Source organism: Aricia agestis, chromosome 7 (assembly GCF_905147365.1).
Source record: "Aricia agestis chromosome 7, ilAriAges1.1, whole genome shotgun sequence".
In the NCBI taxonomy this organism is placed as follows: domain Eukaryota; kingdom Metazoa; phylum Arthropoda; class Insecta; order Lepidoptera; family Lycaenidae; genus Aricia; species Aricia agestis.
Window position 1 is genome coordinate 10,950,266 of NC_056412.1, and position 144,179 is coordinate 11,094,444.

The following is a 144,179-nucleotide window of genomic DNA, read 5'->3' on the forward strand; positions in this document are numbered from 1 at the left end:
TTTTGACACATTGAGGTAATTGAGCGTATCATAAGTAACAGCTTTAGAAGTTGTTACGCAATACTCTGTAATAATTTAATTTATTTTTTACTTCATAATCTCTTCAAAAGTTAATGCCTCGTTAATATTTACAAATGCACAAGGATGTATTTTTATTTTATTTTTATGAAACGATTTTATGAAAGGGGGCAAACGAGCAAATGGGTCACCTGATGGAAAGCAACTTCCGTCACCCATGGACACTCGCAGCATCAGAAGAGCTGCAGGTGCGTGTTGCCGGCCTTTTAAGAGGGAATAGGGTAATAGGGGAGGGTAGGGAGGGGAAGGAAAGGGAATAGGGGAGGGTAGGGAAGGGAATAGGGTAGGGGATTGGGATATTTTTTTTTTAATAATTCTTTAAAATTTCCTCATTTGCTTTTGGTATGCATTTCTGCTCTGGATGGTACTTTTTATAGGGAAAAATGCTGTGTTCCTCTGGGGTTTAAAATATTTCAATAAATCGAGTACCGTACACAAGGAACCAATTATATTACTGTACTTATTTATTTTATTTATATTTTTGCTTGGTCGGTATTTGATTTTTATTTATAGAATTAATCTTTGAGCAACTATCCTTTGTCTTGTATTAAATTATTTATCTAATTTAATCAAACCATAATATTATTATCACCTTTTGACGTGAAATGGTAAAATATTATTCACTAAGGCTTCCAATAAACCTACGCGACCAAAGCGACTGCGAAGGGGTAGCGTCTACCGCGCGGCGGACGCTGCCCATATTGTAATCTTATGGCGCTGTCCACACCTGCGCGGCTGCAACGCGGGACGTGCGCGTCTAGTTGTCAGACATGTGTTTTGTAGTGTACATAACTAGACTTCTTTTTTAAAACCTTTTTTTATTATTTTGTACATCTCTTTAGTTTATAATTTTTTGATTTGTTTACGTTTTGTTGGATTACATCATGATATTAAATTAATTTGACTTGACCATTGTGGACGTGTTTTATTCCTCTGCACCTTCCAAATCAAAAGCAAGCTTTACACCTCGCAAACCTCATGTCCGTCCGTCCGACCCGTCCGACTTTGATGTTATATAAGTACGAGGATGTCATTACCACAACAATTTAGCATTTACACCTAACACCAGATAAAGTCGTGCGTCGTTTAGTGACTGTTAATTAACAAATGAAGTTCACGTTTCGCACCGTAGTCGCGCAGGTGTGCACGCCCAGTTTCGCGTTGCAGACGCGACGCGTCACTGACGCGTAGGTTTGGCTGAAGCTTAATAAAACTGTAGTCCAAAACGTGTGTATGGAACCTTATTCTGATAGCAAAATTGCTATTATAAAACGATTGGAAGTTATGTGTCTGGAAAATAACTGTTTATTATCTGTATAGCTGTTATCAGGTGTTACACAATCGGATGATCTAAACGACTTAACCTCAATAAAAGATAAAACGTTTTCTTTAATATTTCAACAATTATTTTTGACTTTTATAACGTTTTAATCTAATAGTACTAGCAAACAGCAACTTTAATCCGTTTTATTTGGCACTCGACAGTCAGTAATACTTATTCTAAAATTCCAGTTTTCCTCTTTAGTTTTGTATATTTTGTTCATTTTAATAAAATATAACAGGAGATGCTTGAAGTACACGTATAACTTTAAACTACGAGTATACATATTATTTAAAAAGAAAAATGTGATAAAATCTTCATTATTATGTGACTTATATTTGAGCTGTCTTAATTTTAAAATGAATGCATTTTTTTTAGTTTATTTTCAAATGTTAGGTGTGCCCCTGATTTTAAAACATGTAGTTTTAAAATCAGGGGCACACCTATAACCTAACCTAACCTACCTATTTATGACATGAGGTATTTTCCCAGATAAATAAACTTTGTTTAAATTCAACCGTATAAATAAATACCTTCAACGTTGGCAGCTTATGTAATTTCGCACTAGAATAGAGATAAGATTATATGATTCCTCCTCGTATTAGCTTATTGCGCAATGTGAAATATCTAAAAGAAAACCGGCCAAGTGCGTGTCGGGCCACGCGCAATAGGTATAGGGTTCCGTAGTACCGCGATTTTTTGATAATTTTTGTATGGCCAATGAATGTACATTTATAACGTGTTAATTGCATTACTAACAACATCATTTTAAGTACGTTCAAAAGAATTTTAGCGAAAATTTTCTTTATGCTTTGCCGAATTTTTTTTAGTTGATCGACTATTACTCATATAACTTACTAAGGCTGCTTAGCCGTGATAATTTTCCTTTTAAATTTAGCATAATATTTCCTACTTCCGTGAATTTTTTCACATTTCCAGAAGCAACCGTTTAGCTGGTAGAAGGGGGAACACTGGACTCTGACGATTTTTTCCGCTTTGAAACTTCATATTTCACAAATAGATCCCTAAATCGAAAAATGATCACATTTTTAAACCTATCTAACGACACCCCACACGGTGGGGTGGACGCGAAAAAGAAAACATCCCCGCTTGACGTGTAGGGGAGGTACCATAAGAAAAATTAAGATTTTATATACCTTTTTGTCAGCATCATTAATATATGTATACATGCCAAATTACAGCTTTGTAGGCCCTATAGTCTCTGAGACAGGCGGACCGCGCGGAGACAGACGGACAGACGGACGGACAGACCGAAACTATAAAGGTTCCGGATCTGTGTATGTGATTAATTTAATTATTTTATTATTACTACTAGCTTTTGCCCGCGGCTTCGCTCGCGTAAAATTCGAAAATCGTGTACAATACGAATATTCTTGCAAATCTCCTTTAGAAACATGATGTTTTTCCAAGACCAAAAGTAGCCTATGTTACTCTCTATCCTTTCAACTAAGTCGATGCCAAAAATCAAGTCAATTGGTTGCTTCGTTAGGCTGCGAAGAAAGGACAAACAAACAAATACACTTTCGCATTTATAATATTAGTATGGATAGCTGTTTCCCGCGACTTCGTAGGCGTTACCATAGTATAATAACGGAAATGGATAATTCTCTCCTTTTTATGGTCCCTTACTCATATGGTAAAAAACGGAACCCGAGTACAAAGATATAATATCACCCTGTCCGTCTGTCCATATCCAGGCAAAGCCTCCCTCATATTAATCAAATGACACTCGAAATCTGTATGTTTCACATGTTTCACTATTAATTAATAACTTAGTTTGTTCCTAACGAATAAGAATTAAAACTCAACACTAACGACGCAACATGTTTTTGCTTGGCAACATTACTGGGAGGGGGGGGGCGCAGCCCCCTTAAGTAGGGGCAGGGGCAAAGCCTCCCACATATTAATTAAACGACACGCAAAATCTGCATGTTTAGTTTTGGTTAGATTAATTTCACTTTTAATAAATAACTTACTTTGATTATAAAGAAGGAGAAGTAAAACTCAACACTAACGACGCAACACCATTTTGCTTTGCAACATTACCAGGAGGGGGGTTTTTTGGGGGGGCGCAGCCCCCCCAAGTAAGGGCAGGAGCAAAGCCTCCCGCATATTAATCAAACGACACGCAAAATCTGCATGTTTAGTTTGGGTTAGATTAATTTCACTTTTAATAAATAACTTACTTTGATTCTAAGGAAAGAGAAGTAAAACTCAACACTAACGACGCAACACCATTTTGCTTAGCAACATTACCAGGAGGGGGGGGGGGGGGGGGGTTTGGGGGGGCGTAGCCCCCCCAATTAAGGCCGGGGGCAAAGCCTCCCGCATGTTAATCAAACGACACTCAAAATCTGTATGTTTAGTTTTGGTTAGATTAATTTCACTTTTAATAAATAACTTCGTTTGATCCTAAAGGAGAATTAAAACTCAACACTAACGACGCAACATGTTTTGCTTGGCAACCAGACAACCAGATAGTAAATTGGAAAATACAGTTAATAATATGAAGTTAGTCCATTGAAGAAAAAAGTTTGATACAATATTTGACCCCCTCTTTGGTCCCCTTAGAGGGGTGAGGGGGGAAAAATTTATACACCAGATGTTAAGTTGGAAGAAGTTAAATATATCTGCGAAAACCGTATTCAAATCGGATCAGTAGTTTTCGTGTTAAAGAAAAAAGTTTGGTACAAAATCTTACCCCCTCTTTTGACCCCTTGGAGAGGTGGGGGGAAAAATTTTTGTACACCAGATGTTAAGTTGGGAGAAGACAAATATAACTGCGAAAACCGTATTCAAATCGGATCAGTAGTTTTCGTGTGATGCTGGAACAAACATACAGACAGACAGACAGACAGATTGACAAAAAACTAACCACAGTTTTGGCTTCTATAGCGATGTAGTAACAGCCCCCGCTTATTATTTTTTGGATATCTTTAATGTACAGAATTGTCATTTCTACAGTTTTATTATATGTATAGATTATTATTATTATTATTATTTTTATGAAATAAGAGGGCAAACGAGCAAACGGGTCACCTGATGGAAAGCAACTTCCGTCGCCCATGGACACTCGCAGCATCAAAAGAGCTGCAGGTGCGTTGCCGGCCTTTTAAGAGGGAATAGGGTAATAGGGGAGGGTAGGGATGGGAAGGGAAGGGAATTGGGGATGATAGGGAAGGGAATTGGGCCTCCGGTAAACTCACTCACTCGGTGAAACACAGCGCAAGCGCTGTTTCACGCCGGTTTTCTGTGAGAACGTAGTATTTCTCCGGTCGAGCCGGCCCATTCGTGCCGAGGCATGGCTCTCCCACGTATAAATATTTACTTATCATGCAGTAGCTTATATATATTATTCTATAATATTATAAGCAACAGTAAAGATTTCAACTCTTTTCTTTTAATCTTTATTAATTAAGGGTTTAATCGCAAAGCGAAAATGACATCCGAATTCGCATACATACAATAAAAATCAACAAATAAACTTTTAAACAGGTAAGACAAAAACAAACAAAAAAATATACAAATAACAAATTTACCAGCGCTTGATACGCTATCAGATTATAAGCATTCTATAATATTATAAGCAACAGCATAGAGCAATAAATTTTACTGGTCTCTGGCAACAGTAAAGATTTAAACTTTCTTGGTACTACTTCTTAAAAAAACAAATCGTACGAAAAATTGATAAAACACAAATGTCGTATGAATAAAAGGACGTCCCGGCTAAGGAGTTTTACGATAGTATATTTACAATCGCCTACGAAAGCACACTGTCTCGAATCCCTTTGTTTGTTCTATTCAAATTCAATGCTAATACGTTCACAGATTCAAAGCGGACGGATTGTTCTTTGCATCGCTGAAAACGGAAATTTATGTAAGACACTAAAACTGTACTTGTATTTCTTTAATGCGACTTATCGTGTGTCGGATGTACGTTGTTTTTTTTTTCCTGTGGTTTTTTATTGGTATTGCCAAATTAAATGTAGTTCAATATACTAAGAATAAACAAAACCTACTCGAAAACTTTTCTATCTACCGGCATGATCAAAACTACACAAATAATAAATAATTAAAGCCTTACCAGGCCATTTAGCCGAAACTTTTTCGTTTTCGCTTCGTTATAGAATCGCCGATCAAAATGTATGGAATTGACATAAGACGAGTCGAACGTCAACGTCATAATTAACGAACGCTTATGTCAATACCATACATTTTCATCGGTGATTCTATAACGAAGCGAAAACGAAAAGACTTTGGCTCACCCCCATGTTGTCAGTACAAAATGTATTGCTACTTTTATTATTAAATTAGCAATAAATATACTGATTTAAAATCAGACCTATTGATTATGCGTTATAGTCATGGACAAAATATATACAATACATAATAACATAACATATAATATTATATGTATGCGATCTCTTCCCTTGCCGTGGTATAAATTTGGAATCTCTTAACATTTTCCGGCATCTACGGTGCGCTGCCGAAAACGTGTGTTGTCAGCATACAACAACCCTAGTTCTAACACCTCCGAAGTTTACAGCTTTGCCCTCGAGACAATGATCGTGGATTCAACAGTTCCGTTTCTATGCCCATAATGTGTGTATGTGTGCTTGCAACACTTAATGGTTTCAATGAAATCGGCTGTTTCACCTAAATCGGTGTGGGAAGCCAAGGAGAACTCTAAATTACCAAATACAAACTAAAGTAAATAAACAGGCCGACCAAGTTTGGGAACACATTAACGGACATGTAATTGACAATTCGCAGGCATTTCGCGGGCCGCATAATGGCGGAAAGTTGGTAAGTTGCGAAATCTATAACCGCCCGGCGCCCAAACGCCCGTACTTTATGTGCCACCATTATCATCGCTTCTGCGTTTCCGATAAAACGTGCTCGCCATACTCTTAATAGTCGTTTAGGAAAGTTTAAAGAACCGATAAAATTTGTTCCATTTTCAATTTCTCCCCCTTATTATGTGAAAATTGATTGTAGTTTGCATAAATTTGCCACGTGATCATCATTTTTACGCTTCGTCTTATTTGTACAAAATTGTTGCTAGTTTTACTTTGGGAACGTAGCCTAATGATATATCTGTGTCAATTGTATAATATTATATGTTTTTATTTACTTACTTAGTATTATAATTTATGATATTAAGGATATTATACTCCCAATATGTCCGTTATTGATTTTACCAATAACTTATTATGTAATCTAGTGATAATTTTTTAATGGCTAATGAATATTTAACAAAGTTTTAATGTATATCAAAACGATTTAATATATATAAAACTTGAATTAAAAGTTTTTATACATTAAAATATCGTTTACAATACGCAAGAGCAACAATAATTAACACGACAATAAGTGACTGATTGTTTGTTTATATTTTATCTAAATTTTTTGTATAAAAATGTTTCCAATTAAAAATTTTTAAACTAAAGTATAAACTTTACAACAGGTTGTATAAACAGTCTTTATCATTTTTTAATTTTCTTCGCGAGAGAATTTAAGTGTTAAAGTGTGTATTTCTTACATCGGTAGCCGCCAAACTGTTCATAAATAAAAATAAAACTTAGCCTGTTAACTTCCCACTTAACTCTTCTGAACAGTTAGCTTCCTGTTTTTAAAAGTCCGACGCTTTTTTGCTCCGACTCAAGAAAGCGCTTAAGGGTTGTAAGCACAGACATAGATCAAGATAGATACCGCATGTCGCTCCATTTGTATGAAAACAAGCGTGCCACTTTTTTATAGCTACTGTGACGTACCGATGATAAGAAAAGTGCCCATTATCAAGGCCAACGTTTCTATTTGAATTTCTACAGCTCAATACGGCACTTTTAGGCATTTAGGCATTTTGAAAATTCCGATTGACGTCTGATTCCGATAGCAGACTAAAGAACAGACTTTTGAAAGACGAGCATTGCTCGTCGTCTGGGAGCGCGATATGGCACGCGAAGTACATACACATGCGCTATCTATCATGATCTATGTCTGTGATTGTAAGTTTAAAGCAGCTTCTAACACCTTACTGCGAAGTTGAGTGCATCCTTTTAGGTTCATAAGCATAAATTTAGCTGAACTTTAACGAATTATCAATACATTTTCATTTTTAATAAGCTCATTCTGTGTGCTATACGAACGAAAATTCTTTATTTAAAAACCAGGTGCAGGTGCACTTATTCGAAATTACAACTAGTGCTGCCGCACTCAGGGTCGAATATTTTGACATAAGCCCCATATCTGTCAAACTCTTCATAAAATTAAAGTTTAATCATTATTAAATGTCTTTAAGTGCAGTCATAAGTCTCGTGTACCAATTCTATATTATGGAGTGTTTATTTTGTAATGGTCCAAAGCTTTATCAAATGAAGTGGCAGTACACGGGCCAGTGAGAAGGCAGCCGCGTCAGATGACAGGTGGGTGACACTCCCGGGATTATTGTCTCCGAGCCAAGATAGCTTCACAGAGATTTACTTTGACAACCTGACAAACAACTTGTACGAAGCAGGACTCCTACTTGTTATTATAAGTGATTTTTAAACCATACTAATATTTTAAATGCGAAAGTCTGTCTGTCTGTCTCTTACCTCTTCACGCCCACTGAACCGATTTGCTGTTAGTATGGAGATGCTTTGAATCCCGGGAAAGGACATAGGATACTTTTTATCGGTTCTTGCGTGGTTAACAAATTTTAAAAGTTTCTGTGTGATCCATTTTGCATTTCGGGACCATATTAAGGTAGGTTGGAATTTTTTGGGAAACTTTGAGACTCTTTTTTCTCTCTCTTCCCCTCCTCCCCAACTTATATTCTATATTGTCTCGTATATAAGCCATGATTGCATTATATATAATATACAGGGTGTAACAAAAACAAGTGATAATACTTTAGGGTCTGTACGTGTTCCTTGTAGAGAGTTCACTGTGAAAGTAGCAGCGCTGAAAGACCAAATTTTTTTTTCACTTTTGTATGGGGAAACTTGTGACGCTCGGGCCGTTGCCCATACAAAAGTGAAAATTTTTTTTCGTTTTTCAGCGCTGCTACTTTCACAGTGAACTCTTTACAAGGAACATGTACACACCCTAAAGTATTATCACTTATTTTTGTTACACACTGTATATCATTATACTTTTACAATTCTATAAACTAAATCACAATTGCATCTGTAACCAATAGTGCACCGCGCGATTCCCGTAGGTAGTGCGGATCAGTCGATTGCGGTCTAAGCCCGTGTCAATTATGCATTTACACGGCGCACACAATGCTGCACTGTGGTGTATCACCCAAATCTGTTAAGCGCACCTGACGCTGCCCGTGACATGGGTATTCTCTTTATGTGTCCGACTGTCTACCGCTGCATTATGTCAGCTTGCGGAACTGAGAGTACCTCCGTGACACAAACGCTTAATTGCGATAACAGCTGAGATTAACTCGCACCAGGCAGTGAATTAAATATTATGTTATAATATGTGTCAAATTGGTTATTAGATAGCATGCAGTACGTGTCCACATTTTACTACGAACTAGTAAAATGTTGACACAAATTTGAAGAAGTCTGAAGTATATATTATTATGATTTATGGAAACTTTATCCCTATTTTGATTGGTCTTTTCTTTGCCTAACTCCGTCTGTAGGTGGACACTGATAATTTCACAGCTTCTATGTAGCAGAAAAACACAAAATAAGCAACACAAAATATTTGACTTCTTAATAATGGGCCGTGCCGGGGCTCAGCGTGCCGGGGCTCATCGCAAAAATCCGCCTCCATACAATTTGTATGGAAATCCGCTGCGCCCCGACACAGTGTGCGATACGCGCATCCGCTTCCATACAAATTGTATGGAGGCGGATTTTTGCGATGAGCCCCGGCACGGCCCGTCTCAGCGTGCTCACTCCTATTACGCGTGGATACATAATATTATGCGATGTATTCATATTATAATGTATCTAGTATAAAACACGTAATTAATATTTAATACGTAAACAAGTCACACTCGAAGCTTACGCGTCAGGGAGTCTGTCAGCATCGCTAATAAGTTTACATTCAGTTAATTAAAAGATTACACACGAATGGGTAATTAACAGCGGATTTGTTCCTTCATCTGTTACGGGGAATCTACGGGAAAATCCCGTGGAGCGAGCGAATTTTATTACGTGCGTGCTTAAAATATGTTCTCTAATATTTTGTTTACTCCGGCCGGGATGTTCGCTGTTGACAACGTATACAAATTACGCTTTCATTTTGGGAATTTTTTTCATCGTAGTAAAGAAATTTTGTGTGTGGATAGGTAATGATTAATAGTTAGTGCAATATCCAGTGGATACGTTGACAGCTACTACATTGAAGTCCAATTATAGTGATAAATAATTTCGATAAACAATTAGTTTGCTACCAGATGTAGGCGGAGCAAACAGCTTGGGAACTGGTGGGTGTCAAAAGTCTCTAGACTCGACTAGAATAATCAAGCAATTAAAGCGATTTTGTTATAGTTTATAACTTTATAATTAACGAGCTTTTGCCCGCGGCTTCGCTCGCGTTAAGAAGTATTATTATATACAAACTTTCATCCCCTATTTGAACCCCTTGAGGTTGGAATTTATCAAAATCCTTTCTTAGCAAATGCCTACGTCATAACATCTACCTGCATGCCAAATTTCAGCCCAATCCGTCCAGTGGTTTGGGCTGTGCGTTGATACATCACTATGTCAATCAGTCAGTCACCTTTGAGTTTTATATATATATATATATATATAGATATTATATATAGATTTGCTTCATCCTTGAAACCTTAAGTTGTGAAACATCACTCAACGGTCGGGCAGTGAATTTTAATACATACAAAAGGTGTTTGTATCCCAGTAACCTACAATAAGTATCCTAGATATCATTGAAAATGTCCCTAATAGTACAAGGAAGCTTATCAAATCTTTACCTTTTGTAGCTATGTAATTATATCTCATTATGCTTCATTTGCACAGACAAGCAACCTCTTTTTTTGAACTTCTGTTAAAAAAATTTAATTAAAACGCTCAAAACATCTATCCAACTTTTCCGATCGGTCGCTCGGTCTGTGTTATTTCAGGTGCGCACTTTTACTTTATAATTAAGCTCTTCCAATGAAGAATCTCTTTATAGTGGTAATAAATTATTAAGACCGTGAACCGCGGATCCGACGACACCAAAGGAATCGACGGAGATCAAAGTGGTCAAAAATCTATAACGCAAGGAGGCGGAAATATTCAGTGACTAAAAAGGGTTGAGGTTTTAATTTGAAGTATAATTTTTAAGCCATTTATTCTGCTCGGAGATTCCGTATTGTCTATTGAAAAGACGGTTCAGTTCGGCCTCGAGGGTCGCCGCTGAAAGAATATAAATGAATCTTATATTTATGATACTTTTTTCGCTGCCTCTGTTCTTGGTAGCATTTTATTGCTCGTGAAAGGGTACGAATTGTTTTGCTGACAGATTTACGACGAAAATTTGGCATTTATTTTATCTAAATATTTTTCAAAGTATAAATACGGCGCGAAAGTTGAAGAGAACTTTGCACGTAATATAATATCATTTTTCAACAATAGCTATTTTGTTTCGTAAGGGTTTCTCTTACCTTTTACCTAGTGATGTGCTTAGTGCCTATTGTAGATATACATTTTTAAGAATGTTCGTTTCATCCATTTCTTCCTACAACTTTTGTTTTTGTCACTATAAAATTCGTATTTGAGTTGCTGTCATTACGTACATAAAGCTTAATTTTTATCAATAACTAGCTGTCCCGGTGAACTTCGTGTCACTTTAAAACCTTCCCTGGACTTCTACGAATATTTTAAGACTCTTAGCTTTACTAACACAATTGAAAATCAGGTACAGTACTGGTGCTTTTCGACTAGTACTCAGCAAATTAAATTGCCAATGTTATCCTTAAAAGCAGCTAAAAGTAACTATTTCAATAAAAAGTTACAACATTACTTCAAAATGTAAATAACAATATTGTATTAATTTGTTGATCCGTTATATTGGAGTGTTGTAGAGAGGCTCGAAGCTGCTAACTCGATAACAAGACGCAGCCTTCCTAATTGCAATTTATTGCAGGTACTACAAACAAGTCTGTTTCACCGGGCGGCGCACGTATTTTAAATTAATTTGAAAATTTCGACGAGCAATTAGATGCACTGTAAATGTTTTGATTTAATGTTATAATAATGATAATATAGAACCTACGACATTAATAGTATTACCACTATCAGTTTAATAGTAGGCTATCTATCTCGTAGATTTCAAAAGCAATCTCAATAAGTTCAACGTATAAAGGAAAAAAAAAAGTATCACGATAAAAGATAAAAAACAATGTCTTATTTAGCTAAAAAAATTAAGAAAAATAATAAATGTAGATAATTAATGCTTATTTCGCGTACTAAAATACTACAAATAGGTATATAGTTTTAACGCCAAATAAAATAAAAATGCAGACAGTTTTTGCTTCGATAATTAGTATCTTCAAATATTATTTAGGTATTATTTATTTATTTTGACACATCAACAGCTTGTAGGAATGTACATTTACTTTTAAAAATAATTAACAAAAACTATTAGAATCTATCCTATTTGTTAATAACAGATGTGAAACTTGTGTGAAACAGCATTTTTGTACATATTACGTATTATATGTTCTTCATAGTTAGCTTTTACCGGCGACTTCGCTTCATTGTTTTTCCATACTAACTTCAGCCCATTCCCTTAGAAGCTGAATTTGGAGAAATCCTTTCCTAGCGGATGTTTGCTAGCTACAAACTCAAGTTTTGTGAACATCTTTTATTGATGTTTTCACACGTGTCGACAAATATTGACTTTTTTCTTCTTTTTTTGCTTTATGTTTATAAATGGAGGTTAAGAGACTATTATCTTTTTATTATTGACGTTTTCTTTTCTTTTCCTTTAACTATACTAATATAAAAGGTTATGGCTTATTTGTTTGTTTATATGACAAAACAACGTTTGCCGGGATAGCTATTAATTATAATATTATAAAAAAGAAATTGGCAATATAAGGTTACCGTTTTTTTTAATCGTGGGAAAATGTACGGTACCTTAGACACTTCATTTTTCAAATACACACCGCTAAAGCACTCGCGTGAAGTGTCGTACCCACACTACAGGGTGTATCAAAACAAAGTGACAATAGGGTCTGTATGTGTCCCTTGTATAGAATTCACTGTGAAAGTGGCAGCTCTGAAAGATCATATTTTCTGATTTGTATCATACATACAAAAGTAAAAAAAAAGGTTTTTTTCAGCGCTGCCACTTTCACAGCGAAGTCAAAATACCCATTCGCACCCTAAAGTATCTTAGTTTTGTTACACCCTGTATTATGTGACAAATAATAAAAAATGACTTAACGTACAATAACTATTAAGCTTGATAATTGGTATAATTTGATTTTTTACATGAAGAGAACTCCTAATAAGGAATCGTATTATATTATTAGGAGCAATTAATTTAAGTATACAATGGGGAAGTTTCTCGGAGCGATGCATTGTGTTCCGTTTAGTTTGTTTATTGAGCTTGTTGGTTCAATGATTTTCTTTATTAGCTCCGCATTGAAAGCCGGAGAAAAGCCCTGCTTATTGTGCCATTTATGCCAGGAATTGAACCAATTTAAATTTATTATTGAACTAGTTGTAGTTCAAAAGTATACAACTTTTAATGATTTTCTTAATCTTTAGTTTTTTATTGCTAAATTTTTTGTGTATTTATTAAGAATCACTTTGTGACAAAGCAATGGAAATAAGAATATGTTATTTTTTACAAGATATGAATAACTTAGAAGACAAAACATTATGCAAGATACCAATACTAAGTACTTAGGTACATAATAATAGTATGCAAACTTTACTTGAATTTTTGATATAAAAATTACTTAATATTAAATGAATATGACCGTCGTATTACCGACTGTACTAGTAATCCCAGAACATAGTACAGTACTCCCAAATTAATAATGCGTATGAATATACGTGGGAGAGCCATGCTTCGGCACGAATGGGCTGGCTTGACCGGATAAATACCACGTTCTCACAGAAAACCGGCGTGAAACAGCGCTTGCGCTGTGTTTCGCCGAGTGAGTGAGTTTACCGGATCCCCAATCCCCTAACCCCTACCTTATTCCCTTCCCTACCCTCAACTATTCCCTTCCCTACCCTCAACTATTCCCTTCCCTACCCTCCCCTATTACCCTATTCCCTCTTAAAAGGCCGGCAACGCACTTGCAGCTCTTCTGATGCTGCGAGTGTCCATGGGCGACGGATTTTTGTTGCTTTCCATCAGGTGACCCGTTTGCTCGTTTGCCCCCTTATTTCATAAAAAAAAAGAATAATGAGTACCGTGAATAATGACCGTATTACAAAAGCTACAGTAATATCACGACGAACTTTGTCTAATACATGTATCTTAAACGCAATGCAATTAGAAAATGCAGTATCGTCTACCGTCGCTCGGGAAATACGACCATTGTCGTAAAATTTCGAAAATTTCTATGCGCATTATCATTTTGGGAGCACTGTACGGTTACCACCCACTAAATAAATTTGAGAAGGTAAGTAATATTTCGTGTTAAATAAGATCGCGAAACTATTCTGAACCTATCAAAGATAATCAAAGCTCGGGATTAAATTATTCCGAAACAGGTAGACGTATCATGTGGATCGCAGACTTGAAACAATATAACCAAAGGGTTTAATTTGTTGTCAGTAAATTGGATCCTAATGAAGCAAAGGCTCTTTAGGTAAACAAGACGGTCGTCTTGCCCTGTTTACATGACGACGGTTCGTTAGCTTTGTTCGAACCCAATAGCCAGATACAGCTTTAGTTTAGAGATTACGAAATCAAATACTTCTTATAACAATACAATCAGGTAATGGAATTATGAGAGTTGGAACACGTACAGGAGCATAATATTATTATGTTTTTGAAATAAAATCATGCACACAATATTTTGTGAAGTTCTTGTAAAAGTATATTAAATCTGTAGTAATATTATGAATGAGAAAGTGTCTGTCAGTCTACCCGTTGGTTTTTTGTTTGTATCTTTATATGTCTGTTATCTCTTCACTCTACAGCTTATAATATTGGTTGTGATAATTATTATAACTAGAGATCGCCCAATGGTCGAAATTCGACCTTAGTTTAACGACGTTAGGACTACACTACCAATTTTTTGTTAAAAAAATATTGACTTTATTATATTCTTTTCAACTCTTCTCTGGGACTCAGCTTGAGATCAGCTGAGTCCCAGAGAAGAGTTGAAGCATTGTCTAACGGCCGTTCCCAATATTCAATCTATCTCTGGTTTGACATACAACCGATCACAGCTTACATTTAATTGACATAAAATATATGTCTCTAATGTCTAATGTGAGCTATTCCTATCTCTAGTAGGGCAAAACCAGAGATAGATCAAATATTGGGAACGGCCGTAATAGCATCTAAGATTCAATAAAAAAAAAAAACTAAGTATAATCCATTTTCTATTTGTCAACTTTTTGTCAACAGACTTCTTTAACCATAAATAAAAGATTATAATTCGTATGTACCTATAGGCTTGTCACTCAAAAATCTGTCATTTTTCCTAGTGTGTGTGTTGTAGTATGTGCAATGTTTTATTTGTTAAAAAAAATATGATAGAAGCATAATTTCAAAATAATATTAGCTCGATGCACACATTCACCATAATATAAACTATAACTGTGCAAAATTTCATTCATCTACGTTTCCCCATTTTTCGTCAAAAGGGATACAAAGTTTTTGATTCCCGAATTAATATATAGATATTGGTTTTATACGGATGTGTTACAAAGAAGTAAAAATACTGTATATACTGTATCTATACACCCCTGTGTGTATGTGTACCCTAGTAAAGAGTTTAAGACTCAAAGTTATTTTTTACTTCTATTTTTCTATGCGAAATACCCCATAAACAAAAAATAAGTAAATCTTTCAGTCGTGTTCACTGCTCTTTTCACAGTAAACTTTATAATATAAGGGACACATAATTCGTGACAACTGACACCCTAAAAGTATTATCACTTCTTTATTTCCAAATACTTATGTAATCTCTGATTCACTGCAGTCTAATTTTACAACGTTGATATAATATTAATAATTATTATTAAATCTACACCTACAATAATTATTATTATATGAGCCACATGTCAAGTCTTGAGAAGAGCTCTGCAGGTGAATGCTGCGGCTGACCACAAGTTTCCAACGCATAATAGTACCACAGAATACAATTAGTACAAATAGTACAGATTGTACGTTGTACATCTCAGATGTATCAAATATCAATGATTGTTCTCTTCACTTCCTTCTTGTCATATATTCAAGTAATAATCTTACCGCCGTACTCAGAGACATTGAATTATGATTAACGTAGTGATTAACCATCAATTTAACGCTCAAGTAACATCGTGATTTTTGTTACATAACTAACACTGTGGAGTAAAATAAAACTTGAAAAAATGATATTATAATGGTTAAAAAACTATTTATGATCAATTTACATTAGACTAGCACCTCATAAATCCATAAATAAACAAAAACAACATTTGTTTAAGAAAATATCTTTGTTTTTCTAATTATGGAAAAAAGTAACTTTTTAACGGTTTTTACCACTTTTCTACAAAATTCTTAATTTTAACACTAAGAACGGTATAGCTTGACTTTATTAAATACGAGCTTTTGCCCGCGGCTTCGCTCGCGTTAGCAAGCGTATATAGCATTATATAGTATAGTATTATATATGAAAGTTTGTATAAGTATAGCATTATATACAAATTTTCATCCCCTATTTTGACCCCTTGGGGGTAGAATTGATCAAAATCCTTTCTTAGCGGATGTCTATGTCATAACATCTACCTACATGCCAAATTTCAGCCCGATCCGTCCTGTGGTTTTGGCTGTGCGTTGATAGATCACCATGTCAGTCAGTCACCTTCGAGTTTTATTTATATAGATACTAGCTGTTGCCCGTGTTAGATTTGAAAGAAAGTATAAATATAAAAACATACTTAAAGTAAATTTCAATCAAAGTATTAAAGCAGATTTTACGTAGTAATAGTATTATTCAATAATTTATTAAATTTATTCAAAGGGCTTGAAAATAACAGAAAGTTATATAGATCCATTTAAGCATTTATTTAGCAAGGTTTATAATATTGAAACAACGTAAGTACTTCTTATTAACCATTTATAGCTTGGTATACATCCACTAGTTTACTTAAACTAGTTAAATCACTATATTATATCACATTATGACTTTACACAAACATTATGGCAGTAGAAAGTAATACTTATCTTTAACACGTCAAATAGAGATGCTTCTTCAATCATGGCCCGAGCAAAAGTGTCGGAACACGTAAATAACAGTCTTTTATAACGTGTCCCCACTCTTCGGCCCGCCCACTGGTACAGTTTAAATACAAAATAGTACTAGTTTCATTATTAGCATAGATTCTAAACTATTTACATATTTTTAAAACAATCATAAAATCATAATATTTATGTAATATGTATTAGTTAAAAATGTAATACTATAATACCCGCGACTTCGTCCGCGTTAGCATAGTATAGTATAATAAAAGAGATGGATAATTTTCTCCTTTTTATGGTCCCTTACTCAAAGGATACCAAGGGACCCGATCACAAAGATAAAATATCAGCCGGTCCGTCTGTCCATGTCCAGGCTGTACTATTTTGTCATAAGCAACATTTCTGTATGTTTATTGTTTAGTTTAGGTTAGGCGCCCCCCCCCAAGTAGGCCAATATCAAACTCGAAATCTTTATGTTTAGCTTAGGTAAGAATCATTTGTTCAGACTTACCACGGGGCCAGACTGACGTGGTGTGAAGCGTTCATAGATATAAAAAAAAAAAACCTGAACTGCACAATTTTCGTTTAGGTTAGTCTATATCAGCGTCTGAACAAATGTGCCAAATTTCAAAAGTGTATGTATGTATGTATGTATGTATGTATGTATGTATGTATGTATGTATGTATGTATGTATGTATGTATGTATGTATGTATGTATGTATGTATGTATGTATGTATGTATGTATGTATGTAATTATGTATGTATGTATGTATTTCAGTAATTCTTTTTTGTTGTACTACGTATTGTTCAACTGTAGTTTTGGAGATAGGGAGTTTTAATTCTCAATTACCTTTTTAAAATACAGTTATTTTATACAAAGTCATCGGTAATTGATTTCCGTACTACCTACCTCATTATAACAATTCAGAATAACGAGTAATGATCAACAATAGTTAATTACGTATATAAAACGCGAGTCACATTATCTGTCTATTCAACATCACCTGTAAGCCACGGGTGGTGACAATGCGGTGTTAATTAATTGAAATTTGATTGCTTTGCACAATTTGCTCCTATTGACGATCCACTCACCCCAATTAACTTGGCTGACATGCCCTGGACTAGCTTTTCTGTCGATTATACTTATGGATAAACAAGTTAATATTATTTGAGTTGAATGTTTAATTAAAAATCAATATTATCAACTGTTGTTTTTTTCATGTTAACTCTTCCAGCTTAAATCGCTATAACAGTATTTTATACAGATAAAACCGACTCCAACATTGTACGTAATTAAGAATTAAAATTCTCTATCTCAAAAACTACTGAATCTATTTTGATGAAACTTGCAGTATTCGGTATTCCCTAAGTTAAACAATACCTAGTACAACAAAAAAAACAACTTAAATCTTGAACTTGTAGTTCCGGAGATAAGACATAAAAGAAGAAGAAGAGATAAACATAAAAACATATTATTATGTATGTACATACAGTTTTGAAATTTGGCACATTTGTTCAGACGCTGATATAGACAACATAAACGAAAACTGAGCAGTTCTGAAAATATTAAATAACTTAAAACATTAGAACATACATACGGGTCGAATTGATAACCTCCTTTTTTTGAAGTCGGTTTTATTTGGTTCTTGAATGCTAATTAAGGTCTAGTTATTTTGCTGCGTATGCGGGTACACCTTACAAGCTGGGTGTGTACACCAACCTAAGTCTTCAAAATACAAGAAGCATACTTCTAAATATAACAGGAAACAGTAAAATGGAGTGTACAACGAACGAAATTAAGGTTTTTAATTATTTAAATTCATTTAAGTCTATTCGGTTCGTTTAATTATTATCTCCGCTGTGAACGCTCTCACTGTTTAACAAAAAGCTAGAAGGTAGCGTTCCCAAGATGTTTTCAACTTAATGCAGTTTATGCTATGAGTTGCACGTCTTAATTCATGTTGCTCATTTTAATTGTGTTATTATTTCATGAACTAAAAAGAAATGTTAAATAATTTTAGTTTGCAGCAAAGTTGTGTTACAATTTTTATTTATAATGCGTTTTAATTCTAAATTGGAATGTAATGTTTCTTAGTGTTTCTTTACGGTGTGGATTAATTAATAACACTATAGCAAATCATACTGATTTTTGTTACATTTAGAATGAATTGAATCGACCTGCCTAGTATGTACACTCTTTGTAAAAACAAAGTACATAATGGGTTTTTAAATTAATAAGCATTCTCAAGAGAGTTTTTATTTGAAAATACAGAAAACACGAGTTTAATCCAATAAAGCTCAGTAAGGCTAACAAATGTCGCTTAAAAATAATATAATGCCGCAGTTCAAACTTTCCTCATGAATTATTTACGAAATTCATTCTTAGATATAATATCGTTTGTTCTCGAAGTTCATTTTAGTTGATACGGTATTTAGTTTGAATGAAGTTGTTAATAACTCTGTCCATATTTATTTATATTAACCAATAGAACCTTAATACTACATAACTACACCATCATATTATTACTAAATTCAAACTATAAAGACAGAAGATTATGTGTTATTCTTCACGCGAAACTACTAAATGAATAATTTTTAAAACGTTGATAAAATTAGCCATAATGGTAGTTCATTCTCTTGATCCATACTACCTACAATATCGAAGGCTACTTTTTCTCTACAAAAGGCACAGCGTTCCCGTGTTATAATATGATTTCGCCCTGGGGTTAAATTAACTCATAAAATATTAACTAAAATACTTCTAATTTACATGTTAAGGTTTTTATAATATAGTTATAAAAAATATTCACATAACATTCAAATTTAGTAGCGTTAGCGTAATAAACAGATTAATTAAGTTATACAGAAATTTAAGAAACGTTTTAATAAACTTTATTGGAATAACAAGATCTCCGGATAATTACTAGCGAAGCTCGAAATACATTTAATAATCCACGAAGCCTCATTTTTGTTGGATTTTCCTAAGTATCATAGAGATTATAATTTATGTTCGAACCTTCGGAAACGGTAGCTCGAGTGAATAAGACCACCTTTCCGTAATTTTCTCGAGTACCCCTCTACAATGAAGAAGAGTACTTATATTCCGAATTTATAATATTACAGCTCTAAATCACCCTGAATCCCTTGAACGCTGTAGCGTGCAGTTAAAATAAATTATATAGCGAGAAATGTAATTGACAATGTTGCCAAACTTTTTCTTTTCTTTTCAACTTTTGCGTAGGTAGTGTGTACTTTCATTACAATTGGTACTATTGTAATGAAAGTACCTATAGCTTCTATTAAAAAAAAAATGGTTTTACTTTATTTTATTTATTTAAGGTCGTTTTTTAGATTTACTTTGAATAGTTTATATAACATGAAAATAACTATTACTTTTATGGATTTCTCTGAACTGATTATTGAATAGTTTTTTTTTACATATTCGTGCTATATATTCTTTGTATGTATGAACACTTGCGTTCTTATAACTGAACTTAGCAAAAATTGTAATTTATCACTTTCCCGGTAGTTACTGAAAAGGCTTTTTAATGATAGTTGCGGCGTAGCATTCTAATAGGCAGTGATCTCGCGTTGAATGCGGCAGGTGAAAAGATCTCAACTGCTCGCACTACGTAATAAGAGCTGCCTATAAAGGTCCCTTCTACAGTACTAATTACGAGGCAAGTTTTTGATTTATAATTAGTGCGTTGCTATGTCAGAAAATATATGACTTTGGTCTTTTAGTAACCAAGTGCAAATTAAATAAGTACGCAGTTACAATTCGGCTAAATAGGGGGGCCTCTCTTGAATATTTTTTTGTGTTTTAGTAGTAGCAACGGAATACCGATTAAGCATTTTTTAATGTAGTTTCAACAGCTTCAACAGTTAAAGAGACATAACAGTAACAGACCGTCAGACGTACAAACAGACAGCAAAGTCTTAGTACTGATGGAACCCTTACACACTAAGCTCAACACTAAGAACTCAGTCTTTCTCGAAAGTTCATTAAAATTCATTGTTTCTGCATATAATACCACTAATCATGTAACATAATTATCAATAATTATACACGCAGAACATAGATTGAACGCTAATAAGCGGAAGACAAAGGTACACTAATGAAAGCCTGAGTGCGACTAGAATACTAATGACTAGTTAAAAATCTTCACAAGCCATTCGAGATGCATCAAAAGACTTCATTAGCTATTGTATATTAATATCACGTAACGGAAATAAATTAATCGTACTTAATTATTACTTATTAATTTAACGTTTATAAGCGAGTTCATCTTTAGTATTTCGGATGGCTCTATTTGTAATATTTAAAATCTGTATACACAATGTGGAATAATATCCTTATTACTTTTGGTAATATATTCTAAAAACTTCGGATACTATATAGTAATCTACTTATCATAAAACAAGCATTTTTATGAATTTTAATATTAAAAGTAATATCGAATTTTAATTATTTTTATCGAGGTCTTGTACAGCAATTTAGGCCGGCGAAATCTCGTAAAGTCATAAGTTAGGAGCGCTGATGAAGCTTTGCCAAAATTGCTAATGACCGCGAAAACGGTGCGGTCGCGCACGCTATCGGGCCAAAAACCAATTTGCTACGTACTAACACAATATTATTCGGTTATTGTGTTTAATTGCGAATATTATGTCACGACCGCATCCGAAACGACGCTCCGTTCTCATGCCGACGAAAAGACCAACTCCCGTTTGCAGTTTTAATTTTATTCGTCTGTAATTTAATTTTTCTGGAGGAAACCCGAGTAAAAAGTTCGTAACCGACGATAGAAATAGGTACCTGGACGTTTGATCGCATATAAAAGTTTTCCAATTTAGAAGGTCTGATTGGAAAATTTTCGGCAGTTTGGGTGTTAATCGAACCTTGACTCGGCTCGGACTTTTCGAACGAATTAGGTGTTACCGAAAAGAATACATTTTACTCGATATCCTTTAATTTGATAATCAAGGAAGCTTCCGCGTATTATCTTTATCGATTTCTACATTAATTTTCCAATTACATTTTCTTGAGACCAAAGGCATGACGAAATTGTTTTAATGCGTATCGAGATACTTCCTTATTCTTATATTAAAATGATAAAACAATTTACTTTTGTTCTTTACATTTCTACCTGTCTACTCATCTTTGAATGTTACAATGCTCGTTGTTTAAAGCTTTGTCATATATATATATATATATATATATATATATATATATATATATATATATATATATATATATATATATATATATATATACTTATATTAATTAAGGGTTACGTAAATATTATATTAATCACATAATATTGTCACTTATATAAAGCAAAGTTTTGATGATCAACGATCAACTCAGGCGAACCTTGGATATTAGAATTGTATTAGTATTTATTTACTACAAAAATCTAAAATCAATATCGAATTAGGGGTCGTCGCATAAATAAAATTAACGAGGGGTCTGTCGGATGCGGCGCGGGAGCGGCGGCGAGGCGGGGGCGAGGGCGGAAAACGGACCACGCTATCTACATCTACCAAATCTTAATAAACTTCAACAAATTCGCAGCTGTTAATGTGTATTTGAAAACTTTGAGACCATAAAACATCACTAATTAGGTTAATTAAAGTTACTGTAACTTGATCAAACAAACTGCGTTGATCATTATGGAGTTAAGCTGCCACAGCTTATAATATTTTTTTAAGAATGTACGTATTGAAGGAAGCTTTTATTAAGTGCTGGTGAGAGATGTGTTAGTATTCTATGTACACAATACACATACGCGTAACCGCTTTAAAATAACGTGTGCAACCGCTCGGCTCAACGCTTTTTACTGACGATTGTGGAAATTAATCGCTACTCCTGGCACATGATGAATGACGCAAGGAACGAATTCAAGTAACGAACAAATTGCGAACATAAATTATGCTTTAATAATTTCGCGTACGGCCTGCTCTCTCAATCAAGTGAGGCCGCCAGGTGTCGCCTCTATAAATCCAGACTTCAAAAATTACAGCCCCTTAACACCTTTTTAGAATTGCGACTTTGTAAATCAGCCTTTCAGCGACGGTTTAATTGCTCTTTCAAATTGGTAATGCTTGGTTATTGTTGCTTTTAAGGTAGGCGTTTGGAATATTTTGCTGCTTCATGTTATTTTGAAATCGAAGTGACTATTAGTCCAGGTACTGTACTTATAATTTTTATTTATTCGTCCGGGTATAATTAGTTCTTCGTTTTTTAAAAAATAGAAAAAAAGAAGAAGAATAGCCGGAAAATAGCTGGACAATTAGCTGGTATAGAACACTCGATGAGTAGTTTACAGGCATGAATAACCTATAAAAATATAGAGGGTGTAACAAAAATAAGTGGTAATACTTTAGGGTGTGTACGTGTTCCTTGTAGAGAGTTCACTGTGAAAGAAGCAGCGCTGAAAGACGATTTTTTTTTTCACTTTTGTATGGGGAAACTCGTGACGCTCGGGCCCTTGCCCATACAAAAGTGAAAAAAAAATCGTCTTTCAGAGCTGCTACTTTCACAGTGAACTCTCTACAAGGAACACGTACACACCCTAAAGAATTATCACTTATTTTTGTTACACACTGTATATACCAAAAAAAAATGAAAATCGAGTAAAAATTGAGTAAACAAATTAAAATCCGTAAATTAACTATCGGACTGATAAAATAAAATTATTCATACAGTACCCGGATAAATAATTTAAAATTATTCGTACAAGTACCATGATGACTAATTTAAAATTATTTGTAGAGTACAAGGATAAATATTATATTTCAACTATTTAAAAACTTGATTAATTAACCGACTTCCAAAAACGAGGAGGTTATACGTTCGGCTGTGGATATGTTTTTTTTTAATGTATGTTCAACGATTACTCCGCCGTTTGTGAACCGATTTTCAAAATTTTTGTTTTGTTATATTAGGTTTCACTCCAATTTGGTCGCATTTTCACAAAAATGGTGACCTGATGATGGGATCCATGAGTAATCGAGGGAACTCCTCAAAATTCAAATAGAAACATATGGTTTTTTTTTTATTTCATATGAAGTATTTCAGGCATATGTTACCAAAAAGTAAGATTTCGCACCAGGATACATCATGGTCGAAGGTGGTGAACATAACTCCTTACTCCTTATAGATACATATTTGGGGGTTTCGGCGTTGTCTTGAGAACTGAAAGCATATTATACTACTTTGCAAATCTAATTAATCATCATCATCATCATCACCACTATTGCATATCATACATCCATGAGTAATCGAGGGAACTCCTCAAAATTTATATGGAAACATATAGTGATTTCGATTATATGAGAAATATCCTAAGCATATGCTACCAAAAAGCAAGATTTTGCAATTAGATAATATACCATAGTTCCGAAGGTGCTAAGAGAACTCCGGATTCCTTGTAAATACAAGTTTGCGGCTTTCGGGGTTGGTTTAAGAACTGAAAGCATATGCTACTATGCAAGTTACATTCATCATCATCATCATCATCATCATCATCATCATCATCATCATCATCATCATCATCATCATCATCATCACTACCACTAGTCACCAGACCATGAATTATCCAATTATAACCCTATTGTTGGTACTTTTAATCGTCTTTAAGATCGAAACCCGAATTTGTCGAACGATTTAAAAAATTATAATGTTAATTAAATGTAAATGATTCGACCTTGGTGTTTAGGTTACCAAGTTAGCAATTTGATCATGAGATTTTTGAGGTATGCTAATCTCCTTAAAAATATGGACGATTATAGTTATATTTTAATATAATATTATATTATGTTGAGCTGATGAGTTTTCATTAGTGTGATAATAGAAAGAAAGTCACTGAACAGAACTTTAGAGCCTTTAAAGACAGGCGTATGAACATTAATTTTATCATTGCTTGATTAACGCCAAGCATATGATACGGTGGTATATGCTTGGAGTTGCACTGGTAGTGATCTCAGACAATGAGTTCCCACATCATGAAAGTGTATCCTGGATCCAAAGTCACTAAGCATAACACATTAGTTTGTACAGGAAACCTTATAAATGACTAAAAAGAGTGAAATTATTATTTTTAACAAAAAATGAAAACCGACTTCCAGGGTAAAAACAATAATAATTTATAATGAACAAAAAAGTATTAAATAATTTAATAATTCTTACTCTTTGAAGTGCCTTAGGCATAATTCTCCTAAACCTCAACTATTTCTGTACACAATATCTTCATTATTTGAAGTCGGTACCAGTTTTAAATATAAAAAAATATTTTGTCATAGAACTCAGTATTATTAGCTGGTACCGTCTTCAAAATAATGAAGATTGTGTACGGAAATAGTTGAGGTTTGGGAGAATTATGCCTAAGGCACTTTAATTATTTAATACTTTTTTGTTCATTATAAATTATTATTGTTTTTACCCTGGAAGTCGGTTTTAATTTTTTGTTAAAAATAATAAATTTATCAATAAGTTACAAGTAGAGCAAGCAATATAAATGTAAATATTTTGCTATTTCCCAAAAGTCGTTGTATGTAATAAAATTGTATTACATGTATCGAAATGATCATTCGAATGTAAATACTGAAAACATCTTAAAATGTTTAATTTTCCAGTAAAACATTCAAATAGGATTATTTTTCATTCATAAGAATATCTGCTTATTCCTATACATCGGGCAATTAAAAAGGACAGAGAAATGTTTCGCGATAGAAAATAAAGAAAAATTTTAATTTAGTGGAAAAAGCAACGAACCGTTTTCGTTTTTTTATAGCTGGCCAATTGAAACGTTTCCAGCTCTCTGAATAATTCATCTTTCGTTTGAACAAAGACGAAGTGGGCCGCGCGGCGATTCTTTGATCTTTTGTAATTGGAATCGATGCTCATATTAAAAAAGAGAAAATTCTTTAGACCTAAGATATGCATCGAAGCCATTTTCTTCAAGACGATTAAAATTGGTCGAGATTTTCAACGGTATTGTCTACGCTTTTTTTGTTCTACGTTAAAGGAATTTGCATTTCCAGAGTTAAAAGTTTATAAAACTTTACTGGTATAAATAAATAAAATAAGATTTTTAATAGTAATAAATAATATCGAACAGCCTCAAGGGATTATTGATTTATGTATATTACGAATACTGTTATTTGAGCAAATGAAAATTTTGGATAAGTTTGGCAGGGATTTTTTTGTTTTACAAAAATATATCATATTAAATAGACGTAGTAAAGTAAAGTAAAAATCATGTACAACAATTCTGAAAACATCAAGCATAACATAAATGAATCAAAAAACTTTCCTGTTCATACGTTATTACATATCAAGTAATATTTTATTTCTGCGCAATTCGATCCGAAAAAACTTGTGAATACTTTTATTAATATAATACTGCGAGCATTGTCCATCGGAATAAGTTTCACAACTCTATCAATAAGGGTGCGAAGTTGCGCAATAACAGCTATCGGTTATACGGGATACCCGACAAACTTGTTCTTGCTTAATAAACAACGTCAAATAATGTCTCACATCCGTCTCAGTGATAGTGGGCGGTTTCATTGAAATCACGAATAAGTAGGACTATAATATTTTAGTGTCCAAATGTGCGCAGGAGCTCCGAGCTCCTTTTCTCCCGTAAGTAATGACCGACATCACTGTTTATAGATAAGCTTGTCCTACCTAAACTTTCAACAAAGTTTTTCATTTCAGGAGATCATATTATCTTCGGTAAGGAGGTAGCTCTAAACCTCTGTGCCATAGAGGCGTTAATTCTTAGTAAACAACAGTATACTACGTAATCACATAAAGTAATTCAGATTAACGATAAGTAAAAGGTAAATAGTAAATTAGTCTTAGTAGGTAATTAACTATTTATTTATAAAGAAGAGCAAAGAAGATAACTTCAATTTATCTGTACTACATCTTAGACAATTACTGTCACAGCAGATGTTTTGTAAAACATTTCTTATTAATTCAAAACCGCAGGTCCCGGTCTAGACGGTCTCGAATAAAAATTGTATAAAACTTTTATACTCCGCCACAGTCCTCTCAATTTTCTAATACGAGTTTTAATATATTCAAACACATGGTAGAAATACTACGTAAAGTTTTGGGCGGTTAACTTTTCTGGTCTCTTACCCGTGCCGGGGATTAAATTTTAAACTTCCACCGACTAGCCTCATAAACTTGATGAGTTAAATTTATATTCGGCGGGGACACGCCAGTCAGATTCTTTTTTTATTTTTATGCTCAGTTGGAAATATACACTGCTGTAAAATATTTTATTGTTCCTTTAATGTTGAATTTCATAATGGTTTAATGAGTGATTTAATTATTTACTCTTATATTACAGTTACTATATTTGGTAAGTATTTGTTATTCTGGTCGAAAAAAATTAAAATTTATTGATATTTTCTTATTGTGGATTAAAAATAATATCGAGCATCTTTATACAAAACTGACTTAAATGTAAGACCGAATGTGTTGTAGGTTAGTTTGAGAATAAATTTATTAAAAAAAATCTTTTTGTTGCTCAAATACACAAAATCGATTCATTTACGTTGCTCTAACAAAACATATTCGACATGCAATGTGTAGTACCTATACAATTTGAAAATGAGCTTGTTAGCTTGTGTTAGGTTTTCAAAGAGACATGTCATCTAAAGCTGTACACTTTTATCGTTCACTTTACATGAAGCTCGAGAACTCACTGAAAGCTTTAACTCGAATGTTCTGTCCAAGTGGGGATCAAAAAGCGAGAAAACGTGTTCTAATGTCGCTCCACTGATACACGCTTCACTTGACAGTAAACTTCCAGTTCCGAGTAGTTTAAATATTTTACAACTGTCAATACGAACTCCGTGTACCGATTAATGTTACTCTGCTTTCAATATAAAACTTTAAAAATGCGCATAAGCTACATGTGACGGGATAGGAGTATGAAAGTTATAATTGCATGTTGTTTGTTCATATTTCATTATATAAATATAACATTGACAGAGTTGCCACTCGACCAGTCCCAAAAGTTTTTGTTTGCACGCATACGTCACATAATATTTGAACACTAAAAAAGTTGCCGCAACGATTGCAGATGTGTTTAGACTACATTTTTACATAAAAGTGTGCTGGACACGCACTTAAACACAATTTATACGTGGGAGAGCCATGCTTCGGCACGAATGGGCCGGCTCGACTGGAGAAATACCACGTTCTCACAGAAAAGCAGCGTGAAACAGCGCTTGCGCTGTGTTTCGCCGAGTGAGTGAGTTTACCGGAGGCCCAGTCCCCTACCCTATTCTCTTCCCTACCCTCCCCTATTCCCTTCCCTTCCCATCCCTACCCTCCCTATTACCCTATTCCCTCTTAAAAAGCCGGCAACGCACCTGCAGCTCTTCTGATGCTGCGATTGTCCATGGGCGACGGAAGTTGCTTTCCATCAGGTGACCCGTTTGCTCGTTTACCCCCTTATTTCATAAAAAAAAAATATTATCTATTTTACGTTATAACTATTAACTAATCTGTGACGTTGTGCTGTTAATCAATAATTTTAGTACTTCGATTTAATAATAACGCCTCTTGGGATGATACCTTGTGTAATTTAAATATTATGTATATGGATATTAAAATATTATTCATTATGTCAGTATACAAAGCGTAGATATTTTTATTTCTAACAAAACCTTTTATAACCTTTGACGACCTCTGTGGCTCAGTTGGTGGGCTGTCGGTAGCTCAAGCTGGGGGTCGCGGGTTCGAATCCCGCCGACGGAACAAAAAAGTTTTCAAAGTTCCTGGGTCATGGATGTGTATTAAATATGTGTATCATATAATAAAAATCTTAAATATATGTATAGTATAAAAGTATTAAATATATTTCCGTTGTCTGGTACCCGTAACACAAGTCCTTCAGGTACTTAGCATGGGGCCAGTCTGACGTGGTGTGAGGCGTCCATAGATATTATTATTACTATTATTATTATATCATGATGTACAGAATAAACTTTACTGTAGTAAATTAACTAATACAGCTGCTACGGTCATTATACACACATAAATACACAACATTATTGACATATGAAACTCGATGCGACACATTTAGTATCTGTAATTAGATATCACATTGTATCGAACTGAAGATTTCATTACGCTTAGTGGGCAGTATCCTCTTTATTGTGCTATAAACGAGGAAATAGCATTAAATGGAGTATAAAAACGACGACCTGTGGCACTGCATTCTCGCCGGACCGAACAGTTTTCATTTTTCCTCGTACGTATGTTATTATATCGGTAATGGCCTTCCTTCACCATGTGAAACGATAAAATTGTACTAGAATTTTCAATATTGTCTTAGAATAACGCTTTTATACTCCAAACGATACTATGCGGCTTAAACAAACAAGAAAATTATTATAGTAAGTCTTTTTAATACATTATACGAAACAAATATTGATAAAATCAAACATAACAGGAATTATCTCAATTGAGTCAAAATATTTTTACACCGAGCTAAAATTTGGATTTAAAATAAACCTTAGAAGCATTAATTATTACGCAAGCACCAATTTTCGTTTCTCATTAAGTTAAATCTTCCTAAATAAAAAAAAAAAAACCAAAAATATAAAATAACCTGTACAAATTTTACAGCAAGAATCGTAAATTTACCCCTATAAATGTCCATAAAATGAAAACATTAGCCTCAATTATTCCACGTTTGAACTGTAACACTAGTCGATAACGAACAATATCGCGGTCGGCGGCCATTGTACATATTTACATACAGCGAGATGCTAATGGATGTAAGGTCGTATTTAATTGGCCTGAGGTTGCCTGTAATTGAACTATGACGTGGCCACATACGCGGTTATGACATCAGACCTGTGCTATTTTTATGTCTTTATAACGCTAAGTAATAAAAAGGCTATGTAAGGAATATGGTGAAATCGCATACACATTGCGAGAAAAATGAATTAGAAAAGCTTAAAATTAAGTTTTATGGCATACTTTTTCGCCTAATAAACCAAGAATGCCCAAGAAATAATAAATATAGTGTTTATGCATTGCATCCATTACAAAATGGCTACTCGCCATCTAATGTTAATCGTCAGTTACACGATACCGAACAATTCATTAAAGAGCGAAACAAAAACGAAAGAACTGTGAAGAACAATAATAGTAATTAAAGTAATTAATAACTCATAATATCAACTCAGCGCGAAGTTGTCAAGTAACGCAGCTAATACGTTACTGAGCGGAGAGTGCCTCGCAAGACCAATAGTCGGACAATGCATTAGTTAAATGGATACTTAGTCGTGTAGCTTCATCTAAGTTGTACGACTTGGTCGCGTACAAACATCGCTCGATATTAAGCTCGGCGTAGACGGGATACAATCGCTAGACAGTAGCGGCGACTATGAACAATGTTGGCTACGTTGGCCCATATTGGACCGTTAAGAGGGTTCACGAACGTGTATAAAAGATATTCGTCTATGATTGCCTATGATTGATGTCGATTTTGTTTCGTTGGCCCATATCGGACCGTTAAGAGGGATCACGAACGTGTATAAAAGATATGATTGACGTCGATTGTGTTTGCAATAGGCAGATTTGCAATCAAGGTTTTCCATCACAACCCAACGTGTAGAAGGGGGCATCAGCCAAACGTTTAAAAACGAATCAACAAGTTGTCATAGGTCGCTTGTATCTCGTCCGCGCGTACCGTCAGTTGCCACTGTTATTTCGACAATGCTTGTTAATGTGATTTCGAAATTGCATTACATAATTACGATTTAAACCATTGTTGTTTTTGTTCAATGCGTTATCGACTTCGCTGATATGAGTTTTCAATGTAGTTGATGTTCATTTTACAGCATGATATTAAAATTTAAACTGTTTACTGGAAGCTTCCAGACTTCAATATTTGTATACTAGGTTATTGGGTTAGGGTGTTCACTGTTCATTGTTCAGTGCCAAAGTGCAGTAAGCTTCATCTTGATTATTTAATTAAGAGTCGATTCACTTACTAAATAAAATATAGAGCCAAATTAATAAGCAGATGAAGGGATTCTAGATTCCCAGGAGAGTGAAAAATAGATTTTATGTAATTGTAACAATAGTTCCCATTGAAAAAAGTTATATAAATAAATATATTAAACTAGCTGTTGCCCGCGACTTCGTCCGCGTGGACTTCAGTTTATAGCGCGCGATGTCAACAAAATTGGTGTCAAAAGCTTTTATAAAAAAACCCTGGTACCCATTAAATCAATACAGCTGTGCAGTGTGCAAACAATAAGTACTTCATTTTTGTTTGTTAAACTTTATATATTATGCCAAATTTTAAAGATTATTTAGCCCCCCAATTACACAACTTTACCCATAAACTATTTATCATTGATAGGTTTAGTCCCAATTTCACCAACGTCTGTTAGTGTTAACAGCTTGTTAAAATATCCTGTCTTCTCTTTCATTCATATGAAAAACGAAACAGCTAACGTGATACTAATTCGAGCATTAACTTTAACAGTCGTTGGTGAAATTTGGTATTAAGGTTACGTCACTGCCTGCACAGATAAAGTACTGAGTTATTTAATACCGTAGAATAGATATAACAATCGAAAAAAATCGAGACTTAAATGTAAGATGATACCACCTCTTATAGAAAGACTTTTGAGCAAGCGTCAGCGCCATGTAGAAGACGCACGGCGCCATCTATTATGAATTTTTTGAACAAATTTACGACCCTTACAACCCTTTTTTCCAGTAAAAAAGTAGCCTATGTCCTTTCTCAGGCTTTAGACTATCAGTATACAAAATTTCATTACAATCGGTTCGGTAGTTTTGGCGTTTGGCGTGAAAGCGAGACTGACAGACAGACAGACAGACAGACAGAGATACTTTCGCATTCATAATATTAGTACAGATTATGTGCACACTGCACAGCTGTTTTTGGGTATTTTGATTAATTAAGAGGATTCCACACCGCCCTTTTTTCCATACAAACGTTGTCCTCTGTTTCCTCCCTGGATAATGCTAGTAGAGTTATATTTTTTTTCCTGAATATCTACGGCCACTAATACAATGTGCCTATGTTTTATTTTTTTTTTCATAATTTAATTATTAAATAAGATATGAACGTTCAAAAACCCAAAAAAATGGCCAGATTTTCCACTGTGTTCAAACGTCCCGAAAACAGATTTGGCTAGATTATACAAAAAAAGCAAAACATAGGAACACAGCTCAAGCCTTTTTTTAATCTTTAATGAAAAAAGTACTTAAATCGGTTAAGTTTTGGAGAAGGAATCAGGGGACAACGAATCGTTGATTTTCTGGATTTTCTGCAGTTGTCTCTATCGCGTTCTGCGGTATAGGCTTGAGGTAAGGGAGACAGCTATAGATATTACACGTACTTTTTTTTCATTTCTCTAGCCGCTGTTGTATCCTCTTAACCCGGCGTCATGGGGGTTGGGTCTGTGAGACCCATCTCTTTTTATTTCACTTGTAATTCAGTTACCATGCGTTCAGCGTTGCCAAATTTCTCAATAGCTGGAGCTGTTGAGTTGGTCTATGAGTTACAGGTAACGTGTTAGTCCTGCGACGGCCGCAGCGGTAGTAACAGGTGCCCAAAGTTGCATAAGGTATGTGAGACCCATCCCCGCAGTCAGTGTTACAATTTCGGGACATCTTACACAGACATTATTTTAATGATTATCAGTGTTTTTAACATTTCTTTTTGTATTTTTGTTGTGTTTTACAATAAAATTAGATGATTTATAGTAAAATGTATTTTATTTTTTGTCGGTACTTACTTAATTACTTTGCGTTTTTTGTAGGTAAGTACTTGAAGTACTTTAATCTTTCGATCGTGGATTCTTGGAAATCTATTGTTATTCTATTGATGTCGCGATCACCGGTGATCTTATGGATCTCAAAATGGATTGAGAAGAGGAAGAACGACAACCCATTCTTTCAATTTTACAAGAGTCGGAACTCGGACTCTGATTCTACCTCGTCAGACCAGGAAATATCCAAAGAAGAAGATCTCTTGAGTAAACGTAGTAATCCTAGTGACGCAGAGCAAGATATCTCTGGCGATGATGACATTCCACTCTCTTCGCGTGCAGATAGAAATCGATTGTCGGAAGAGCATTGTACTGTATCTGAATCGGCTAGTTCGTGGCAAAAACGGTACAATTTGGTACAAGACGCCTATTGAAAAATTTCTTTGTGAATCTTCAGGGGAACCTCCGGCAAAGAAGCCGAATATTCGCAAAAGATGCCAAGACTGTTCAGCCAAAAAAGACCGTAAAACGAATTATTTCTTTTGCGAAAGTTGCAACTTGCACCAAACACATTTGCTTAGAACATGTTGTACCTTTCTGTGCTGATTGCACCAAAGATAATGATTAGATGTGATTATTTGTTAATTTTTTATAAAAATATTTTAGTATTCTTTAAATAAGTGCCATTAAAAAATTAAAACTGATTGTTAATTAGTAATAGACTAACATTTAAGTAGAGGAGAAATATTTTGTTGACTTTTGTCGTTCTTTTTTTAAAGCTCTATTAAATATGGTTAAAAATTATATAATATATTTATGTTTCATTAAGTCATATAAATACACATTGAATTTAATATAAACATATAAAATAAATTGATTATTATAAAAGGTTGGACTAATTTTGATATCTAACACACGGGTATGTGAGACCCACTCCAACGTCCGTGTAACACTTTTCTGCCCCCATGACGCCGGGTTAAGGGCCGCGCTACACCGGAATGGCAGCGGCGAGGCGAGCACTTTCAGCGCTGCCATTCCGGTGTTGCGCGCTGCGCGGCCCTAAGAGGGGTACCACTTACCAGGGTTTTAAAAAGTTTTTAAATTTGACACAAATTTTGTTGACACCGCGCGCTATAAACTAAAGTCCACGCGGACGAAGTCGCGGGCAACAGCTAGTTATGAATAAAAACAATAATATATAATAAAGTAGGTATGATTAGTTCTGTTATAATAATGAAGTAAAAAAATAAAGCGCCATCTGTTTTCATATATTAGAATTAAAATGTTGATTGCATTGATATATTTTCTGGATGGAATATAGGCCAACACAACACACTCGAACTCCTTAGAAATGCAGTAGGAGTTCTATAAGATAAGATAGATTGATTATTATTATAGCAAGTGATAACATTATTAAACATAATATTCTAACGTATTAAAAACTATAAACAAAAACATAACAACTAATAAGTATGATTAGTTCTATGTTACAACGAAGTAAAAAAAAAAGCGCCATCTGTTGAATCGTATTAGAACTAAAATGTTCATTGCATCGCGTCGATATATTTCTGGATTTTTTATAATATTATACATAAAATATATTTAAGATTTTTGAAATATTATTTTAATACACATCCAAGACCCAGGAACATTGAAAACTTTTTGTTCCGCCTGCGGGACTCGAACCCAGGACCCCCGGGATGAGCGCTGGCCACGTGCAATGCGAAGTAATTTTCATCGATATTTTCATGGAAATAAAATATTTTCCCACATCAAAATGTAGCCTATGTCCTTTCTCAGACTCTAGAATAACTGTGTACAAAATTTCGTTGCAATCTATTCAGTAGTTTTGGCGTGAAAGCGAGACAGACAGGCAGACAGACAGACAGACAGACAGAGATACTTTCGCAGTATATTTCGCAGTATTTATAAGTCGCGGGCAACAGCTAGTTATGAATAAAAACAATAATATATAATAAAGTAGGTATGATTAGTTATGTTATAATGAAGTAAAAAATAAAGCGCCATCTGTTTTCATATATTAGAATTAAAATGTCGATTGCATTGATATATTTTCTGGATGGAATATAGGCCAACACAACACACTCGAACTCCTTAGAAATGCAGTAGGAGTTCTATAAGATAAGATAGATTGATTATTATTATAGCAAGTGATAATATTATTAAACATAATATTCTAACGTATTAAAAACTATAAACAAAAACATAATAACTAATAAGTATGATTAGTTCTATGTTACAACGAAGTAAAAAAAAGCGCCATCTGTTGAATCGTATTAGAACTAAAATGTTCATTGCATCGCGTCGATATATTTCTGGATTTTTTATAAAATTATACATAAAATATATTTAAGATTTTTGAAATATTATTTAAATACACATCCAAGACCCAGGAACATTGAAAACTTTTTGTTCCGCCTGCGGGACTCGAACCCAGGACCCCCGGGATGAGCGCTGGCCACGCGCAATGCGAAGTAATTTTCATCGATATTTTCATGGAAATAAGATATTTTCCCACATCAAAATGTAGCCTATGTCCTTTCTCAGACTCTAGAATAACTGTGTACAAAATTTCATTGCAATCGGTTCAGTAGTTTTGGCGTGAAAGCGAGACAGACAGACAGACAGACAGACAGACAGACAGACAGAGATACTTTCGCATTTATAATATTAGTATAGATTGAAATATATTGAAGCATCTGTTCAAACTTAGAAAAATCAAGTTTGCCGGGACACATTCTCTAGAATGTATTACACATTTTATAATAAGAAATTATATAAAATCTTGAGAAAGTTTTCAAATAAAAATGAAATGAATAAAATGAAAGTAATTCAGAATGATGGTCGTGTACCGTGTGTAGTTAGAGATGGGAGTGCGAATGTAATATTCAGCCCGGCTAGGATGTGCCACACGGGACGACCAGACAAACGTATACGCTGGTGATTGCTCGGAGAATAACCCTTGCATACACTGCGATACAAAAATACAATTTTCTATTTATGATAATGCAACGAAAGGGAGTTTTATTATTTCTTTTTAACACTCGGAGCTTTTGTTTGATTAAAATCTTGTCGCAACGAATCGTCGTCGTGTCTAAACGCGGACGATGTTCGGCATGATTACGTCTGCAATGTATTTTAAATTACTGATGACATACCATGCCGAAATTACGTCGCGTACGCCGTACAATATGCGTAGTGAATTGCTGACGCAATCATGCTGAACTTCATCCGCGTATTTTCGGCCTGGTGTATTTAGACACTTAGAGCGAGACCATATTTGATATTGTTGCGATAGTGCTCAAATTCACAACCTATGTATTTCTGACCTTTTAATATGCATATTTTATGGCCATGCCTATAATGTATTGCGTCATCGGTGGTTCAAGAAACGACGGACAAAGTACGAGGAGATGGAAGAGTAAATAGCGCACTGCACTGTCACCGTCTAGTAGTACAGTTATCGTACGTCAGCGCGACGCAGCTGCGCCATACCATGCGTTATTCCGTTGCGACGACATAGCGCACCGCAACGTAACGTAGCAATATGTGGCGTCATCGAATGTGGACTCGCTTCGATTGTGACGCAGCCACTGAAACCGCGACCTGCCATACTGAGATGGCCAGAGTTGTCAAATTTAACCAGATTTGTGTCTGCATAACAATTATTTTACGCTAATATTGGTTATTTTAATGTTGAACGGTTGATGATTAATTTCGATATAGAATTTAGTTTTATTTTCATTTTTTTAAAGGCAAGAAAGAAATCATATTATTTACCCGGTATAATTTATAAATTAAATATACCGGTTAATTACAACAGGACAGTCATTTTCTTATCATCTCGATCTAATTTAAATATCATCAAACATTTTATATCGTAATACAATGTTGCTTTCACCGTTATATAACAGCTACTTCGATAAATCGATATATTTTTTACTATCGTCAAAGGTCTGGCGTAGATTTGTTCACACGGGGCAGCGCAAGCATGAAATCCTATTTTCCGCCCCGCATCGCTCCGTTTAGAGCGCCTTTTGAATGGGCTGAGTTCATGCGAATATCTTGTCCAATGCTCCCAGACGTGTCACAGATATCACACGAGAATGTTACACACTTAAGTTATTCCAGGTAAATCTTGATATTCAGCGACGTCTTATCTATTTTCGTACTCGTTGGTAAATAATGTTTATCGGAATATTTTCCTGAAATGTAATTTCGGGGAACCTGCGAGAACACATATAAAAATCGTGACCTTAAATGGGATTGCTTGAGTCATAATTTAAAAAAAAAGCTTTTTAAATAATTTCAGTGCGATAAAGGATGAAGAAGGCTGTTTTGAAAATCGAATTTTGTTTGATAATTTTAAACGTTTTCCACATGAGTCGTATGTAAATTCGGGGCGTGGCGTTGGGTCGTAGATATCGGGAACAACGGTACGGCGGCGGCTTGCACGTGAGCGAGGAATTATAAATGTTCGCTGTTTTAAATTAAATTTCATTTTTTCTAAACTGGTATTATTATAATATTCATTGTTTAACTTCAATTACATTTTTAAGGTTTGCTCAGCTTTAAGGGCTTTGATATGGTTAAAAAGATTTTCGACACACCGATTTCGCATTGTAGGCATTATTGAATTTAGCTCATTTAATATGAATTACATAGGCTTTGCTTCTATTTACATTTTTCATAACTTCTAATTTTAAAATGAATTTATCGAGAGTTTCTTTGACATAAAAGTATGTGTTTGTAATATACAGGAATAGTAAAATAGGAATAGTTGTCATCTTAACTTAAGGCCTAACTTAATTTTGTTTAAACAATTACAGTTAAAACAATAGTTTTTTTAGCACATAACTTAATTAGTAGTTTACAATTTTAGCACATAACTTAATTCACTTACTTAATCTGTAAGTGTGGTAGCGCTATATCATCTGAGTAATGCACTACGCCTATACAATGTACAGGTATTTCGGTGGTTCAAAGATTAGCCGCAATAGTCTGCACAGGTTGAGATAATCGGACGTATGACGGACATATCTAAGGCCTCCGGATCAGTTAGTGTTGGGCAAACACGACGTAAACAATACGGGCACGTATTATATTATATATTGAGTACATTAATTAGACTTCTGTGAAGCCATTTGCTATGCGTATCACTTCACAATATATTAGTGTATTACTCAAACTACATGATATAATTATATTAGGCACGTGAATCTTAATTTTGTAAATTGCAAAGTCACAAAAATCAATAAAGCATTTGGTTACTTCGCGCCTACTAGTACTTAGTGAATATGGAATATTATTTGTTTGTCTCAATGAATGTATTAATTCTTGTAATAAAATTAACACAGAATTAGCCCAAATGAATAAACCCCGAAGTGCGATCGGTGGCCGGCTCACAATGAACAGGAATTGGACAATAAGGGAAATAACGAATAACAGATTGAATTGTGGTCGGAGCTCGGGGAAGTCCCTGGGCCCCGGGACAGTCCCCTGGGACACCGGGACAGTCCCCTGGCGTTTATTGTTGGACGAATTTTAATGAACCCTTCCGCGACCGCGATGAATACCGATGAATGTAGTTAGCGGAACAGAAAATTCGAAATGTTACTGCGACCAGCTCTTTAAGATATTTTTAAGTGCCAGTTATTTTTATAATTTCATTCCTAACTTTACATAATATTTTAAGGATTTTTTTAGTTTATTTAATATAATATTTTGTATTTAGTTAAAAATTGACGAATTAGGAAAATTTTAGTTCAATATCGAGTAAAGAACGAAAACGAGGACAACAACAAGGCGACATCACGTCGATTGCCAAGTCGCGCCTCGTCTCCTCTCGTTTCGGTCGCCTGACCCTAAGTTGTTTATTGAAATTCACATCAAACAAGAACTACAAAAACAAGCGTTACAATATTTTATTAACATAAATTATTAATCTCACGTGTAACTTAAATTACATCATAAATATTTTTATGAGACCATCCATCTTAAATTTAATACGTAGCGTTGTTTGAACAAGAAACTATAACTTAGGCTCCCGCGTAGTGTATCAAAGCTTTGTGTCTAATTTAACTGTAATACCTTCCAGCGGACAATGAGATGTAATTAAAAGTAATAAATCTCGCAGCAGGTAACAAAAACTGAAAGAGCTTAATAAACGTCGCATGTCTGAGCGTGGGAACGCTCGCAGGCTCTCCGACTAGAATGGCCTTACAAAAAATACCGTAAGTATGCAAACTTTTTTATTAGATTTGCACTTAAATGCTGTGAAAAATCACTTATGCGGCCTGAGTTTTTTTTTCATTGCTCTTAATATTATTTTAAAGGATAACTTTGCATTCATAGCCCTTAATTTGTAATGTGTGTATCATGTGGTATGGTCGCCTCACGATCTTCGAATATATTGTAAGATGGTGGAAAAAATACAGAAAAAGTTGGCTAGATTCCTGTATCTACGACTGTATGGTGTATATCCCTTCTATCCCATGTCTTAACCGACGTCTTCTGCTGTGCTCAGAGTGAACTCACAAGGAGTGCTATGCATAAAATAAGTTACGGTTTAGTTTAATGGAGGAACTTAGCAAGTTACCCGCACAATCATTTTTGAATATTATTTAGTGGTAAGTTTTTATTGGTATGTTTCTATCGCATTGGGGTAAACCTGTAATGGTAGAAATGAGTATGGAAATAAATAAATTAATAAAAAAAACTTTCATCGAAAAGGCACTACATGTTGTGCTTTTTAATAAAAAAATTCCAGCTCTACTACATTAGTTTTTAATAGGTAATCCTTTTTACATTGTAAGTATCGATTACACAATAAAATTATTAATGATTATACATAACTATAATTATAAGTAGGTAACCTTTGTAACTGACAAGTTTTGTGATACTTATTATACCTATGAGATATTCTACAATATAATGAAATAAGTGTAATCATGATATTAAGGTTTTATAATATTGTTATAATGTTATTAATTATATTATTATAATAATTAACTTACGTCGATCGATCGATTTGATCAGAAACAACAGGAAATTGATGGATTTTTTTTAAATACAATATTATACGGAAGGGTAGAATGAAATAGAAAGCTACTTTTTAAGTCAGAAAAAAATATACGGTTCCTGTAAGAAACTTTTTTGGAAGAATATCACTTAAAAATTGACCATCACAATAGAAATTTCTTCACTCAACTTGTAATTTGTACTGGTGGTGGAACGTTTTATTTTTAAAACACAAAAGGAAGGTAGCGTTTTGCGTGGAATTTATTTTTAGTACAGAAGCGTCTTTCCGTTAAGAAATTCGGATGGATTCATAAAATAAGAAAAATATCTTCTTTTTATGTTGCTTGATATTTTGTAGTTTTGACTTTACTTAGAACGTGTATGTATAATATTGTATGTCATTCTTGCTAAATGTTAATCGACTTACTTTATTTTGATTATAAATAAATAAAAAGTACTTCTCAATCTAGTAATTAAGAAGTTATTTCTATCTATAATCATACATATTATATACAGCTTGTATAATTGTAAATTGTAGTACCCTTACTAAGCGGCGTAGAGCAGCGTAGCAGTTCGTAGCGGCTGCGTAGCGACTGCGTAGTGGCTGCGTAGTGGCTGCGTAGTGACAGCGTAGCACCACCTTATCGCTGCTTCCACGACGAAAATATTCGAAGCCTCATATTGGATAATGTAATGGTTGTTAAAAAAATAATATGTTCAATATTATTTTAATTGATTAATATACTTATCGTTTTTACTTTGGCTTGGTTTAACATCTTTTTAACAAGACATTTTCAGACGATAAGTACTGTATTTTATACCACATTTATATACCTAGCTACAGTTAAAAATTTGCTTAGAGCTTAAGAGTATGTAAAGAATAAAGAAATAGTAGGTAAATAAAATAATTATACCTGTCATAAAAGGGGTCTTCAATTCATAAGAAGTTTATTGGAATAAAATTGTGATACATATTCTTTACGTTTTGAAATGTCATAACCGTGGAACCCCAAAACTGATCGAACAGCTGGCAACGACAAGTATAGTATAGGGGCTGAATAATTTACGAGTGCACTAAGTTGGGGCGACATGTTGGTACATATATCACGCGGACCCGATGTTACAACTTCAATAAAACTTCCGCCAAACTTATTCAAACGTCGGCCGGTGAAAGCTGTTTTTAACTTCCCCGGGGATCACAAATAAAGAGTTGAGGTACAAGTTCCCGGAACTCGCGTAAACGATGTTTTAAAGTTACGTATTCAAATATGTTCTGGTTTAAAGTATTATAGTGGCTGACATAGAATTATTGTCATAAGTTATGTCCACACTGTGCACTTTCATCTTCAATTTTCGTCATCAACTTTCATATTGGCGCATTCAATAATTGAATGCGTCAAGGAACCCAACGCCAATATTGTCATTTTTGAAGTTTTGGATACGATCAAAGGGCATGCGTCGCGGGCATGCCTCACGTTCGCTGTTGACTGCGCTATAACGCATGCCCTTGACGAATAGAAAAAGGCACAGTGTGGACAAATCTATTGATGACTTTGCAACACCGTTGCGCTAAAATTCGTTTATTGCACAAATATATTGATATGGATACTAGCTGACCACACAATCACCATCATCATTCTCATTCACTATTATCATTAATTCAGACGTTGTCATGGAAACGTTGTTTAAGTCGTGCCAACCTCAGAAAACCTCGATAACGCGATTCAGGACTGTGCGCCGTTGGTCATGAACGATTCAATTGTCAAAAAAACAAATATGTGTGGCATTCGGGGACTGCCGCGCTACAGCATAGTATTTTTTAATCCAACTTACGCAATAATTATAATTCGCATACGTCTAGTCGAACGCACACAAACACCGTGCTGACATTAGACGATGCACGGCAACACCTTACCGTTTTGCCGGTCGGAGTGGAGGGTGTTAGGTTTATTTTCGTTAAGGAGTTTTTTAATTCGGTCGCCACGCTCAAAGTCTATATAGCTTAAACAATTGATGTTGGACGATTCTTAGACCCACGCAGCACACCCAGATTAAAATACGCTTATACCCCGGGCATTGGTATCAGGGTGAATAAGGTATCGCTTTCTGAGGCATGCAGTATCTCCATTCTCCATACTTCATTTTAGCAAAATCTTTTTAATAACAGATAGGCACACTTTTGGTTTTATATTTAATTTTTTTTTCAATGGGATGATAGCAGCCTGATTGCATAATTTTAGAGACATTTTGTATTTTAATTCTGAAATTATATTATGCATAAGCATTTGGCATTGTATAAACAATGCCAAAATGAAAAAAACCAAATACTTTTGAAAGTATTGTAGAACGTACACGTAATTTTCTGGCAATAAATTGTCACACAAACAAAGGGAATTTAAAATCAGACTGCGGCATATTGAATATGCTATTTCGTTTTTGCGAGCATCCTCCGAGGCCCATACGGCTGGCCTCACCATTTGCATAAAGACAAATCAACTTCAACGCTGTTGGCATGAAAATTTAACTAGAACATCGACATATTATTGCACCACGGTGAAGTTATTCAAAAAGTTAAATAACATGTTCATTATTACTTTACCAATTTATACGCTATAGTGTAATTAAGGTTTTGTGTCTTTTTTTGTTAACGCCTCCGTGGTCCAGTGGTTAAGAGCGTGGCTCTTGACTCGGAGGTCGTGGGCTCGATTCCCGCGTTGGAAACATGTTATTTCCAAGTTTGGTTAGGACAATGCAATCTGATCACCTGATTGTCTGACAAGTAAGATGATCCATACGTTGGATGGGCATGTAAAAAAGTCGGTCCTGCACCTGATCGCTCGCCAGTCGTGTCGGTCTTCCGTCCCACTGGGTTATGAGAGAAAAAGGAATAGAGAGTGCTCTTGTGTACTGCGTATACACTTGGACACTATAAAATTACTCATTCGTAACTGGCCTGGTTTCAATGAAACTGGCCACCGCCACCGAAACCGATGTGGGGAGTTATTAAGGTTTTGTGGTAAATAAGCAAAAACCTATGATTTTGATGTTAATATGCCACAATTTATTTTTATACGTTAGAGAGCCATGCTTCGGCACGAATAGGCCGGCTCGACCGGAGAAATACCACGTTCTCACAGAAAACCGGCGTGAAACAGCGCTTGCGCTGTGTTTCGCCGAGTGAGTGAGTTTACCGAAGGCCCAATCCCCTGACCCCTACCCTATTCCCTTCTCTACCCTCCCCTATTCCCTTCCCTTCTCTACCCTCCTCTATTGCCGCCTGCTTGCCGGCCTTTTAAGAGGGAATAGGGTATTCCCTCTTAAAAGGCCGGCAACGCACTTGCAGCTCTTCTGATGCTGCGAGTGTCCATGGGCGACGGAAGTTGCTTTCCATCAGGTGACCCGTTTGCTCGTTTGCCCCCTTATTTCATAAAAAAAAACAATTAACTTGGCTTAGTAATTTGTTTTTTTTTTAATTTTCAATATTTATTCAAAGTTATTATTATTCTGAAATGCCCTTTTTGAACGTCGATGTAGTTTCAATAAGGTCAACAATAATAGAATATACCGTAGAAAATAAATCTTACATAATTTTTTATTACATAATTTAATTTTCATTTAATACATAACTAAATTTTCATCGCAATTGGAAATGAAAGTGTGTATTTCATTTTCTTAATTAAAATTATGTAAAGAGTAAACGATAAAATTTATTTATTATTTATGAATCCTTTACCTTAAGGTGTAATAAAATATTTTTAATGAAAATTTTAATGTGCACTAAAATATTGAATAAAATTTTAGAGCACATAAAAAGTCCACCAAATCGCCTAAACGAGGTCATACTCGTAAATTTCCAGAAATGCATTTCTGACAGAAGAGGAAAGTCAGATTGGCGTTTTTTAAAGTGAAAATTAAACATACATACAGAACACCAGCTTCAGGTTACATATTGGATACAGGGGAGAGTTTATAACCACTACGTCCGTCGTGGACGTGTGTTATTAAAATATGTGTTGTTTTACGTGGTAGAGTCATGTCATGCTTCGGCACGAATGGGCCGGCTCGACCGGAGAAATACCACGGGCTCACAGAAAACCGGCGTGAATAGCGCTTACGCTGCGTTTCGCCGGGTTTGTAAATATATATATATATATATATATATATATATATATATATATATATATATATATATATATATATATATACAGGGTGTAACAAAAATAAGTGATAATACTTTAGGGTGTGTACGGGTTCCTTGTAGAGAGTTCACTGTGAAAGTAGCAGCGCTGAAAGATCAAATTTTTTTTTCACTTTTGTATGGGGAAACTCGTGACGCTCGGGCCCTTGCCCATACAAAAGTGAAAAAAAAATTTCGTCTTTCAGCGCTGCTACTTTCACAGTGAACTCTCTACAAGGAACACGTACAAACCCTAAAGTATTATCACTTATTTTTGTTACACACTGTATATCATTTACATAATAAAAACAAAATAAACCCCGAACCTACTAACTAGATTTTAATAAAAATAATAGTTAACTGATATAATTAAAAACGTATTAAGAGTTCCTCGAACACCAAAAATTCACGGAAAAATGTATTGAAAAACTTACAATGTACTTTAATCGTATACAAGAAATACAACATGGGAAAATAAGGATCAATACTCACAAGCACCCCCGTTACGCAAAATCTGTATACGTAGAAAATAAAGCAAATCAACTTGACGTCAAGTAGAGTGAAGTTACACTCGGCCGGAGCACCCTCGAGCGCCCTCGCGGAGTGTTTAGAAGACTTTGCAAACATCCCTTCTATTATACTCTGATTGATTTGACAAAAATGATATTTTGCTTAATAATATTCGCACTGAAGTGGGCGCTGTTGGCTCCCGAACTCGGGTGCCGAATTTTATATCCGCTCGAATAATATTTGATGGCCTTTCTGCGAAGGTAGTGTAAACGTATGTGTAAGGTAAACAATGTTCTCATTTAGTATTTTTTATTTTATTTTATTTGGAAAACTTACAGTATACTATATATACCACGTATACCACGTATACCACGTATATATATATATATAACAACCCCAAAAAATATTAGATATTGAAAATTTTTACTTTAACTTATAAAGTATCAGTACGTTGTACCTGATACATCACAATTTCTTGAAAATAATATTAAATAATATGCCACCGCAAATTCAAGCCCAAATTAATCAAGAGATCATATTAAATCATAAAATTACCTATGATCCGAAATTAGTAGCAATTAGATGATATTTAATACTAGTAATCTTTAGTTTACGTAAGTGCACTGTTTTGTACATATAAAGATTTGTGTTTTTCTATCTGTTGCTTGTAAATGTTTTGATTTTTTATAATTGTAGCTCAAAATATATGAGTATGAAATTTATTTTATCTTTATCTAAATATTATTGTAGTGGCAGCTTTACTGACTCAATTGTATCTTGCTTTACTATCATGTCATAAATTCAAGTTAAGAGTTGTTAATTTGTATTTACTGCCCTGACAAGCTGGTTGTTTCGATTGCGGTGAAACTTTGACAATTTATTATTTGATAATAATACTAGGGGTTGGGGTAGAATTAGCCTAATCTCTTCTATTAATTAAAGTCATAATTAACATTTACAATTCCTAATGTAATGTTCAACAAAAAAAATCTCAACGATACTGTAAATATTGATGGCCGTTGTAGCGTTGTTGAATTTTTTTTTTTTATGAAATAAGGGGGCAAACGAGCAAACGTGTCACCTGATGGAAAGCAACTTCCGTCGCCCATGGACACTCACAGCATCAGAAGAGCTGCAGGTGCGTTGCCGACCTTTTAAGAGGGAAGGGAAGGGAAGGGAAGGGAATAGTTGAGGGTAGGGAAGGGAATAGGCTAGGGGTTAGGGGATTGGGCCTCCGGTAAACTCACTCACTCGGCGAAACACAGCGCGAGCGCTGTTTCACGTCGGTTTTCTGTGAGAACGTGGTATTTATCCGGTCGAGCCGGCCCATTCGTGCCGAAGCATGGCTCTCCCACGTTAAAAAATATATTAAAATGTATTCTTGGTGTAATCTATATATATAAAAATGGATTTTCAATTGTGTTAGTAACTCTAAAACTCGAAAACGGCTGGACGGATTGGGCTAATTTTTGTCTTAAAATATTCGTAGAAGTCAAGGGAAGGTTTTAAAGTGACACGAAGTTCACTGGGACAGCTAGTATTATATAAAAATGGATTTTCAATTGTGTTAGTAATGCTAAAACTCGAAAACGGCTGAATGGATTGGGCTAATTTTAGTCTTAAAATATTCGTAGAAGTCAAGGGAAAGTTTTTACGAAGTTCACTGGGACAGCTAGTAGTTAATAATAATATACTACGTTATTCATTAACAAAAACTTACCTTTGAAAATTGGTTGCGTTTAGCAATAAAGTGAGAGATAGTATTGTTTTTAATGAAGTCAATTTGTGTTAGCCTATTAAGGTGGAGGGAACGGAAAGTTTTCCAATAGCGCTGCCCCGAGTTCCGGAACATCGAGCGATTTATGTTTCTATATTAATAGTTTATTACGCCCTTATGATTTTATATTGTATTCACGAAGTATTCAAGTTCAAGTAGGCAACAGACGTCTAGATAGTTCTTTGTAAAATTAAAGAACAAAATGCTAATAATATACTAACCCTTGAAATATATATTACCGACTTCAAAAAAGGAGGTTATCAATTCGACGCGTATGTACGAGTATGTAATATTTCCAGAACTGCCCAGTTTTGTATATGTTAGCCTATTTCAGTGCCAAATTTCAAAAGTGTATATTATGTATGTATGTATGTTTTTATGTTTGTGTTCGCATATCTCCGGAACTACAAGTCCGATTTAAGTAATAATTTTTTGTTGTACTAGGTATTGTTCAACTTAGGGAACACTAAAAGTTTCATCAAAATCGGTTAAGTAGTTTTTGAGATAAGGCAATTTTAATTCTCAATTACGTACAATTTTGAAGTCGGTTTTATATCTTTATAAATACTATTATGAAGAATAATGTTGTTTGTTACTGATAATAGGAAAGTAGTTAATAGCTGGTATATATATCATTAGTAACCTGTAATGAGGATATGAAATGATTTATAGCTTCATAATAATAAATTACAATTACCTGGGAATTTTTTTAGATTGCAGTAAATATAATTTTGTGTGTTGCAGCTATTTAACTTTATAATCTCTAGCATCATTCTAAATAAACAAATCTTCAAAGTTTAACGGTATTTAATGCGACATTTCTCAGAAAACAATCGAGAATAAATTTAAGGGAAGCCGGAACGGCAAGGTGCTACATAGGGTTATCTAATCTAAAAGACGTTGTGATGGAACTCGATTAAATTAAGTTACTACAGCAAAAAGGAGACTCAATTTCGATTCACATAGAATTCAAATGAGCTTTTTATTCAAACATGGCACGGAGGAAACACTAAAACAGACGGTTCCGCTACATTACCTTAAAAAAACGTAGAGGTATATTTTTAAATTTGCGATAGCTGACTTTGTGACTGCAAAAACCTTTAAGCGAAACCGGAGAGTCCTCGTAATGGTTTCGACCGGATAACGAATTCTGCAACTTTCACGATGGTCGATGGGAGGCAATGGAAACTAAACATTATTGGAATATTTTATTATCTACAACTCGTTTAATACTTTAAGCTGACAATGACGAGATTATAGTCTAAGAAGCTATGTCATAAAACATCTCAAATAATAAAAGCATCTGTTTTATTCTAAAAATACAAACATCGACGTGCCTATAATTTAATTTTACATATTCAATATAATATTATGGATTTACAATGATTCATATAAGATCCATATTGACCGAGATATGTAGTTCGATATGAAATATAGGTAGCCGGTAGTAACAATAATAATATATTTTTACGAATCACTCGTACGCTACGTCTTAAGTGATAAAGGTTATAAAACATTTACAAATATTAACGCTTCTATCGAATACTAAATTGACAGCGAGACGCATATATTCAATCTATCCGAAAATATATAACCCTAAACGTATGAGGCCGCTATACAATAGTTCTTATATTTTATACTAATATAATATTTCTATAAAATCTGTATTATTATTAATTGAATCATCAGCCCTAAGGTAAGTGTCTTTTATTATACAAAAACCTATTTAAAAGTACACTTCGAAGCTAAAGTTCCATCAGCATCGGCGAAGAAAATCAGCGAGACTGTACAATTTGACAATATTATATACAACGTGTAATCAAATAGTCTATAACTCATAACTGTCTGAATACAAGAATGCCTACCGTAGATCGTCGGTTTCACCTTCAGTATTGTGTCCAGGTTTTCGCTGTGAATAGAATATTTAATTAATGTAAATATATAATATTATGTTTCTAACTAATAGTTTGATCTGAGGACTTCTTTAGAAGCTTGTAAACATACATGCGACTATAATAGATTTTGTATTATGTTGGATTTAGCTGTTAAATGCTGCATACTATTATGAATTTCACGAGCGTGCGTAGTAAAAATTGCATGACTCTGAAAAAGTCAGAGTTTTTGTGGCATAGTCTCGTTTCTTTGTTAATTTAAATAATTATATATCTATTAAGTGAATGCGCAAAATTCTCACCTTTGTAGTGCATGTCTCGATGCATACTCGGACATGTCTTTCCGGGATACTGAAAAAGAGGTTGTTATGCTTTACAACATAATTTGTTTTTCAATAATTACCAAGCTACGTTTGTTATAAAGAATTGCAAACATAAGAATATTCTTCTGTAACTTTTATGAATGTTTCTTATGCGCAGGAGTCGAGATAGATTTTTTCAATTATGTACGACACGACATCTTTTTGTCACTCACTCGAGTGACAAATAGAGACGAGATTACGGGACTTAGGCTGCGTTTCGCGCTATTCCAGCGGAATGACAGCGAAGATTTCGAGCAAGGTGATCAGCAAGCACGCGCCATACGCGCCGCATTAATTCGTGAACTATGCGGTGCGTACGGCGCGTTCGGTACTGACAAAATATTATGTGTGACCATCTCCATATTAAAAGTTACAAACATGTAGTAATAAAAATAAAATTGTATCTTCTAATATATAAAATTCTCGTGTCACAGTGTTTGTGCACGAACTCCTCCAAAATGGTTTAACCGATTTTAATGAAATTTTGTATGTACCATCGAGGAAGTTGATTCCTATGCAATTGACGGACCAACGTTATTTGGTCGAATATGTCAATTCAATGTTAATTGTGATCTGTAAGCTGGGTTTGACGTGACGCAACCAAACTACTTAGGTCCCCGATTTGCATAGGAATCAACTTCTCTGATAGTACATTCGTTAGGCCTGAAAATAGGTTTTTATCTACTTTTATATTGTTACTAGAAATAATTTATATGGCAAAACAACGTTTGCCGGGTCAGCTAGTAGCTTAATAAAATTTTATGTCTTTGTAAAACGATGTAAGTAAATTACCTTGCTCAAATCAAAGTCGATGTTGGTCCGCACGGCGCGGTGGTGCAGCGGCTGCGGGGGTCTGAAGTTGTTTCCCAAAGGTGCCTTGGGGTGGCGGTTGTCCCCCTGCATCAGCCGTCTCAGCCCGTGCAGCTGGGGACATGTTGAGCGTGTAATCCAGATATTCCCAAAGTGGTACAGATGGAGCAGACCACGGGAGACTCGACGGGAGCCTACGTTGGATGTACCGAAAAAATGGGGGTCCACAATTGTCAGCATGAATATTAATTTGCTTCCCATTGTGACGAAGTAAAGTTTTGGCTTGACTGCTTCTATTAATATAGCAGATATAATATTTTAAGAAGGGGCTGTTTCTTGTAAAAATTACTCAAGTTTCCATAGATCAAAACCATATTTTTTTATCATCCCAATCCAGCAAAATATATTGAAGGTGGTCTATGAAACAAAAGAGAGAGAAGAAGGAATCTTCGATGTAACCGAAGCCTCAATTTAACTGATAATAATTACGACAATTCGAACCCGCAACCCCCGGCATATGATGCCACACGCTTAATCACTGAGCTGACTGGTCCTCTGTTATAGTATTTCGCTAATTGATACGTCGTTTGGTACCCAGTTGCTATGATCAAATGATTTTTTACTTTGGAATTGGTTTTATGAATATCAGTGGCAACGATATATCTAATAAGACATAGATTATATCTTATATATAAAATTCTCGTGTCACAATGTTAGGCCGCGTACTCCTCCGAAACGGCTTTACTGATTTTAACCAAATTTTATATGCATATTCAGTGGGTCTGAGAATCGGCTACTGGGTACTTTTTGTATTGATAAGTGCATTTGTTAAATAAATAATAGTAAATTATTACTACTCGAGACTGACGGCGATCATTGTTTTTGCGACGGGATAGCGATGGACATTGCCATGGTGACATACTTATTTAGTCACTTCAATAAAATAATACGGGCGAAATACTTTATACGGCAAAGAAACGTTTGCCGGGACAGCTAGTAGTCGATAAAATTCTAGACAAAATGTAGCCTAAAAAATTATAAAATTACTGCATACTCAATGGAGCAAAACTAGGACAGTAAGTACGTTAGAAATGCTTTCTAATCACAAGAAAAGTATTTTGCAAGGAAAATTCATCCTAATGGCGTCGAGTAAACAGTTAAACAATAATGGATGTACCGACATCAAAACTTCTCCGGACAGTGTTTTACAACTACCTTCCTTGACATTTCGACCCTGGAATTAATTTCTAAAATTTATTTAAATCTATACTAACATTATAAATGGGAAGTGTATCTGTCTGTCTGTGAGCTCTTCAGGCTTAAACCCAGTACCCATCATCAGCAGTGACCAGAAAGAAAGGTAAATTGAAAATGTAGTACAACTCTCCAACAACAGATGGCGTTACCAGGCGGCTACATTGCACTATTACTTGTACAATATATAAACAATAAATTAACAAATAGTGTGTAGATCGTGGATTCCTTTATATTATTAGATTTTTTTGAAAAAGTATCTGGGCCTGTAGACAAGTGGCAAAACGCTAACGCTACAAAATGTATGCGATTTGACATAAGTCATCGCTTCGCTAGCGAATACTATTATCAAATCCATACATTTTGTAGCGCTAGCGTTAGCGTTTTGCCACTTGTCTACGGGGGCTGTTCTGGTACCTCGTAATATTACGATGAATTTTATATTAATGTTACATCTAGTCGCTGTGCGCCCGCAACTTCGTTGCAAAATAAGTCAGAAGTTCGTATATTGCGTAGGTACCGTTCATTTTACCGCTATTAAACTATAAAATATCCTTTCCCGGGTCTCTTAATATCTATAGAGATAAATATAATATATAAGCTGGGTATATACCCAGCTTAATCGGTTCTGCGGTTTAAGTGCAAATTACATTTTTTTTCGGTTTTATTCAGGAAAAAAGTACTGCGCAGTAGGTACATCCTATGTTTTTCCCGAGATTCAAAGTATCTGCACAGCGTAAATTCATATAAATCTACATTAGTAAAAACTGACTGACTGATCTATTAAGGCAGGACCTAAGGGCCAACCTACACGTACCACAACCACACGACAACCACAACCACACGACAGCCACAACCACACCACAACCACACCACGTGGTCGGTCATATATTTCGTATTGTAAATGAACTGGACCATTCACACGTACCACATTTTGCAGTCAATGTCGACCACTTGTGTGATACCGACCACATCGCAACCACAACGTTGCGTCGATGCAATGACAGTGTGCGCACTCCGCCCGCGCTCTTCCCCCCCTCCGTTTCATTGACTTTCATACGTAACCACATCGCAACTACTAGCGACAACGCAAACATGTCGGCATTTTGTCGGTACCACAACGCAACTACAAAAAGCTGCAGCGACACCATTCCACGTAACCATTGCTCGACGGCATTTTGTCGTTGCGATGTGGTGTGGTTGTGACACGTGTAGGTTGGCCCTAAAACGTAAGGGTTAGAAACTAGAAATTTTGCTCCATTGTCGTTCACTCAGTCGTTGATTGTAACGATCAACGACTTAAAGAGTTGTCCTTTGGTCACTCAATTTTCAATCATTTTCATTCAAAGCGATAGTTATTCAATCAAGTAGTAGAGTGAACCAAAATATGACACATAAAATCATTCCATATAATTATTTCAATGACTTAAGATCAAAATATTGTCGTATAACTGAAAAAAGTTACTATGTCTATGATTGGTTAGCTATGTATTTGGCTTAAGCCATTAAAATGCCTTAAAAACCTCTTTAAGTGGGCCCTAATTATCAATGTTAACTGGTCACTGTTAAGCATTAGTGTCCTAACCCACAATTTTTTTGTTGCAAATTTTTTAATGCAGTCTTGTTCTAAATCATCTAAAGAACATAACTGCATTCATAACTCAATACATAATTTTTTGTGGGTTAGTACACGAATGCTTAACAGCGTCCAATTTATTTACTATGCTATGCTGTAACGTTGTAAATTTTGTAACTATATAATTAAGTGGACGAGCTATCTATCTCGGAGTTATAAGCATAAGTTTATTATTCATAGAGTGCTCGAGCTCTGGAGCTGTAAAGTGACTTCAAAGCCCCGTGCCCGTGCTATCAGCTAATACATGATCAAACGCAACTCCAAGTGAATCTCGAACGTACTACTCGTTACATCCCGAGTCTGATGAAAAGATAGAGATCGGGCGACAAAAACAGAGTACGTATTTACCCGTTAGTATGGGTCGTTATCGTATGGATGCAGTTTTATTTTAACCAAGAAAGTAGGACATGTTTTGTTAAATGTGAATCCTATTAAAAACCAAAAAAATTGAACTTCTGAGATTAATAAATTTCGTAAGTCATACCTAATTTTTTAAGTGTTACATTTTAATGACGTACCTAATTGAAAAATAACATTTTAAGCGAGCATTTAGAAAACTTTTAACAGATAATATATGCCAGTGTAATTTGTAGCGCGGAGCTGGAACGATTTAGGTAAATTGAAATTTCTTCGTATTATATGTTGTATGTTGGTATAGTTCGGATTAACGGTCCCCACACACGCGAGCCCTATCTCATTCTCATCGCCGTTTACGCCGTATTAAACGGTTTGATTGTGATTATAGACGCCTAAAAGCCACAGGATTCCTCGTATAATTGCTTTGTTTACTGCCGTGTAATTTTTTGGCTAAAGTTTCCTTTACAGAAATTCGCGGAATCGCTTTCGTTCGAGCTTAAAACAATTCAAAAGTAATATAACTCGATCGTAAACTACTAAAGTTAGATTTATTTTGAGCGAAATTTCAATATTCCAAATTACACAAGTAACTACATATAAAAACGTTTGCACGAGTTCGGCCGGCTTCGGCCTAACCTAACCCAAATAAAATTTCTCAGAAACGTAGCGGATAAAGGAAAGTGGCGAAAAGTAGAGTTCAACTAGCTCGATTCCCGCAAACAAACGGAAAACATAAACAATGATTTATAATAACGGCGATTCAGCGGCACTTCTAGTTTACTTTTAACACGTACATAACTCACCGAAGTCTTTGTCTAACGGCGAGGGACGTGAGTTGTTTATTGTAGCGTGAGCAAATGTTATTACAGCACGACCGCGGCTCGTGTCACAGATTTCAACTAGATGGGATCTTAGCCGCATTTGGTATTCAAAACTAACTCGCGCGAATTATGCCCTGATGTACTGAGTCACTGAAAGCTCGCATATTGCAAAGCACGATAGGCGCCAAGTAATATACAGTATTAATACAAAGTAAAAATATACAATCACGTATGTCTATACGTTTTTTTTTTACTTTCTTTTGCTTTCTATGAAGCTGGTATTCTGACCAGAGGGCCTAGACAAGTGGCAAGCGATTATCGTAAACGCCAACGCCAACGCCACAAAATGTATGGGATTTGACATTAGTATTCGATAGCGAAGCGATGACTTATGTCAAATCGCATACATTTTGTTAGCGTTTATGATAATCGCTTACCATTGGTCTACTAAGGCTGCTTCATAGAATACTTTCTACGAAGCTGGTCAGAATCTCGAAAACTCTGCAAGCAACAAGCGCACAAAGCACATGTCATCTTCTATCTGCTATCAATCTTATGTCAAAATATCTGATCCATACACCGAATAGGCATATAAAAGATAACTTCTGCCTCGGTTTCTCATATTATCAGTTGTATCAATAAATATTATCCTGTCTCACTAGGTAAATTAATTCTATAAAATAAGCCGCATAGTCTTAACAAAAAAGTTGGTTTAGTCATCACAGTAATAAAATCAACCAACCTTACCCTGAAATATGACTTTTGGAAAAATGATTCTAATACCCAATACAAACAAATAACAAATTAATATGAGTTTATATTATATCGTCGTGAATCGAGATTTAAACATGCTTTGTATATTTTTTTTATGATTATCATCAACTTAAAATTTAAATTTTAATATAAAACAAAGTTAAATAAAAGCGTAGTGAAAATTTAACTTAGCTTTATGTCGAAACGGCTAGAGTTGGGTCCTTGCTTATGAATATTATTATCGTTATGCCAGATGTATGCAAACATGAACACAGAACAGGTTTTAAGTTTGATTTACAAGTGCTGGTACAAACACACCGCTTCAAACTTACTCATAAACCAGTTTATTTATTACTGGGTATTTTACCCGATTCTAAATTAAATTTTATTTATGATTAGTGCTACTTTACGCCACTTTAAGATTTACGAGTACTTAAAAGGTAATTAATAAGTTAGCAATTAAAAGCTTATAATAATCACAGTAATTAATGCCACGAGCTATATTAATTTATATTTCAGTTAATGTTACTCACTGATCGAAAATAAATGAAGTTAGGTAGAAAATAACGGGTATTCGGGAATGCCAGCAGAATCTAAGTGAAAATTAAACAACAGCAGAAGTACATGTGAATATGACAAGAGAGGTAATATTACTTCCTCTCCTACGCTGCGCCTGAGGTAATTTTTTACTCACAAAAATAGTGCAATACGGCTTAACAAGCTTTTACTGCAGTAAGACGAAAATCACCCTACTGTAATTTCAACTTGCTATTGTATCTTGTTATATTAGAGAAGTTGATTCATAGGTGGACCAGCATTATTTCGTCGCGTCATGTCAAACCCAGCCGACTGATAGCTTTGACATAATCCGACCAAATTATTTAGGTCCACCATAGTACTTCGCATGACTGGTATTCAATACCTGCTGCTTGGTGATGTATATGGGCTTGTTGATGATGATCCACGTGACGGTCTCGTAGCAGGCCGGCGCCGTGGTGGACCCGTCGTACGTCATGTAGTAGTCGGTATCAGGCAGCAGCCCGCGCACCGACAGCCGGTTTACTGGCATCTCCGCTCCTGAACAAAGGAAATGCTAATGACATTAATATACAAATATACAGGTTGTAATAAAACAGAGTGATAATACTGTACAGAGTGTAGGAAGTAGTAATCTGTGGCCTACCATAGATAATAAATAGTAGGGACTCATAAGTATGTATGGAGTTCACATTGACAGAAGCAATGCTGAAAGAGTAACTTTTTTTAACTTTTGTAAGGGTATATATGCTGGGGCGCTGGGGCGCTTGCCATACAAATCACAAATTTGCTCTCCCAGTACTGCTACTTTCACAGTGAATATTAAGTCCCTAATATTCACTGTGAAATACACACCCTAAACTATTATCACTTCATTTTTTTACAACTTGTACAAAACATTATGTATAGTCGGCTAACATTATAGTCGAATATACTTTATTAGAATTATTACATAGACGTTTAAGTTTCCATTTTTATTTCAGTTACTATAATATGCAATATTCATATGTCATACATACAGTCTAAGAAGAGAAGAACGAGAATATTTATCGATTCAATCGTCCTAAAGCAATTGAAATGTCTTTGTTACAGAAAAATTAAACGTTGTATAGAAAAGTGATACTGAAAATAAAAATATTTCATACATTTTTCTACTGTTCGAATGTCTTCATGAAAACGTTAAATCAAATTGAGTAGTGGACTAACCTATTTATGACTAGAACCTATCAGACTCAAAATGCAAAGTGAATGGTCAACTCTATAGTAAATACTGTTAGACTGTTGATCTCGTGTCACTCAGAGTGTAGTTCATAATTCATTTGATACTGACACTAACTTTCATATTATGAAATCCTGTTTTTGCTATTGTTTTACGAGTTATAAAACCTGCCGTTGAAAAGTTATGATGAATATAATGCTAAGTACTGACATACGGTTTTGCTCGATAGTTTTACTCCAAATCGAGCAATAACCACCGTGTGGACCGCAAAACTGACAGCTCGAAGGCTCGCTTCGAGCCGGCTCGATGGAATTAAATAATATGTCACATATGTCATTTCCTTCGATTTGGAGTAAAACTATCGAGCAAAACCGTATATGAGTACTTAGCATAATGTAGTTACTATAACACAACATAAGTAAACACTGAAACTGCATAAAAAATAAAAAGTCTACAGAAAACTCAATTTCATAAGCCATTTATTTTTTAAACCGCCTATAAATAAGATTCAAAAGCCGATTATGAATTTCTTACCCCCGTATTTAATATTTTCCAACTCCTCCGTCAATATTCTTAACTCCGGATTAGATAAATCTCCGAGCTGAAAAAAGTCAACACATTTTAAAAAATGTTTATGAATAAAATTATTCATTATATTTTGTTGTTAACTGATTTATAAATTATATCTCATTACATTATCATACTATCCATGACCAATGCATTGGTTCCAGATAAGATACGCATTATTGACAATATTATATTACCCGTAATTTACGTAGGCATTTGTAGTTGTTACAATGCACAATATTTTACGGCTTTCATTTTCCCTTCGAAACGTAATATTTTATCTACACAGATAAGAACTAACTACAATAGTGACTGTGTCTTAAATGTCAAGTCTTCTTGGGAGGATTCATAAAATCTAATAGAATGGTACATGTAACCTTGGCCTTCCAAAACTAAACAGGTGCCGCCTCCCAGGCGGTTTGGAAACCCTCTACGTAGCACGGGCTAAGGTGAGCTCAACAAAATATGTAAACACGCCCCGGGGTAGAGCCGTTCATTAAAGAGCCCCCGCAGACTGCAGACAGAGAGCGATAGATTTTTGAACGGAAAATTTTACACGAGTCGGATTTCTGCCGAGTCGGCCGACCAAACAATCGGCGCGCGTGGAAGAACGTCGTACTGATTTAGCATCGGCCGACAGTTTGCTGATGGTTAAGTTTGAAGGCAATCGTATAGTCTATCAAAATTATATCGGCTGACTCGGGAAGTATCGTTGTAATATGCGCACTGCCATACAGCTTCATACTGATTAAGAACCACACTAAATTATCGGCCGATCAAAAGTCTGCAGTCTGCGAGGACGACGTAAACGATCGACTCGTTACTATGCCTTAAGAAAATGTCTTGTAAACATCGATAAAATTACACAAACTAATTTCGTCTTTAATCGTTTGTACGCACAAGCTAAGGAATTAGGTAATGTAAAGAAGGGTAGGATGTACCTTGTTATTTATCATTACAACGAGATATAATAGCTTTTTTAGACACAGATAACTTTTTAACTTGCAAAGACAAGTAAATACCTACTAGAAAATTAGTTTAAGATTTTAAGCATACTTTGTATCGCTTTCCAGATTAACGTAATATAATGTAGAGATGTTTTCTACTTAGAGAATTAAATGTGAAACATAAAACCTAGTAGTCGCAGTAACACCGACTAATAACGTAACGTATAGACGCTAAAATCAAATAACGTTCCGCTCGGCCAAACATTACTGTACATTATTCTTACATCATAGTTCAGACAGCTCTTAATTTGGACTAATAGCTCCGGCGGCTAATCCAATGCCACACAGAAAATTCCAATTTCCTTAATTAACTACCCCAGTTTGGGTGAAAGCTATGAATAGGTGCGGCTCCGTTGATAACGTTTCGTCGATAGCACTCATTACCTTAAAGCTCACCGGTGTTTTATTGGAAACTTTATAATTTTCCGCCAATTAGAAAATTGTTCGGTGACTTTGCAATTTTACATTGTTACTTACCTGTAAAAGTAAAGAAATCGAAACGATGCCTTGAGCTTTGTGTAAAGCCTCCGAGAAGTTCGAATACAGCTGCGAGTTGAAGCCAAATATTTGAATCTGAAACAAAAGGGCTCGGTTACACTTAAATCTATAGCGTTAATTCAATAATCGTTTATTAACAACATATTTTAAACAATCTTATATTATTATCGAGCAGGTGAGGGAACATAAAACATTGTCATTTATTTATAGCTTTGAAATTAATGTGGTAATCTAGTTGAGTAAATATACATCCATTCATTTGATTGCTATCTAGAAATGCGCAGCCCCGTTTTGAATGCTGGAAATAATGATATCTTATCTTCTTGGAATTTCTCAGGAGAATCTAAATAACATAAGCATTGTTCATGCTCGACGTTACTGTTTACATCTATCGTAGTAAGTATACAAAATATACTCGCCAGCTATCAGCTACATTAAAGGGTGTTCTGTTTTGTAAGGCGAAATTAATGCTAATATCCTGACCTTTTATCTCCCGGATGCCGTTACAGTAAAGTGCCGAAATAGCATTAGGGTCCATTTATACAGTGATGCCCAAATTCGTCGCTGCTAGTATAATAATCTTACTTCTTAGTTAAAGTTTCTTTTTATAGATGTAATATGTTGACGACTTAAAACATAACGGGTTGTCGAAATTTTTAATCCAGCTTTCGGTATAATAAATAATTCGAAAAAGAAAATATCGCTAGGGGCGGAACCGTTTAAGTTAAAAAGATTAAAACGCAACCGAATCAAAGTAAAAAGGTACACATTTAAGGCGCGACTTTTTCGGGTAATAAATTAAACGCATCCATTTGTGCGATGAAATAACCAAATGTGGGTGAAATTGTGAAGGGAAAAATCACAGGAGCACACGATTTCGGATGGCGTGGTTCTGTAGGAATTTGTCACATAAATAAACACGAGCCACGCTCGAGTTGGCTTCGCGCCTCCGGAGTCAGGATTACATTGGAGATTTCGGGCGCGCTCACTCAAAACATCTGTTACGATTATTTAGCTTCAGAATAAATCTATCAAACGTACATGTTCCTGCTAATATTATAAAATGTCTATTTGGGGAAATACGATGTTACATATTGTTTGCTTTTAATGGTGAATTGAATATGAGGACAAGTTTAGCGCATATTATTCGAATACGAAAAACCATACTATGGATCAGTAACTGGAGTAAAAAAATGGGTCCACAAAATGAACACTAAGGCTGAAGGCGTTCTTTTAATTCGTGGTCATACTCCGGTCCGTAATATAATTTTCTTTTCCTTAGCTACGTATTTCCGATGGTAACTGGAGCCATAAATGATTTATCCAATATAATAAATGACGGTAAAAGTTCTATATTTAGTATTTTATTTCGACGGGTAGTGTTAATGATAAAAACAGGCTAAATAATAACTAATAAGAGATAAAAGATAACATATAGTTTCAATCGTATCTCATATTAATAGTTTCTTAAACCTATTAAAGAGGGCATTGAGGCTATTGTCATGTATTTTATACCGCCATTAATGCCGAGCAAATATTTGTATTAGTTTAGTGCAATCAATTAGAGCTTCTCCGCTGTTTGTTGAGCTAAACTTAGACACGCTGCAGTTCTCTGTGTGCTTCAACGAATACCAATTACCATTTAATATCTATAATACACGTAAATCAAGCCAATTATATTGAAATTGGTTGGTTAATACAATTAGCAGAGACGCGCCATAGCAAAATTGAATCTTCCAATACTAAACGAATATAATTATTATAATAATTAATGTCTTAAGTGAAGCATCTACTCTTACACATAGAGATTAATAAATTCATAATTATTTAAAAGCATTGTTTACAAAAAATTATCAAGTAAATCATTTTTATTTTTCCGTAACATAAATATTGAGGATAATAAGAAGGATAATTGCTTCAAATTATTTTGCTTACTCGAATTTGACTCCTCTGAAACGAGAAGAGAAAAATCTTGGGGCTCAATTAAAGAATAGTTAAATGTTTCGATGGTTTAGATCGGAAGCTGTGGCTAGTGATTTAGTGCTTGGTTTTTACCATTGGTGATTGTGAGTTTGATTTCCACATTTCGAGAAAAAATCTTTTTCATGTTTGGGCTGGTTTTATCGTTAAGCGTTTCGGCAGCGCCATTGGAGCGCCGCGCGTTCGAAGATATAGTAGTAGCGTTTTAAGAGGGCGACTAACCCAAAAAATCAAACATCGTCCTTCTCTCTTTACACTTACGTCCGTTTTTCATATGCCAGGTGAAAAAGGATGACGCGGATTCATCGCCAAATTAGTTTTTTTCTCAATAACTCGATAAATATACCACATTTGAAAAATCCGCTTGGTCGGTTTCTCAATGATAGAATTTTATACAATGTGTTAAAATATAAACTTAGTACAATGAAAAATTCGTGAAAATTAGATGCATCTTTGTAATTTTTTTCTATCGAGAAAATTTTAAGATATAGTGTTTTTGCTCAGATCGGATTCTTGGAAATATAATGCAGTATCTAATTTTAGAAAATGAAACAATTCGGGGCTTATTTTCAAGTATAAAAATGAATTATAAAATCGAAAAGTAGTGCGCTTGAGCAGCGCCGTTCGTCCATACGTTTGTTACAGCTTCGAACGCGCGCGCTCCAACGGCGCTGCGAAACGCTTGACGATAAAACCAGCCTAAGTTAGGACCTCAGAACATCTAAAATCTGTGGTTAGGACAATGCAAGCTGGTTATCAGAATTATGGATAACCAATTAATGAGCTTGCATTATCGTAGCTAAACTTGTTTTTTAGGGTTCCGTAGCCAAATGGATAAAAACGGAACCCTTATAGATTCGTCATGTCTGTCTGTCTGTCTGTCCGTGGTATGTCACAGCTACTTTTCTCCGAAACTATGAGAGCTATACTATTGAAACTTCGTAAGTAGATGTAATCTGTGAACCGCATTAAGATTTTAATACAAAAATGGAAAAAAATTATTAAAAATTTTAGGGATCCCCATAGGTACAACTGAAATTTTTTTTTTCATCTAACCTATGCATGTGGGGTATCTATAGATAGGTCTTCAAAAATGATATAGAGGTTTCTAATATCAATTTTTTTTAACCTGAACAATTTGCGAGACTCTTCCGAAGTGGTAAAATGTGTCCCCCCCCATCTAACTACTAAAGTAGGGGCATGATAAGTCTAAAAAAATATATGATGTGCATAACTATAAAAACTACCAACGAAAATTTATTTGAACGAGATCTAATAAGTCGTTTTTTTATTCGTCTTAAATGGTAGGTAAACCTTAAATTAAATTTCATTAAATCAACTGAGATATAAAAATAAATCAAAAACCTTTTAGTTGCATAAAAATAAACCTTATTTCTACTGCGGAACCCTTCCTGGGCGTGTCCAACTCGCACTTGGCCGGTTTTTTTTATTTCAGATGATAAGCTTAAGAATAGTACAGCGTAGCTGGCGTGATTTCATTAGACCGGCCACTGACACGGAACTGTTATATCAATGTGTGATTAACTATTGTTACGGTACACGGTATACGGACATATAGTGCCATCTAGCGGCAAACCAGCGAAACTGGTCAGGGGACACACTACACATAAATCCCCTACTCGAAACTAGATGGCGCTAGGTAGTACATGTTCGAGCCTCCTAGAATGTTCCCCCCTCTATTTTGGCGAAAACTCGTTCTAAGTTTCGCAAATGGTCCTCGAAGTCGCGGCCAACAACGATGACGTCGTCCAAGTAGACTAAGCAAGCCTTTCCAACTAAGCCTGCCAGTACACACTCCATGAGTCGCTCAAATGTGGCAGGTGCGTTGCACAATCCAAAGGGCATGACGTTAAACTACCATAAACCTTTACTGGTGGAGAAAGCTGTCTTCTCTTTGTCTTTTGGATGAATTTCCACCTGCCAGTATCCAGATTTCAGGTCCAGGGTCGAGAACCATTTCATGCCACTCAAGGTATCCAGAGTGTCGTCGATTCGAGGTAATGGATAACTGTCCTTCTTAGTGACATCATTAAGACGCCTGTAGTCCACACAAAATCTTGTGCTGCCATCTTTCTTCTTTACTAATACAACAGGTGAGCACCACGGACTTGCAGACGGTTCAATAATTTTATGCTTTCTCATGTCCTCCAAAAGGCCTTCAACTTCTTTCTCCTTTGCAATAGGTATCCGTCTTGCTCGTTGACGAATTGGGATCTCGTTTCCGGTATCAATCTTGTGCTGAACCATCGACGTTCTTCCAAGGTCCCCTTCCTGACTGGAGAAGATATTCGCGTGGCGTTGTAAAAACTTCTTAGCTTTCATGCTCTGCGAATATGTCAGATTACTGCGAATATATCATACCACCTGCAACTTTTCGCTATCGTCCCACGAGAAAAACATACCATCCTCATCACCTTGATGAGTGGCAGTCTTCCACAGTGCGTTTTTCGCGTAACTTTCTGCCGCACACTGTAAAACTCTGGAATGAACTGTCACCAGCAGTATTTCCGGACCGATACGACCTGCAAACCTTCAAGAAAAGAGCGTATTCCCTCTTAAAAGGCCGGCAACGCACCTGCAGCTCTTCTGATGTTGCGAGTGTCCATGGGCGACGGTAGTTGCTTACCATCAGGTGACCCGTTTGCTCGTTTGCCCCCTTATTTAATAAAAAAAAAAAAAAAAAACTCTTGTAGTCATCGAGTAGCCCAGTCACTAATCCGTAGTTGCTGCTGTTTGCTGAGTCTGCGCTTGTCATTGAACTACACTTTCTCATCCAGACAACTTCCTCGCATTTTCCAATGACGTCACCTTTGTTCAAGCAGATCTCGCGATCACCAAGATTCAGAACCCTGACCACAGCGTTACTGCTTCCACTAACAAGGGTTCTCGCCGTCATCAGTTTTTGCGCAGATGTCTTGGTGGGTGTGTCTTCGATCAACACGCATCTGTTTGACTTTTTCTTTCCACTTGGCGGCAGTTTCACCAGCACCCGAGCTTCCGCACGTCCAAGTATTATGACTTTCTTTACACATTCAACTTTCCCGCAGGCGCCTCCAAGGATGAAAATTTCTTCTTCACCACACTTGAGAACTCCGTCAGCGACATTAATTCTACAGTTGTGCTTCTTCATGAAATCCAAACCCAAGATGCAATCATCCATAATCTCAGCCACGATAACGTCATGAGGGTATGAGGACTCCCCCACATTCATCGTAACTGACATTTCTCCCAGGACGGGTATTGGCTGACCGGAGGCAGTAAGAAGCCGGCAGTTAATTCTCCTCTTGTGCCTCCTTGCGGCTTTTACCAGATTTGGGTTCACTATTGTTCTAGAGGCTCCTGTGTCTAGAGTCATTTTGCAATTCGTCCCGTTAATAGTCCCCTGAATCACCAGACTATTCCCGCTGCTTGCTTGGGAGACGACCGTTATTGGGGCTTCCTCTGCTTCAGCCAGTACTCGCCCTTTAGTCCTGGCTTTTCCCCGATCCCGGACAGGGGACGAAGCCCCTTGCTTCTTCAGCTCCTCCATTTGTTCCTCGAGCCTTTTCATTCTTGTCATCTGGGTCTCCTTCTGCGGGCAGTTGAGCTGAATATGGCCCCTCTCGCCGCACTTGTAGCACATGGCTCCAGAACTTCTCTTCGTAGGAGCCTTAATCTCCTTCTGTGGGCAGTTGAGCTGCAGATGGCCCCTCTCGCCGCACTTGTAGCACATGGCTCCAAAACTTCTCTTCGTAGGAGCCTTAACCTCCTTGATTTCTTCAGAGACCTCGCGGATCTTATCGGTCTGCCGTATGTCACGCTGAACAGCCTTGACCTCCAAAGCATGCGCCAATGCTTCCTTAAGCGAGGTGTGGTGACGTAGCCTCACTGCAGCTCTGAGCTCCGGGTCCTTGATTCCGTCGACAAATGTTTGCACAATATTCGTGTCGACCATCTTGGAATCGGCTGCTGGGTTTGCCTTCTTGACCAGTTTTCCAATTTCCAACGCCCATTGTTGTAGTCCCTCTCCTGAGCGTTGGACTCTGTCACGAAGTTGAGCACGAAACACGTGCTCCAGGTGTCGCTCCCCGTATCTGGATTCAAGGGCCTCCATCAGGTCTTTAAACCCATTTCTATTCTATTACGGTCTATTACGGTAGTCTATTACGGTAGACCTACGATTCGAAATTCCTGCCCGTATGTCAATTACGGTAGAGAACTACGAATACCAGTAGACCTCTTGACAGGAGGGTCACCGGAGGAACCGAAGACCGTACAAGACTATGTCTGCTATTTGAGGGAAAATATGCACCATATACACGCCATGGTTCGGGAAAATGGGTTACAGTCAAGTGAGAACATGAAAACCAGATACGACCGGAAATCGAACACGAGCGGCTTCAAAGAAGGGTCACTGGTGTGGCTGCATAACCCAACTCGCCGAAAAGGGAAATCTCCAAAGTTGCAGACCAAGTGGGACGGCCCATACAAAGTGGTTTTTGATTCCCGATTGAATGATGTGACTTATAGGATTCAAAAGCCACCAAGAGGGACATTCAAAGTGGTGCACATAGACCGTCTGGCGCGTTACCATGGCAGTAACAATGATGCTCTAAGAGGGGAGTAGTGTTACGGTACACGGTATACGGACATGTAGTGCCATCTAGCGGCAAACCAGCGAAACTGATCAGGGGACACACTACACATAAATCCCCTACTCGAAACTAGATGGCGCTAGGTAGTACATGCTCGAACCTCCTAGAATGTTCCACTTGTTTACTTGTTTACGTGAATCGGGAACTTTCTGGAATTCGTCTCGCCATATAAAAAGCCGCAGGTAGACGGCCCGGGATTCAGTTCGTTTCGAGCTATCATCAAGGCGATTTCGGAGTGGCAACAAGTGATCAATAGTGAGTGAACCAGTGAAACCTGCGACTTGGCTACGACCTAGGACAGTGATAGTGCTTAGTGATTGGACCTAGTGATTAGTGTTTAGACTTAGTGCTAAGTGTTGTGACTTAGTGTGTGCTTGTGTGACCTGGACTTAGTGAATAAAGTCTTCAAGAGAGTCAGCAGGTCTTTCTCTCCAAATCCTCGAACCCTAGCACGTAACATTATGAATTGCCTGGTTTATTAATACCAGAGTAAGTATAAGCTAAAATTTAAAAATAATTTTTATTACTCTTCGCTTGCAACTTTCAATTTGATTATAAAAAGAACAGGAAAAATGCAGCGTCGCGAAACAGAAGCGAGAAGTAAACTGACTTTTAATTTAGTTCGAGCGTTACATTTTGTAATTGAATGTCAAGACTGCTGGTTTGGAAACACTGACCTGCATAGCACTTTCAAATTAAATAGTTTACTTTTCTCATCAAATCTATAAAGTGTGGTCAATGAATAACCTCCTTTCAAATAATATCGTTTTCTTTCTAAAAAAATATAAAGAAATGTTATTATATATAAAAGAGTATGAATTTCACCTTAAATAAAAATCCACAAAGTCTATTGTAATGTTTTAAAATATAATTATTAAGCCCGTTGAATGTAAATTGTAACACTTTTGTTAAAAACGTAACCACATAGAAATCCACAGTATTTAAAAGCCAGTGTAAATACAGGCATTCATTTTTTACTTTATAAGAGGATTATAATTTTTTACTGATATTTTATTCTAAAACCAAATTCAGAGTACAACTCTGGTATTATTCTGGTAGGTATAATTATTATTTTTATCTATATAAATAAAAATGAATTTTAAATTTTGTTAGTATCGCTAAAACTAAGAAAGATTAATTTTAGTTTTGAAATATTCGGGAAATCCAGGGAAGGTTTATATTAGAAGGAAAGTGAAAAAATATTCACTACCTCATGCTAGTACTGTTAACAATATTTATACATATAAATAAAATTGGAGTGTCTGTTTGTAATATTAAAATAACCGTTTTTTACTACATGCATATGATTTTTTTTACTATGGTGTAAGTACCGTCTTACACCAAAATAACAATTTTTAGAATTTTTGTCTGTCTGTATGTCTGTCTGTTTGTTCCGGCTAATCTCTGAAATGGCTGGACCGATTTTGACGGTACTTTTATTGGCAGATAGCTGATGTAATAAGGAGTAACTTAGGCTACTTTTTAACCGACTTCCAAAAAGGAGGAGGACATATTTTTACTTTTTTATTTTTTACCTATGTATTTTATATTTTGTTTACGCGGACGAAGTCGCGGGTAACAGCTAGTATTTAATAAGACTAATTAACCTTTAATGGTTACTAATAACTTAATTATGTACTTAGATGAAACTACAATGATAATTTGATTGAACAAGTTAACCTTAAGAGATTAAATCAATATGAACATAGTTAATCATAATAAGTGGTTATATTACAATGATTAGCATTACAATATTACACCTAATCATAATCAGCACCCTGTTACTATTATAAAAATGATGACATTTTGCGAGGAAATAATAAATAAGAAGTGATTAATGTGTGCGTCGATCAATAAACGATTGGAAGTTTGCTGCTTTTTCTCACAAAAACAAGCATAATTTTAATATTTTAAATAAAAATTGAAACCGACTTCCAAGATTAAACAATACTAATATCATTATTACATGAGCTTAAAGTATTAATTTTCTTTTTCAGAAGTCACATAAATCTCAACTATTTCTGACAAAAAATTTCATAATTTTGAAGTCGATACTAGCTAACTTAATAGTGAGTTCTGTGACAGAATATCTGGAATTTTGGGACCAGTACCGATAGCTTTTGTTTCATTGCTGAATATCAATTATTTGCATAAACTCTTTTCTGTATCAACTTAAATAAAAGTAATATGTTCAAAGGTCGTAGCAAAGTGTATAATATAAGAGCTCAGCGATTTATTGCCAAATATTATACCTGCGTAGTTTTAAATAAAAGAGCGTGTGTTCAGAGTATTGTATATAATAGCTCCCACACCGGTTTCACAGTACATAAGAGCACTCTCTATTCCTTTACTCTCATAACCCAATGGGACGGAAGACCGACACGACCGGCGAGAGATCAGGCACAGGACCGACTTTTTACATGCCCATCCGACGCATGGATCATCTTGTTTCTCAGACAATTAGGTGATCAGCCTGCATTGTTGGAATTTACATGTTTCCAACGTGGAAATCGAACCCACGACCTCCGAGTCAAGAGCCGCGCTCTATACCACTAGACCACGAGGTAAGAGTATGTAGTAAGAGTCAGAAGTGAAGCTTCGGTCCAAAATAGTGACGGTGCGGCGAAGTGACATAATATTATTATTTCGATCATGTTTTTATGACGCAACCTTAGAACACTCCCGACGCGCCTAAAGAACATCAAAGAACTCACCTCAGCGGGAAAAGTGTACCCGTTGATCGCGTGCTCCGACCCGAACTGGTCGTGGAGGCCGTAATGTATGTGTATCTCGTGGAACTGGTACTTGTAGGACAGCGGCCCGCCCGTGATGTTGATGTGGTGGCGCGTCTCGTTCTCCACAGTGAAGATCACGGAGTGACCCGTGTTGCTGATTAGCCCGTTTATCTGTGAAAATTGTAAAGATATGTGATTTCAAACTAACGGGTATAATAATAAGGTCGATCGGGATCATCACTGACTGCACAGTTGAACACCCGGATTACGAGAACTAGAAAACGTTGTTAAAATAAGCGACAATGATTCTACATCGCTCATGACAACACTTATATTATTAAAAATAATTATTAAGTACATAATATTATTGAAATTAACCCATCAATCCCAAGCGGCAGGCTGCTGGTCTTGAATTGAAATCTATTGTGTCTGCGATACCCACGATGGAGGTGTTAAAAAGCTTAAGAAACCAATATCCTGTAGATCCGTCGTGAACTATAAATTATACTGTATCGTACCGAATTCTATTTTCATTTGAAATCTTAATAGAAATTAATTTATAAACAACATTTAGTACATCTGAAGCTGAGAATTATTCCTGAATAACTTTGTTCTAGGAGCCACTCAAAAATTCATACAATGCAGTGAGTGGATTATGTGCGGAAGGTTATTAATGTTGGAATAATTTCACGTAGAGGCTTTGCTGCGGCGAGGTAAAGTATGATACTCACTACCTCCAAATTATGAAACGCAGGCTTATAGAGGAACTATAAGCCTGCGCTTCACAATTTGGAGGTAGGAACAGGAATACATATTACTAATATTGTATGAAAATGAGTGATTGTTAATCATGCAAGTAATGAATCGATTCTGAAGAATGAACCACTTCGTGGGCCAGGAAATGCAACAAGTGCACGTTTTCCGTAAAATAAGAAAATTATCAAGTAAAACTTTAAAAATGAGGACGGTGATCAAATCATGTGACTAGAATTTATATTTATTATTATTTATAGAAATTTGAAAATTCGATTTGAATTTTTATGAGTATTCAGACTTAAGAGGAGTCCACACCGCTGTTTTTCCATACAAACGTTGCCCCCTGTTTCCTCCCTGGATAATGCCGGTAGAGTTATAATTTTTTTTCCTGAATATCTATGGCCACTATAAGCATGTCCCTATGTTTTCTTTTTTTTTTTTTCATAATTTTATTATTAAAAAAGATAATTAAGAACGTCCAAAAACCCAAAAAAATGGCCAGATTTTCCTGTGTTCAAACACCCAGAAAACAAAACTGGCTAGAATATACAAAAAAATAAAACATAGGAACACAGCTCAAGCCTTGTTTTAATTCTTAATTTGGAGAAGGAATAAGCGGCAAACGAATCGAATATTTTCTGTTCTTTTATTAGACATTTTGTCGTGTTGTCTCTATCGCGCTCTGCGGTGGGAGACTTGAGATTGGTGAGACAGCAATACATTTTCAAATACCTTTTTTCAATTTCTCTCGCCCTTGGTGTATCCTCTTAAGTTCAATACTTAAGTCTGAATACTTATTAAAAATCATATCATTATGTTGTATTTATAGTATGATATTATGCTTGTGAGCTAACCGCTAACGTAATAAATAATATTCATATTATTATTTAAACCGTTCCCCAAACTCTATATTGAGGCTCTTAATTATGAAACTTTTGTTGTACTAACTATGTGCCGAGACGGCCGTTATAGATATAACTATAATGTTATTTGATTTTGTAGTGCTATTGTTAGATATTATGAAGCAAAATTATTAAAGTCATAGCTCACTCTGATCGATGAGGTTAGTTGAGTGGTTTATTGGAAGAAATTAATACACCAGGCGGACATTTTTTCTCATAATGTGTGTGTAGAATTAATATTTTTAATGTGTTGGTTTATTAGAAAACTAGATGACGCCCGTAACTCCGTTGCGCCAGAACTCGTTTATCGCGCGGGAACCGTACATTTTTCCGGGATGAAAAGTATCCTTTGTCCTTTCTCGAGACTCAAAGTATCTCCATACTAAATTTCAGCAAGTTCGGTTCAGAGGTTTGAGCGTAAAGAGGTAACAGGCAGACAGACATATTTTCGCGCTTATAATATTAAAGTATTGACTAGTGAGAAGGTTGCTCAAATGATTTTTCAGTGAAAATGAACTTTTTTCAATACTTTGTTACGGGGTTTCAAAGATTTTTTATCGTTGTTGATTAGGTTTGTACACTCTATGCAAAATAATACACACTATACGAAATATGGCTGTGTATCTTCTACAGTATATACTAAGGGCCCAATTTCACTTAAGCTTGTTAAAATGTCATGTTTTCTCTTTCATTCATATGAAAAACGAAAGAGGTTACGTGATTCTAAATCGAGCATTAACTTTAACATTCGTCAGTGAAATTGAGCCATAACATTAGAATATTATTATTTTACACGTTTAGCCTTACCACGTGTAAAGGACAAAAATAATAATTTGTAGTCTGAATAAATCTCCAAACAAAGTACCGCAGACAATTAATGAATGTTTGAAGACTAATGACGTATTTTAATAAACTCAGTGTGTATTTAATTAGTCCCCAAATAAGATCTTAGTTACGCATAAAATTAAATATGGTTGTGTCCCTAAGACCCTACGATTTCTACGTATAACAAAATTAAGTGATAATACTTAAGGGTGTGTATGAATCCCCTGTATATACAATTCGCTGTGTAAGTTGCAGCGCTGAAAGACTAAGATACATTTAATTATGATTGACCTTCAATTTTTACAAAAAAATAAAAAAAATAATGAAGAGTTTGAAAAAATCATGACGCAGTTTCAAAGTGAGTTCACTTTGACACGCTAAAGGAGCACATTTTTTGTGATTTCTATTATAGGTAAGCACTACAGCGTCATGAATTGGCCCATACGAAAGTTAAAATAGTTACTCTTTCAGAGCTGCAACTTTCGCAGTGAACTCTATTTAAGGGACTCATATACACCCCAAAGTATTATTACTTTGTTTTGTTACACCCTGCTTAATTACCACAAAAGAAACATATTGTACTGTATAACAGTAAATCTTCATACTAGACAACCAAAATGGCTCACAGACGCAAATATTCACACAGCGGCCCCTAAGGTATCTTCAAATGGCTAAACTATGCAGTGTTAAACTGGGCGCGCCAAAACGTGAATTTGCTTTAAATGTATAGATTTTAACGATAAGAATGAGTTGCACGACTTTTGTGTTACGATGTTAAATTACTCACTGGATGACGCCTATAACTTTCTTGCGCCAAAATTCCACGTGGAAAACCGTTTTTTTTACAATACAAATTTAATAATATTATATCCTTTCTAGTCACTCAAAGTATCTCCATATTAAATTTTATTGATATCGATTCAGCCATTTAAGCATTAAGTTTTAACAGACGGACAGCCCCCTTAGACAAAGTATCTTTCGTTAAAAACGATGACGAAATTCGTTATTAAAATGTATGCAGTTTGACATGTTAATAAGTCATGCTAAAAGACATTTCGCTTTCGAAGTCTAATTAATCGACTTCTGTCAAATCCCATACATTTTGATAACGAATTTCTTCATCGTTTTTAACGACCCTTTCGTTAAAAACGATGAAGAAAGAGTCATTGGCTGGGGCCCCAGAGGGCCTAGACAAGCGGCAAGCGATTATCGTAAACGCTAACGCCAACGCCACAAAATGTATGGGATTTGACATTAGTATTCGCTAGCGAAGCGATGACTTATAAGTTAATTATCAAATCCCATACATTTTGTTAGCGTTTACGATAATCGCTTGCCACTTGTCTACTAGGGCTGATTACATTTCGCATTTAAAATTACTAAGGATTACTCACCCTATGTTTATCTATGTGTAAAAATCGTAGGTTGGGGTCGAAGAGCAGTTTCTCTGGTTCGAGGTTGACGGGGGACTGGCGGCGGCCCTTGTTGCACAACGACCACTCCGGGTTGATCAGGCCCCAGAACGCCGGACCTGGAGGAGTTTCAATGAAGTTAGCTCCAGCTAGATTGTATTCGAAAACAGGGGATTGGTTATTTTTAATACAACCACTAAACATAGGACTTAATGTTTTATGTTTACAAGCAATAGTGATTACAGATTACGGATTAGTACGCTTGAAATATATATATATTTTTTTATGACATAAGGGGGCAAACGAGCAAACGGGTCACCTGATGGAAAGCAACTTCCGTCGCCCATGGACACTCGCAGCATCAGAAGAGCTGCAGGTGCGTTGCCAGCCTTTTAAGAGGGAATAGGGAAGGGTAGGGATGGGAAGGGAAGGGAAGGGAATAAGTACTATACTCACTCACTCGGCGAAACACAGCGCAAGCGCTGTTTCACGCCGGTTTTCTGTGAGAACGTGGTATTTCTCCGGTCGAGTCGGCCCATTCGTGCCGAAGCATGGCTCTCCCACGTATAATTATGTAGGTACTATCAGAGAAGTTCATTCATACGCAGATGGTGTGCCTACGTAGTTTGGTCGAGTTATGCTAAAGCTTAAAACCAGCCGACATATCACGACTAACATTGAATTGACCAACCGATCCAACCAAACGACAAAAGTCCGTCAACTGCCTATGAATCATATTTCTTCGATGGTGTACACTAAACGAAGACTGATATTTCTAAAACGTAATATTAAGGGCCCGCGTCACCACTTCCTGATAAAGTGCCGGATAGGCTATCCAACTTATTTGGCAGATTCTCCATATACTCTATCTGTCAAGTTAAGTGGTAGATAGCCTATCCGGCACTTATCAGGAAATGGTGAAAAAAAAGCTTTAAAATTTGAAAATTATACCTAACAGACGGCTAGTTTTCGTTTTCTGAGCTCAAAGGGACTTCAATAGTTACTCTCAACTAAAGTTAATATAATAATTTTAAACTGGTAACGTTAAAAAACACCATTTAACAACTTTTGAATAAATTATTCATTAATGTTGAAACAATACTTAATTAATGTCGGATGTACACATTTTACACTTGATTGTAATCAGGAGGCTTTTAAAATAATGAGCTGTCAAACGGCCCGCACGTAATTTTTAATCAGCAATTTTTAAGCCGTTACTCATAATTAGAGAGCTTGACTATTGATTATTACAAGATATCGCCCAATGGTCGAAATTCGACCTTACTTGCAACGACATTAGGACTGCTACCTATATTTTGTAAAAAATATTGACTTCATCATAGTTTTTTTCAATTCTTGTCTCTGGGACTTAGCTGATCTCAGACTGGCTATTTAAGCATTGTCTAATAGTATCTAAAATTAAATAAAAAAAACAATAATCCATTTTCAATTTGTCAACTTGTTGTCGACAGACTTCAACCATAAATAAAAGAGTATAATTCGCGTATGTATAGGCTTGTCACTCAAAAATCCCTCCCCATATAAACTATAACTGTGCGAAATTTCATGCACCTACGTTTCCCCATTTTTCGTAAAAAGGGTTACAAAGTTTTTCTCTCACGTATTAATATATAGATTTATTGAGAAATTAAACAAATAGGCAAGGAACTAGTTGCCTTTTTTTTCTTATTTGTAATTTAAGGAACTCTGAAAAATATAAACATCGGTGACAAAATTACTCTGATATCTTAAAAAATCTCCAAGATGTTACAATTTGAAAATCACAAAAAATAAAATTTCCCGAAACGCGCTCCATACAAAATGGTACTCGTAGGTACGCATCGCGGGACTACTTTGTTCGATAGCTATGTTTTAAATATTATTGAGTCTATGAAAATGTTTTCATAAGAAAAAAAATATAAATTGCATAACTTATTGAATGGTAATACAAATATTTGGAAGTGAAAAACAAATCGACTTGACTATCCAACTTTGAAGGCTCATTACAAAAAAACCTACATAAAGAAAAAAAAATACATAAGTTAAAAACAAAACAAATTATAATTCTTTCTTCTTATCTTTATTTTATTTAAAAAATCTTTGCCCTTGTCAACATCTAATTGTGTGAGGTTAAACTATAACTAGGAAGATTCAAGACATAATGATAGTTGATACATAATATTAAACACTTCACAATGGTTGAAATAAAATATTTAGTTTTAAAAATTGTTTCACTTTAACGACAAGAGCTGACCATTCAAAAAATCTGGAAACTTTTTTGGGCTCATAATAAGCTCGTCCAATTCATTAGAGACAATTCAGGCTAAAAGTTTTAATTCAAACGAAAGCAAAGCCAATTACGAGTATAAATGTAAATAAAAGCAATGAAATAGCTCAAATTTAAAGTAGCTATAATTTCAGTGTAGTTATTTGATTTGTACACTGAAAATATTTTATTTATGGAGGCAGAGTTTCGGAGTGCCACTTAAACTTTTACCTCTGATAAAAAATTAAAAACAAAATGAAAACACCGACAAACGACCTACTTTACTATTTCAACTAATAACTTACTTTTGGTCCGTGTGGGTATAAAATAAGTTATTAAGCTAATTCAATAATTTAGCTGTACTTAATACTAGTACTGTAATACTGTGCTTAATACTAGCTGCCCTGGTTAACGTTGTTTTGCCATATAAAGTGTTTCGCCCATAATATTATTTTATTGAAGTGACTTAATAAGTATGGCAGCTTGGCAACGTCCAGCGCTATCCCGTCGCACAAACAATGGTCGCCGTCAGTATCGAGTTGTAATAATTTATTATTATTTATTCAACAAAATATGCCCTTATCAATATAAAAATTACCCAGTAGCCGATTCTCAGATCTACTGAATATGCATATAAAATTTGGTAAGAGTCAATAAAGCCGTTTCGGAGGGGTACGGTAACTAACATTGTGACACGAGAATTTTATAGAAAAACGAGCTTTTGCCCGCGGCTTCGCTCGCGTTAAGAAGTATTATTATATGCAAACTTTCATCCCCTATTTTAACCCCTTGGAGGTAGAATTGATCAAAATCCTTTCTTAGCGGATGCCTACGTCATATCATCTACCTGCATGCCAAATTTCAGCTCGATCGGTCCAGTGGTTTGGGCTGTGCGTTGATAGATCACCATGTCAGTCAGTCACCTTTGAGTTTTATATATAATACGAGCTTTTGCCCGCGGCTTCGCTCGCGTTAAGAAGTATTATTATATACAAACTTTCATCCCCTATTTTGACCTCTTGGGGTAGAATTGATCAAAATCCTTTCTTAGCGGATGCCTACGTCATAACATCTACCTGCATGCCAAATTTCAGCCCGATCCATCCAGTGGTTTGGGCTGTGCGTTGATAGATCACTATGTCAATCAGTCAGTCACCTTTGAGTTTTATATATATAGATAGAGATATAGATATTTGAATAAAAAAATATATTGTAATAAGGTACGTAATTGCGGTAAGTTGAAGAAGGCTGGTGTATAATCAAGTGTGGTATTTCAATATGTGGGGAAATTGCAGGAAAGTGTGCGCTGTGCAGTTTGGATCGCGTTCAGGTTTTTATTATTTATGACCTTGAAAATTGCCGCGCCGCGGTTGTGGTCACGCCTACTTTATGCCACACGTTTACTGAACTTTCCTTATTGTTACTTTTTGGCACAAACCTCGCCTGTAAAAAATTTAATGCCAAAACCAAAAAGATTTACTTTAGAGTATTATAAAAAAGTAAGAATGAGTCACGACTCATCAAAATGCTATAAATATTATGTCATTTTTGTAGCTTTTAAGCTAGGTAGATAAATAGCCTAAATGCTTTATCGTTTTTTTATTTTATTCAAGTGGGTATTAATATATTATGTCAAACTCCCTTAGTACACCTATCCTTTTACGCTTAAACGCGATTTATATGATTTTTAGCATGAAGATAGTTTGAAAAAAATGAAGGAAAGAAAACAATATTATAATAATTTTTCTCAAGACAAATTACGGTTTCTACGCGTACGACAAAATAAATTTCTGCGCGAACAGTCAGCAATGTCTAGTAAAATATAAACTAAGACATATGCTCATTATAGTATTAACAGCACTATACTTAAGTACTAAGTAGCTTACAATATGAAAAATGAGTGTGTTATTATTGTTACGTTAAAGGACGCACAGCGGGCAGCCTGATCGCTAACGAGGCTAAATATTACACAGGGTGGCGCACGCAATAAGATTATAGTGTGCTTTTTACTGCGCGATACATGGATATTTAAGCATAAATGTGTACCATCCTACAAAAAAAGATTAAGTCATGAATGCAATAATATTTTTGGATCATTTAGAACAACACTGCATTCATAACCCGATAAAAAATGTGGATTAATACACAGTTACTATATAGGTTAAGAGGTTAGTATGTCTCGTAATCTTAAGATCGCGAGTTTGAGTCCCACCTAAAAATGTGTAGGTATTTCTAAGCTTTTTGAAATATATGAAAGTGTTACAAATGATAGCTCTTGAAAAATAAAAATAACAGTATAATAAAAGTATTAAAATATATAATATTGTAAGAATATTGCCAGCTGATGTGAAGCGTTTAAAGTTAATTGAATTATACTTGTTCGTACTGACGTTTTGCATTTAGATGTAACTAATACATGATATTATGACAGGTATATTATCCAATTATCCATGTATTTAATAAGTGTACATTGAGTCATTTTTAAGTTCTCTGCTTTAAAACCTTCCCTTTGCAATATTTCATCCCCTGGCAAGTTTTGTATATAAAACTTGAGAGGTGTCAAGGGACACCCGAATGGAACGTAGTTATTTCCTATGTTCGAAAAACCTGTATACACCATACATACTATACACTCAAAATTTATATAAAAAAACGCCATCTATTGACGCCCAGGAATACTAACAACGCGTCGGTTTATTCTCAAAAACCGCCATCCAGTTGACGCACAGGTATACTATTAACGCCCTCTGCCCCTACCATGCAGTTACTAATAAAAAAAGTGTCAAGGTCGAATATCGTTCTGTCTAGCCTAAATAAGATTTACGCCGAACGCGCGATAAGGAACTACGTTCCAGTAACCCAGCCATTTCATAAAATGTCAGCTCCAATATGGCATACCTTCATACTCTAATGCGCTCACCTTGCTAAAGACATAGTACAAACAAACATGAACACTCGAAAAATTTGCTTCCTTCTGGCGCTGGTAAAAAGGAATTACCACGGATTCATCCAAGAATTATACAGGGTGTAACAAAACTAAGTGATAATAGTTTAGGGTGTATAATATATAGGGTAATAGAGTTCGCTGTGAAAGTAACAGCACTGAAAGAGTAACTTTTTTTCATCTTTGGAAAAATTAATGATGCGCGGGCGCTTGCCATACAAATCACAAACAAACTTTTGCTCTTTCAGTGCTGCTACTTTCACAATCAACTCTATATAAGGAACGCATAAACACCCTAAAGTATTATCACTTAGTTTTGTTACTCCTTGTTTGAATACACCATTCACTTTAGCAGATTTTGGGTAACATTCCGTCGGTACATTTTTAATGCTTGTTACTTGATTAGCTGACCCTCCAGCAATTTGTTACAACAAAAATACTTATGAGAAAGAAAATAAAATAAATTGTGTCCAGTATTTTTGGGTATACTATAGTTGTTATGTTTTTTGGCTTTGTTTGGAAACTAGATCTTGCCCGTTTGTGTTTATTTGTTTATCGCATTTAACCGCTACATTTTTGTGTAATAGAAAAATATGCTCTTTACTTTCCCGTGAATTAATATATCTCTGTAGACTGTACCCAAATAAGTTGTGCAATTGAAACGTTTTTTTTATTTTGATCGCAATAATTATTAAAAATCTCACAATGATTTCAATTTTTATGTATTTTTTTACATAGTAATTATATTATTAGAATGTTACATTTAATGATTACTTAACTTTAATTATAATTAAAATTATAATTTTCTTTTCTGTTATATTAAGTAATCTATTATCTAAATCTTATATATAAAAATGGATTTTCAAATGTGTTAGTCGCGCTAAAACTCTAAAACGGCTGAACGGATTGGGCTGATTTTAGTCTTAAAATATTCATAGAAGTCCAGGGAAGGTTTTAAAGTGACACGAAGTTCACCGGGACAGCTAGTCTTATATATAAAAATGGATTTTCAAATGTGTTAGTCGCGCTAAAACTCGAAAACGTCTGAACAGATTGGGCTAATTTTAATCATAAAATATTCGTAGAAGTCCAGGGAAGGTTTTAAAGTGTCACGAAGTTCACCGGAACAGCTAGTAATAATTAAAATAGTGTCACTGCGCCGGTCAGTTATTAAACGTTACTTAAATGTATTGAAAGAATCAAAAAGCGGACGTATATTATATTTACCGGTACCTACTTGCAATTCCATTTTGTAATAAGTGACCTCGTTCTTGAAGTGCATTCATTTTATCTCAGGTATTCGAGTAATATTTTTATAGCAACAGCATTGAAATTGATTTGTTCGCTTGCAACTACGTATTTTAAATTAAATTATTGATTTTATAGCTGTTACCGTAACATTTTCGTTTACTTTCATTCAGAAAATATTGAAAAGATGGTATTTTGTGAATGAAGTGAAACTTTACTTTTACGTTTTAATCGAGAATATATAATTAAATTGTACATAAAGTTCGGAAGATAAACATGTCTTTATAGTTAAAATTATTTTATTCATAATCATTTATGATTTAAAATATATTTATTTTAAGTAACGATTATAATATTATTGTTTTCTGACAAAAATACGGATAATAATATTAATATTATTATCTCAAAAGCAGCTACGATGCTAGTTGCTATGCAGCGCCTACGATGCTACGCAGCGCCTACGATGCTACGCAGCGCCTACGATGCTACGCAGCGCCTACGATGCTACGCAGCGCCTACGATGCTACGCAGCGCCTACGATGCTACGCAGCGCCTACGATGCTACGCAGCGCCTACGATGCTACGCAGCGCCTACGATGCTACGCAGCGCCTACGATGCTACGCAGCGCCTACGATGCTACGCAGCGCCTACGATGCTACGCAGCGCCTACGCTTCTACGTCAGATGCTACGCGGCCTCTACGCAATACTACGGTCCTATTTTATGCGTTGTCCGTAGGTTGTTCATTTATTGCTTGGGTTCGAACTGACTGCTGTTTCTTTGGGAAATTAATTAAAAAATAATATTGAACAGCATATTTGCTAGTGCAAACATTTCATCGTTATATATTATTATCTTTTGACCACGCGTAGATCACAATTATCTCCACTAGGACATCAATATAATTGATAATAATGTCATACTAAACACTGATCGTAACATTAGACGTCCATAATCATACAATCTATCAAATAATCCCATGTGGCTTACACGAGGCATGACGAGGAATAATTATTATGTTATTTGAACTATAAGTAATTAATGAAAATTTATTACCCGCAGAGAAGTCTATTTGAAATAATTATTATGAAAGCAATATTATCTACATATATAAAAATGGATTTTCAAATGTGTTAGTCGCGCTAAAACTCGATAACGGCTGGACGGATTAGGCTGATTTTAGTCTTAAAATATTCGTAGAAGTCCAGGGAAGGTTTTCAAGTGACACGAAGTTCACCGGGACTGCTAGTTAATAAATAAAATATATCATAATTGTAATGCATACTAAAGAGATTAAGTAAGACAACCGGAAATGTTGAATTTGGTTGACCATAAAAATCACAAAAAAATGCTTTTTCAGCGCTGCAACTTTATTATTATTACATCCAGTATAATTATAATTTTTATCACGTACTCATTTGGCTCAAAGGACATTAAAACTTATTTTTCTTATACTTTATCTCCACAATCGTACTGCGACCATCAAATATTCATAAGAACGATAACATACCTCACAATTTCGTTACGTGCACGATAAATCGCCCGTATAAATTTCACGTCACGTAAAATGACAAAATGTTATCGGCGGAGAAAAATTGATATGGTTTCGAAATCTGTGGTGGCGGGTCAATGGTTTCGGATTTCTCTCGGACCGGCGATAACTCGCATGCCTTAGCGCAAATTGCTTTTCATATTTCGAACATACTCAGTGTACTTTTAAATCGGTAATTCGGAAAACGGAAGAATGCGAGCGCGTTTCCGCTTTTTTGTTAGGATTGCATAGCGTTTGTCACGAACTTTGAGCGCAGTGACCGAACCAAGAAATTCCGTAACGGAAAACAACTAGCATTAGTCTAACGTCGTTTCAGTTCGCCAGAGATTGGTAAGGTATTGGTTTACGTACGACTAGACGTATGCCCATCATAACTACTAAAGTTGATAAAATATGTAATGCCATAGCTTTACCGCGGCAGTCCCCGAGTAAGTAACACATATTTATTTTAATTTTATTTGTGTATACCCAGTTTAGTTACGATCTCAAGCTAAAATCTACCAAGCCGCAGCCCAAACTGCATGGTGTGCATAACAGTTACAAAAACATACAAAGATACATGCATACGTAATATATTTAACACGGTCAAATGAACTTGACGCATCGCTGGAATGCAATAACCTGCCCGCTCCACAATGACGTCATCAAACCATGCGTCAAGTTAATTTGCCCGTGTTATACTCTCGACAAACAATCTTTTTTTTTCGACGCAGTTGCAGATCCACTAGCTTACCGACACCTTCTTCTTATGTTCTTACCTGAAATGCCGTCGTAGGTCCACCATTCTTCCCAACTGACGCTGCTGACGGCTAGAACAAAAATGTTATTTTTAGCAAGTTGTTAGTATTATTTAAGGCGTTTATAATGAGAATATTTGTTTAATAAATGTATTTGGTAGTAAAAATTTTAAACTGGTTACAACGCAAAGACTTCGAAAATTTGAAAACGGGCAAGGTTTGTAATGTTTACGAAAGTACTTCGTTTATGGGTAACATAATATAATATTATTACATTTTTATATTAAGTATGTTTAAAAATCTTATTTTGTTAGAAAAATATTTTTTAATTTTAAAATACATTTTTGGTTTAAATTTTGAGCGTGTAGAGACGTAAGGGGTTACATTGTCACGAAGAATATTTTTAAAATTGCTAGATATAAAGTACTCGGGGAGATCCCTTGGTGCTAATTCCATGCAAACGAGGTCGCGAATTTTACTCATTCTATTAATAAATAATGTTAAAATTAAGTTTATGGAATATAAAATAAACCAAGCATGTTGAAATGATTTTGATCAAGGTTTCAGGGCCTGTATATTTACGAGTACTACTAAAACACTTATGTTTCTTTTGAAAAATCGATATTAACAACATTGATTGCAATAATATTTTGTTCTGAAATTTTTATAAGACAATAAATATCGGCAAATAAAATAGTAAATATCAGTAACAATAAATATTTAATTCCGCTGCGGGCTCTTGGTACTGGAGCCAAGTTCTGTTGCTTTTATATTAAACTGTAGAATACAAACGAAATGCATGTACACATTTCAAAACAAAATATAAGCAATATCATAATAAATCTTATGTAAACATTTTATTCTATTTTATTATCGTTATAAGAGATACGATTATTTAGAATCTAGATATTAACAGGATCAATAAAGTCTTGAGTAGGTAATTAAAAAACTAGATGCTTTTGATATTATGGGTTATTCCCGGCATAAAATATTAACTGATATTTTGCTATTTATAATTCTGAAAAAATATGAAAAAATCTAGAAATCAAGTGAAGATTTTCTTAAATTAAAATTTGCTTAAATAACTTTGTTTCTTAATTACACCATGCGAAATCGCAAATGTTTTGGCTTAGTGGCGAACAAAAGTTTAAAAATAAGTAATTTCACCTCGAAAAAAGTAAACATTTCAAGTTGAGAGTCGGCCCGTCGCGAGAGACGGATTCTCGCGGGATTAAAATTTCTAATTTGAGCTTCTGAAGTTCTCTTAATTAAGATTATAAGATTATGATACTCATAATATTGCAGAGCAATTAATTCAAAAATCCCTTTATGAAATTTTTGTCCCTCATTATTTGTAAGTTGTTTTACTACACGATGATTTCGTTATTATATGGATAATTAAAATGTCATGTAATCAAACGAATCCCGAATTTAATTCCTTAGATGTATTTGGCAAAGTTTCTCAGAACCCATCAAAGTATTCTCAAGCCTTGAGAAAACTACTGTACTTGAGAATATACTTATAATTGATTACACACCTTTTTTTCTACAAAACACAAATTATTATCGTTACCAGTATGATTAACCCGATTAATACTTTAAAAAATGCAAATGAAAATTTTGGATTCACGTTGGTTAAACGAAATGTCGATTAAAAATCAATCAATAGTTTACGGGTACATATCCCAAGCATGCAGTCGAAATGTATACCATTCTCGGAAGTTACTCGATACACGCCTGATTTATGTTTTTAATTTAAATTTTTGCATTCGCCGAGCGAAGTTCGCCGCGACGCGCCGCCTGCATCGCAAATATATGTCGCAGTACTCCAGAGATCGTTTCCAGTTTCGATTCGATACAGCCCGAACCGTCGACTTTTAATCTTTTAATGCTACTCGACAAACTTTTGCCTCGCGGAATTCGTTAGCGTTTATTTCATTTAATATGTGTCGAGTGGTACTTTTTGTGCGGATTTATTTTTCGATTGGAATAATTCCGAACGGCCCTTTTTCATAAAGCTCGAGCGTGCGAGTACTTCTTTTTGCTTAATAGAGGAGTTAACATAAAACGAGATTAGCCGGCGTTATTACCGAGCTGCTCGATGCGGCTTACGGGAACTTTACCGTCGAAAACACCACCTGAGGCGCAGACCGACCGAACACCCCAGGCTCTAGTTTTAAAACGTGGCCGCAATAAATCGGAACACAAAAACTATTTACTCCACTTAGCGAAAGATTGCAGACGTTCAACGTCGTATTTTGCATTTCCTAGTGTTGCGAGTGCTCGAAAACAAACATAAGATTGAATTCTTATGCATTGTTGCATTTTGCAGACGCGATTGCTACGTGACGGAGAGAAGTGCCCGCCAGGGAAACGCCAGTCAGCGTCTATTTTGTAGTCTTAACTCTCAACTGAGTCCGTAAGACGGCAAACTTGAGCCTCTATTGGGAACGTTTTATCTAATGCTCTACGACAATACACAACGTTAATATCTATTGTGTACTACGAGTATTTCCTTGTCTTTTAAAATAATATTATGATGAATGTTGTTCCGATGTTTTCGATTAATCAGTATCAGCCTGTGTCGCTCTAGACGGCATAAATGGTTTTTAGTTCATTGAATATCTTTACTTTTATCATAATGAGAAAGTGTAGAGGTAGGTATAATATATCTGTCTGATACCTGTTCACGCTTAAACTGATTTTGATGAAATTTGGTTTGATACATCGAGTCTACTTAAACTTTTTATCCGAGAAAGAACCTTTTTTTTTTTTTTTTTATGAAATAAGGGGGCAAACGAGCAAACGGGTCACCTGATGGAAAGCAACTTCCGTCGCCCATGGACACTCGCAGCATCAGAAGAGCTGCAGGTGCGTTGCCGGCCTTCTAAGGGGTAATAGGGGAGGGTAGGGAAGGGAATAGGGGAGGGTACGGGAGGAAATAGGGGAGGGTAGGGAAAGGAAAAGGGTAGGGGATTGGGCCTCCGGTAAACTCACTTACTCGGCGAAACACAGCGGAAGCGCTGTTTCACGCCGGTTTTCTGTGAGGACGTGGTATCTCTCCGGTCGATCCGGCCCATTCGTGCCGAAGCATGGCTCTCCCACGTCAAACCTACGGTTCCCGCGCGATTAACGAATTTCTGGGTAACGAAGTTGCTTTATCGACTAGTATTGAATAGCTTTTAAAATGTGTGAAGACTCAAGCGCCTATATCATAGCCACTTAAATAATTAATATGTTTCGTAAATAGGCCTACATTTTAAAATGCTTCAAACTCCCAAGCGGCCACATGCGGCCGCAATAATATAGCCTGATACTTAATATTTAAAATATAGTTACTTAGATCAAGGTAGTCCCCGCAATATCTATAACTAAAGTAAATTCACAAGGAAGAAAATATTTACAAGATGAAATATCAGACGACGAAAGGAAACCACAATATTTTCAAGATTGATATAGATATTAAACGTTGAAAACGTAAGCAGTCTAAAACCGACGAACTCTACAAAGAACTCGGAGCATGCATCGGAAATGAATCAGCTTCCGTTTCGTGTGCGGCAAACGATATATCTCGCGACCCCGACCCAATCAAAAACGGACTCTAAGCTCGCAACAAAAAGTTCATTATTAAACTAAATATAGTACACCTGGTCATATCGAACTTTTAATTCTCATTTAAAATTCATTGCGAGTCCACGGATGCTCAGAAATTAAATGTGATTCAATTAGGTTTCGAGCTGCATTTTGTGCGTCGAGGTGCATATTAATACCCTTTGTGGGGAAAGTCGAAGCGAAGTCGACGATTTTCTGATGCGCCGAACCGTACTGCGAATGCGAGTGTCATCGATGTATGAAATAAATAAATAGAATCACGTGGAAAATAGGCAATTTCACGGTGCATCGGGCGTTCTTTGCCGGCGCGGGCGTATGCAGCCGCTCCCGCCGCGCCTGCCGCCTGCCGCCTCCGACAAAAGCAGGGATGTTAATTATTTCAGATGCTTCAGTTTTCCCCGTACACACAATTTAATTAAGTTCTTTTGACGACGCGGTATGGATATATCGGAAACGCAACGTTCAAGATACCGTATTGTTTAATTGGCGTTAAATTGGGAACGTAGCATTATTATTTTTATAATTTTTGTATGGTAAAAATTGTAAGTATATTCTAAAGCAATCTTAATTTGATATTCTTATCTTAAAGATCATGTAAATGCATTATGTCTACTATCGATTATCGAGTGTTAGATTTCTATTTTTATAACCTGTACCTACCTGTACTATACCTCTTATAATATGAAAAATTAAAATTTTCAACAAAAAAAGGTCTGTTGAAAACAAGACACGGTATACATCTTTATAGTTACAACAAGAAATAGATTCAATTTGAACTTATTCGAATTGAAATACTACAAAATATGGTTTGTCGCTTATGAAGCAATATTTCGGGGGCATTTTGTATTCAAACCGCAGCGGCGGCGAACTCCTACCTATGCAAATGTCCCATTGCACCCGTGTCCCCGAATATCTGTTATAGTGATCGCTTTAATACAATTCGCTTCGTACTATGAGCGAATTCAATTTGTGCGCGGTGTTTTATTTCAATGGAGTTATGTGATTTTTGTTACCAAATATCGGGTAAACACGTTTATTCCAAAATTAATTGACTTATTTACTCGCGGTTTCATATGAATTGGTATTGGTTTCCACTTTCCTCAAATAGTATATACTAGTATATAGGTATGGTAATAATTAATAAACATTTTGTAAATAACTTAACAAAACTGTTTAAGGATCTGTTTATATTATTATCTCTTTATTTTAATACATATTAAAGGAAACAAATAATGTAAATTACTAAATATATTTTAAATATATTTGCACGCAGCAACAAAACCACAAAACAAGACCCAATAAAAAAGCCGACAAAGTAAACTTCGCAGCGAGAGTAATTCAAACGCGTTCAATTCAGACGTATTATAATTTTTGGAACTATAAATTTAAGAACAACAGTTTAGCAAAGTTAAATTAAAGTCGCAGTCGGATTTTGCCCGCCCGCCCTTGCCCGCCGCCCGCCCTGGCCCGCCCGCCCCAGCTTAAGGTTACACCTGCGCTCCGGACGCATTGAAAACACAATTTGTGGCGCCTCGTGTGACTCTAGTTTACTTTTATGCAATTTGTTTTCTATGTTTATGCATGTGTTCACCTGAGATATAATCCCTATTTGTTTAAAAACATGTTTATGTTTATTCTTTTACAACCATTTTCGTATTGCAAGGAATTTTTTTTTATTGTGTTACTTTTTTGGAAGATAAAAAAAAAAAAAAAAAAAACAGATACAGAGGCACATCGACTTAGTAAATTTGGACGTCAAGAGCTATTGAGAAAAAAGATCGCGCAAGAAAACATAAGTCAATTATAACATATAGGCGATAACGTACGTCTACGAACGGTACACACTAGTTCCGTATAATTAGTTTAGTGATAAATTGGCAAACATCACGCGAGCGCCCAGCTGCTTCCTGTCAGGGTGTCTCCGCGCCTCAGCCAGCCTCGAACCCCGACCTCGGCCAATAAAATATGCTGCATAATATACTGGTGTATTAGCTGTTACCAAGCTACGTATTTAGAAGTGTTCAACTGGAACGGTTTTGTTAATATCAAACGATGTACTCGTAGGTGGAAATGTTGACTGGAACTTTATCGCAATTATTCCAGCTTTCGAATTACGAAATAATTTATAAATATTTTTAGCTACGTATTATGTGAGATGCACTGATGAAAAACAGATAGACAGCCAATCAGTAATAACAAGGTCTCATTTTGACCTTTGAGTAACACTTGATATTTTATTAATATTTTACCTATTTTGTGGCATTAAGGGTTATATACTTTTGTATATAACCCTTTTTTATTAGTAGATGACGCCAGCAACTAATATAAACTATGTTCTTACCCGGGACTCAAAGTTCCTGCATACCAAATTTTATCAAAATCGATTTAGTAGTTTTAGCGTGAAGAGGTAACAGACATACTATTATAAGTGTATATGTATGGATACTTTATTTATTTATTATACTTCTGATGTTATTATTGCATAACAACTAAGAGATTATCAACGAGACGTTGAACATTCATCGACATCCAAACTTGAAAGTTACTAATTACTATGGATTTGTAAAATAATGGGCTTCAAATAACACTTAATTTTGAACTCAGTCTTAATTATGTCGATATTAATTCTCCGCGGCTATCGTATGATCTATGGGCTATTAATATAAACCATAATATTGAGTTATACAACAAAATTTAGATGATACAAAACAGAGTTTGTTTTTGAAGAAACTAAAGTTATCATCAAAATTTTTAATACATTTACAATGTTTACACATATTACCTTCCCGCTAATAAAAAACTTTCATTTAGATATTATAAGACTATATAAAATGTTGTAAAGAACATAGGGGTCAGTTTACACAGAAACGAGATGCGACGCGACGACTCGCTTGCGGCACCACGAGTAGGTGCGTAAGCCGGGCGTAGCCGGGTCTGTTCACATTGACATGAAACCACGGGACTTAAAGATCCATAAACGCCATATTACAAAAATTCAAATGTTAAAAAGCGTGATGGCCGCACTGGTTAATTTGCTATGGCGCAGCATCTCAAGCTTAAGGGTCGATGCAGACCGCAACGCGACGCGTAGATGCATTTCTAAATTTGTACTGAATTGACAGATTTCGATTGCGTGAGATGTTTTGCAAAACTGTCAAATCCATATAAATTGAGAAATGCATCTACGCGTCGCTTTGCGGTCTGTACCCAGATGCACACTGCATATTTTTTGTAGTTAATAGTTAAATTGTAAGTGGCTAATTAAAAACCACATTGTTTCATCTCGTTTCGGGATAAATCTATGACAATCGACTTCTCAATTACCTGATATGCATAGGAGTATTTGCAGTAGTGCCGATGATATAGCCGTCCCGAGGAGACTATGCATTGTCTACGACGCGATGCTCGGCTCCCACATTTGAAACAGTTTCCGTTGACTACATATTCCTTACTTTAGAATTCCCAATTGCATTTTTGAAACGACGTCTGCACTTAGATTATACTCGCCGCTCGAACATCTCTAACTTTATTACGTTTCATTGTTATCTGAAACAAGGGAACAGGAGTTTAATATTTTTAAAGTACACTTGTTATTTTATATTTAATAATTTTTACTGTCTAGGTATCGTGGCTCCTGAGATGCAGCCAGGGGACGGACGGACATACAGCGAAATCTTAGAAATAAGGTCCGTTTTTACCCTTTGGATACGGAACACTAAAACATTTAAAGGTGCTCCCTCACCCGGGAATTCGTTACAAAGTCGAGCATTACATCAGTGAGAGAGGAGAGCCGAGCATTACAATGCGCATCTTATAATGATACAGTGTGTAATAGCTCGATACAACTTAATTGTAACATCAACTACGAGTAGCTATGGAATACTCAAAGTCGAATGTTACATTATACGCGAATGCTCGTCAGTCAGGGAGGTAGTATTGTAATGTAATGCTCAAAGTCGAATCTTTAATGTTACTTACATTACCTCCTATCACGTCGGCAATCCAGATTCCGGACGCGATTACACGTGAATGCTCGTCGGTCAGGGAGGTATATTTGTAATGTAATGCTCAAAAAAAATCTATAACGTTACATTACAAGAGGAAGCACCATTTAAGTAAAAATTACCAGAATAGTAACCCCGTATAGTTTTTTATATTTGGAAATAAATATAAAATATGCTTTCATATCTTTTCAATTTATTTCAAAATATTGTAAGCAATTAAAATGTTCAATGTGAAATTCGTAAAAGTTTTCCATTTAGACTCGACTTTTTGTTACACTAACATTTGATTTGTTTGCGAGCTTTATAGTAATTTTCTGGTATTGTTTAGCTAGCCTGTGTTGACAAAGTTTTATAGAAATCGGATGAACAGTTTGGCTACGTGTAGAATACAAATAAACAAATATTTACTTTTGTACAGTCAATTTAGGTTTAACGCTTTGACTGACTGTTTCATACGTAAGCCTCACAAAATCCTGTAATGGTATGGTAAAATTACTCAACACATTAAAGCTTAGGACAAACCTACGCGACCAAGCGACTGCGAAGCGGGAGCGTCAAGTTGTCAAATGGTTTAAAAAAAGAAGTCTAGTTACAAAACACACATTTTACAACTTGATGCTTCCGCTTCGCAGGCACTTGGTCGCGTAGGTTTGGCCTAATGTCTACTAGCTATTAAATAACATTCATAGTGAACAACGCAATCGTTGAAATCAATGCAAATAGTATAAAATTAAACTAACATCTACATAATATTTTAACTTCAAATATATCATTAAGTTCTACTAAAAATTGAGCTTGATAAAAAAAACAAATAAGCAATACTGGATACAAAATAATTTGTAAGTTGGAAAGAGTAATTTTTCATTACAAATCAGTTGGTGCGTCCTATATTGAACTAGAGCACGTATTGTATCCGATTTTTTATTACCAAACATCCGTCTCGTCAAATTGGAACTGCATTCATAAATCCTTCATGGACTTTTTAAAATGCAAGCGCGATTGCTCTTGTTACTAAAATCAAATAAAATGAAAACCGAAATATATATGACGACCTTCTTCCACATTCACAGTGATTGCATATAAAATTATTAATAATAAAAGCTCCCACACCGGTTTCGGTGACGGTGGCCGGTTTCATTGAAACCAGACCAGCTACGCGGGAGTAATTTTATAGTGCCCAAGTGTGTGCGCAGTACACAAGAGCACTCTCTATTCCTTTACTCTCATAACCCAGTGGGACGGCAGACCGACACGACCGGCGAGAGATCAGGCGCAGGATCGACTTTTTACATGCCCATCCGACGCATGGATCATCTTACTTGTCAGACAATCAGGTGATCAGCCTGCATTATCCTAACCAAACTTGGAAATAACATGTTTCGAACGCGGGAATCGAACCCACGACCTCCGAGTCAAGAGCCGCGCTCTGTACCACTAGATCACGGAGGCGTAAAATTATTAATACGCTTATCTCAAATTTGCGTAATTTATATTCCCCACGTTCCATTTAGCGTTAGAAACGACCAAAACGCTCAAAATAGGAGGCATTTTGAGCGTTTTAATCGTTTTTAACGCTGAATGGAACGCGAGGATAGTGTTATGTTTTGTAATAGTTTTTCTGGGATTTCTTCGTCATATAAAAACCTCAGTATGATGCTGTAAGCCTGATGAAGATGCTATAGATTCTCAAGGGTCGCAGTGACGTCAGGACTACAATGACCTGCCTTCAGAAAAAAAATGCTATAAGCTGTCACTTATTTACACTAAATTAGGAACATCTTAAAATATTTCAATGTATGTAGAAATGGACGCAAAATATCACGCAAGTTCAGTCGTGACCAAAGTACAAAAGCTATTTTGAGCTACAGTTTACATTCATTATACAACGTCCTTAAAGCATTTCATATCTTATAATGGTAGTTTGATAGTGCCGTAACACCGAAATGTGGTCGTCGCTACTTGATATAAATAAGCGCGGAGTGGTGTGAAATCACGCGAGCCGCTCGTTATACTGCGCGGGCCGCTAATGCGACTCGCCGCCTGTCACATAAAGATGATGGTAATTAACATTGTGTCCCAATATAATAAGCTCTGTGTTCTCCGATCCGTGGTAGAAGCAGCATGACCCAGAAAGCAGATTTGCACAGAAAATTAAAATATTTTGTGCAATTTGGAGATCATACGGAGTTATTACAGAGAATTTGTCTGTCTGAGTGCAATATAGAAAGCTTGATAAATTTAATGTTTCAGCAGAACAATATTAATAACAAGAGTGGCATTATAATATGATTAATGATTATATTATTAGCTTCTTTGTAAATTGGTGAAATTACAGTAAGTAATTTAAAAAAGAGCGTACTGTGTGGCTCTTGAAGGCGTACTATGCTTCAATGTTCTGTCTTTAGAAACAGCGTAAAAAATCTTGAAAAAAATATGACTGTGTTCTTCAGCATTGGGATAAGATTAGGTAATATTAGTTTCATAGTAAAATTTTATCCCCTTCATAACCCATTTTACCTGAAATCCGAAACATGAAAAAAATTTAAAAATTGCATTGCAATTAGTGACACAGTTTGAATACTATTTTTGTCTTTACTTTTATTTTAAACTCAATGCAAAAAAGTTACATGGTCGTATTTATATCCCTTTTCATATTTTCAGTCAGGACGAAATTCGACATGCAAGCATTTGAAACATCCAATTGGAATGCTCAATTCTTGTTTGATAGAGCAATTCACCAGTAATTAGAATCGTATTTGTGGTCGCTAGTGTCTTTGCAGTGAAATCGGCCTACTGTATTTGAAGATCATTCTAATAGCATTTCATTTCGACAGAAATAAGCAGATCATTTATACTATGTGGAAAATGTTATTATTCCAGCTGGGGTACAATAAATAATACTAATATTATGATAGAATAGTTACTTAGAATATTATTTTTTAAGGAATAAAAAAAACCTAATGAACTTCTTACTTTCGAAATGTAATATTATCTGCTAACCTAGAAATAAACTGAAGAGCGGTATTTGTCACTTATCATTTCTAAGTAACTATTTGCCTCTTTTGACCTCCATTACGTGCCATTACCTAACACTCGTATTTAATGGTTTTATCTTAGGTCAAGTAAGTAAATAATAATTAAGTGTTAATCATTAACACACACTATATTAGTCGGATACATCACACGTATCTTAAGAGCTATGACACGACATACCTTGCATTAGTAATATGTACATTAATCAGTAATGGTGTCAATTTGTGCTATGAGGACAGCTTACTAAGGGACACTCCATATTTTATCGCAACATTTTATTACGCAGCGTCCCACGTATTTGAAAAGCCGCTTTTATTTGTTGCAAAATAAAAAACACCGCACACGGCAACATGAATCCATTATGATATTAGTTCGCTTTCATAAGCAAAAATATTAACTCTGTATAGCCACAAAACTGTCAATAACGTTATGTTTTAAGCTTTGAATAGAACAGCGGAGTGGAGAGGAATGTCAGGAAAATATTTTTTGAAAGGGTCCGCTTTTTCAAAGCCACGTCGTCGTATTGAATGCGTTTTAATGAAAAAACATGCGCCGCGCCGATTCGCAACAGTCAAGGGAATTAAATCCTTCGTGGCGTTCACGATACGGAATGCATCAGAATTTTCAGCCGGCTGAATATTATTTCCAGCGGGATTTCGCATTGGCTGCTCGCTTAAATTATGGATGTTAAGTTTTGGATTAGTGATGAATGGCTTGTATACTGTTAGTTCGGCGTATACGGATTTGTTCGATTTATGTGTGATACAGTCGCCTAATATTTCCACTTCGCTTCTCAGGCTAGGATTTTCTGTTTACTTTGAATTTTGAAGTAGATCAGAGAGAATATTATGTTGAGAGTATTTTGGGACTATGATTATAGTTATTAGTTACATATACTAAACCAAAAGTAAAAGGAATCAACCTTACTGCAAATAATATTCCAATTGGGTGATAATACAAATTATAATATTATTATAATGATACTAGCTGTCCCGGCAAACGTTGTTTTGCCATCTAAAGTATTTCGCCCTGGATATTATTTTATTGAAGCGACTAAATAAGTATGGCACCATGGCAACGTCCATCGCTATCCCGTCGTACAAACAATGGTCGCCGTCAGTCTAGACTCTCGAGTTGTGATAATTTACTATCATTCATTCAATACATGCACTTAACAATATAAAAAGCAGCCAATAGCCGATTCTCAAACCTACTAAATATGCATATAAAATTTGGTAAAATCAGTAAAGCCTTTTCGGAGGAGTACGGTAACTAACATTGTGATGCGAGAATTTTTATATAAAAAGACATTTTAATAATTATAGCTGCTGTGGAATGGATGAACACTTTAATTAATAATATACAAGCAAGTCGAGTGCAATAGTTAGTATAACTATAATATACTAGCTGTCCTCGTGAACTTTGTATCCCTTTAAAACCTTCCCTGGACTTCTACGAATATTTTAAGCCCAATCCATTCAGTCGCTTTCGAGTTTTAGCGGTACTAACACAATTGAAAATCCATTTTTATATATATAGATCATAAGATAAGTCTTGGTGATAAAGCGTAGCCGCATTTTATTACATTCTCCATTAAGTATATTATTATAATAAAATCTTGTTGAATTTATTGCCGTAACATATTGTAGATGGCTCGGTAATGGTAGAGAATAAAAATAATAAAATTAATATTAATCTCGTTAGAACGGCGTGAGATATCCTTTCATAGTGTGGAGTGGCTATGAGTAGGTTTAATAAAACATTATTTATTGACCGTTTTATTTGTTACAATATGCATATCCATAGATAAGAATAAATATAATGTAATAAATGTTTCATATTTTTAGATGAAATAAACCGTAGCGCATCCAGTGGTGGTGGGAATAAACTATTTATCCATAATTAACGTTTCTTCGCCAGATATAAAAATACAATAAAAATTATATTGTAACTAGATGACGCCCGCAACTCCGTTGCACCAAAACTTGTTTATAGCATGGGAACCGTACATTTTTTCGAGATAAATATATCCTATGCGGGCTGTCCCGGGACTCAAAGTATCTCCATAACAAATTTCAGCAAAATCGGTTTAGCGGTTTTTTTTTGTTTTTTTTTATGAAATAAGGGGGCAAACGAGCAAACGGGTCACCTGATGGAAAGCAACTTCCGTCGCCCATGGACACTCGCAGCATCAGAAGAGCTGCAGGTGCGTTACCGGCCTTTTAAGAGGGAATAGGGTAATAGGGGAGGGTAGGGATGGGAAGGGAAGGGAATAGGGGAGGGTAGGGAAGGGAATAGGGTAGGGGATTGGGCCTCCGGTAAACTCACTCACTCGGCGAAACACAGTGCAAGCGCTGTTTCACGCCAGTTTTTCTGTGAGAACGTGGTATTTCTCCGGTCGAGCCGGCACATTCGTGCCGAAGCATGGCTCTCCCACGTCATTTGTCGCGCGGTTTGGTCGTGAAGAGGTAACAGACAGACAGACAGACACACTTTCGGATTTATAATATTAGCCCTTAACTACCTACCACCTATCTCTTTAACATAACCACCTACGTGCGGTCCTGGAGACCGCTCATGAACAATCACCTTAAATTCAGGTTTTCTTATCATGCAAATTGTATAATGTTATATTGAAGTTATAGCTTAATAGTTAATTTTTTTAAGGAGAAACTTATTTTTTCTCTTTAGAGTATTTAAATACAAGCTTTTTTTCAAAAAGTTTTTTGTTTATAATTTTATTTTTTGTTTTTTAGTTACCTCTGGCTAGATTTCTGAGTTTGTTTGATTGTAGTTTTTCTTTTTAGATTTAGTAGATTGATTGTGTTTTAAGAATTGGTAAAAATCTGATTGACTTAAGTCCTTAAGAAATCGTACTTGATTTTGATCAGTAAAAAAACCGCGTCTATATTTAGGGATTTGTTATATTACATTTATTTCTGCATGACTAAAAAGTTAAATTTCACTTAATAAAAGGAACCGGGTATTTTCTAAAACCCAGCTGATTTGACTTGACATAAGTCATAACATGACAAGACATGACACGACACGACCCCTCACGTCACGTTACGTCACGTCATGTCCCGCCTCGTCACATCCCGTCCCGTCACGTCACGTCACGTAACGTCACGTCACGTATCGACACGACATGACACGTTACGTCACGATACGACAGGACACGACTTGACTCTATTACTTTTCAATTTACTCTCAATGAGCCCTTTTATTTGGTACCCATATTGCAGAAGTACCTACTTAAAAAATAACTATTACCCTATTTTGGATGAGCCACCATATTGGATGCAGAATATGACATTTCACTTGTTTCCTAGTTACTCTCAATGAGCCCTTTCATTTGATACCCATATTGCAGAAGTGCTTTAAAAATAACTATTCCCGTATCTCAGATGAGCCGCCATATTGGATTTAGAATGACATTGCATTCGTTTTTAAGTTACTTTTAATGTGCCCCTTCATTTGATACCCATATTGCAGAAGTGCATCAAAAATAACTATTCCCCAATCTTGGATGAACCGCCATATTGGATGTAGGATGACATTACATTCGCTTTCGAGTTACTCTCCCTTTCATTTAATATCCATATGGGACTGCATAGAAATTAACTATTTCGCCACCTTGGATGGTCGGCCATATTGGATTAAGAGTGATGTCAAATAACATATCATGCATGGTCATCCAAACTAAACGTGTATGCAAAATTCCAGCTCAATCGGTTAAATATATCTACTTCAAAATTGAGTTCCAAAATTCCACCGTAACATACATACTCGTACTTACATACAGAGCAAGTTAAATAAAAGCTTTTAATAATAATAAAGATTGGCTTGATTAAAATGAGGTTAAAATAAAAATACGAAATTTCACGGATGGAAAATATTATTATATCCATACTAACATAATTTATACGTCGGAGAGCCATGCTTCGGCACGAATGGGCCGGCTCGACCGGATAAATACCACGTTCTCACAGAAAACCGGCTTGAAATAGCGCTTGCGCTGTGTTTCGCCGAGTAAGTTTACCGGAGGCCCAATCCCCTATCCTATTCCCTTTCCTACCCTCCCCTATTCCCTTCCCTTCCCTACCCTCCCCTATTACCCTATTCCCTCTTAAAAGGCCGGCAACGCACATGCAGCTCTTCTGATGCTGCGAGTGTCCATGGGCGACGGAAGTTGCTTTCCATCAGGTGACCCGTTTGCTCGTTTGCCCCTTATTTCATTAAAAAATTAAAAAAAAAAAACTTATATCCATTCTTAATATTATAAATGCGAAAGTGTGTCTGTCTGTATGTTACGTCTTCGTACCCGACCCGCTAAACCGATTTTGCTGAAATTTGGTATGGAGATACTTTGAGTCGTGGGACAGGACATAGGATACTTTTTATCCCGAAAAAATGTACAGTCCCCATGCGATAAACGAGTTTTGGCGCAACAGAGTTGCGGGCGTCATCTAGTCACAATATAATTTTATTGTATTTTTATATCTGGCGAAGGAACCTTTATTATGTATAGATTGAGTCCCGGAAAAGTACATAGGATACATTTCTTGTCGGAAAAATGAACTGTTTCCGCGCGATATACGAATTGTAGCGCACCGGGGTTGCACGCGTCATCTAGTTTTACTATAAATACAATTTTTGATTTCAGTGGGAGTCTGGTTTTTAAAAGCAGTTTATATGGATAAATAAACTTTTATTTATGTTTATTAAATATGTGTATCATAATATAATAAAAATATATAATTAAAAAGTATTAAATAATATATTTCCGTTGTCTGGTACCTGTAACACATGTCCTTCAGGTACTTAGCTCAGGACCAGACCAGACAGACAGTCCATAGACATTATTATTATTATTATTTATCAGATTCCAACAGCAGCGAGATTCTGATATCAAAACGTACCAAGCTGTTATAAATGCGTGTCAATAATTGGCACTTGCCACGCGGTAAGCCTTTGAATCTGATTAGAGCAGCTAGTTTCAAAACTCTTAATGGTAAAACAGCCTAGTATGCAGTACATGATATTATTTTCTTTACTTGGGCATAAAAACTATACTCAGACACCTAAATGTTTATTATAGCATCTTAATTGTCTTAGAAATTATACCTATGACTATTATCGAGTGACATAAGCTTTCAATACAATTGTAACAAAAAAATCAATCACCTCCATAAAATTTACTACAATCTGTTTTTAAAACAACGCTGAAAAAGTAATTTTTTAATTTTTTTTATGGGATAATTCAATTTTGGGGCAATTTGGTAGAAACATAAAATTCAAGTGTACCTCATTCAGCGCTGCTACTTTCATAGTGATCATTTTGTTCTGTCTTTACTTTATTTTTGTCGTGGCAATTACAGCCAGTGTCTGTGTGCATACATCTGCACAGGATGTCGAAACCAACTTTTTCGTATATTATCGTCATTTAAGTTCTAACACCATGTGAGGGACACATAAACACGATACGACGTCGGGTCGTACCACGATGCGGCGCGCGGCGTCGTTTCACGATGCGACGTCGCGTCGTGGGAATCTACGACGAGCATCATAAAAATTACGTCGCGACATCGTAACGTGCCACGATATAAGGCACGAAGGCAGTTAATTTCTTTGAATTTTGAATAACATGCATCGTGAGTTTCTACGACGCGAAGTCGTGCCGTGTATCGTGGCACGTTACGATGTCGTGACATAGTTTTCTACGATGCTCGTCGTAGAGCATCGTAGAAAACTATGTCAACTAGTGAAACGATGCCGCATCGTGGTACGACACGACGTCGTATCGTGTTTATGTGTCCCGGCCCTCAGTGCCACAGTTGTTATTCAAAATTCAATGATGACGCATCGTGAGTTTCTACGACGAGATGTCGTGCCATGTATTGTGGCACGTTAGGATGTCGCGACGTAGTTTTTTACGATGCTCGTCGTAGATTCCCACGACGCGACGTCGCAGCGTGAAACGACGGTGCATCGCGGTACGACACGATGTCGTATCGTGTTTATGTATCCCGACCCTCAGTGCCACAGTTTTTATTCAAAATTCAAAGAAGACGCATTGTGAGTTTCTACGACGTGACGTCGTGCCGTGTATCGTGGCACGTTATTATGTCGCGACATAGTTCTTTACGATGCTCGTCGTAGACTCCCACGACGCGACATCGCATCGTGAAACGACGCCGCATCGTAGTATGACACGACGACGTATCGTGTTTATGTGTCCCGGCCCTCACGTGGTATTAGGACTTCAACGACGATATTATGCTTACTATGTATTTTCACCATTACATATAATTAAAGGTTTTCTTTCAATACTTTTGTTTTATTATGTTAGTCCACGGTGTCAATCAAACCAAATGTTTCCTCACTCAACCATTAATTTCAATATTTTATGTTTGCTATGGCCAATAGGTTAAAAGTAGGCATAAAAAATGTTTTTTTTTTATACACTTGTTCACAACTTTATTTTTCTTGTTAATACGAAATTGAGTACTTAGTCAAAATGCATTCGGTATTTTCGATAGTAAAATTAAACACACATAATATAACCTATAACAAATTGCCGAGTGTCCCATAAATCGAAAATTTTACCGCAATAAAAACTTACGTTCTTTCCCGGGACTCAAAATATCTTCATGCAATAATTCGTCTAAGCCGCTTAAACGTGTGCTTAAGAAAACAGACACACTTTTACATTTATAATATTAGAGGGGGATTATAATTATATTTTAAAAGAGGTTTATATTAATATTGTGATTATTTACTTTTAATTCAATAGCGGCGCACAGTGGATCGAAAATCGAGTTTCATAGACATATGAACTTGAGTTTCCAGGTGTAATTTTTTTGGGCTGAAATATGTTCTCCTAGTTGTTATTACATAACAAAATGTAAAAAGACTCAGCTGTGTGTAATAATAAGGGAGTTATAATTTTTTGAAGAAATTTATGTATGGAGCCGACAGGAAAAATGAGCATATCTCTGGAATCGCATGGTTGGCCGTTATATCCTCACACACTATTATAGTACTAATTATTACTCACATTTTGGCATATTTTGTATTACGGCACCATTTGCGATTTTTTTTCTAAAATTCATCAAAATTTAAAATATTTATTCTATTTGTATTTGTTGCAAAAGTTTATGTTTTGGTTAAATGAGGTCTCTTTCATAATATTTTAAAACCATAGGATCACACAATTGGCCAAGTGCGAGTCGGTCTCGCGCACGAAGGGTTCCGTACCATTATAGAGCAAAATTAGGCCATAAATTGTGTTTTTCTATGAGAGTACCACTTAATTTTATATTTTAGTGTAATATTATAGTTAAATATTAAAGTACACATATAACTAAGGTTTGTGTAAAAAATTCAAGAACCTATCTGTTGCCATTATTGATATCTAAGAGCAAAAAAGCCCAAAATTCACGTTTTTTTGTATGGGAGCCTCCCTTAAATATTAATTTTATTTTGTTTTTAGGGTTCCGTAGTCAACAAGGAACCCTTATAGTTTTGGTCTGTCCGTCCGTCTGTCCGGTCTGTCTATCCGTCTGTATGTCTGTCTGTCCGTCTGTCTGTCTGTCTATCCGCGGTTTTGCTCAGAGACTATAGCACCTACAAAGCTGTAATGGGGGCTACCGTTTTTTTGCTCATTAGATGGCGCAACTGTCGACTGAGGTCCGAAGTATAGCTATTAAAGTCGACTTTATAATAATCTAGAATCCTATTTATTGATTTAATTAAATTTAAATAATATCTCCTTTACTTTTGCTATTTTTTAATAACCATAACATCACACACTATTATTAGTACTATAATAGTGTGTGAGGATATAACGGCCAACCATGCGATTCCAGAGATATGCTCATTTTTCCTGTCGGCTCCATACAAAAATTTCTTTAAAAAATTATAACTCCTTTATTATTACACGTAGTTGAGTCTTTTTACATTTTGTTATGTAATAACTACTAGGAGAACATATTTCAGCCTAAAAAAATGACATCTGGAAACTCAAGTTCCTATGTCTATGAAACTCGATTTTCGATCCACTGTGCGGCGGTAAGGCGCGCGTCCAAGTTGTAGGCCCGTAGCACACGGCGTAGCACTTCGTAGCGGGTGCTACGAAGCACAGCGATTATTTATTTATTTATTGAAACAACGGAATAACACTTCCTGATAAGTGACGAATAGGCTATCCAACAATTAACTTGACAGATCATGTATGGAAAATCTATATAGCCTATTCGGCACTTTATCAGAAAGTGGTGAAACAGGCCCTTAGTAAAATACAAAATAATACAAACAGAGTATCTTATGGATGAAATGTGTTTGAATGAAGGGTAAAATACAATATGCTTCGCGACAATGGTGTGAGATATTTTAAATTAAATGATTAGTTAACAGACACATTATACATATTATAGTAACAGAATAAGAAAAATAAAATAAAAATAAGAAACAATCACTTCTTATAAACTAAGACAAAATAATATTTAACAATTTAATAAAAATTTATAAAAACCTTTGAAATTATTGTTAATTGCCAGTAGTATTAAAATAAAAGAATGTGACGAAAACTTTGAACTGTTAACAATGAAAATCTTACAGTATTGGAAGATAATAACAGAACGAGAAAACAATATTTGCATAATTAATTAATCAGAAGTGTTCACTGTATTACCACTGAAATCCATACTAATATTATAAATTCGAAAGTGTGTCTGTCTGTCTATTACCTCTTCACCGTTCACGCCCAAAACGCTGAACCAATTTTGCTGCAATTTGGTATAGACATGGATTGAGTTCCGGGAAAAGACATTGAATACTTTATATCCCGAAAAAATATACGGTTCCCGCGTGATAAATGAATTTTGGCGCAACGGAGTTGCGGGCGACATCTAGTATTTTAATAAGTTTGATAAGTTTTGATACTTTTGTCGTATTCCATACTTTTGTTTGGTAAGTGTTTTTTTTTTGTAGAGTAAGTAAAGTATCATGCGTGCCGACTTGTATAATGTATATAAATAAAAAAAAAGAATGCGGCTGAATATAAAAAAAAAAACTTTTCAGATAATAATCGCTGAATCCATTGTAAATTTTTAACAGTTATAATATTTTATCTGTTTAACTATTTTCACAAAAAAAAATGTCACACAACACCATTTACAAGATTTTATTATGTGCGCTTTTTTTATTGTACTAGCCAGGAAATACGTAATTTTAAAATATTTTAACGAAAAAGAAGTAAGAAAAGTTGTAAATTATTATGAATCGTTACTGTCAAGTCAACTCTAAATATTTTTAAATATTCTACCACACTTGTTTAAAAGTATTAAAATTGCTTTGTAAACAAACAATTCTTATTTTAATAAAGGTAGAGAAAGTTTGACAATCAATAATATATTATGACAAATAACTTACCACAACTTAAACTTATTGAAAACACGATAGAAATTTTATCTTCTAGTTAAAAACTTTGCACTGTCAGTTTTTTTTTTACTGTCCTGTCACTTCAGGTAAATTACATAAACTTTTTGTTGAAATTTACGACTTAACGAGGATATTCGAGATTCGTAATAAAGTTCCCGCCATTTTACGAGCAACGAAGTGTAGTACCGACTCTGAGGACCGACGCCGCGCGACTGAAGCCTTGTTGCAGTACTACTCACCGTCAACACGTTTTCGCTAGCCTACCTTTCAACTTTCCCGACAACTGTGTGCATGAAAACCACCGTAAACACCATAGCCTGCAAGAAAAATTCAGCTCTATTTTACTAAGGTTACGATACATCATTGCTTAAACACAGTTGCTCCTTACGCCATCTGGCCTGTTTTAGCACACTTTGTTTATCGCCAAATAATGAAAATGGCCTAAGATAAGTTTCGCGCACACAAAATTGAACTCTGTTTGGAATGGTCTTGAAGTGGTTGTTGAACGTTCGACTCGACTGAAAATGATGCGGAACGCTGGCAAATGTTTGAATTTTTCTCCGTCAGACAGAGATGGATACACGTTTTAGTGACAAGGGAACGGCCTACGGAACGTAGGAGGTGGGGATGATCTTAAGAAATTCGACGAAAAAAGGTTCATATATGTGCCGAGTTACATAAGCACATAGTACCTATGGTGAAAATGTAATTTGAAAAGCTATAAAAGTTAATATCAATAAAAATATTGTGTTATGAAAACTGCATAGAACCTCATCCATAAAACATGTAAAGATGGCTCTCAAAGGACCAAACTCAAAGCAAAATGTTGTTTATTTTGTTAAGAAAGAAAGCCTGCACAACGCAGAAAACGCCACATGTCACAACATGAATAAAACAAGAATTATGTTCCAGACATTCTAAAGTTCAACTTACATTTTTCATAGATACACTCAGCTTTCGCTTAAAGTGTATGGCAACTGTTTTAAATTATTGTTCATGATATTGTTTGCTATTTTCTTTGCATATAATATAGGTACGTGGGTAATCGTACGGTACGACCGTTTTGTTTGGAGATTTAATACCTCGCTCTTTAAATTGTATGAAGTACTTTAATAATATTGTTATATCAAACCTGCTACAATTATTTATTGATATTTTACTGAAACAGTCATAATAATATCTTTGATTACTTAGTAGTGTTAGGTAACTAAATGTTAAGTATGTTAGGTAAAAATACTTAAAGAACAGCTGAGAATTAGGTTTAATTCATTTTCAAAATTTTATTATTAGAGAGCATTAACCTGCTAAAGCTTAGTTAAAATGTAGCAAAAGAGGCTTTAGAATTTATTCTTTTTATTTTAACAAACGAACAAAATATAATATTATTTATAAAACGTCGTATTTCATAGTTACCAAACAAATTTATGTCTCCAATGTTTGACCCTAAAATCCTGTAATAAATTATAGTTTACTTTGTCGTTTATGAAGGCTGCCGCAGACGTAACCGGGCAAGAACATGTGTTACAGATTGCGGCAATAAGGCAAATTGTCTTTTTTATGAACGCCCAACGACAACGCAAAGTATTCGTAAGTACAAGCATCAAGGCGGTCCCTCCCTGACAAATTGATATTTGACTGCATCGCATCAATGATATGAAGACATACAATTTTATTGTAGGGTTTTTTCTGCTATATTATCTAATATTAGATACAATTCTCGTGTCACAGTCTTTGTGCGTGAACTATCCAAAACCAAAAAAAAATATATGAAAAATCCAAAACGGCTCAACCTATTTTAATGAAATTTTGTATGTACATTCGTTAGGCCTGAGAAAAGGTTTTTATCTACTTTTTATATTGATACTAGAAATAATTTATATGGCAAAACAACATTTTCCGGGTTAGCTAGTATTATTATAAAAGTGAAATTTTTACTGAGCTTGAAATCTCAGAAACTACTTTAATCCATCAAGCCCCATAAGCTCACCGGTAAGCGAGACACAATAGAATAACAATAGATTTCCAATAATCCACGATCGAAGGATTAAAGAAACTTTCGCCTTCACAGTGTATGATATTATGTTGTATGTACTAATTACTAATAAGGCCGCCATTATAGTACACTGTATTAGTTAATAAATGTTGTAATTTTCTTCTTAACGTGTGCGCAATAAAGTATATTTATTATTATTATTATATGCTGTCACCGTATATCTGATTTAAAAATATATTTTGAAAAAATATACACTTAAAAATGGTCTCACTTTATTTCCAGAGTTAACGGAAAGTATGCCAATTACGATCTCACTTCGATCTCACTTCACTGACCGTTACTACAAGTAATGCCGCAGTCGAAGTTCGTAACAATATTTTGGTAAAATTATAACTTGACGAATTATAATAAATTATAATTAAACTTACCATCTCAAAGGTTTACTTTCCATGATCAGTAGTTCTTATTAACCTGATTGGTGTCCAGAGAAGTGAATGCAAAAGTTAATTTTGTGGAGTATTTCTTGTACCGTAACAAACGTCCAGATTTAAAGCGCTCTCGTGTAAAATGGAATTAATTTTGTCTTCGCAACTAAAGCTACAACAGCCGATTCCTCTTGAAGAAATTTCTTTATTAAATTTATTTTTAGCTTACAGTTTATGCAAGCTTAAGAAATACAAATATTTATGTTTGCAAACAATTTTTATTTTTTCAATAATTTTGTTTGTTTGTTTAACAATTTATATTACGTAAATTGTCATTGGCTGTATTTTAACCATACTGCTCATTGTAATATATTTATCAGCTGGTTCCAAATGTAATCTATACATATAAATAAAATTGGAGTGTCTGTTTGTAATATTGAAAGAACCGTTTCTTACTACATGCATACGAATGAAAATATACGCTGTATACACCAAAACAATTTTTTTTACAATTTTTTTCTGTATGTCTGTCTGTCTGTCTGTCTGTCTGTCTGTCTGTTTGTTCCGGCTAATCTCCGAAATGGCTGAAGCGATTTTGAAGGGACTTTTTTGGCAGATAGCTGATGTAGTAAGGAATAACTTAGGCCACTTTTTAACCGACTTCCGAAAAGAAGGATGATATATTTTACTTTTTTTATATGCAGTTTACGCGGACGAAGTCGCGGGCAACAGCTAGTCTAATATATAAAAATAAGTTGGGTTTTCCTTCCTGACGCTATAACTCCAGAACGCACGAACCGATTTTCACGGTTTTGCATTCGTTGGAAACGTTTCGGGCTCCGTGAGGTCTATAGATAAAAAAATCAGAAAAAAAACTTCAAGAGAAACGCAGGAAAACAGAGAATTTTTTTTTATGGCAAACAACGTTTGCCGGGACAGCCAGTATGCTATTTTTACGTATACTATATGTGTATAAATATTTACTACAGCATACAATATGCCAACAATGGATCACGACTGTTAATATCGACTTTTCTTTTCAGTATTGACAAAGTTAGTTTATTCTATTTTTTTAATTAATTATTAAAAATTAAAAAAAATATTTCTATAAACAAAAACTAATAAAATCCAAAAAATGAAATTAAAACTATTGAATACCTCTTAGTTTTGTAATGTGTTTTTATTTTTATTTTTTAAGAAATAGTCTAAAATTCATATTCTATTTTCTACTTTTTCAGTCCCAGAGAGTTTAAGTTGGTCTGTATGCCTCTATGTGTGTGGTTCATATTATGTGTATGTGTGTGTATGTATACGTTAATGTCAAAGACGCAAAACTTGTCTCTATCTAATCTTTTATTATAAGCCCTTTATTGAACAGTCATGCTACGTGGATCATATTATACTATTATTGTATTATAATGTTATCTTAATAGTCAGGGCAAATAAGATAACCAACTGAGGTAAATAATAAATTTGAAAGGTACCATGACTCTTCAATATAAGGTAATGTCAACATAATATCAATCTAGATAACATCAAGTGTAGTATTTTATAATATTTTTTAACCGACTGTGTCAGGAGGGTTACGATATTTCGTAATAGATTAGGATTATTATTATTATAAAGTCCTAAGCCACATGGCGGTTAGATTCGACACAGAACGATGTCTTTTTAACAACCTAGAAACTCCACCCAGCTTGAGTGACCCCTCTCCACCAAGCCAATGTCACAACATCTAAAGGCAAAGGGTGGAGCAGCATAAAATCTAAGGAAATCGGAAAATGTCGGATCTACTGGCCGCCACACCGACTGGGACCTCACCGTTCAAAACATTAATATTATTATTATGCAATTTATAAAACAATAAATGTATATATTTATTTATTATATGTATAACATATTATACTCTATTCTATTAAATATACATATACACATATATATATATAAAAAAAAAAAAAAAAAAAAAAAAGTGTCCATGGCGTGATGGACCACAATTAATTAAAATTCATAATATTATTTCAATTATCCTTGGTGCGAAAAATCTAAATAATAAAATAACAAAAAAAGGATATGGACGAACAGTCTATAGACGGCCCCAATTTTATAATAAAAAAAAAAAAAATAGATTAGGATTAGAACTAAGGTCGATATTCACCGTTGTGTCCATTAGATAAAAAATAGTTTGTTTAATAAAATACCTATATGAACGAGATTAAGGGCCTGTTTCGCCACTTCCTGATAAAGTGCAGGATAGGCTTATTTGACAGATTCTCCATACTCTATGTGTGGTGGTGAAACAGGCCCTAAGTATGGCAACACTAAAAACTATCAATTAACAAAATTTAAAAATACAATATTATTATTCTCTAAATTAAACCTCGCGCAGTGTCTGTCCAAATAAACCAAATTAACTTTATCTGTTAAATAACTGATCGATTTATAATACGAGTATGCAACAAATTCTTTATTATGGTGTTAGTAATAGCTGCACTTTCTTGTCAACTGATCAGGAGTAAAAAGTTTATATTATATTTTCAATATAGTTTAATGCATAATGTTAATATACCTAGCGGAATAGAGCAACCATCTTACACAAACATGATTGAACATGAATTCTATGAGATTAAATTGTCAACGAGCGGCACGTGCCGACTGGACGTCAAAAAGAGAGTGCTGCTGTCATGTATCACACGTCTCTTTTCACCACGCAGTGTTAAACTGATGACATCTCTCTTGCTCAGGCCTTTGTTTTTCTATTCCGCTAGGTATATTAACTTTACGGTTTAACGAGCTTTTGCCCGCGGTTTCGCTCGCGTTTAGAAATATTATTATATGCAAACTTTCATCCCCTATTTTAACCCCTCGCAGGTAGAATTGATCAAAATCCTTTCTTAGCGGATGCCTACGTTATAACATCTACCTGCATGACAAATTTCAGCCCGATCCGTCCAGTGGTTTGGGCTGTGCGTTGATAGATCACTATGTCAATCAGTCAGTCACGTTTGAGTTTTATATATATAGATGACAAATTATGATGTAATGTGGTATAGGATTCCTAAAAAAAATGTTTTAAGATGCTAATTACTAGACTTATAAATTGATTATTCTTTTAAAAAAAAAATAACCTTCACCGTTTTACTGGGGTTGTCATATAATTAAACCACAATCAGAAACTATATTTAATAAAGTATTACCTTCTTCTGGTTTGGACTTTATCCCTAGTAGACCAGGGTGGAAAGTTGGTATGAAAATCCTATACATTATTAAAAATTAATACTTTAATGGTTAAATGAGGCAGGTTCTTTGTAGGTTTAGAATGGATTTTGTAAAACTCCTTCCAAAGGGGTTAAAAGGGCTTGTTCGTATGAAAATGCCAATTTTTAAAGTAAGACTTTAAAAAAGTGGGATGTTAGTTACCATAAAATTCGAAGGTTTTAGAAGGCACCTTTTTATGCTGACGAGTGTACTTATCTGCTTTTCTCCATATAAAACCGACTACTGTTACGATACGATTCAATATAATATTATGATTCCGTGAGTAGTCTTCAGTTGACAACATGATATTCTTGTTATTGTTTTGTTTTCTGCCCATCTGTCTATACTTCTATTTCACAAGAACATTCGATTATTGGAAAAAGAAAGGAATTAAGGGCCCCAAACCGATGGTGCTTTTTGGGAATTTTAAGGATGTGACCCTGATGAGGGATTTGGAAACTTTCGAAATGAAAAAAATTTGCAACGAATACCGCAACGAGCCGCTTTTGGGTGTCTACAGAATGACTTGCCCGTGGTTGGTCGTTAAGGATCTGGACATGATAAAACACATCCTCATAAAAGACTTCGATCTTTTTTCTGACCGTGGTGTTCCATTGACGGATAAAAAATTAAACAGAAATCTCTTCTCATCTGAGACGGAGACGTGGAGGGTTTTGAGACATCAATTTACGCCTCTATTCACGAGCGGTAAACTCAAGAATATGCTGCATTTGATCACTGAACGAGGTGATAAGTTTCTGGACTACGTTGATGAGGTAACGAAAACCGAACCCGATCAAGAATTGCATGGTCTCATTCAACTGTACACTCTGAGTACAATCGCAGCCTGTGCATTCGGGATAGACGTTGACTTGACCACAAACAACAGTTTCCTGAGTTCACTTCGTGATGTCGACGACCTGATATTCAAAAGAAGGAGCATCCAGGATATCATCATTATGTATCCAAACCTGTTTTTAAATCTGAGATCGTTGAAATTTGCGAGAAATCTCAACAATTTCTTCGAGGACCTAGTTGCGACTGTCATGAAGCAGCGAAATGGAAAATCAATAAATAGACACGACTTCATGGATTTAATTTTAGATTTGAGAAGCAAAGGCAAAATCTCAGGACCTAAAAGGGAAGATTCTAAAGAGTTAACACTAGAGATTACAGATGATATAATAGCGGCTCAAGCGTTTGTATTTTACGCTGCCGGATACGAAACGAGTGCGACGACGATGTCGTTTATGCTTTACGAGTTGGCAAGGAATCCGAATATCCAAGAGAAACTTCACCAGGAAATAGATGAGGTACTCGGAAGTAGTAATGGTGAAGTAACCTACGATACTTTGAGTAAGCTGCCGTATATGGAAAAAGTGTTCGATGAAACTCTTAGAGTGTATCCACTGGTGGATCCTTTACAACGAAGAGCGAAAAGTGAGTATAGGATCCCAGGTACAGATATCACAATAGAAAAAGGTCAAATTGTGGTCGTTCCAGTGAGGTACATACATTACGACGAAACAATATACCCTAATCCAGAGAAATTTGATCCCGAAAGATTCGATACTAAAGTATCAGCAGCTAGGCACGCTTGCGCATACATGCCATTTGGACTTGGACCAAGGAATTGTATAGGTATGTTCACACATTTTATAATCACTCATCACAAAATGTTAGTGAAAATAGTGGTAACAGGGAGTTCTTACACAAGACCATGCCTACACCAGAATAATATTTTGATGCGTGCTCGCAATTTCAGATAGTTTACACTAGCTTGCATTGTGACTTCTATAGATTTGGTTGTGATCATGTTTTGTTTAGACAGACAAATATTAAACAATATTGTCATACATTTTCAGGTATGCGGTTTGCAAAGGTACAGTCCAGGGTTTGCATCTTGAAGCTGCTGTCTAGGTTTCGCGTGGAGCTGATGGATGATCAGAATATGACATTCGACTGGAAAAGAGCAATCATCAGTCCCCGCAAAGGATACAAATTGAAATTCTGCGCAAGAAAAAATATGTGTAAATAATTTTATAGTAACATTTATATTTTATACTATAATAATAATAACTAAGGATCCGTCTGTGGCTGAAATAGTTCTTATTGTCGGTTTGAAACTTTAATGGATTCTTAATACCTCCTAAACGAAAAAATATATAAAAAGTTTTTGGTACATGCAAAATATTTAATTAATGTCAAACAGATTGCCAAAAAAATGTGTAAACTAGTTAATTCTTGATAGTGTAAGCGTAGATTCTGTTTGATAGTGGATGTTGTTGTTATTGTATTATCATTATCATTGTACTGCTTATCTTTATAAAATACTAGCTGTCCCGGTGAACTTCGTGGCACTTTCAAACCTTCCCTGGACTTCTACGAATATTTTAAGACTAAAATCAGCCCGATCCGTCCAGGCGTTTTTGAGTTTTAGCGCGACTAACACATTTGAAAATTCATTTTTATATATAAGACAAGCTGTCCCGGTGAACTTCGTGTCACTGTAAAACCTTCCCTGGACTTCTACGAATATTTTAAGACTAAAATCAGCTCAATCCGTTCAGCCGTTTTCGAGTTTTAGCGCGACTAACACTAGCTATTTGACCGAGCTTTGCTCGGTATTCGACAAAACACGAATAAAATGTCATTTTCTAAATATGATTCCTAGCTAGATCGATTTATCACCCCCTAAACCCCCTTTATACTAAATTTCATGAAAATCGTTGGAGCCGATTCCGAGATTCCAATTATATATATATATACAAGAATTGCTCGTTTAAAGATATAAGATAAGATAGATGATCATCAAAAGTATGTAGCCTTTTTAGGGTTCCGTAGCCAAACGGCAAAAAAAGAAACCCTTATAGATTCGTCATGTCTGTCTGTCTGTCCGTCCGTATATCACAGCCACTTCTCCGAAACTATAAGAGCTATACTATTGAAACTTGGTAAGTACATGAAGTCTATGAACCACATTAAGATTTTGATACAAAAATAGATAAAATATTAAAAATTTTAGGGGACCCCATAGGTACAACTGAAACAAAAAATTGTTTTTTTTTTCATCTAACCTATGCGTGTGGGGTATCTGTGGATAGGTCTTCTAAAATCATATTGATATTTCTAATATAATTTTTTTCTAACCTGGATAGTTTGCGAGAAAGATTCTTCCAAAGTGGTAAAATGTGTGGACACATATTTTACCCCCCTCTCACTTCTAAAGTAGGGGCATGATAAATCTAAAAAAATATGATTTATATTTCTATAAAAACTACCAACGAATATTGGTTTGATCTAGCATGTAGTTTTGTTTTATACGTCATAAAAGGTTAACCTTAATTTAGCTTTCATTAAATCAACTGAAATATAAAAATAAATCAAAAATAAAAATTAATTTTATAAAATAAACCTTATTACTCCTGCGGAACCCTTCATGGGCGAGTCCAACTCGCACTTGGCCAGTTTTTTATAAGTGCCACAGAACGTGTCAGCACACGTTCTGTGGCACTTATAATAAACTGTATAATAAAATCAGCATTTTATTTATATAAGACTACACTAATAGTTAAGTCATCATTAGAAACGTTAATAAAAATGATCAATCAAAAAAATAAAAACTCGACTTTTATTAATTGGCACTTATTTTTAAGATCCGATTTTTTTATTAATTATTTTTTTTACTATTACTGTTCATAAATAAACAAAGATGCTTTTCCCAAGATGATTTTCCTATTCGCAACATTATAAAATTAATAAATAATTAAAAATCTGAAATTCCTACTTCGTCAATATTGAGAAAAAATAAAACGTCCGACCTTAAATATGTTTTTTAGGTTACGAAATAAATGTTGTCTGGGACCCTCTCCCAGACAACATTTATTTCGTAATCTAATATTCATTGTTTGTTTATCATGGAAACGTAATAATTATTATTACGTTTCCATGATAAACAATAATAATGAAGGAATGTGCATGGTGGCCACAAAGTAAGATCTTCCGACCGAACGAGGTGTTATGCTCGGTCAGGCCGAAGCCCACTGACGTCATTTCAGACGTTGTATATATCTTACCGTTCTCCGAAACTTCGATAGCGCGATGCAGGAATGTTAGGCGAATTGTGGGTACCACCACAATATGTTAAATCATTAATTTGTCAATAAGTAAAATCATTGTGCAGTACGATTGTAATATTCTCTTGTGGTGCGACATGTAATAAAATTATGACAGGCGTCCTCGGCAATTCAAAGCGTCCCCAAGAAAAATTCAAAATAAAACGATCGTCCGTCACGCCACCACACAATTTCAGCGTCCCGTAGACATTATCTCAGCAGCCGCCGCGAAAGTTGCGCGCCATTATTCCCCTGACATATTTCACAATAGCAGAGCATTGTAAGAACATTTTATCTGGAAAGAACTCCACAATGCACCCGAAGAAAATACTTCGCAATCAACCATTATCGTAAACGTAAATTGTTTTTTACATGACACGGTTTTCCTCAACTTTTGTTATTGAATATTATATAACATATAAAATTAGAGGAAAGTCACAATCTGCCGTTATCTACCGATTCTGGTAGAGAACTTTTACAGGTTTAGACTTCAAGCAAAAAAAAATGTTAACCTGCAAACTGTCGCACGACGTCGAATAGACCCTTCAATACGAAAATGTATATGCTGATATTATCGATATTTCTCGTTGAATCGTTAACGTTCTCTCAGTAGCATCTTATAATAATTTATCTATCTACCAAATAAACAGCTTACACTTACTCTGCGCACCCGCTTTTGCAGCATGGAGCTCAATTGTTTATCTTATATCTTTAAACGAGCAATTCCTGTATATACGCTCATCCATAGTTCCATACTATTCATACTAATATTTCTCGAATTTACCTAAGACATCTTTTAGGTTACGCGCGACCACTGCCGCTACAAAAGAGCGCGCGCCCGCTTGAAGGTTAATAAAGAAAACGAAATCAAAGTAGACAGGCCACCAAACTTGACGTCTGACACCTAGCGGTTAAAAGTTTTGAACTTCTTGTAAATTGACGTGACTGTTCTTCATCGTCTATACAAATGACCAAAAGTTAATCAGTTAAAATATGATATTTATACTGAAATAAGAGAATTAATTTCCGTGAGTCAATCAAACAAGCTAAATCGGTATCGCTAAAATAACAAAAGACGAACTTAATAATATTATTAATACCATTTATAGGTTCCATTTTACCAGGTAATAATATTTGGACGCTGTTAAGCATTTGTGTAACATTCCACAAAAAAAATGTTTTTAACATTTTGTTGTTAAAGCGACAACAAAAATACACAATCTGTGAAAATTTCAAAAGTCTAGCTTTAGTGGTTCTTGGGATACAACCTGGAGACAGTCTGAAGAACAGACATTGAAGTCTCAGTAATAGGATCCTGTTTTTAACCGACTTCCAAAAAGGAGGTTATATGTTCGGTTGTGGTTTTTTATTTTATATGTGTATGTTTTACGATTACTCCGCCGTTTGTGAACCGATTTTCAAAATTTTTCTTTTGTTTTATAAAATTGGTACCAAATTGGGGTTGAACCCTTTAGGGTTCAATCCCAATTTGGTACCATGTTCACAAAAGTGGTGCCCTGATGATGATGATGATGGTGCCCCAATAGTAATCGAGGGAACTCCTCAAAATTTATATGGAAACATAATATAGTGGTTTTGGTTTTATGTGAAGGATCCTAGAAATATGCTACCAAAAAGTAAGATTTTGCACCAAGGCATGCTTTGGTTCCGAAGATACTAAGAGAACTCCGGATTCCTTATAGGCACAAATTTTGGACTTTCGGCGATGTTTTAAGAACTGAAAGTAAATGACATTCATGAATTTCTGAAAAAAAAAACAAAATTCATCATCATTATGATCAACATAATCATCACTACCATCACACGATGCATCGTTATGAGTTATGACCCTATTATTTGTACTTTTCATAGTCTTTTCGATCGAGACTCGAGTTTGTCGAGTTATTTTGTGAAAATTATATTAATGTTGTTACAAAGTAAATGATTTAAACTTGGTGTTGCGGTTATCAAGTTGGTAATTTGATCATGGGATCTATGAGGTAAGTATGTAGGAAACTCCTTGATTGGGACAAATATAGTTCTATTATTGTAGCTTAAAGTAGTTTAAGCATATTTGTTTCAAATAACCGTAATTTGTAAATACTAGGAAGATATACTGAATGTATGCTTGAATTTAAATAAATTGGTATTACTTTGGAAACTGATATCATGAGTTTAATAAACAAAAATAGTAAATTAATAACGATGAAAGGAACGTTCATATTATACTGAAGATTATTGCTGTATTTTTATTATAATTTTGTAGCTTTCAAATTATGAGTTAATAAGGCTCTAAAAACGGTAAATTACGGCATCTTCGTACGGAGCGCCTTAAGTAAACACAGTATTACTTTTTTGCACATGTTCACAGATCTTATAATTAAATAGAAAATATAATATGGTGAGAGGTAGTTTTTATTATTCGTAGGTTAGAGGTAACCTCCTAAAACTAAATCTTACATTGCTGATCGCTAGAATTTTTTACGTAATTTTGTTAACTATCGGAAAATAGCTAAAAATAGTTTATGAGGCTTGAAATTATTTCCAAGGTGAGACGAGAAGACTACATAATAATATAGCACTACATATTGCTTATTTAAAAATCCTTTTTTATTTCACTGCTGGACGTCCGTCGTCCATTGAAATAAAAGTGTTAGCCCACGTGCCAGTTCTCACGCCTCTACGGTACCGTTAAATGTATTCAATTTTAAATTAAAACTTCTTGCGATATATCGAAAATATTATCAGGGTATGAAAACCATAATTGAAGACGTAAGTGGATAAAGTGGATAAGTATAATTTTGTAACGGGCAATAATAAATAATACGGTACTCATTTTTAGCCGACTTCAGAAAAAGGAGGTTATCAATTCGTCGCGTATGTATGTGATATTTCCAGAACTGCCCAATTTTCGTATATGTTAGTCTATATCAGCATATTCTGAGAAAATGTGCGAGATTTCAAAAGTGTATGTATGTATGTATAATGAATATTGTGTGATGTTTGTGTTCACATATGTCTGGAACTACAAATCCGATTTAAGTAATTCTTTTTTTGTTGTACTAGGTATTGTTCAACTTAGGGAATAGTGCAAGTTTCATAAAAATCGGTGCATTAGTTTTTGAGATACGGAATTTTAATTCCCATTTACGTAAAATTTTGAAGTCTGTTTTATCTTTTTAAATAAAATACTATTATTTCCCTACAATTCGAAAAAAATTTGCAGCTTACCTACTTCACATCTTGCTAATACGAGTATATTTGGCTATACATAAAATACACATTTTTTATTTCAAATCATTTTCTCGGTCTTAAAGTCTCAGCAAAAAAAAACGAACGTTTTCAATTCCTTAGTTACCCACTTCATCCACTAATGTCTTTAATTATAAATTATTATTATTTCGAAGTTAATTAATGCGCGTTGCGACTTCGTTAATTTGTTTTATTTTTCGTGCGTTTTAATTTTTAATTTGTACTGTCGATGTACAGTTTATGAGTTATTTTGTTATTAGGCAAACCAATTAGGCTCAATTATAATATTTTATTTGTTATTCAATAATGTATTCAACATTGAACATATTTTATTAAAATTAAAATATTTTAATTAGGAGTTAATAGATGTTCAATGCTTCTCTAGCTTTATGTAGAATCTAGACTATTAGCTAGCTGCTAGATTATTAGCCAAAGGTTATTTACACATTTTAAATAATACTCTGTTTTATTTTTCCATTTACTCTACGCAAGACGTTAAATAATAGACAAATAATTGTCCAAATAATATTTATTTTCAGTTCATTTACTGTGATATATAATAATAATGGCGTCCATTATTAGCAGACGTGAAACGATCGAGTCACGAAATAAGAAATATGGAATACAAAAGGAAGCGATCCCTCAACTTGTGAGTTTTGCAGTCAATGGCTGGTGTCAAAACAGTTTCATTCAATTCACTTATGATTCAATAATGGCTTCGGAGCGGATCATAAATTATTCAACGCTGAATTCCTTATATTGTTGCGATACGTCTGCACTCAATACACTGGCTTCTATTCATACTTATTTCGTTATTTTGTAAACTTTATCCGTCAGTAGTAGCATCATAGTTATAATACACAGAACCTGCAATAAAGTGCCTCTGCCAATGCCACTCAGCCGTTTGCTTTAAATTAAACCCACTCAAAACAGGCACTAGTTTCACGCTATGATGTGATACTGCATTTTTGCTATATTTAGTAATCTAAAATCATGTATAATGTGCACGCATTTATATTATGATATCGCAGTTATACTGAATTGTGAATATCGCATTTCTATTCAGTACACGGTTGTCGGTTAGGCTTCTTTCATTTCAAAAAGCCTACAAAGGTAGGTACTTTTATTGGAAAGTCCTCAGTGACGTACCTGCGATATTCGGCCGCGCTGCCAATCAAAAATTAATCCGTTCCCAGCTCCCTGTGTCTATTGATATCACGGTGCGGCGCAGCCTCGCGTCGCGTCGCTTCGTGGGAATTTTCACAGTTCTTTGTTAGCCTCAAAGTAATGTTCCTAATATTTTAAGGTTTCCTACGGAAATAATTGTAAATGTACGTGTGATCGTAATATTACAGATGCCTAGGCTTTTATAAATATTTGGAAATTATATTAAACAATATTTTGATCACACGTAGAATTTTCAATTACTAACAAAACTCTATATTCTTAAAAGCTAGTAGTTAAGACATTCGGTAGCTACTTATATTTATTTATTATAAACATCGATACAATACATCGGTACTAGATCTTTCTAAAACTTAATTTTGCTTCTTCCCTAAATTTTAGAACACTTATAATAAGCTCGAATAGAACTAAATATTCATTGTTATTTTCATGCAGGCTAAATATAACGTAATATTATAATTTCTTGTTTGCTTATTAATTTTAATGATACGGCCGAAATTCTGCTGAACAGGGCCCTTATCGATAAGTGTGCTGCTTAAAAAGGTCTAGTGAAGGTATAAAGTTCTTACGATAATACCTCTAGACCCCACTCCGGCCGCTCCTTGAGATAAATGTGGCTGCTCTTGTTTTTGTTATGAAATTACAAATAAAACTTCCCTAATAAAGTCATAAGCCAAATTGTATTTTACTACGTATTATAAGCTTCTACAACAGTATGATAAATTGTATTTTTTAACTTATTTTTATTAACACAAATTACTATCTGAAGTTTTAAAGTATGCTGGTTTAGACTTTAGGTGCTTTTCTTAACTTCATAATAATATGATATATTTAATATTTATATAGATAACAATCGTAAATTGTTCCCCACTACCTACTTTTGACTATAGTAAAAAAATAAAAATTACATAATTTAAATTGTTTTCTTGGTAAGTTCAACTATTTATTTATAATGTTTACGTATTACTGACTCGCTTGCATAATAATATTATGTATTTTGGTAAAGCTGTAGACTGTAGAGCTTTACCAAATGTAAGCGAAGACCGACGGAAGAGATTTATTTAGTATCTACCTGACTGATTTTATTGTAGTAAGTATTTCATTTCGCAAACAACACAAGAATAAAAAAAATTACTCGGCAAGCTCGTTTTTTCAACAGTGTGAGAAATAAAAATAATTTTTGGCGATAGTAACACTTTAAGTGTAAAAACCATTGCCCGTATTAGCCGCTATGATCCTGCAGCGAGCACAGACAGCGATTTCTCTTCGGAGATTTACAACAGTGTAAAAAGGCTTAAAGGTCATTTCTTTTTCACAAACAGGTTTTATTGCGCTGCATTTGCATCTCTTCCATTTGTTTTACTTAAACTATTTAAATGTCTTGTAGGATTACCGAAAATACTAATGGAAGAATACTTATTTGTAGGCACTTTGCTGGAAAATAATACTTGAAAACAACACGTATAATAATTATAGTATAGTAAATAGTTAATAGTGAGATGTAACAGCTCTTGAAGAGCAAAATTAGCTTTGGTTTTGCCTTTTCTTGCAAGACTAGGACCAAGCCTGCAAGACCAATACCTAGACCAATTTTAAGCATCACTAGATAAATCTAAATTAGTTATGTTAATATCCCCGTAAATAATACTTTATACGTGAGACGTCGAAATCGAATGATAATACGCTAAGCGAAACAGAATATAAAGAACTTAGATCATAAAATGTATTTGAAGCATGTATTCGTATTCAAACGGTTCGTTGGGAATTCTTTTATGTCGCAAAACGTTTTGATCGGTGAAGTCGGCTAACGGATACAAACTAGGAACAAGCGCCTCTGAGAGGACTCATCGCGACTACCATAGCATTGAGCATACATGTCAATTTAATATTATGTTCTGTAGCTTACGAGATACAAAAGTAGATTTACGTTTCGTACCAACTTTTTGAGGATTATGATTATCTACCTATATCCTATCATCTATATCCTTACTAAAATTATAAAAGCGAAAGTTATTTATCTGTAATTGTCTCTTCATGCTTAAACGGCTGAAATGATTGTGATGAAATTTTGTATACTGCGATGCTTTGAGAAACAAGAAAGGACATAGGATAGATTATATTGCTACAAAATGTATACCACGTTAAACTAATTTGGGAAAATACTTTAACATGGTATTATATGTTTTGCAGCAATAAACTATCCAATGTCCTTTCCCGTATTAGGATGGACGGCGGGCGTCACCATTAGGTGACGCCTGTACTATTAAGTGCATAATAATTGCTTGTGGATAAAGTAAGCCATTCTAAACTAACATTTTCACTGACTCGTTGTTGACAGTATAAATACTGTGTATAATGATTATCTGAAGGGCGGACTCGGTAAGTTATTGCCGCCTTGCGTGTTACCGTGGAATACGTTACAATGTCTAGGCCAAAACATCTGTGTTTGCTACCCCACTATGTTTACGTACACAATTAACTATGTGCTATAGGGAGCCCGTGACTTTGACTGAACAGAAAGCTGAAAGTAACATTGAAGATTTCAAACGTACGTCTCAAGAAATTTTGCTAATTAAAACCAAAGCAGTGTGCTGTTAACAATATCACATTGTAGAAAATAGGAGACTCATACCACACATGCTCCAGTACTGTCACTGACACTTACATAAAGGACTTACTTTCTTATTAAAAATATATATTTATAGAACTATAATAAAACTCAGGAGGACGAAGCCTTTCCCATATTAAATATCCTATGACAAGGGATCGTTCTTATTTATTCAAGCGACAGAAATTTACTCGCTCTGTCAAAATGATACATGCAAGTCGGCCCGTATCAAGTGTAACGGCACAATATAAAGAATATACAGTATACCACTTTCTTATTAGTTCTTATTAATGGCACTGGCATGGAATGGATTGGGCGCACGCACACATTAGCGTGATCAGACAACTTGAAGTCGCAAAAAAATAAAGTACCTCAGTTTTAGTTGAGCAAGGTTACTTTCAAGGCCACGGCCGGATTACTCTACTGTATTGTGTTTATACTGTGGTACCAGTCAGGTGCAATATTACGAATATTTTTACCGGCTACCCTCATTTATCGTCCGGTGCTGACACGGATCACGTTGCCACTTTAACGAGTAACACGGGTAACTTATTAATATTTTTTGCGATCTCCGCAGCGGCATTTGTCGTGATATTCATGTCATTTATGGTTTTCATTTATCATTGATTTCATACAACTTCATATTTTTAATTTAACTTCAAAAATATTGTAAGTAACTCACATTCATTTAATATCGATTCATCGACTAAAAGTGAGTAGGTGCACCTATATGAAGTTACTAAAAGCCTGAACTTCAGTAAATTCGAGGTTTGACTGGTGAGTCTAATGTTTGATTATTATTTTTCGTAAAACTACTAAAAATCGATAATTCGGGTTTTCGCTTTTATACCCAAGTAGGTAGGTAAATATCAATTAGTGATATTATATTTTATGGAAAATATTAATAGGATTGATAAAAGCACAAAAGGCACAGGCTTGCAACTTGTTTAGCAGGTTTACTATTCATGTTGTGCTTACCAAGATAATACTAATATCGTTTGCTGAAAATGTATTGTTACTTGCCTAGTCACGGTTAATACAAGCGTTTTTCATGCGTCGTATTATAATTTAAAATACTTTCTTCGTCTCTTTTCTGGGAAAAAGGACCTTACGTAAAGATACTTACTTAAAAGGAAGGAACTCACTTAAAGATACTGTAGAATATCGTATATGTATATTACTTTCCATTTGAAACTGGTTGAAAAGTTAATTAAAATGTTGGACGGTCAGTCCCAAGGTGATTTTATTTATTGCGCCGCTCATTTTTCTCACCCCTTCCTCTGGGAATGCTATGAATAACTCTGATAAGCAGTAAAAATGGAAACTACTTTACTATTAAATATTAATGGCCTAAAATTATTTTATTCCCTAGAGCATGCATTAGTGTTGTAATTTGTAATAATTAATTTTTATTTAGACATTTTTTATAAAGTAAGTAAATGAGTTTAAATTTTAAATTAATTTTCTAACTTTAGCTTAATATTGCCATTTAATTTACAGGATATAACAAAGCAAAGTGATAAGTCTTCGGGGTGTTTTTGTGTCCCTTATGTAGAGATTGAAGAGTTCACTGTAAAAGTAGTAGCACTGCAAGAGCAATTTATTTTTGGGAATAGTCAAGCGCCCCAAGGTCATAAATTTGCCCATACAAAAGTAAAAAAAAGTTACAAACCTTGATTTGTTACCACTCTGTTTGTAACCTCTAGACAGAGTAGACAGAATTATAGAGTATGCCGACTTAAAACTGATGCTGAAATTTTTAAATTTGACGTATTATGACGAAAATATTGTATATGTATATGTTAACTTGTTACCTACGAATTTAAAACTATCACATATTCGCTGGACGTGTTCCTCTTTGGTCGTATTGTTGTTTGTGTTTTGGCACATGCGATTAAAATTGTCAGAATCCTATTTTGAAATCTTGAAATTATTTTAAATATTTAAAAATAAATTATATCAGCCAGTGCGAGGCACATTCCGTTCATATATAGTGAAATCCGACGAATTTGACAAATATTGAAACCTGTCCGTTTCTTTGCAGTCGAACTACTGGTAGTTATGTCTATTGTGCTCTAGATGTCAATTTCTTTTATTTGTTAGTACAATGTATATTTTACTTTTGAATCTCTATACAAAAATGTTTGCTATACATTACACCCACACAAACGTCTTCTTACGTCTCGAAACTAAAGAGTTGATTCTAAACAGCCATATATTTAGTGCTGGGACTGGGTGAAATTACAAACAAGAACGAGGAGATATGTTAACAAACTATTCTTCCAGTCCGCTCCGACCGTTAGTTTCCTTTGTTTCTAGTTCACTAGCTACACATCTACGTACCTTCGTTCTTCGTAAACACCATTTTCCTAAAAAAACGCAGATCTAAATGTTATGGAAACACTTATAAGTGTCCAAAATCAAGATAGAACATCTCATGAAGACTTATCTTCTATTTTAGGTCTAAACCATAAAGTTAATATACCTAGCGGAATAGAGAAACAAAGGCCTGAGCAAGAGAGATGTCACTATCAGTAACACTGCGTGGTAAAAAGAGACGTGTGATACATGACAGCAGCACTCGTTTTTTGACGACGTGCCGCACGTTGTCAATTTAATCTCATAGAATTCATGTTCAATCATGCTTGTATAAGTATACACGTACACATATTTTTCACACAGATGAAAACCAATTTTGGTTTCGTTTGACAGCTCGAGATTGTTGCTCTATTCCGCTAGGTATATTAACTTTATGGTCTAAACAATTACTAATGTATATATGCACTTATCAATATAAAAAGTACCCAGTAGCCGCTTCTCAGACTCACTGAATATGCATATAAAATTTGGTTAAAATCAGTAAAGCCATTTCGGAAGAGTACGCGGCCTAAAATTGTGACACGAGAATTTTATATACTTATAAGATTATTTAAATTATACGAATGTGAGTCTGTCATACATTTTACCTCGGAAAAATGCACGGTTCCCGTGCGATAGGCGCCTTTTGGCGCAACGGAGTTATGCGTCATTTTATAGTTTAGAATAATTTTGGTCTTTTCCAGTGGCAGTACTGGATGTAGCAGGCGAACGACGTCCGAAATAGCTAGGGCGCTGCACAGTTAATTTCACGGCGTATTTGTCTGCCCTGTATACCCCTCGCTACTGCTACACACATTTTTATGATTCTCCAGCAGCTTAGAAGCGCCGCCGCGCCGCCTATACGATACAATTATTTGCATGGGATAATGATGGCATGTAGAATGAGTAGTTTTTATTTTGAGAGAACTGTAGGCGAAATAGCAAGCCATATTGTTAAATATTATACTTGCTTTTATTGATAGTAGCACGTTATTTTATATACACCTCGATTATCCTGCTATATTGCATTCCATACAACGACAAAGATTATCGAGGGCTTTAAAAAAGATTGCCAAACTAAACTCGTCCTATAAGCGCCAAATCGTTTAGTACCAAGAACCAAACTTTTCAAATAAAATAGTACGACTTTCATTAATGAACAAGTAAATTATAAATAAAACAAAGTGACGACACAATAGAGTCGTGTAGGCTTGAGTAAACTCCAAGAAGTATATTTAAATAAGGCTAACTTCTATAACCATAACGATGAATTATGTATGAGGACCAGCCGTGACACAGTGTTCTAGATAAAGACTTGACGTTTGTTAAATATTACTTTTGTAAATAAGCTTCAGGCTTTCCAACAGCCATGTGCAGCAGAAGGCTCTGCGCTAACTCAGCTGCTAGAAACAGCAGAGATATTGATTCACAAACAGATGACCTCGCAATTTAGTCGTGTTATATCAAGCTCTGTCGGCAGACAATGTCTAACATTGACATGACATTGCACGATCAAAACGTAGGTCCACCATCTGCATTGCCGAATCATTTCCTTACTTTGGTGGAAGCCCGGTCCCTTTTGAGGTAGAGCGGCCCGTCGTGGAGGGAGTGCTTAATTATATAGATCTAAAACATTCCTCCATATACGGCTTAGCAAATCCCTTGTCGTATAAAAAGGTATCTCTGCAAATCAATTTATCTATTGGTATACTATATACATTCCATTTAATGTGTACTATATCATACGTAGCTAATAAACTATTCAGGTTACCTATACTTATATATTGCTAGTAGATGCCTAAATTAAACTCCTTTAGTGGTCTATTATAATCCCGGCAATTTATGTGTTACCTATCGTTAGTGCACCTTCGGATATAATGTTTGAGCTGCACTGCGGCTAGGAAATGGCGTCATTAGCATTTCCCGTATTTCTTTTAGCAGACTTTCGCGCGGACATTAAATTGTTTGTAGTGTTAGAAACGTTGAAAATGTGCTTTCCTCTACTACGTGAAAGGCAGATTTAGTCTTTTTTATTAAAGATTTCATTTGTTCAAAGTATAAAATACTGACAAATGAAAAAAGCAAGTCACTATGTTCCATCATATTATTATTCTTTTTCCTAACTGTCCCAAAGGTCAATGTACCACAGTTTAATGCATCACAGTAATTATGTTGTTACCTGTATAATATAATGAACACTAGATGTCCCGCGCGGCTTCGCCCGCGTAAATTATGAATTTTACAGAAACCGTACATTTTCCCATAAAAATATAAGTGATAATATTATATAGCCTATAGTCTTACTCGATAAATGATCTATCTAACACTGAGATAAGTTTTAAAATCGGACGCGTCAATCTCAGGAAGATTGACGCGTTCAAGCAAACTTACTCTTCAGGTTTATAATATTAGGTGGGTATAGATTTTTTTTAATTATCGCTTGACAAACTCGAGTCTCGATCTAAAAGACTATGAAATGGTATAATATGGTAGTGATGATGATGATGATGAATGTAATTTGCATAGTAGCATAAGCTTTCTGTTCTTAAAACAACGCCGAAACTCCCAAACTTGTATCTATAAAGAATCAGGAGTTCTCTCAGCACCTCCGAACCACGGTATGCCAGGTATATCTCGGTGCAAAATCTTACTTGTTGGTAGCATATGCTTAGAATACTTCTCACGAAACCAAAGTCACCACATGTTTCCCTATATGTTTTGAGGAGTTCCCTCGATTACTTATGGATCCTTCATCAGATCACCACTTTTGTGAATATAATACCAAATTGGGATGATACCCTATATACTAAAAGAAAAATTTTGAAAATCGGTTAACAAACGGCAGAGTAATCGTTGAATATAAGAAAACGAACATAACACCTCCCCCATTTTGAAAGTCGGTTAAAATTGTAGCCTATGTGTTATTCTGATGTATAAGCTATATTATTGTAAAGTTTCATCAAAATCGATTCAGTAGTTTTTGCGTGAAAGAGTAACAAACATCCATCACATCCACAAATCCACACATCCATACATCCATACATCCAAACAAACTTTCGCCTTTATAATATTAGTAGGATAATATTACGAAATAATGAATATTACGAATATCAGAAAACAATGAATATCACTTGAATATAATGAATATTACGAAATAGTAGACATGGTATATGGTAAATTTAACAATTTTAAGAATTGTAATTGCCAATCGGCAGGCCTTTTTAATAGCAACAATGCAAAATTATCATCACATGGTGCATATATGGTATCTGGAATTTAAAATCAGAAGTTTCAGAGCAATTAATTTTACACTTGACAGCATTATAAAATTGATTCTCGGAATACATTGTTGTTTGTAAGGTTTCTCATTTGCTCTATCACAGATGATTAAAAACTCTTTAATTTTAAACTTTGTAAGTATAGTTATCACAAAGTATTGTTAACAATACTAATGACTAATGACTTTTGATTGATTGACAACCTCTGTGGCTCAGTGGTGAGCGCGTCGGTAGCTCAAGCCGGAGGTCGCGGGTTCGAATCCCGCCGACGGAACAAAGAGTTTTCAAAGTTCCCGGGTCTGGATGTGTATTAAATATGTGTATGATATAATAAAAATCTTAAATATATGTATAGTATAAAAGTATTAAATATATTTCCGTTGTCTGGTACCTGTAACACAAGTCCTTTAGGTACTTAGCACGGGGCCAGACTGACGTGGTGTGAAGCGTCCATAGATATTATTATTATGACTTTATTAAGTGCTAGATATTATATTCTTACTCGTATGAATCATGATTTCGGTAAACGCATTTCTTGGATATTATAAATCTACAAAAAATCAACGATTTTTAAGATTTCATTAATTCGTAGAAAAATGTTATTTAAACCGACTTCTAATAACCTCCTCGTTTTTTGGAAGTCGGTTAAAAAGGAGAGAGGTTATGTGTTCGTCTGTATATTATGATTATTGTCAATGAACACATAAGTTCGATTTCCTTGACTACTAAGAATCACAGACTATACACATTTTATAGTAAGACTATATTTTTTATTTCATTGACATTACTAAGAACGAATATAATTGTCTAGTCTGAGAGGCCAAAGGAACCGGAGCGGGCGGCGGGTTCCGGCGTTCCGGCGTTCCGGCACAGATAAACCCCATCCGGTTCCTGCCTTACGTGGGGACACAAAAGGCTATACTTTGTCTCTTCACCGCACTTATCGCTTTACCTTAAGGCTGGCGAAAGTGAAATATTGGCGTGTTTATATTTAATATCTACCGTTTATGTATTTCATTGATCGGGATGGTATCATGAAAGTTATGTTTGCTTTTTATGTATCACACTAAGAAATAAAAAGGGATTTAAAATAAGACTTTAATTTTGAAAACAACGATGAAGATCCTTACTTTTTTGGCGTAGAAGGGATTATCTGTTTTACTTTACTATGCGATTTGATTTGAGTTCATGAAACCTTAGAATTATAATGAGACTATAGAAGAATAGTTTATCAAATGTTTATTATTTTTAACACTATGTAACACCATTTGTTTGAATGATCCGTCGATTCACCTCATGTATTCGATTGTCTATAAAAATGTTTTGTATAAACAACCGATGCGACACCGACAGGGGAACTAATAAACACATCAATCACTCACAGTTCCCAACTAGACAATACACATGCGACAACCACGCGACAGCATATTCGAACGTTACAATTATACGTTACAGACATTTTCAGTACTTACTTCAACTTAAAGATGCAGAGTTAAAATAAATACATATTATATTGCATTTATTGTAGCTTCTAAGTGTTTATAAATAGGTAATCGTAATATAACGAGATAAAGCTGTTTTGTCAGATCCGCGCAAATGAGATTAGAGAAGTAACTCGATATTTTGCTTGATTTTTTCTCTAAATATTAACAGAGACCAGTATATTTATTCCTCTATGATATTAATATCTCTTTTCCGTCTCTAAAATTATTTGAACCTTTCTTACGAAGGGGTTTAAGTAGAGCTTAAAAAATGTATGCTTTATCTATACTTAATATTATAAATGCGAAAGTGTGTCTGTCTGTCTATATGACAGTCTGTCTGTCTGTCGTCTGTCCGTCTGTATCTCGATCCTCTGAACCGATTTTGATGAAATTTGGTATGGAGAGTACTTGAGTACCTGGAAAGGATAATAGGATAGTTTTTATACCGGAAAAAATGTACGGTTTCCGCGCGATAAACGAATTTTGGCGCAACGGAGTTGCGGGCGTTATCTAGTACGCATATAAAACGGATTCACTAGCTAATAATTATTGTGGTAATATATTGATAGATGGGCTTCTAAATAAAAGTACGTAAGCTAAAACCGCACAGCAAGTCATAACAAATTCTATGAGCCGTGAGAACATCTGAAGCTATCAAAGTCCTATCGTAAAATAAAGCTTACGGCGAAACATATAGGAAACCCGAATTCCGGCCCACGCAAATTCCCAATTTACGTTCGGTTTACAGATCTGTTTGACATACAGCAAACGGACGGTGGGAGGAAAAAATAAAAATTTGTTGCCGGCCGGTACGTGCCCGGGCCCGCACGTAATTTAATCTTGTATCGCTTTGACTAAGGCTTACACAAAACTGATCCGGTTATGGCCAAATGGACAACTTTCAATAGGGGATTAGTGAAACTTTGCTTTTTAAAGCGCATTAAATTATCCTGTTTACTTATGAAAGAGCGTATGAAAATTTGCACCTATCTCTTTTACGGGTTTACGAGCTTAAATAATTTTAAGGGTTTGCATGCATTTTTAAATTTATATGGATTTGACAGATTCGCAAGACGTCTCACGCAATTGAAATCTGGCAAATCCATACAAAATCGCGTTGCAGTTTGAATTGACCCTAAGAACGATTGAATTAGTGTTGCGTCTGAGAAAATCTAAACATAATGTGGAATGTTCTTTCAGAGAAAATTATTAAGGTATATTAGAATCGAAAGATGGCTGGCCTACTTTATCTTTTGGTTATGGTTATATGCTAAAATATGCTCGTCCAAATAATGCGGCCTCTCTGAAATTTGCTATAATAAATATAAAAAACACAGGAGATTTGTATTAAATTTAATTACTTATGGATTTTGTCGCGGAGCGTTTTTCTTATTCCCGACGTTTTGGCTGCTTTCCATCCACCATTTATCGGGTTGGAACTACCCGCAAATCATAAATTATTAGTTGTATTCCGATCTACGCAAAATGCACTCACAGTATCTTGAAGCCGCGGTGTTTTCAATTTGTTCTTTAGTTTGTTTATTACTGGATCCCAACTAGATTAGCAAAACGCAGCCATCCTCTCTGTTTTAAATGGCGTACCTAATCATGATGACAATTCAGCATGTCTACCGTGACCTTTAAGTAAATAATCTGCTTATGATTCATTTATAATATTAGTAAACAAAATATAAAACTTTTATCGTCCGTACAATATTTCTGTATCATCCGCACAATACTTGGTACAACTAATATATATTCTGTGACAATACATCCATATCCCTTCAACCGTTGACCACGCTCGATGTCAAAAATGCGCGCATCTGTTGACTTTTTTTCAATATGGCCGCCACAGCTGAAGGGATATCTCGAAGACACGTTTGTCAGCTTCAAAACAAAATTTATAGACGGCAACCTTAACCCTTATAGCCGAAGTTTAATAATGGAGAGCTGAGCTTAATTACCGCCCCTACCATCTTCATTATTGGTCCAATGAGTTAAGGCGTCGAACTCGAAGCAATAACTAAAACTAAACACGTTTGTAACAAGTTGTTTGTTGTGTTATCAGCGCCGTGCCAAACGCTCACACCGCAAACTTGTGCCCGCTTCTAATGAAAACTTTGCGAGGTGAACGACTTCGAATCTCTATCCAATCCGACGTTCGAATCATCTGTTGTCTATGTTATGATTGCAATAATTGCACATCCCAAAATACTACTGTAAGGTCCTTAACCAAGATGGTTACAGTTCCACTGGCGAAATTCTAGGTCGAAAATGTATAGATAATAGATATAATATATGATTAATATAATGTATGATATATGATTTGCTATGGAAAATGCCTTTAAATGCCTTATGAGTGTCAAATTGTCCCATTAAGTCTGCCTAGCTACAATTATATTAAAATACTCTTCTTTTATTTATTATATTTAAGGTTAAAAAGTATAAGCATAAAATATTTGTAGAGCTATTCGAATTTCTAAAGATTTCTCTGAATCAATTGTACACGAAAATACTTTTTTTTCATTATAAAACAATACGCCACAATTTACTTTACATTTTACTCACATTACATTTTACTTTATTGAAATAAATAACGAGCTATGTGTAGCTACGAGACGTCTGTGTGGTATTTTATTATTTATAGCAAAAACCATGAAAAGTAAAGCTGGTTTTTCGGAAATGGCACCTCGCTTAGTAATTATTCAAGGCGCAATTACGTGTTAAGAAATTAAGTTGTGCAAATGTGTGCGAATGCGGAAAGTAAATCAGTTGAAACAAATGTAAGGCATCAGTCAGGGGCGGCGTCAGGCGGGGGGCTCGGACCGTCGTTAGCGGTCGGCCCGGCGCCCATAAATCTACACGCCGCCTTGAGGACAGCCTCAGCTAAATAATCCCCTGATCTGTGTACAAAATGAAACGCCACTTCAACACATTATGAATTTACCGTACTGTTTTTGGTGTAAATCATTCCGATCGCGACAGGTCTCGGAGGTAAATGGTTCGTGAATTTCAACGCGGTGAATACTTCCAAGAGACGCTGGACGTCGCAGACCGAAGTTGGAATTCACAGTTCATCCGGGCTAAATTATAGAACGCTTATCAAAAGTTTTCGAAGCGAAAAATAATCAAACAATCAATAATATTGATTGTTGATGGGCTTATCGTGAAGTTCATGGCACATTAAAAAACACTGCCAAGAGTTATGATTAAAACAGATGAAAAAATGTTTGAACTATAAATCTTTCCTTCATATTATATATCAACAATAGTTTCGCTCGAATAAAGGAACATACGAATACGTATAAAGAATGGAGTTTCAATCAATTGCGATGCTTTACAGCGGTGAATGCAGCCACATTAATCATAACGATAGAAGGTGGCGTCAGTGTAGCGCATACAGGAGCGCACCACAAACAACAACAGATCTTTTAATCTCCGACGAGCCTCGGTCGGTTTAATAACGGCCCCTTACGTCTATTTTAAATTATTGAGCATTCTTTTACTGCGGTTTTCAATATTTCCAAGTAACTTTTTTATTTTGTATTTTCACAGACGTAACACTTTTCAGTTTAGTTTGAGCCTTAGTGCCTAAACACACTATGCTGAATTTCCGCGGCGGAAGTTCGGCTTGATTCCGCCTTCAATGTATTTTAATCTCTAGATCGTGGATTCTTGGAATTCTATTATTATTCTATTGTGTCTCGCTCACCGGTGAGCTTATGGGGCTTGATGGGTGGGGGGGGGGGGATGGGATGGGGGCCTTCCGTGCTGAAATAGCTGAACCGATTTAGATAAAATCATCACGAACCACCTTCGAGTTTAGGGAAAAAAACATAGAACAGCTTTAGTGTCATGTACACATTTTGAATTGTCATTATATCTGAGAAAAAAATTATGATATAAACATCAGTGTTTCTAAAAAAACCTTTGGTTACATTGCGTTTACAATTTGGTGTCGACCTCTGTGGCTCAGTGGGTGGGCTGTCGGTAGCTCAAGCTGGGGGTCGCGGGTTCGAATCCCGCCGACGGAACAAAAAGTTTCAAAGTTCCTGGGTCATGGATGTGTATTAAATATGTGTATTATATCATAAAAATCTTAAATATATGTATAGTATAAAAGTATTAAATATATTTCCGTTGTCTGGTACCTGTAACACAAGTCCTTCAGGTACTTAGCACGGGGTCAGACTGACGTGATGTGAAGCGTCCATAGATATTATTATTATTATTATTATTGCAACTTTTAATAAACTAAGAATAACATTAATTTAAGAGGTTAATTTAATTGTTTCGAGATTCCATTTATCAGGGTGAACCAATTCAAACAGGCCAATACAAAGGGCGTCGTGTAAAGTAATCAAAGTAACATTTTCAAAGATTTGTTGGTTCTCAGAGTATTAATATTATAATTATGTCGGCGGCCACAAAACGGTTCAAACTTCCAACTGCTGGGTATTAAATGAACCGCCGGATTATTGTTTTACGTTCTGTAACTTAGACTAATGTTACCAGTAAATAGTTTGTTAATTCATAATTAGGTACAATGATACCCAAGCTTTCGGAAATAAACCTTGATGGATGATATTATGATATTTTGTCCATCATCACTATTGCAATTATTAGACATTAATGATATAACTGTTAAATTATTATCTAATAACAATAGAGTTTTATTAACTCTATTGTTATTTTAGTTAAGTTAGATAATATCTCTCATTTTGTAATACTTTTCAAAGTTGCGTGGTTTGACAAAATTTCAGCAGACATCCTTTTATTAGAATTTTATAACAGAATCGTAATGTCATAACTGGAAATGCATTCGAGCGCTATTTCAAAATTAATAAACAATATTCTCGGGAAAAGAGTAACAGGCGCACCCGAATAACTCGTAAAATGACTCATACGTCAATACCTTTTGAAATACGGTAATGGAAATATGAAATAAAACAGAAAGCAAAGTATGATTAGTGAGTGCCATACGTCCCATTGTGAGACTTTACGACTAAGGCTGCGGGCTTCGGCTATTTCCATTTTACTTGAAATATATTTAAATCCGGCTGTCGTTATTCTATCTATTGCTAGTCCATTCTGGAAAAACTGAGTTACGGCCATGCGACAACTATATTTTGCCGTCGTTCATAAGCGTCCATCAAAGCTCGCGCAATTTTGAAAAGCATATTGCGCGTATATCATGGAGCAGTTGTGCTTGTTACGACGGTCGGTACATGTTTTCTTTATTGGAAGCTAAACATAGTTAATTACATTTTGCTGTGTTATAAATTAATATCAAATGACTTGACGTGGGAGAGCCATGCTTCGGCACGAATGGGCCGGCTCGACCGGATAAATACCACGTTCTCACAGAAAACCGGCGTGAAACAGCGCTTGCGCTGTGTTTCGCCGAGTGAGTGAGTTTACCGGAGGCCCAATCCCTTACCCTATTCCCATTCCTACCCTCCCCTATTCCCTTCCCTTCCCTACCCTTCCCTATTACCCTATTCCCTCTTAAAAGGCCGGCAACGCACATGCAGCTCTTCTGATGCTGCGAGTGTCCATGGGCGACGGAAGTTGCTTTCCATCAGGTGACCCGTTTGCTCGTTTGCCCCTTATTTCATAAAAAAAAATAAATGGGGTGTTTTCAGATATACAATGCGGAAGATGTCTTTAAATATCTTCTGAGTCTACACTCTCTAAGAAACTAAACTACTACTATATAAATTAAGGCTGTAAATGCTAGAGAATATAACCGAGTTTGTGTACAGCTGCTCATTACTATAACAATTACTAATAATTCACGACGGTAAAGGGACTGCAAGGTTACCAAGAAAATGCCGAGTTTGACCAAACAAATAAAACTTATTACAACCTCCTTGACCGAAACGTCCTAACATCGGGGCACGTTTAACAAACACTGAACAAACAGGGTACAGTAATAATAAATAATGTACACAACCCAAACATGCGAGTTATCCGTGGCATACCGAGAGGGATCGGGTTCCATGATCTTGCGGTTACGATATTCGCCGGTTAATATTAGTTTATAACCCTCACCGCACTATTTATAATGTTTACTCAATCGTCGGCTTCTTGCGCGTTACGCAATATCGTCATCCGCTATTAACTAGTTGCGGATTTGACTAAATTCCGATAACTATTAATTTTGAGGGTAGCAGGAATGTGAACCTGTTCGTGGTCCGTTTAATTATAAGTTAGTAACATAATGTCTTGTAAGGTTAACTTGTTTATTATTATTATGTTTTTTAAATATTTCTTTTCTCCCTTGCGGGGTATACTAAAGTTTCGGGCTTGTGGCCAAGCAACTTCAGGTGATGGGACAGTTTAATATTGTATTTTTTTTTCTGCGACAATAATAATTTTCATCAAACAAAAATTTTACTAGAAACGAACGTTTATAGGTTAGACATATCTTTCAATCTAAGCTTGGATCTTCTACGATTAAATCTTCTACCTATGAATCTGCTAACGTATTTTAGGGCCATAATAAAGCTAGTCACAAAGTCTCTAGGTAAAGGATAGAAAATACGTCCCGTAACTTGTTACGTGGCGAAGCTGAAAGCACAATATGAGCACCGTTAATGGAAGCCTATTGTTCGCAAACTGTTCTCGAGTTGTAGTGAAAACATAATGTCACATTCTCATATTACTTACAACTTGTATGCAAAAATGTCGAATTGAATAAATCTCAATTTTTAATCTCTTGCCAACTCAGGTTGATTGAAACTGCGACGCGACGCGTAGATGCATTTCTAAATATATATGGATTTGACAGATTCGCAAGATGCCTCACGCAATTGAAATCTGGCAAATCCATACAAATGCATGCCGCGCCGCGCCTCGCCTCGCCTCGTCACGTTGCGGTCTGAATCAACCCTAAATTCATACTTTCAATTATTCTTTGTCAACGAATTCCTTTCCTTCAGCATATAAATTAAATTTAGTTGATTTTTTATTTAGGTTATATGCATGAGAGTTAGTCAGTTGGTAACTGATAAATATAATATTATTATTAAAATATAATATATTATTTTTTATATTTTAATCGATTTATTTATTATTGCTTCGAGCTTAACTGTACTTCTAAGTACTTACTTCTAAAGTATTCAAAAATACTTATATAAAAATACAAATCAAATACTTTTTACTACTTTTCTGCAACTAAGTATAAGGTTTTGAAGCTGTTTTAAGTTAGTTCTGCTCTTAGTTTAAACAATCTTGCTAAACTGCAAATCATTTACAAAATCTGTTTCAGACTTTAAATTACTTAAATCTCACTTTAAATAGTTTTAGTTTTCATTATATGTTTATTTCCTATATAATATTAAAAATGGCATTGCTTTTAAAACTAAGTATAAATTAATAAATAACATTAATGAAACCTACCGTAGTCAACCAAGTTTTGTTGATTACAGAACCCTAAAACGGAATCCTAACCAGCAGATTTTTTGCATATTAGTAGGTTAACAGTTATATAATTTAAGAGTAACATTGTCCTACAAATAGAACAATCCTTATTTTAGGACCATCAAATCAAGTATGAAATCCTTTCTATTTCTGTTAGCTACCACTTTCAAGATTTTTCGCAGATAAAAATGTTATTTGTCTTATCAAAATGAAACTACTCACAAAAATTTTGATTGATAGTAATAAAAAAAAATTGTTCTACGGCTCCCTGACTACAGGAAACTATTTTCCAACATACGTTTTTCGTGGTAATACAGAAACCAATATTAACAATCGGTGTATCGAGAGGCACGCCGCACGGTTCTGTTGGAATATTTTGAATAGGACGTAAAGATTTGAATGCTGAGATTGTGTTTTGTATTTGGCCTGGCAAAACAATATTGCGAACAAAGCATATGTTGAAATGAGTACCTCTATTCTCTGGTATCTTTACAAGCGTTTTATTAAAATGTTCAATATCGTATGTAATATGCAATTTACTTCTACATTTTTATCAGTTTTGAGTTCTGACTTAAGAGGATACACCAGGGGCTAGAGAAATGAAAAAAAAGTACGTGTAATATCTATAGCTGTCTCCCTTACGTCAAGCTTATACCGCAGAACGCGATAGAGACAACTGCAGAAAATCCAGAAAATCAACGATTCGTTGTCCCCTGATTCCTTCTCCAAAACTTAACCGATTTAAGTAATTTTTTCATTAAAGATTAAAGAAAGGCTTGAGCTTTGTTCCTATGTTTTGTTTTTTTTTTTTTTTTTTGTAAAATCTAGCCAAATCTGTTTTCTGGATGTTTGAACACAGCGGAAAATCTGGCCATTTTTTTGGTTTTTGAATGTTCATATCTTATTTAATAATTAAATTATGAAAAAAAGAAAACATAGGGACATTGTATTAGTAGCATTATCCAGGGAGGAAACAGGGGACAACGTTTGTATGGAAATAAAAAAATAAAAAATATCCACAGCCGAATATATAACCTCCTCGTTTTTTGGAAGTCGGTTAAAAAAGGGCGGTGTGGACTCCTCTTAAGCGAGGAGTAGAGCGCCATGGGGTTTTAGTGGGTAGACTACGCAAGGGAGTATCTGTTAAATTTTAGTCTTGTATTTTCTATTTTAAGTTTTAATCTAGAAAATAATATACTTTTATGTATGTTTTTTTATCCATAAAGTCTAAAAGGTATGAATTGTTATTATTAGTTTACAGTAATAGTACTTTTCAAATGTATAATTTTTGAATAGTTAATTTAAATTTATAATCTGTTGAACTTACATCATACTAAGTTTACAGTAATAGTTTTCAAACAAATAATCTTTAAGCAATTGTTTGTTCTTGCCGAGTTTGTTTAAACAAAAATGAAGATCCCGCGGCGACCTCTCATTAACATTGAGTGAGCGGTCGTTGTCACGTCGCGGCCCCAACAATTTGTTCGCCCTAAACGAATTCAACAAAGTAATGTTTTTCATAAATTAATTTTGATTAAGGCCTTTCGCTGCTGTGTAAACAGCTTATTTCAAATTGTTTAAAGTTTCTATTTTTTTCTGATAAGCTTTACAAATAAAAAGTATTATTAATGATGAATATTTTAAGACTAAAATTAGCCTAGCTGATCTAGAGTCTCCTAGATCTAGAGTCGCCCTTAACCATGTAGGTATTAAAATCGCCCATAATAATAGTATGCTGGTAGTTCGGGGTGTGTGATTCTAGCAGTTGCTCAAATGCTAAGAAGTAATCCATTTGAGATGAAGGACAATAGCATACGCCAAGGAGAACTTTATTTGTATTCGTTAATTGAACCTCAACGAACAAATATTCTGGAGAGTTGGATGCAGGCGGCTGAGCAGACGAACTAACGAGTGTATGAGCTAGATCTGACATTAGGTATATAGCAACACCGCCCCCGGCCCTACCCACACGGTCATTTCGGAGTAACTTATATCCAGGCAAGCAGTAACTAGCGGATGAAAGGCAAGGCTTGAGCCAGGACTCCGATACAAGGATGGCATCAATGTAAGTTTGATCAGTGAAGGAGGCAAGAAAATCCGAGAAATGTGCCGGTATGCTTTGAGCGTTAATATGAACTACATTGAAGTTTTTATGGACATTCGCAAAGCTGGAGGCAAGAGCTTCATCAAACGGAACAAATGTCGCGCTTAAGTAACTGTCATGGCTGTCACTCGAGGAAACTGAGTAAAAATCTTCAAAACTGGCATCATGTATAAGTTCCATAGCAATAGTTAGTATAAATAAATAAATATAATATAATACAAATAAATATAAATTTAAATAAAATAATATCTAATCTAATATTATTTAAAAATCAATGCAACTATCACCTTAACCCAGCAGTGCCAGAGAAAAAAAAACGTTAGAGTAGACTATCAAAATCCAGTACAAACAAAAATAATAAAAAAATAAAGCAAACAAAACAATAATTGCATTGTTATACATTTTACATACATAGTTTATATACAAGAAAACAAAATTAAAAATCAAACCAACATAAAATATTTACCAGAAAACAAAATCAAAACCAGAACAAATCTGGCGAGAATCTAAAAACATTTTTAAACCAAGTACTTAGGCGAATATTCCGCTCTACACGTTAATATTATCGAGCTTGTGCCAACATAGGACTAGGGAAGATGCATAAATGTGTAATTCAAATTCGATAATCCTTCTTATTCTCATTCTCATATTACATCGCTGAGTTTAAAATTCTTCTACAATGCACCAGATCATCGGCCAAGCAGTAAGCAGGGACGACACAATATTGCTCATACAATATAGACGGATGTTTCCGCTTGATGCATTTTTGATGTTTTTCTGATGTGGGTCTATCGCTCCATTCTATCTAAATGTGATGAATATTCATCGCGTTGGTTTAACGTAGATGTGTCCCGGCCGAGTTGATTTTCAATTAATTGCTGATGAGAACATTTTACGTGACCGCACTAAAACGTTTGCTTTACAGTTTCGGCGAACGAACTTTTTATTTACAGACACGATGTAACATAACGGCTTAAAATATAGGATTTTTATCAAAGGAGAACAATATAATGACTTTATTCTTGCTAAACACACGTGAACACATAGGGTTGAAATGATAACGGGAATAATAAATAAGATATTTATTAATTAATATAGCTAAAACTAGGTACGAGTTACTCACACATACAAATTTTTGCACTTATTTTAAAGTTTCATTCAAGCCTTGTGATTTTGATCATACTTGGTTTAGTAATGATAGTATTAATCATTACCACAGCGCACTTACTACGCTACGTAATATTATCTACAAATCAACAGTAACGTGCAAATATAACAAAATAAAATAAAATCGTATCCACAATTTCTTTACCTCATAGTTTATTTCAGAAACAACAGGATCTCAACAAGCCCATCAAATAAAAAGACCTTCTGTACATAGATAACAGACGTTCGATTGCCGTCAAGAAAATTGAATTTCTTAAGAAGGCAAGCGAATAAATATTAGATCAGGGTGTATTTTACGGATTTTTATAGTCTGAATAAAGATTTAGATTATCTTTATTTTAACATACCTGATTTCCACGAAATCATTTTAGCTACTAGTGATGCAGCTTAAATGAATATATTTAGCATAACGCTCCTCATTAAAACTGAAGTATCTTTGGAATACCAGAGCTATCCAATTTTATAGCAGTGGACCACCAAGGGCCCTGTAGTACGAAGAAATGTCTACATACCAGGCTCTTACCCCAAAAGAGCTCACAATATGAAAATACCCTATCACAAAAAAGACACCATGAGACGATAAAGTATATACATTCTACATTGTAAATTCAATGAAAATAGCGCTATTTTAAATCTTATAAGCATGCAGGTTACATAAGCCTGTAAATTTTTTAATATTTCCGTAATAAAAGGTCTTTTCTTTATTACATTATATAACATGTTTAAGAAATCTTAAATTTGTTTCAACTATTTATAGTTTCATTCTTTATATTATTTTTATTTTATCGTGTCTTATAAAATATTACACAATTAAAATATTCCCAGGCGTGACTAAGGTAGAAAATTAAGCAAAACTTTTTATCGACAGATCAAAAACATTTTTAAAAATACTAGAGATCAAAAAACTTCGAGTCTTTTCGTCTCTGGCAACATTTTTGCTAATTCATTTGAACATCAATGCAGATACTTGTCGTGGGACAACGGCACACGAGAGCTCTGCATTCAAAACACGGAGTATGAAGAGCTGAGTCAACCAGCCGCCCCTAGTCGAGATAGTCTGAAAGGTCAAACCTTACCCTACTAATTCTCCATTTAATTTGTGCACTAGGAATCGCTTTATTGAATTTGTGCTATGAGTCTAAGAGTACCATACTAAAGGTAGGTTACATTCTATGATGAGAATTAAGATTTTTTTCCATTAATTATTATTATTTGTATTTTTGAGAGTAAGGATTGAATAAGAGTAACCAACGTACATACTTACAAACATTTGCCTTAATATTCGGGTGTCTTTTCTTCAATTCATAATAAGCAAAAAATGTTTAAACATTCCTAGAACCTAGTGTGGTACAGGATTATAAAATCAATAATATTATTATCGTTGTATTTCGTAGCGTAATCAGGGGCGGTGCAAATAAATGGGTGTAGTTAGGCGAGCGCCGCAGAGGGCAGTATCGAGGATTTATAGTCCAGGAGCAGAGGCCGGTAGCACAACGCTCTCCAGTTCCTCACCTGATATTTTATCATTTATGTGGTTATTGAGATTATAGAAAACCGGAACGGGCGGTATATTTTTCTTACTTTCATGATGTTTACCGGAGTTAGTCGGTGAAGAAAGACAATGGTAAGGGGCAAGGGACAGGAGACTGTAGTTTTTTCTCTATCACTAGATTTGATATGCATAAATGCACACGTCCTTAAAAGCCTTCTCCTGACAGAAATTAGTTAAAAAGTACTGAAAAAGGAATCATAATTATTATATTATTCGAAAACATAGCGAAGACCTGAAAAGTCCTGAAAGCGTTATCGTATGATTCTCAATTAATACATTTACATGCAATTAAATACCCGGACCGTTGTACGGGCCGCCATGCATGCGGTGTCGGATTGCATGCGGTGCACGAGAATAGTTGACCGATGACCGAATATCGGAATCGCCCCGCTCGGTGGGAATCCGTATAATTGCTTTTTTAACCACTGAAACAACATGTCGAAAAGCTATCAAATATTTGAATGGAAATATCACTGCACTTGTTTTTAGTTTTGAAAACTATTTCATTTGTGCTATTTTTAATTTGGCCCCGATTGAGAGCTTTTAAACGTCATTGAATTCGAAGTTAAAATGTTATTAGTAGCTTTCATTTCGAAGCGATAAGGTTCTATATTTTTTCAAATACGATGTTATTATAACGATTTAAAACTAGAGTTGGTAAAAGGAGATTTTATATTTATTTTGAACATATTTTAATGGATAATAAGACCTTTCCATGATTATACTACATATTTTATATTTTTATTAACCCATCATAATCCCCAAGCGGCTGTCACATAACAATTGAAAATCTATTTTGTCTGCGATTCCCACGATCGAGGTATTAATAAAATAACATATTACACAATACTCATGTACCAAGTAAGTATACTATTTTCGGGCGCCCAAGTAAAAACAATTTTTAAAACATGTTTAGGGGACAAAAACATCGAAAGTTTAGATCAGTAATTACAAGAGCTAATAACCGTGCAGGTGATACGCATTATAAAAATTAAATTTTCACGAAGCAAGCCACGTAATTATGGCTTCGCCTCGCGCCGCCCGTTGCCATCCGCGATGCAAGCCAATTACTCTAGTCGCACTCGCTCAATCCTCAGGGATGTAGTTTGTTTACGTCCCTGTACCTTTTTTAATTAATTGATCCTTAACCCGCGTGATAATTCAAAAAATATTGAATGAAATTTTTAAGAGGAGTCCACACCGCCGTTTTTCCATACAAACGCTGTCCCCTGTTTCCTCCCTGGATAATGCCGTTAGAGTTATGATTTTTTTCTTGGATATCAATGGCCACTATTAGCATGTCCCTATGTTTTCTTTTTTTTCATAATTTTATTATTAAAAAGGATAAAAACGTCCAAATACCCAAAAAAATTGCCAGATTTTCCTCTGTGTTCAAACACCCAGAAAACAAAACTGACTAGAATATACAAAAAAAATAAAACATAGGAACACAGCTCAAGCCTTGCTTTAATTCTTAATGAAAAAGTACTTAAATCGGTTAAGTTTTGGAGAAGGAATCAGAGGACAATGAATCGAAGATTTTCTGTTATTTTATTAGAACTTTTGTCGTGTTGTCTCTATCGCGCTCTGCGGTGGGAGACTTGAGATTGGTGAGACAGCAATACATTTTCAAATACCTATTTTCAATTTCTCTCGCCCCTGGTGTATCCTCTTAAGGGACGCTGCTCGACAATGTCCTGAAATGGTAGATAATATTTTACTGTTGATGTATTATAAAAATTATTATTTAGGTACCTGAATCCAACTTCCAAATCTATAGTTTTATCTTATATCTTTAAACGAGCAATTCTTGTATATATACAAGATTCCGATTCCGGGATTCCAATTACATATACATATTATTATAACTTATATATAATTGAAATCTTGGAATCGGCTCCAACGATTTTCATGAAATTTAGTATATAGAGCATTTCGAGGGCGATAAATCGATCTAGTTAGGAATCATTTTTAGAAAATGTAATTTTGTTCGTGTTTTATCGAATACCTAGCAAAACTCGGTCAAATAGCTGGTAATAATATAAAGTAAATAGGTATATCCACCTGTATGTTGTATCGGTATACAAAAATACACTTCTGTGATTTGACGCAATATCAAGCCACATCGGGACAAAGATTTTCCGCGTATTGAAAGAGCACTGTACTTGTACGCGTATTGAAAGTGTAACAATACAATCGTAATTACTAGAGCATTATTAGCCGCGGTTACGATTGTGGCAAATGGATGCCTCGCGTTCCTTTTGATTGGCAATCGACATGAGCCGTGGAGCCTTTAGTAAACACGATGCATCGTCGCGATCGGGCGCGATTGAATCGCCGAGAGCTCCGCAAATAATAGCTACTTCACAACCAACAAAATCGGTAGACTAATATTAATAAAATACGATATCGATAGAGTTTCTCTGTTGATCACAAATGTAAGATGAGCCAAGACCAGCAAAATTACACTTAATATAAAATATAATAATTATGTAACAATGGCATTCCTCTATTTTAATTTTTAATACAACATTAAAGCAGCTCTGTTAGTTGTTCCATTCAGTCCGTTTGTTTTAAAACTACGAAATTATGTTCTTGTCGACGTCAAACACGTTCTGAATTCTGATAGGTCAAAAGTAGAAACTCCAAAGTAGGAGAATTGATTTCTGATCAACATCCACAACGTTCATCGTCAACAACGTTTATAAGATTTACTAAAACAATTAATTTTAATATCATTTGGGAAAAAACGTACTTAAAATAAATATAGTCCCCGCTAACAGCGAAGAAAATTCCTAAAGCACACGGACGGAAAAAAAATCATACGGAATAATTCTCACACATTCTTAAAGTCTTACGCTAAGGCGCCTGCTCTGCACGACGCGTGTTTTTTAAATCCTCTTTGTAATAAATTATTCTGAGCGGATGAGTGCATGGAAAGAAAAAGCATTATCTTGTACTATTTACTTTATGTGGGAGAAATAAATGTTTTAAATATCCTTTGCGTTCCTTTGGATTGAGCCTTGCATATCCTTTAAGTAAATGACACAATACTTAGTGCAATTAATGTTTAGCATGAAAAAGGCATAATATGAAATAGTGCATGATATTTTCATGTACCTCGGAATACTTAGGTTGGGTTGCACCAACTAACTTTAACTGTAACTGTAACTTTAACTACAATTCAAAACGTCAAATCTTTGGTTAAAGTTAAAAATAGACGCCATCAAGACGCCATATTTAACCATAACCACAGAGCTCGACGAGGTTTTAAGCACACGTGGCAAAAAAAGGAACTAACGCTGTCATGATACAAAAACGCCATTTTTGACAAATCTCCTTTACCAGCAGCGCCCGCGCTCACGTTTATTTATAACCTTGTTAGACCAGCTGTCATCTGTCAATTTCTCCGGTCAAAGTTAAGTTTAACGTTAAAGTTAAATTACACTTAACTATAACCATAACTTTAACTTTAAATTTAACCACGCCTCTGGTGCAACCCAACCTTAGTTTGCTTATTTTTTAATTGATTACTCCACTACACTACAATATAATCCACTGTTACAAACTCTCTTAATAATAAAATGTGTCTATGTCGCAGCCGACTGGTTTAAATAGCCGTTCAATCAAACAGCTAGCCCTTTGACTGAACAACGCCATTCAACCACACGTCTAGCTCTTATATTGAATATTTTAGTCGCTCAAAACGTTCAACACTACAGCTGATTCAAAAGCCGCCGTCTAATTGAAGTAATTCAGCGCGCACATGCTGCGGCGCTAGGTGCGTTTTATTTACAATATGGCGTCAACTAGCAGGTGTTTGTTAGTGTTTGTGGTTGTTTTTCGGAAAGAAAGTAGTTAATAAAAGTTACAAGTGTTATTAAAAAGACAAAAATTGTGGAGGCACATACGAGTGAATTAAAATTTCAACAAATATCCGAGGAGAAATTACGGGATTATGAAATGAATGGACGCAGGCTCCCCCGAAAGGGGGGTTCGATGGGCATAGCCCCCCGTTAAAACAAAAACAAACACAATCCAGAAAGTCCAAAAGTTGGTTAGGTTAGGTTAGAACTTGACCACAACACAGAGGAAGCCGAGCGAGCGCAGCGAGCGTGCTGCGGCAGCAGCCGGCGACCGCCGTCAAATAAAAGGGGGGCTCGGGAGGCGCAGCCCCCCGCCAAAACAAAAACAAACCAGTTGGCTAAGCGTCGTCTAGCTGTAGTGTTGAACGTTGTAGTCAACAAGTCGGCTAAACGACGTATAGCCGTGTGATTGAATGGCGTTGTTCAGTCAAAGGGCTAGCTGTTTGATTGAACAGCTATTTAGACCAGTCGGCTGCGACATCTATATAAGTAATACTCTACAGTGCAAAATTAATGATTGACCCATGTCTGTCAATCGATTATTTTAACAATTTTATGAACCAAACATTGACTTCTCTCATCTGACATCTCTGTTACATCTGGGTGCACGGTAGTGCAACCGCCGAGACGAGCCAAGCGAAGCGCAAGGGCACTACCTACCTTTTCTCGAAGTGTTTCGTCGTTATTTTGAACCCTCATAGAGTTGGTTTCCGATGTAACAGATAAATAATAAATAAATAAAAATTGTTATATTTCCGAATAGATGTGTAACAAATACTTTCAGAACGTTGATGCTAATGGTGCCTACCACCGGTTCGGGAACTATCCCGGTGAGAAGAACCGGCGTAAGAAACTCGCACGGGTTTTTTGGTAAAAAGTGGGATTTTTTACCAAAAAAGTGAGAAAAAAATTAATCTTTTTAAAATAAAATTTACAATTGTAATTTAAAATTATACAATGTCAACATCCATACATAATTGTAAGTCATAATATAATAGTGTAGAAGTAGCCTTGCAAGGAGCCATCCTACTCCCAAGATGTGCCATCGTTTATGAAATCATTGACCTTATAATAGGCTTTGGCACACAGACGTTCTTTGACTACTTTTTAAAATTTATTAATCGAATAATTTTGAACGTTTTCTGGGATTTTATTGTACAGGCGTATACATTGACCTTTAAACAATTTACTAACTTTACTAAGTCTGATCATCGGCAAATCCAGCTTGTGCTTATTTCTGGTGTTCCTACAATGAATGTCACTTTTAGCTTTAAATTTACTTATATTTTTTCTAACATACATACATTTTCTAACGTGCATTATCCAAAATGTATTGAGAAGCAACAGTTAGAATACCAATTTCTTTAAATTTATCTCTCAGAGATTCAAAAGAAGACATTTTATAAATAGAGCGTATGGCTCGCTTCTGCAACACAAATATTGTATTAATGTCGGCAGCGTTTCCCCATAAAAGGATTCCATATGCCATTCTACTATGAAAATAACTAAAATATACTAATCGTGCCGTGTCTTCATCAGAAATTTCTCTGATTTTTCTGACTGCATATGCCGCAGAACTGAGCCTACCTGCAAGATTAACAATATGAGGACCCCACTGTAATTTACTATCAAGTGTTACACCTAAGAATACAGTGGTGTCTACCAAATTCATCTTCTCATCATTCAATAGTACATTGGTTTGATCTTGCCTAACATTGGGCAAAGTGAACTTTACACATTTAGTTTTACTGGAATTTAAAAGTAAGTTATTAGCATTAAACCAATGTACTATTTTTGAGAGAGCACTGTTTACCTCGTCGTAATTTGACTGTTGTTGCTTCACTTTAAAAATAAGTGAAGTGTCATCAGCAAAAAGTACTATCTCATTATCATTTTCCTTAACAAGGTAAAGTAAGTCATTTATATATATGAGAAAAAGAAATGAGCCTAAAATAGATCCCTGTGGGACATCTAATTCTATTTTGGTTCCATTGGACCTGTTTCCGTTTACTTCAACCCTTTGAGTCCTGTTTATAAGGTAAGAAGTCAAGAGGCTAAGAGCTGAGTCCTTTATGCCATAGTGGCGCAATTTCTTGATCAATGTAGTATGATCCACACAATCGAAGGCTTTGGAGAGGTCGCAAAAGACACTTAGAGCATCCTGCGACTCCTCCCAAGCTTGAAATATACTACAAAGAAGATCTATACCAGCATCTGTTGTGGATCGACCCTTAGTAAATCCATATTGATTGTCATGTAATAAATTGTTTGAATTAAAATGTACCAATAACAATTTCTTTTCAAATAAATTAATAAAATCCAAAACGTTTCAGCGAAAAGCGGGAGAAAATACTTTCCCAAGTGTTCTCTCCACCGCCGATAATAATAATTGATCAAACCCCAAGAGGGAAAATTGTCTGTATGTGAACCCCATTGTGAACCGATATAATTTCTCCATACAACCACAGGCAGCGAGGTTCCCAAGAACACATCTTCCCAAAGGCTCTGGGACGAGCCCATCTGCGAACTGGTGCGTAATAAACTGTTTAACACGTCTACCAGCGCCGTAGAACGGGCTCGACTTTTGGCCGTGGAGAGGTGGGAGTCGGGAGCTTGGCTGCAGGCACTGCCATCTAAAAACACAGGAACATTGCTGGACCGTAATACATTCCGTCTTGCCACTGCCCTGCGTCTTGGTGTCCCCCATGTCGTCCCCCATCAGTGTGTTTGCGGCGCGCGCGTTGACAGCTATGGTCACCACGGGTTGTGCTGCTCGCGAAGTGCCGGACGCTTTTCACGGCATCACAACCTGAATGACCTCATTCGTCGGGCTCTTGTCACTGCCGGCGTGCCAGCGATACTGGAGCCCTCCGGTTTGGCGCGCGACGATGGCAAGAGACCCGATGGAATGACCCTGGTGCCCTGGAATGTGGGTCGGGCCCTTGTGTGGGACGCTACTTGTGTCGACACATTCGCCTCGTCCCATATTCAGAGCACCTCGAGCTGTGCGGGCGCAGCCGCAAACCAAGCAGAGAACCTCAAGCGGCGCAAATATGAGAACCTCAGCGGAGATCTTATATTTGAACCGTTTGGGGTGGAAACTCTAGGTGCATGGGGTCCGGGGACACATAAGCTTTTTAGAGGAATATCTAAGAAGCTTGTTGAAGCCACCCGAGACCCCAGAGCTGGGAGCTACCTGGCACAGCGGATAGCAATTGCCATCCAACGTGGCAATGCTGTCAGCTTGCTGGGCACTCTGCCAGATGGGGACGACTTGGGCAAGTTTTTCTTTTTATAGTTTTATATTTAAAGTTTGTATATATAATATATCTGTATATTTTAGATAGTATTTTAGTGTTTACATCTCTATCATATATGGACAATAATATTATGTTAATTGACCAATAATTGTTTTAAAATTATTTTTTCAAAAATTTTACTAAGAGTTGGTAAGATCGATATATAATTTGTTGGATCAGATTTAATTCCCGCTTTAAATAATGGTACAATCTTACTGTGCATGAAGCACAGTAAGATTGTACCGTCAATCAATCTTACTGTGCATGAAGCACAGTAAGATTGTAAGTCAGGAAAAACCCACTCTTTATGCAGTCATTGAAAATCATTGCAAGATGAGGAGCTATGATGTCAATTACAGATTTAATAATTTTTGTAGATATTCCCCAGAGATCAGTAGTATTTTTGACATTCAGCAATTTAAATGTATCAATAATGTTTCTGGGGTTAATTTCCCTAAACTTAAAATTGACATCACATTCCTTTACATTGTCTCTGAGTAGCTTTTCAGCAGCTTCAGGTGAGGAATTTAGATTTTTGGTAGTTGAGACCGGAATGTCAGCAAAGAATTTTTCAAAGACCGTCGCAACTTATAGATTATTAGAAATCTTTTTATTATCAAAATATAGTTCAAAATCTGTGTCACGACAGGTGACGTTTCCAGTCTCATCAGATATAACCTTCCGTGTAGTTTTAATTTTATTTTTAGCATTTTTAATTTTATTTTTTATAATTATATAGAGCCTTAGCTGCTTTACAAACTTTTCTGAAGGTTTTAGAATAGTTTTTAACATATACTTTAAATGCTTCACTACTGTTGCAAGACCTTTCATCATACAATTCATATAATTTTTGCCTACTTATCTTAATTCCTCTAGTTGCCCATTCAATAAATTTACTTTTTTTAAT

At 35.3% G+C, this 144,179-nt stretch overlaps 2 protein-coding genes across 2 annotated transcripts; one reads left to right on the forward strand and one right to left on the reverse strand.

Annotated features, from left to right (window-relative positions):
* Window positions 1-47,327: 47,327 nt before the first annotated feature.
* LOC121728917 (carbonic anhydrase-related protein 10) lies at window positions 47,328-100,119 on the reverse strand. The gene is made up of 11 exons (XM_042117247.1): window positions 99,898-100,119; window positions 86,750-86,971; window positions 79,835-79,885; window positions 71,049-71,185; window positions 67,151-67,342; window positions 57,781-57,876; window positions 56,264-56,330; window positions 54,896-55,050; window positions 49,135-49,266; window positions 48,283-48,331; window positions 47,328-47,997 (listed from the first exon to the last, which is right to left on the reverse strand). Exons 2-11 carry the CDS (start codon window positions 86,811-86,813, stop codon window positions 47,975-47,977), a joined length of 966 nt encoding a protein of 321 aa, XP_041973181.1. The 5' UTR covers window positions 86,814-86,971; window positions 99,898-100,119; the 3' UTR covers window positions 47,328-47,974.
* Window positions 100,120-105,865: 5,746 nt separating this feature from the next.
* LOC121728881 (cytochrome P450 6B5-like) lies at window positions 105,866-107,918 on the forward strand. Its single transcript, XM_042117204.1, has 2 exons — window positions 105,866-107,220; window positions 107,445-107,918. The coding sequence occupies exons 1-2, from the start codon at window positions 105,882-105,884 to the stop codon at window positions 107,615-107,617; spliced, it is 1,512 nt and encodes a 503-aa protein (XP_041973138.1). The 5' UTR covers window positions 105,866-105,881; the 3' UTR covers window positions 107,618-107,918.
* The last annotated feature ends 36,261 nt before the right edge of the window (window positions 107,919-144,179 follow it).

Coding starts and splice junctions, on each gene's coding strand:
- LOC121728881 (XM_042117204.1), top strand. CDS start 105,882: ATGATATTCTTGTTATTGTTTTGTTTTCTGCCCATCTGTCTATACTTC. Junction 107,221..107,444: donor TGGACCAAGGAATTGTATAG/GTATGTTCACAC, acceptor ATACATTTTCAG/GTATGCGGTTTGCAAAGGTA.
- LOC121728917 (XM_042117247.1), bottom strand. CDS start 86,813: ATGCATAGTCTCCTCGGGACGGCTATATCATCGGCACTACTGCAAATA. Junction 79,886..86,749: donor AATACTCCTATGCATATCAG/GTAATTGAGAAG, acceptor TTTTTGTTCTAG/CCGTCAGCAGCGTCAGTTGG. Junction 49,267..54,895: donor TATACATCACCAAGCAGCAG/GTATTGAATACC, acceptor ACATGTCCCCAG/CTGCACGGGCTGAGACGGCT.